Source organism: Phalacrocorax aristotelis, chromosome 21 (assembly GCF_949628215.1).
Source record: "Phalacrocorax aristotelis chromosome 21, bGulAri2.1, whole genome shotgun sequence".
Lineage (NCBI taxonomy): Eukaryota > Metazoa > Chordata > Aves > Suliformes > Phalacrocoracidae > Phalacrocorax > Phalacrocorax aristotelis.
The window spans coordinates 4,627,533-4,746,229 of NC_134296.1; the positions used below are offsets into that span (position 1 = coordinate 4,627,533).

Consider the following 118,697-nt stretch of genomic DNA (forward strand, 5'->3'; position numbering starts at 1 on the left):
CCGGGGATGCCTTGGGCCCAGAAAGCCCAAGGCTTGGGGTGGAGCAGAGGAAGCCCCTTGACCCATCTCCCACTCCTCTTGCTGCCTCTGCGCTGCTCCTCGCTCTGGCCTCCGGGGAAGGGCTGCCTTGCTTGGGGGAGCATCTCGCTCCAGAGATGCTGAGCGCAGGGTTGGCTAGTGCTCGTCCCTTCTTCCTTTAGGATCAAGCCTGGTTTTTGGTTGGGTTTTTTTTTTTTTTAAACTTTACTATTAAAGGTTTTTTTTCCCTCCCAAAGAAAACTTTTTGTGGAAAATTCAATGGGACTTGAGATCTCTGTTTCCAGACAAGTCCAGTCTGACAAAAACCCAACAGAACCAAACCCAGCCCTCGCACCTTTTGCAAGGAACAGCCCAAAGGGGTACCCACGGCTCAGCCTCCTGGCACTGCCCATCGGAGGGTCTCAATCCTGTCCCGCCTGGGCGCAGGTGCCTGCCCTGTGCTCACCCCCTGCTCACACAGCCCCCACCTGCAGCCCCTCCAGCCCAGCTCCCCAGCCCCAGCCTCTTCCAGGGGCTCTGCTTTTCCCCAACTTTTACTGGCACTTTATGCAGAGGGAGATCAAAACCTCAGCAAGCGGTTTTGTCGGAGGTGCTGAGCGCACGGCCTGCGGAGAGCGGCGGCTGCTCGGCACCTCTGCCTGCCAGCCCGTTTGGTTTTAACCCTCCTGGGTTTACCAAGGCCAACTCAAAGAGGGACCCGGAGCAGCGGCCCAGGGCAGGGGGTGCTGGCAGCAGGCTGAGAGCACAAGCGGGAGATGCTCTCGCTTGCCGAGGGCATCAACCCCAGCGCAACGCGCTGCGTTAAGGTTGGACGCGATGATCTTAAAGGTTTTTTCCAACCTAAATGATTCCATGAGCTCTCTGGAGCGGCAAAGCCCAGCATCAGCTGCCGGGGAGAGCCGCGTTTCGCACGGGGTGGTTCGTACCTCCCGAGGCTGGAGCCCAAAGCAGCAGCAGCGCCACCGGCAGCGCGGCCCGGTGCCCTCCGCTCCCTGCGAGCGCGGCCCGGGCCCGGGCGCCGGCGGCGGGGGCGGCCGGGGATGCGCAGCCCCGGCCGGGCGAGGCTGGCCCGGCTCCCCCGCCGGAGCCCCGGCTTCTCCGGCAACGGTCTGGCTCTCTCTTGTGGCTGCTCAGCCCCGGTGCAGCCTCGCTGCTCCCGCCTCCCCCGGGGGTCCCGAACACGCGGGACGCCCCCGCCCGGCCCGCGGCCGCTACCGGCACCGCATCCTCCCCGAAAGAAAAGCAGCAAAAAGTTGCGTGGGGGGAAAAATAAAAGTGCCACGGTTTGCGTGAGACCAGCGGCGTCACCGAGAGAGCATGTCACGGGGGGGGGGGGGGGGGGGGAAGGAGAGGTGAGGGCCCCCCCGGGGTGCAGCACCCCAAAAGCCCGCCAGTGCGATGGCAAAGGGGCTGCGCCAGGAGCAGTGGTGACCCCGCCACCCAGTCCCCAGCTGTCCGTCCCTGCAGGCAGAGCCCAGCCACAGCTCATCACACCCACCACAGCCCCAGCCAGCACTCCCTCCCTTTTATATCCCACTCAGAGCCTTGACACCGATTTTTTTTCCGTGGGTGGCTCACAGACTGTAATTAAGAGCCCTTCTCTCCCGCCTGCCCCAGCTCCCATCTCCAGCAGCTGCTGTTTAAGCGAAGGAAACCCCCTTTCGTCCTCTCTCTCCTTTATAATTTTTTTTCCCCTCCTTTCTGAACATAAAGGGATGACAGTGCTGCAAGCCAGGGTCTTTTGCATTTCTGAGTTGGTTCTGTTAATTGGAAGGAGGGTTAAGAATCTGCAAGGTCGTTTCAATCTACATCTGACCTTCAGAGTAATCCTCTATGCCAACACCAGAGCATGTCATTAAAATGAGGCCCTCTACCATATCCCGGCATCCCTTTATTCTCTCCTTGTGCACATTAATTGCTCATAAGTTGATTTGATCTCCCTATTCTGCAAGAAGTAAATTGCCCTCTTATTTCGCCATTTTCATCCTGTTTTCTTAATTAGGCCCTTAAAAATCTCTAGGGCCTCAGCCGGGCCGCAGGCCTCATCCTGGGAATAAATTTTGATCTCAGCCTGATAAAGAGTGAGCAAACCCGGAGATTGAACAATGTCATTCTCCCCCCTCCCTCCCCTCCGTGCTATTCTCTTGACATGAAAAGGCTATCAGTTTTTCTCTGTGTTAATATAGGAAATAATTCACACTTCAGGCGTTGTTCTCTATTTAGTGTTCACACTCCCCAGATAAATCAAATCAGGGATTTTTTTTTTTTTGAAGTGTCTGAAACTACTTACTCTTCCCCTCCACCCCCCACCCACCCCCCCCAGCTTCCCCACTCTCTTTTCTTTTTTTCCTCTCCTTCTTCTTTTAATAAAGTTTCCAAGATTAGCCCCTGTGATTTTCCATCCTGGGAAGTCTATTTTAAGGTGGATTTTCTTTTTTTTCCTCCTTCTGTGTGTGTTTGTGTGTGTTTAATGCCATCATGGAGGGGAGCGGGGGGCGGCGGGAACCCGGCACGTAGCTCCACACAGAGGAGCACAGACAGGGTCTGCAAACGTGGCATGCAATGAGTTTTGCCAGCCACAGGCTCAGCCCCCTGCCCAGCCCGGCAGGGCCACAGGAGACTTTGCAAGCATATTTTTTCCCTTCCTTGCACTGGGCAGGAGGGTCCCCAGCCTGCAGCAGGTTTACAAACAGGAGGTGCGAATATCCTGCCAAAAAGGCTGCCGGCACCAGGTGCCCAGACCCCCAGAGGAGTTCTGCAGCACCCAGGGGTGATGCAAAGCCAGCCCCAGCAGCAAGGAGGAGGCAGCAAAGACCCCACAGGCCACCCAACAGGTAGGAAACACACCCAAGCTCCTGGGACAGCTCCACCATCGCTCTTGCCCAGCACAGATCATCACAACCACTGCAAACCTGCCCCACTCCTGGCACTGGGCTCAGCCCCAGGGTCACAGTTCCTTCCAGCTTTACTCTCTAGGGCCCTGGACTATTATTAATTAAGGGGCCAAGCCTGGTTCCAATTAAGCAATCAGCAGATGGGTCAGAACCTCAAAAGTCCCAGCTGTGCTCAGCACCAGGAGCTGTGAACCTCCCCTGAAGCACCCAGCTGTGGGGCTGGCACCCAGAGGGACAGGCAGGGGGGACCCTGAAAACCCCAAACCACCCTGGGACTGGCTGAACAACAGCAACATCAGTGCTCCCCCCTTCTAACCGAGCCAGGCTTTCCTGCAAAAAGAACCCCAGCCCCCAAGCAGGCCCCCAAATCCAGGGCTCCCCTGTGAGAAAAAACAGCCCACGCTGCAATGCTTCAGGATGTTGTAAATAAATATATTTTAATGATTCTTCTTCCATTCCAGTTCATTCTTTTATACATTTATTTATAAAACAGTAGTAAAATTTTTTAATCATAGCACAGTGCATTAAAAAAAAGAAAAATAAAACAAACAAAAACCCCAAAGATTAAAAAAAAACCACAACAGTTTACTCACAACCAGGGGAGACGCCACGTCTCGCACTGAGCAGCGCATGGTCCTGTGCCCACCGGTGCCGGGAGCGGGGCGCAGAGCGGGCGCACACCCTGCCATCCCCGTACGTGCCGTGTACCACCGGCGAGGGCCCAGCAGAACCGCTTTATAGCCACAATAATCCCAAGTGACCAGGGATTTTGTATGCCTGCCCTGAAGCACTCACACAGACCCTCTGGCGTCCGGCAGACCCACAGATCACCCACTCCTATAGGTACTCAGCACAGCGGATGGGGTGCCACCGCCCTGCCAGCGGCAATTATTCTCTTTACAGGCACTAACGGCAGCACATGAAGGATGCCAAGGCCTCCCGTGAACACGTGGGGTGAAACAGTCCCAAACCCACCGGCACACAGCCCAGTGGCCCTCACCCAGCGCCCCGACGTCCCCTCCGTTCCCCTTCCTGCACCCCTGCGGGCAGCAGCCAGACCCTGCTCCCTCCCAGCGCACCAGGACACCTCCGACATGTCCTCCCTCTTCCTTTCCCCTTCTCCTCCCCACCTTCTGCACTTCCCCACACCCTCGCATCCAACAGGCACCTCTCCAGGGGGGCACCGGGGCTGTCCCCCACCTCGCAATCCCAAATCCCGCCACAACGCAGCAAGGTCATCCCTCCTTGGCTGGGCTTTGCCCTCGCAGTCCCAACCCCATGACATCCCCCATCCTTGGTCCAGGATGGGGTGCACCCAGTGAACCCCGTCCCTGCATGGGCTCCCATCCCTCCAGCCACAGCTCCCACAGCCCCAGGGGGTGATGCTGTGCTATAGTGCGGGATCACAAAGCGGTCTCCTCTCCCCAGCCTCCCTGTGCTCCCCTTCAGGCTTTACAACAAACGCGTACAGTATTTTCCCCATGAACAGCATCCCCCTCCCCTGCCGAGCTCCCTCCCCGCCACCAGCCAGACTGAGAAGGCAGCAGATGACGCAGAGCCCAAAGCAGCTCCTCATCACCGAGTCGTCCTGGCTGGGGAATGAGCTGGCAATGCTGGGAAGACAAATACATGCCACAAGCCAAAGGCAGAGAGCAGCAGCTCAGGTTTGGCAATCGGTACAAACTGTCCCCTGGTCCCCGGCCAGAGCCCCGACGTCCATGCCCAGGTGTGGGGCAGGACATCCACTTTCAACAAGTATCCCCTTAAAAAAGTGTAAAACCCCTTAATCCTTCCACCTGAAGAGCCACAGCCTGGCGTTACAGGGCAGAGGCACCTCTGTGGGGATCTTGAGGGAGGCTGAAGGTCTCCTGGCACCATGCAGCCCTTGTCCAGGGGCCAGAGATGTTCTGGGGTGGTGGGTGCTGCCAAACCCCAAAGATTAGTCTCCCTGCAAGGTGGGAGTCACAGAAGGGGGTTGACCAAGCATCAAACACTGTCCTGGCCCTGTTGGAAGCCCTCAATGTTGACCTGAATTCGTAGCATCAGACTCAGCAATCTCGGACAACAGCCTCCGTGCCCCATGAATTAACTTGCATCGATTAAGCACCTCTTCTCCCTCCAGCTCTGCAACCTGGAGAGGCAGCGGGTGCTCCGAGGAAGGAGGAACCATGAAGGACGTGGCACCGTGAAGCACCCATGGGGCTCGGAGGCCACCGCTGGGGAAGACACGCTGGGGACGTGGGCTCCCGGAGTGGGGTGGCAAGGAGGCAGCAAGCCAGACAAAAAGCTCTGAGCATCGTCCCTCTCCTCTCCCAGGGACTCAAAGGCTCCTGCCAGCTCCAGCTCTGGGCCAGCACCCTGGGGAAGGGGGACGGTCCGGGAGGTTTTCGCTGAAAGGCAAAGCAGCTGAGATCACACTCCCAGGCTGGGGAATCTGCAGTCGGGCCAACGCCACGGCAAGCCAAGGAGGTCTGCTCTGGCTCCTGGCAAAAAAAAGCTTGCGAAAGACACGGCGGTACCCGGCGAGCCTTGATCCGAGACCCCCGTTGCATAGACAAAAGGTACTCCTACGTAGATTCAAGTGCGTGGCAGGACGGGCTCCTCCTGCGGGAAGAGTGCCCTGTAACTTCACTAACCAAACTCGAAGGTCCAGTCCTCGCCCCCAGCGTCCGAGCAGCTCCTCGTCACAGCATGTCTGCATCCTCCATGCTGAAGCTGCTCCGGCGACTGCTGGCCTTGGAGGCCTCCGGGGACATGGCTGAGAACAAGGGGTCGGACGCCAGGGGCAGCATGGTGTCCTGCATCAGCATCAAGTCCAGCTCCTTCTTGGATACGGATGGGAAGGAAGCACTGTGGCCAAGCTCCAGGCTGTCCGGGAAGCCCCGGGAGCCGTCGTCAAAGCTCAGGCTGTGGGTAAAGTCCAGCTGCTGATAGGGAGACTGGGGTGGTGGAGGCAGCGCCAGCTGTGGCTGTGACTCGGGGTCTGGGGGTGGCAGCAGTGGCTCCAGCGTCCCCTCGTCCCCGCCAGCTTCTTGCTTGACCACCTGCTGAGCCAGCTCGGCCACGTTGACTCCCGAGGGCGAGGAGGTGGGCAGCCCGTGGACGCGTGCCTGCATCTCCAGCTCCTGGAACAGAGCACAGGAGGTCTGTGGTGGGGACGTCGCACACGGGGACACAGCACATGGGCATCCACGGACAGAGGGACCAAGAAGCTCACAGGGAAGGAGCCCATGAAGAGGTCAGGGGTGGAAAATGGTGACCCATGCAAAGCTCAACAACGCTCGCTGTGGTGACCTGAGCCTCAGAGGACTGGTTTGTCTGAAGACTTTATTCCTGTGACTTGACAGCCGTAAGAAGGAGGAGAGCCCCTGCCCATCTCCTCGGTGGGGCAGGAGTGAGCAGTTTGTGGGCTGAGGCAGAGCGGAGGGAGGGAAGAGCATAGGGAAGCTCACCTGGATGCGGAGCAGCAGCTGCTTATTTGTCATCTCCAGACGCCGTGAGTGATTCTCCAGGTCTCGTGACCTCTGCAAGTCCTTCTGCATCCTCTTGATGTAGTCCACAGACGCCTTCAGAATTGTGCCTTTGTTCCAGCGCACATCTCTGCCGGGCAGGATGAAAGAGAGATTGCCACCTGCATGCCAGCAACATGTCCCCTCACCCCTGCTCTGCCAAAAAGACCCCCTGCAAGTATCACCTGCCATGGGGCCGAGTGTCGACCAAGCCCACAAGACCCGCAGTTATCCCAGCCCCGCAGAAACCACTGATACGTACAGGTCGTTGGCCTTAGGGATCAACATCCCCAACTCTTTGATGCGGTCATTGATGTTAAACCTTCGTCGTCTCTCAACTGCAGGGTGAGAAGGGAGGGAAGGCGGTGAGGAGGCAGCAAGAGCAGGAGAGGCTCAATGTCCTGCAGACCCCACTGGCCACACTGCTGCTCCCAGTTCGCGGGGCTGGAAGCCACCGTCGTGCCCCGGCCAGACCTTCCAGAGTTGGGGGGCCCAGGATGAGAAACCCCTGGGGCCAAACCTTTGGCATCTTGCTCCTGTCCATCTCCCCAGCTGGTCTGACCTTCCCCCAGTGCTGACGAGGACAACAGGGTGTCTCCTGCACCACAGACATTGCGCAGAGCCGGGAAACAGAGAGCCATGGCAGGGGACTGTGGGGGTATTACCTGAGCATGAGATGGGACGGGAAGGGGGGGGGGACCCGGCTCAGAGAGAGGGGAACGAGGATGGAGAGTGAAGGGGAAAGGGCTGCGAGGTGGGAGAGAGAGAGAAAGCTGTGCCACCCGCAGGCAGCCAGTGCCAAACTCACTCAGGTTGTGATTGTCTTTCTTCTGGCGCTCTTTCGCCAGGGCTCGGCTCTCAGCATCTGCAATGGAGACCCACAACATCACCCAGTGGGGACGAGGCTGCATCTCGCCCCACAAGCATCCCAGGCTGGCATCGGAGCACCCCAGCATCCCCCAGAGCCTCCCTCCCCACCGTGGGGACAAGGCAGCCCCAGCCAGCTTTGATGCTCGCCATCACCACTGGCTCCCCGCCGGCTCTGGGACACCAGGGACGTACCTGTCAGCTCTCTCTTCTGGGTGAGGTTGGCAGGGCAGGAGCTGCTGGTGACACCCACGAGAGAGGCTGTCACCTGGGGGTCCCCGCTATAGACATTCATGTGACTGCTGGACATCGGCAGCTGAAAACCAGAGGGACAGGTGGGTTAGCTCCATCCGGGGCCACGGGACCAGGCTTCAAGCCCAGCTGCTTGGCCTCTGGGATGCGAGTGCGTAGCCCAGGCAGGTGTAATTGTCTTCCTGGGCCCTTAAAACAGCTATAATCAGAGTAGCAAAGAAAACAGGACTTCAAAGGGCACAGCTGATCCCCTCCCACGGCCAGCATCTAAAATAGGGCAGATGAATCACATCCGAGAAGGGCCTGGCAGGATGAATCCCACTGGGAGGCACAAGCTGGCATATGGATCCAACCCAGGAGACGGTGCTGCTCTGAGCGAGCTTCTGGCTGGGAAACCTCTCCCGGCACCGATGTCCCCCCCCACTCCAGCAGAAGCTTGGTCCCTCCCCATGCCTCTCTCCCACCTCTCCAGCTTTTTATAAGAGCTCCCTTATAAGGGGTCATTAAAGAGGAGAAGAAGCTGAAGAACTGGCTCTCACAGCTGCAAAAGGGAGATCTCGCTGCCTTACTTCACCCAGCCCCAGGGCCCCGGGGACACCCGTCTCAGGGACGAGGCTGGGTTGGGCTGGGGCCTGGGCATCACTGCAGAGATGTGGCAGGACAGGTCCCTCTGTGCCACCTCCATCCCGACAAGCACATGGGTGCAGGACCCCCAGGACACCCTCCCTCCCACAGCCTGGGGTCTCATCTCTTCCTAACGTGCATCGGAGACTCACTGTGTTGGGCATGTGGACTTCAGGGTTCATATAGCCCAAAACATCATCCAGGCGCATGATGTCATCAATGACCTCATCGAACTGAAAGGGAAAGGCGTAAGGTGCCAATGAGCTTCTCTGCCCTTGCCAGCACCTTTGCCTCCCCCAGCAGCTTGGCAGCACCTCCTCACCTCCCGCTCAGGGTTGGAGCCTATGTTGAGCATGGCCATGGGGCTGTTGGGCGCGCTGTTGCCCGCCGAGGAGGACATGACATGGCTGGGTCGGACACCGGGGGACGCGGCGGGGGGCGGCTTGGGAGAGTGGCTGACAGGGCTGACATGGGCAGCAAACTTGTTCCCGTAGGTTTCGGAGAGATAAGCCTGAACCTTCTTATCCCGCGACTTCTGCAGGTGGTATGTGGTGGGATTCTCCAGGTAGGACTGGACCTATAAGGACACAAACCATCAAGGATCTCCCACACCCCTTCGTCCCCAGGGCGGGGGGGACACCCCCAGCACTGTACCTTGAGGACCTCTCCGGGCACAGGCAGTGGGGACTGGTAGTGGACGGGGGTGTTGATGGCTGGGGTGGAGGCCACCGGCATCCGCTGCTGCTGCATGTAGTTCATCATCATCTGCTGCTGCATGCGCTCCCTCTCGGCCTCCTGCTGCGCTTGCTGCTTCATCAGCTCCATCCGCAGGCCGATGCGGGACGCCATGGTGCAGCCGGGGGGTGGGACGCGGGCGCCTGCCAGGCACAGAGGTGACCCTGAGAGGAGGACACGGCACATCAAAACCAGCCTATTTTGCAGCGGGGAAACTGAGGCACGGGGAGGGAGCAGACAGCTTGGAACACCCGTACCAGCCGGTGACTAAGCCAGGACGATCATCCTAACGTCAGCCCTCCTGCCACAGCTCCCCTCCATGCCACCGTTCTCCCCGGGGACAGCCGGGGCACCGTGGGGGGGACAAGGGGGACAGGGAGCAGCCGGGACCCTGCGCCTGGCGCATGTGGACTCACGTACCGCCGGGTTCAGCTCCAGCGTGGGATGAACAACACGGCTTTGAGCCACCAACTTCTGAAACACCAGAGCAAGAAGGGCCAGGAAAAGCCTCAGGTTGGGCACAGAGTGAAAGGGAAAGAGAAAGCAAGGGAAGAGCAGGAAGAAAAGGCCAGCGGGTGCCAGGAGCTGGAGGCAGGATTTAACCCTCGGCCCGGCTGCCCCGAAACCTCAGCTCCAGCGCGGGATGAACAACACGGCTTCTGTGCGGGGCCGGCACGCGAGCGCGGAGGTGGGGGGGAGGCGTGCGAGGCCCCCACACCGCACAGACCAGCCCTTGTTCCCCCGTACAAAGGGGACGGCGGCCCGTGGAGTGGGGGGAGAGGATGCTGGGGCGAAGGGAGCTGCCCTACCCAGGCTCTGCGGGGCACGACGACAGCTTTCCACGGGGCTGGTTTCCCATGCAGGGCTGGGATGGGGATGCGGGAGATGCTGTGCAGGATGGGGGTCTGGACCACAGCATCCATGGGGCAGGAGGTAAAGCAAAGCACAGGACCCAAAGCAAACACTGCCAGTGGAAGAGGCAGGAGCCAAACACCTGGGGTTTGCTCTGCAACAGCATAACCAGACAAATCTGGAGGGTTTTGCTGTTTAAATACAATGTGTAATTGCAGACAAAGGGGCCACGGCGGATACAACACACCGGGGCTTCGGCAAGGCATCTGATACACAGTGCCACGCGATACCCTAAGGGGGAAATTAAATCAAGCCAGCATGGACAGAAATACGATTACATGGATCAAGAGCCAGCTATTGAACGGCAAGAGGAAGGTAATTAATTAGACATGGTGGCCCATCTAAAGGGGGATGGGAGAAGAGGAGCCTGGGACAGTTATCAATCGGAGCTTCGTTGAGACGGCTGTCGCAAACGGCCTTAGAGGAGGGCACAGGGGGATGTTCGAGACGAGCAACAGCAGAGCCCTGGAAAAGGACCCAGAAATACCAGGGACAGGCCTCAGCAGATAAAAGAAAGCTGAAGGGGGATAAATCACAGCTGATGCACGGGGGGGTGTAATAACCCCAAATATTGAGCTCAGAGTGAAAAGCCTCCAAGAGCCATGAGGAGATGGGATGAGCCCAGCTCACGCCACGCAGGCAGGGCACTGCCAGGGCAGGGAGGGGGAGAGGTGCTGGGGCCCCATGAGAGACATCTTCAGGGGGCTTCCAGCACCAGAGGAGAGCAGGAGAGGGATTTCAAGCCATGCACGGGAAACTTTGCGGTGAGCCCCCATGTTTGCAACCAAGCAGATGCCTGTGGCCCTACAAAGCACCGTGAGCAGCAGCAGGGCTGAGCACACCCCGTGGGTGGCTGCACGGGGACCCTGGCTCCATGGCACAGGGTGGTGGGACGGGACAGGGAGGAGGAGGAGGAAGCCAGAGAAGCCGGCACCTCCAGCACTGGAGAAACGTGGTGTCAAGGGTGAGGATGGAGCTGCCTCGCTGCAGAGCCAGGGGGATCCAGGCTCATCTCAGGAAGGGTAGCTGGGACACGGCAGCAGGAGGGTGTCATGTGAAGCTGAGGCATAGCCACCCATGGCATGGCACCCGCTCACCTCCACTGGTCCCAGTCCCACCACCCTGCCTGGCTGCAGGATCCCCCCGGCTGCCCCTTTATAGGAAAATAGAGCAGGGGTAGCCAAAGTGCTGCCCTCTCCCCGCAGAATCTCCCAAGAAGGGGAGCTGCTGAGGGTGAGGATGGGGAAGGGTGGCCAGAGCCAGGCCCGATAAGGAGAGGGGGGAAATTAGGTCAGGTTTAAAATAACCTGCTTGGTTCTGCTTGGCTTCCCCCCCGCCCCCCGAAACACTGAGCAGCTTCTGCTTTCGCTCTGAGTCAGCCCCAGCGGGAGGGTGGCGGGCGGGCGGGAGGCAGCTAGCAGTGGGAAAGGATGGGGACCCAGTCAGCACCGTGGTGCAGTCACCCCACTCCGGGGGATGCATCCCACCCCAGCAAAGCATCCCACCATCCCTTGGTCTGGGGGACAGAAATAAAGCATGCAGGGTGGCGGCTCCATCTGGGATGCCTGTTACGCCTGGGAAGGCAAAAGATGTCAGCATCCTGGAAAAAGCAGACCCAGCAGCTCTCCCACTGAGCCGGAGCCATCCCCATGCCAGGGGCAGCCCCAGCTTGGTCCCTGCCTGGAGGGGACCCTGGCAAGGGTCCATCCCAGTGCACGGGCAGCAACTTGCCTGGCTCCGAGCAGGCAGCACGGCCAGCCAGGGCATGCCCAGGCGTTGGGTTTCCCGGCGGGCACTGCCAGGGCACCTGCTGCAGACACGTCCCCATCGGTCACAGAGAGGGAAGAGCACAGGAGGGGAGGGAGGAAGGTGGTGGGAGGCCCAGGGTGGACGATGGAGCAACCGGAAGGGGATGGAGAGGGAGAAGAGGGGCTGAAGGGCGGGCAGGAAGGTAGGAGGGAGCAGAGGGTGGATGGCCTGGCAACTCTCCACACCCCGACTCCACCTTTCCTGTCAGAACAGCAGGGACTGGTGGCGGAGGGGACACAGGGTGGCTCTTCTGTGCCTGGAGCAGCCGGTCCCCAGGTGGGCCCTTGTCCCCCTGCCCATTGGGTGCGCTGCCCATTGCCGACCATCGGCAGGAGAAGCCGCGGAGCCAGGCTGATCCTGACCCTGGCTGCAACCCCCAGCTCCTCGGGGGAGCCCAGCCCAGGGTCAAGCCAGGAACACAGGGAAAAGGGACCATTTCCCAAAGGAAACTCTCCAAAAACACTGCGACCCTGGCCCAGCTCCTTGGAGTGGGGAAACAGCTAATCCCACTTCATTGCAGGATCACAGAGAGCAGCTCTTCAAGAGAAAACCTCCTTGTGTGCTGGCGAGCGGTGGGCTCCATCAGCACCTGGGGGCCGTCCAGGCACGAGCCATGCTCCACCACCGCCCACCAGACCCACCGCTGGGACAACGCACGCAGCCGGAGCCAGGGAATTAATCTCCCTTCAGAATATCTCTGCTGCTATTTAGCGACACGGTTATTTCTGGACCTTTCTTGCTTTTCTTCTGGGGGTGTTATTTCACCAAGAGCACAACGCGCTCCCCCCGTGCTGGGGCGGCACTTGGGGGTGGCTCCAGCCAGAGGATCCCCAGTGGCACCCAGAGCTGCCCTGACCCTCGCTCGTCCCCCGCAGGACTTTGCGCAGCCCTGAGCTGTCCCCTGTCCCCGTGGGAGGCAAGTCCCTGCAACCCAGGCTGTGACAGCCTGCAGCGCGGGGTCAGCGGCTCAGCAACCACCGGTACTTTGTGGAGGGACATCGGGTGCTGCTCCGCAACACGTGGGGCCGGGCTGCTGCTGGACCCGCTGCAGGGAGCCAGTGTGGGGCACCCGGTGATACCCCGAAGGGAGAAAACACACGGAGTCGCACCACCATCCCCGCTCCCACACGGCACCCCACCGCCTCCTCCCCGAGCGCATCGCTGCACCCAGGTGTGGGTTAGAAATAAAAGCTGCCGTGAGGCAGTATCCAGATTTAGCCCCTGCAAAATACAGGGGGATCACATTACCCTCCCTGGGCAGCCCACGGGGAAGCAGCACCCACGCTGCCTGTCCTGCCTGCAATGTACGGGCGCGCACACACTCTGCAACACATCTCTCGCCCACCCCTTCGAAAGCTGGAGGGAGAAGAGGGGAGCGATGCCCGGCTCAGCCCCAGAGATGGAGCTGAGAACCCACAAACTCGTTGCCTCAAGGAGCCGCCTGCCCAGCCCCGCTCCCTCGCCTGCGTTTATTTCCTGGTCAATCGTGGCCGTTTATGAGCGGAAAAATCAATCGGCAGCTTGAGCTGGGTGCGGGGACCCTGGGGAAGGAGGGCAGCCCGGGCGGGGGCCATGCCGCCCACCCACCTGCCGCTCTGGGCCGCTTCATTGATAACCAAGAGAGCGGCGAAAAGGAAAGGGAGAAGAAAGAAGTGAAAACGGCTCCACTTCTTGCTACTGTCACCAAGCATCCGCCGTGCCTTCCTTCCTCGTTTTTCATTTTCAAATGCCATGGCGGGGGGTGGGGGAGCGAGGGAGGGCGGTGAGCGAGGGACCCTGGCGCACCCCAGGGCAAGGCACCCACTGCCATTTCGGGGCAGGCAGGGGCAGGCTGGGTCCAGGCAGCCGGGAGCCCAGTGGTGTTCGCTCCACACTGAGATTTGCTCCCACGGCACCACGCTGCCACCCTGCCAGGCACCCACAAAGCCACCCCATGGGTGCCCGCAGCCTGGGGACGGGCTCCGCTGCCACCCTGCTGCGTGGGGAAGGGGGACGACAGGGCAGGGGTTACCTGGGCGTGGGATGGCAGGGCCAGGGGGTTCTCCGGGCACCGGGGCCAGCAGATCGCAGCTCCTCCGCGCTCCTCGCCGGGGCCAGCCTGGCTCCTGCACCAGCCCCGCGTTTCCTCATTTTCAGGACCCTGCTTTTAATGCAGCAGCAGCCACGCGGGGTGCGGGGGGGGGAAGTTGCAAAAAACCTCCAAACCTGCTTGTTTTTCTCACTGCAACACAGGAGCTAGCAATCGAGCTGAGAAAAAGCGTGGCAAAAATAGATGCAGCCACTGCCGCCAGGCTCTCTGGGGTGCCGGAGCCCAGGCTGGGTCTGCCCCATTGCGTCCCCTCGGGAGCTGCCGGCAGAGCGGCTGCAGTGCTGCCTGCGGTGACATCCCTGCCTGAAAATACACAGAGGGACAAAAGCTGTCACTTGTCCCTCCAGGAGACATGGCACGCAGGGATCCCCCACCCTCCCTGTGCCTGGGGCAGATACAGAACAAACACCAGCATTACGCAGCCGGATCTGGCCCCGCATGCTGCCGGGCAGCACGTGGGGTCCCTCTGGCACCCACAGGGGGTCCCCACCAGGTCACTGATGCCAGTGTCGGCTGGCACTATCCAGGATGGCGATGGCAAAGCCAGGGGACGACAAAGGACGCCTGTGTGATGCCCCGCGCAGCTGGCACGATGCCGGAGACCCCCCCGCTACACCCCTGTTGTGCAAAGCTGCTTTTGCACCGTGTCCCCCTTGCACCCGTGCTGGCACCGCAGCACCTCCCCATGAACCCTGAGCAGATCAAGCTGCCCCGCTCCCCTGCCACAGAAGCCCCCCCGGCCAGGCCGACGAGCCGCTGTGGTGCCACCCCGCTAGCAACGCTGCTGGCACCCATCCGCTCCCACGCAGCTGGGACCGGCCCTGCAGCCTCTCCCTCAGGGCACTCGCCCTGACTTGGCAAAGCCACCGCAGGGGTGATTTATGCCATGCCAGCGTACCCACGGTGTCAGGGATCAGGTAACTCCGGCACCCAGCGGGAAGAAGGCCGGGGTCCTTCATCTTCATCAGCACGCAGAGGTGCGCAGTGCCCCAGTTGGCAGCCCCAGAAAGGGGCGGCGGGACAGGGTCCAACCCAGGGTATTAGGAAGGGATTCCTCACCACGAGGGTGGCCAAACCCTGTCAACAGAGCAACCTCCATCCTTGGGAGACCCTGATCTAACACCAATGTTGTCCACACTTGGGGCTGGACCAGAGGCTCCAGAGGTCCCATCCAGCCTGCACCCCTCTGGGATGAGGACGGGGTGGTGGGAAAGGGGGGGGATGGCCCCGTTTCCAACCGCAGACAGCAACACTGCCCAGCAGGGAGGAGGTGGGTCAGGCAGGAGATGGGCCAGGCAGGTGGATGGCCAGAGCCCCGTCCAGAGGCACCTTCCCCACGCAGCGAGCACGCAGCCCTGAAAGGGAGAAGGAGAAGGCGGAGGGACTTGGCAAATAAAAGCCAGGGTCAGTTGACAACACCAGCTAGAAACTGAGTCACCAGGACTGTTTTTAGCCCTGGTATCTCAGAAACGTGGACCGCAGCATCGTTAACAGGCACTTGGGTCAGAGGCCAAACGTTTTCCCTTCCATGCATTAAATACCACTCCTGGAATTGGCCCAGGTAGCCAGCACAGTAAAAACATTAACACAAGTCTTGTATGACAACAGGATCCCAGCTAAAGTGGTCCCCAAATTGCCCAGGTAAGCTTGCCTCGCCAGGGAGGTGTCAGGGACTTGGTGGAGGGACAAACATCAGTCCCTGGGTACCGAGAGCCATGGCTGAGTGTCCCTTGTCACGGTATCGCCCCCAGGGCAGAATAAATGGGGTCCATAAAAAAGCCCCCTAGCTCTGATGGTGCCAAGGTATATCCATGAGAGCCCACTCGTGCATGGCAGCCATTACAGGGTTAATAATATACAGCCTTGCTCTGACACCCTTCCTTCACCCCAAAAAGCCCCTCCTTCACCCCAAAAAGCCCCTCTGCCCAGCCCAGCACAGCTGGGGGATGGCATGCATACCATCACCCCAGCCAGGCACAGCAAGTGGGGTCTGGCACCCAGGGGCCAGATCTGGATACAGCCCTCAGAACAGGGCTGGGGGAGGTGGGAGGGCCCCTGGGACCCCACCACGGTGGGGCCAGACCCTGGCTCCGCGGTCAGTCCAAACCGGAGCGAAAGCCCTTCCCGCAGGGCCGGTTGGCATGGTGCAGGAGCCCTGATTGAAACATCACTGACTGACTGCCTGGGGAATTCACAGCCCGCCAGCGCAAACAGCCCGAGCCGACAAGTTCCTGCCCTCCCCTCCCGCCCCCTGCCCGACAGCGGCAATTAAAAATAAAAGTGTTAACAGGCAGAAGGACGTTCCTCGGGCGAGGACGAGCCAACGGCAGCAGAGGGGCCGGGGATGCGCTGCGGCCGCAGCCCAGCACCACCCCGGGCTGAGTGATTAATCAGCCCCGTATCGTGTCTGCCTTTCAGCAGCGAGGCGAGGAGAGGAGCGGGGTGACCTTGGAGGGGCCTCGGCCGCGCCGGCGGGGAAGGACGCACGGCTGCACCGTGTCCCGCTCACCTCGGCAAGAGTTGCGCGCTCCCAAGCATGCGGGACAGAGCCGGGAACGGGGCCCCACGCGCAACCCACGGCCAAAGAGCAAACCCCGTCCTGCTCCAGCACGGGCTGACTCCGAACACTGCATAACATGAGCACTAAGTGGAACCGGCAGGACAGCACCATCCCTGGCCCCCACCTTGGTTCCAGAAGGGCGGGTGCAACACACCACAGTGTTGGGATTTGGAGGCACCACGTGCCCCAAAATCCTAGAAACTGCTCTGGAAACTGGGGGTGCTCAGCAAAACCAGCCCTTGAGGTCCATGCGCCCCATGCTCATGGTGCCACTTGCCGCAAGCAGAAGGCGCAAGGTGACAGCGGCCGCTCTGTGCCCCCCTCCAGTGCCAGAGGCCCTCCGAGCACCGCCCCCATCCCTCCTCCCTCCCTCCTGCCACGGCCCCATGCTGCTGGAAGGAGGTAATATTTATAAATACGCTGTGTCCAGCCCCCAGCACCCAGCCAGGAGGCTTCTCAGAAGGCAGATTTCATGTAACCATACCGCGGCCGGCAGCCCCAGTGCCACGGCCGCCCCATCCATGGGAGCCGCAGCTGTTCCCCAGCCCCAAGAATAAACAAGTTGGGGACAGCCTGTGACCTGTCCTCCCAAACAGCCCCAGGACTCTCCCCGCCACCCTCCCGGCCCCGGCAGCACCTCTCATGCCCAGTGCAGCACCCGGCCATCGCCGCTTACCCGCAGAGGAGAGGTTTCTCCTCTCTCCTCCTTTCCCCCAGGCTCAGCCCGGCGCTTTCCTGCTCCGTGAAGGTCAAACGCAGCTCTCGGGAGCCCCTGCTGCCAATCCAGCCCCTGCCCTGGCACCATGCCGGTGCCACTGGGTCAGGCCCTCGCTACGGGTGCTGCTGCCTCCCTGGCATGAGTTACGCTGGTTTGACCACGAAGGAGCCCAGAAGTTTTTCCCACCAGGCTGGGCTTTCTCCGGGCGAGATCTTCGCCTGCCTTGAGCCCGGAGCGGTCCCTGAGAAGCGGCTGCAGCGGTGGGGCCAAGTGTGACACCCACCCTGCCGCAGATAAGGTGGGACCTGCAGCCAGCGCCGAGCCTGCTGACACCCAACCTCCCCTCTTCCCATGGGGTTTGCAAGCTGGGAGCAAGGAAACGCTCCGTGGGTGCCAGGCAGCTGCAGACCCACTCCAGCAGCCCAACCCAACTCCAGTCCCCGCCTTGCTTCCTCCCAAAATTTCCCAGTGCCACGTGATTCCCCCAAAATTTTGGGGAAACAACCTGGGCGAAAGCCAGAGCTGTTGCCCTCACTTGTCCCCGAGGCTTTAAAATCTCCCCTGCCTGTCCCTGAGCTCGTTGCCAGCCATTGCCACCGAGATGTCCCAGCCCAGACCCTGCGCCGGGGAGCACCCGCAGCCCCTCTGCTTGCTCCCAGTGCCATGCAGGGGGGTCTGAAGGTGCCCAGATTGGGTGCCCCCTCGGCCCTGCTTATTTTGGCCCTCAGGCGTTACTGCAGTAGCTGCAAAAACTGCACTGGAGGTTTGGCCACGTGCTGAAAGGAGAATTTACAACCAAAGCAGAGCCCCTGAGTTAACGCTGTGCCGGACGGAAGGGAAGGGGCTAAGCTGGGGCAGGGTGATGGGAGACCTTGGGGTTCGCAACTGTTCATACAAGTAAATCACTTTCATTAATAGTGTGCATCTATGGGAAGGAAAAAGAGGAATGTAACCAGCAGGGAAGGATGTTGCCTAGGTGTTTCAGGTTTATCCAGAAAGAAAGTTGCACCAATTTAAATAAAGGAGGAGATTTAAGCAGATGGGAGGGTGTAGGGAGTTTGTTCAGAGTTGAATCCACTTGTAGGAAGGGTGACAAAACCCCAGTAGCAATTCTTAGAAGACTCTTTAAAAATAAGATGCCACAGCCTCCTTGCAAAGACTGTAGGATGGGCCACGTCACTGGGAGACCTTGAACCCTCCCCAAGTGACCCCATCCAGGCGAACCCAGCCACTGCCTGTTGCAAAGCCCCTGGGCCGCACCGCGGTGCTCGTCCCGCTGCTCCCGCTCCCAGCCCCGTAGCGCCTACCGCCCGAAACACCTCCCGAACCACCCACCATGCCTCCGGAGACGGAGCATCCCCCACGCCCCAGGGGGCTGCGGAGCTCTGCCTCCATCCTACGGCACAACACAAGCTCCCGGCAGCCAGGAGCCAGCCCCATGCCACCCTCCCGGGCCAGATCCCCCCGCCACCATGGCACACCGAGCTGCTTCTGGCCAGGTCCTTCCAGGCAGGCACCGTGCAGCCCCACACGCCTCTGCTCCTCAGGGCTCGGCCCTCATGGGCTCTTCCTCTGCCCACAGGGAAACACTGTGGTTTCTTTACTCCTTTTTTTTTTTTTTCGTGATTTAATACTTATAGCTTTGCTCCGCTGCCTGTTTGTTCCACAGAAAGTGAGAGGGAAGACATTTGGAGACAGGATGGCTTCTTCAAAGGCTGCTGTCAGCATCAGCTGGACAGGACCAGGGCTGGCATCGGGGCTGGGATGGCGCCTGTCGTTCCTGGTCTTCTCAGCAATGCACCGCCTCCGCCTCCAGCCAACGCATGGGTCTCCCTTGAAGGCCCAGAGCAGGAACCAGAGCTCACCCTGGAGCGTGGGGCTTGGCCTCCTGCATCCATGAGCCATCCATGTCGTGGGACCCTACGCGCATGCAAACCCACCAGGAAAACTGACTCTGACCGAAACCCAAGCGCCAGCTGCCAGCCCTGCGGCGGGGCACGACCTTGCAGTGAATCAGGGGGAAACATCAGGGCTCTTTTGGACTATACCAGTGGCGGGGGAAAAAATAGATGAGCACGTATTTCCTGTGTGCGTGTTCAAGAAGAGATCACCCTTTGCGTCCCTCCAAGCATTACATCGCCAGCACCTTCCCCTGCTTCAGCCGTGAGGGTGACACTGACCGCGGCTCACCCCGGGAATCACCAGCTGCGGGGGGGGATGTGCCCCAGCTGCCTCTGCACTGAGGCTGAACCATGGCTTGGCAAAACCCAAGCTGCTGCCTCCCCTGGGCTCATGGAGGTGATGCCACCGCAGAAAGACCACCCCGGGATGCCACAGGGCTGGAGCCAGCACGGCACAGCACAGAGGCAGGCACATGTCGTACCTCCGGGCAGCCTCTGCTCTTTTAAAGGGCTGTAAAACACCCAGCGCCGGCTCCTGGGGCTGCAAAGTATATCTCCCACAGCAAAGAGAGTGTCAGGTAAGCCATCACAAAACCGCTGCCACGAGTGAACGCCGGTGAGGGCTGCAGCCAAGGCATGCCACGATGCTGCCCCAGGGACATGCCAGTGACGCGGTGACACTGCCAGGCTGCAGCACCCATGCCAGGGACACCCCTGTGCTGAGCTGACCCTGGCAAGTTGCTTCCCCCTCCCCGGCCCAGTTCCTCTTTGACCAGCACGTGGGATAACCCCACGCAGAGCGGTTACGAAATGGCTCCCTTTCAGTGGGCGCAGCTTGAGGTCCCCCCCCAAAAAAAAAAAGCAAACCACAAACTCCAGTGGTCCCCAGGGACAGAGCCCAGAGGTGATGGGGACATGCCGTGCCCAGTGCCGCGAGAGCTCCGTCCCTCCCCATCATCCATCCGCATGCCCAGGGAAAGGAGGGAGAAACAGCCATCCAGGGCTGAGATCCCGCCATGCCATCGGAACATCAGGAACCCAGCACCCCCTCCCCGTCACCCCGCAGCACGGGGAGAGCCACAGGGAACCAGGAGGGCGTTTCTACCCTCAGTACACGTGCTTTTTGGGGGGATGCCCCCGGCGTGGCCTCCCCAGCCCCACTTCCCTGCAGTGGCTGTTTCTTTCCCTGCAGGGCTGTGCTGCTCGGGCTCCACGGCCACCCCACCCTCAGCCCTGGAAATGTCCCCCCCGCTCCGATGATTCATCATTTTGTCGCTGCGCACACAGGGCTCTTCCCTTTCCCCACAGAACCACCGAAAACGGGCAAACGGGGAAACTTGTCACGGCAAAGGCGGTGGCGGGGCGGAGGGAGGGGGACCAGAAACACACGTGCTGTAAACTCAGCGCTGTGGAGCGTGGAAAAAAAAATAAAGACCTGGCTGGAATCACAACCTCCATCCCAAACACCCGGATGCTGGAGTCGCCCTGTTGCTGCCAGCCCCACCCCGGAGCAGTTTCCTACTGATAAGGGCGAGAGGCAAAGCCAGCATCCCTCGGGAGGCAAAGCCAGCATCCCTCGGAAAACACGCCGGCTCCCCTCCACGCACCGTGGGGTCAGCACGTGCCGCTCGCCGCGGCCATCGGCACCCACTCTATAGCCTAAACCTGGTGGTTTCTCACCTCCAGCAGCCCAGTTCCCAAACACCCGCTGGCCCTGGCGCAGTTTTCCCCGCCAGATTCCCCCGGCAGCAGGTAAGCGCAGGCTCAGCCGCCACCAGCACCCGCAGCAGGGAGAAACCAGCCCCGCTCCCTCCTCCGGCCAGAGGAGCAGCCGTGCATGAAGCCAAGCAAACATGGCAGGGGAAACTAAAGGGGAAAGGAGGGGGGAAAGAAAAAAAAAATCCCCCAAACTCCACACCTTTGCTGTCTCCTCGACTCTCTGCTGTTATATATAAAAAAAAATAAATCACAAGCTCCCACCATGCCCCAAGGGCCGGGAACACGCAGAAGCGCTGTGATTCCTGGAAACAGGCCCTGCTTGTCCCCAGACTTGCACGGGCTTATTTATCTTAGAAGAGCACAACAATAACTACCCTATTTTCTCTCTTTTTCTTTTTCTTGTTTTTAAGGAAATTTCCCCATCGTCTGACTCACTGAAGCTTTAGAGGACATGGGCATGAGGGCTGGCGTAATCCTTCCTGCTTTGCAATTAATTAATGAATATAATTAATCGGCGACTGTAGGTTAAGTGCAGCCCCCTCCTATGCCCCTGCCAAACTCCTGCGGCCCCAGAGGAGCAAGTTGCAGGCTTGGGGGGGAGGGTGTCCTCTTGGTGATCCCCTAAAAGCTGCATGGCGTGGGGTACCCCAACTCTTCCCCTGCCTTTTGCAGACCCCAAAAGCAGCAGGGCTGGGGGGCTGCCAGCTCGCCGGGGGGACCCACTCTGCAGCCCCCCCAGGCCGGGAGGGATTTCCACCCTGTCCCAGGGGGGTGCACGGAAACCCCCGAGCAAACCCAGGGCTCCGGGTGTCAGCACCGAGGGCTGCAGCATCCGTGCCTCAGTTTCCCCACGCGTGGGGTAAAGGGTGCGGGGGAGGGGGAGCACTACGCTGGTAAAGGCGACCCGAGCAAGTCACCTCCGGCGGCCGGAGGGTTCGCAGCCCCTGGGACCCTCGGCTTTGCGGAGGGGGCACCCGGCCAAGCTGCCGGAGACCCCCAATCCCCCCCAAACCTCCCCAAACCGGGAGCAGCCGCAGCCCCGGCCCGGCTGGAGCCTCCTGCAAGCGGGGGCCGGCCGCTCCCGGGGGTCGTTATTATTTACAGTAAAGGGGGGGGGGAACCACCAAACCGAAAGAAAAAAAAAAGGAAACAACAAAAAGAGAGGCAACAACCGCCCCGCTGCACTCACCCGGCGGCTGCGGGGAGAGGGCAACGCCACGGGAAACGAAGGGGTTCGGCTCGGTTCGGCTCGGCTCGGCCCGGCCCCGCGGCTCCCGCGCCGAGGGAGGGCAGCACTCCCGGCCCGGCGCGGCTTGGCTCGGCGCGGCTTGGCTCGGCGCGGCTCAGGTACGGCCCGCTCCGCTCCGCTCTGCTCCGCAGCACGCCGGGAGCTGTAGTCCGGAGCGGGGCAGGGCTCCCCGCGCCTGCCGGGACTTGTAGTCCCCCGCCTCGGCCACGGCAGAAGTTTGGGTTAGGTGATTTCCTCCCCAAAAACGGGATTTCCCACGCCCGGAGCGGGGCGAGAGGGGGGGGAATGAAGGCAGGGCTGTGCCCGGGTCGTGCAGTCCCTTGCACGGGGGTGGTGCGGCTCCTTGCATGGGGGTCGTGCAGTCCCTTGCACGGGAGTGGTGCGGCTCCTTGCACGGGGGTCGTGCAGTCCCTTGCACGGGAGTGGTGCGGCTCCTTGCACGGGGGTCGTGCAGTCCCTTGCACGGGGGTCGTGCAGTCCCTTGCACGGGGGTGGTGCGGCTCCTTGCACGGGGGTCGTGCAGTCCCTTGCACGGGGGTGGTGCGGCTCCTTGCACGGGGGTCGTGCAGTCCCTTGCACGGGGGTGGTGCGGCTCCTTGCACGGGGGTCGTGCAGTCCCTTGCACGGGGGTGGTGCGGCTCCTTGCACGGGGGTCGTGCAGTCGCTTGCACGGGGGTGGTGCGGCTCCTTGCACGGGGGTCGTGCAGTCCCTTGCACGGGGGTGGTGCGGCTCCTTGCACGGGGGTCGTGCAGTCCCTTGCACGGGGGTCGTGCGGCTCCTTGCACGGGGGTGGTGCGGCTCCTTGCACGGGGGTCGTGCGGCTCCTTGCACTAGTGCTGGAGGCTTCTTGCAGCCATGGAGGGTTAGCAGTGTGTCCTGGAGGTGTGCAGGGTGGTGGGGAGTAGTAGCAGCAGGTTCCTGCTCAAGGTATGGGGGTGTTTGGACCCCTCCAAACGGGACCCTTGGGGTCCTGCAGCTGCCGGGGAAGCTGTGTGGGGAGTGCAGCGCTTTTCATGTGAGATGAACTCTCTGGGGACTGGGGCATCAGCTGGAGGGAGCGGTGAGGGCCCTGCTCAGCCGGAGGCAGCGAGCCCCACTGCACCCTGAGTCCCCAGGGCATAGTGTGACCCTGTCACTGGGCTGCCCACGGCAGCAGGATGGCATTTCCCTCTCCGTGGCTGGGAGCTCCCTACTCCGCAAGACCCGCTGTGGCAGATTTGGCTGGAAACAGCAGATTTAATGGGTGGTCACATGCCCCAGCAGGGTGACTGTCATCTGACCGGGAGATGGGTGACAGACAACAGGCGATGGGGCCCTTCAGTGCCGCATCTCCTGTGCATCACCCTGCCCTGCACCTCAAGGACCAGCCTCTTGGGTCCAGTCTGGGCACCCAGCACTGGCCCGATCTGACACTGAATCCAGCAACTCCTCTTGGGGGGGATCCAGACACCCCAAGTTTTGGTCACATCTGCATCCCAGGCTCACCACCCCCTTCCTTCTCATCACCCATCCTTCAAGGCTGCAGCAATGAGGAGATTTACCCCTCGAGAACAAAATCAGGGTGTTTTCCTCATCCTGAGTGTCCTTGCATGACGCTTTTTTAATCCCTAATTTATCTGCAAATATGTGTGGGCAATTCCCCCAAACCTAATGAACTGGGAGCCATTCACATGCAGCTCCTCATCTCTGCACATCCTGCTCCAAACTGGTTTCTGAAGCCTCCAGCGACTGCATCAGCTCAGCCCTGGGGTCCCCAAGCCGTGGCTGAGCACATGGTGCAGCCTGAATTTCTCCCGGTCATCCCGGTTTCCCAGCCAGCCGAATCCCAGCCAGGGATCCGGGTCCCAATCAAAAAGGTGACCCCAGATTTGTCATTGCAGCAAATTCAAAGGCTCCATGCACATCTGAAGCTCTCAGCTCAGGCAGTGCCTGGAAACCTCGAGCACGAACTCAGACTTCATCATTTTATTAAGAGCTGTGCCAGATGTGGCTCAGCCGCAGCCAGATGAGACACGAGGCAATTAGATTTGCACCACTTTATCACTCCAGAAGATTTGGAGGCTACTCATCGCCATATATGGGTCCAAGAGAGGATAAGGTGTTGCAGGGACAAATTATCCATGGGCAATTCTCAGCATCCCTAGGCTGAGAGGGCAAAGCCGACTCTGTTGTTGGCAACGTCGAAGATGGAGTAATACTGCCGGAGGAAGATGTTGCCGAGGATCCAGAGCGGCTGGCCGCTGGAAGAGGACACGTATGTGCTCTCGACCCCAACAGTGCAGATGCCGTTGTTCTGTCAGGGGAAAAGGAGCAAATTTCAGTGCCTGTGAGGAGCGTGGGGAATTTGTGCTGCCCATGTCTTCATGGCTGCTTTGGCTGGGAGCAGGATTAGACCCTCCTTACGGTCACATACAGACATGCAAAAGCACCGTGAAACTGGGTGCTGGGAAATATGGCACTCAGGCTGCTGGAAGCCTCTGTGTTTGAAAAGAAACTCTGACTTTCTCCTGAGCAAAACTGCCCTATGATGGCAAACACATGTTGGGAATAATAAAATCACACCTACGTTTAGGACATAGACAGAGGGAGGCAGTGATAACTGGGCTCCGCTGATGGCGAAGTAGAGGGTGGGCATGTTCGGGACGTTGCTGCAGCTGACGACGTACTGCAAAAGAAGGAAAGAGGGGCAGAGGGGTCAGGAGCCCCGCGGCTGGGCACCGTCCTTCCTCCAGCTGTAACCCCAGCCGTGCTCCCTGAGGGTCAGCATAGCTCTGACTGTGGCAGGGCTGTGCTGACCCGGGTTTATCATGTTTGGAAGAATTCTTTTTGTTTTACACCACTGCAAGGGGAGATAAACCACTGCAGCGTTGTTTCAGGTGAGATGTTTTGCTTCAGAGATGCCGGAGCGCTCCATAGCTCAGCATTACCACCCAGATGTGTCCCCATCCCACGGCACCAGCCCCTCGTGTGTGCAGGGCATCCTTCCCACCTACCCCGTAGTCACTCTCCTCCACACCCAACTCCTGCAGGAAGGCTGACATGAATTGTCCTGGGACGGTCAGCAGGAACGTCCCGGTGTCCACAATGCCGTGACAGCCTTGGCTGCACCAGCCAGTGGCTGACAGCCCGATGGAGAACCTGGAGAGAGCCGCAGAAAAGGCATCAGAAAAGGCTCGCCCCTGCCAAGACCCACTCCAAGCCATGGTGCAGCACTTACTCCTCGATACCGATCTTCCAGTACAATTCCTGGACCACAGGAGCCCATAAAACCTCCCCTGAGTACAGCTGGTTGTCAACCCCTCCGAGGATGACTTCCCCGCCGTAACTATATGTTGGGTTGCTGGAAAGACACCAAATCAAACCCCAGATCAGGCCGACAGCTCAATAGAAAGCGGTGTAGCGTACAGGTGCCTGGGGAGAACATGTGGGTGGAGAGTGAATGAAGAAAAGGGTGGATCCAGGCTGTGCAAGAGAGATACCCGCTGTCAGAGGTCTCACCGTGAGTAATAGAAGCTGAATAAGGGTTCAGTGAGCTGGTTCTGCTGCAGCAAGTTCTGCACCAGTGTGTTGTAACCGCTGATGCCAATGCCCGGGTAAGCCATGCCCAAAATCCCATCAAAGTCCAGGTAGTAAAAGGGTCTGCTGGGCTCATCCACGCTCAGGCCGAACTCCTGGTCCCTGATGACGATGTTCTGGATCTAGAGGGAGAGGAATGATGCTGGGAGATGCTGGTGTTTTGGACATTCCCCCTGACAGCAGCATCCCACCAGGGAGTTCCTGGAGAGAGGCAGGGGTAGCCAGGAAGGTCACGAGGGTGAATCTGCTCTGAGATGTACTGAGCTCTTCCCCATCACAGATGGGGGATGGAGTCGGGAGCAGCCTGGCTCATAGTGTTTGTTCTATCACCCTTACTATTTCAAAAAGATACCCACAAAAATGGTTTGCCTCGGTTAAATTTGTTTAAAAATCACACTTTCACTCCGTGCAAGTCTCACAACAGAACATTTCTTCTGTCCCGTAATGACAAAGCTCAGCCATCAGTGTAAAAAGCCAAAGATATCCCTTAACCCAAAGCAGTGGTGAAAAGCCCAGAGGTCTCAGACTGAGTTTGTTTGCAGATCCCAATCCCCGAGTACATTTATGCTGACACACCATGGATTCTACATGGGAGATTCAGACACTAATATCCAAAATAAGAAGGTACTTTCAGCTCCCCCTCCATTTTTAACTTCATTGGACTGATCACAACCGCAGTCACGTCCTACCCTGGTTGCAGCAACGCACCAACACATCAGAAGTCACTTACTGTCACGGTGTCGTACCCTAAATCCACCAACAGGTCACCGAACCCGTAGCTCAGGGTGTAGGTCACACCGATGTTTGAGAAGGTGGACGACAGGCTGGAGTTGAACCTGGCATGATTTGCTGCATGGAGAGAAGGTCACAGCCCCCGGATCACATCCTGCCCGCGGTTCAGCATCCCTGTCCCCACATGGGCAGAAATCCCCAGCAAGGGGCTTCACAGGGCAGGGGCCATCCAAAACCAGCCCTGCCGGTGTCACCGAGCGGAGACCAACCACCAAACCCCACCAGGTCTCACTGATTTCCCCCGAGGGGTGCTCACCACAGGCTGGAGTCTGGCAGTAAGTGGAGGGCACCCACAGGTTGGAGGAACCGGTGTCAAAGAGCACCAAGAAGTTTTGCGGGGGGGTCCCAATGCTGATCTCCCCGAAGTAGAAGGACTGTGAACAAAAGTGTGATGGATTTCTGTTTCTGTCTGTTGTTTTTTTTTAATGAGATTTTTCAGCTCTCTGCCCTGTGCTAGCTGAGAAACCCAGACTGCTAAGGGGTTATAGGAAGGACTGCTAGTCCCTGAGTGCACCCAGGGCAGCTAGAGCACAGAAAGGGGCAATCCCTTGCTTACAGCTCATAACAAAGTCAGCAGCAAGGGCAGGAATAGTAGTTCTGCCCTATAATCACCAAACTCTGCTTTTTCCAAGGGAAATCAATTCAGGATAAGGTGTGCTTGCCCCCTGCCTTTGTCTCCCAACAGCACGCAGACCTTGGAGCCAGGCTATAAAGACCACAAAACTGCCCGTGCCCAGCACAGCGCCTTGACTCGTGAGCAGGCAGTGAGCCGAGCCACCCACTGCAAGGAGGGTGTCCCCAAAAACCAGAGCCGGGTGGCTCAGAGGAGGAAGGAAAAGCTTTAATACTTACATCCATGTAGTTTGTTAGTGGTTCATAAGCCACAGCGTTAATGAGCTGGTATTTCCTACCAGGGTCCCCTTTGAGGTTCTTCAGGAAGCCCTCCGGCACCCCCTTCTCTCTCATCAACTCCCGCATGGACCTGCCTTTCCTCAAGGGGATCCTGCACGGGATGGAGACGGCAGCGAGATGCTGAGGGGCTGGGCAGCCCCATCCACACGTGCACCCCCCCATGTGCCCAGGGCGAGCCCCGATCCGTGGCCAGACCCTGCACCGTCCTCGGGGCTCACCTCACCATCCCCTCCCCGAGCTGGAGGCAGAGCAAGGCCAGCACCAGCCACCGCACGGCCACGGGTCGTGTCGGCTCCATGGCAGCTCCTGCACCACCGCAGCCAGGGCAGGGTTTATATAGCCAGGTGCTGTGCCCAGCCCCTGCCTCCAAACACCCCTTTCCTCTATCACTGCACCCACCCAACGCCAACACTTGCGGTGTGTTTATCACCGCAGCCATTCTGATTTTGCCTCCTTATCGGGCTGTTCAGGCACTAACAGATTGGGCAGTACTTCTGATACCGAGACCAAATATGTGACATCTGATAAAAAGCAAAAATCTGTTGTTATCAAGCAGTCGAAGTGTTTTCTCTTGCCTTCAGCACCAGATTGATCTTTCCAGAAAACAAAGGCAAACACACTCTTTATTGCAAATGGAAACTTATGATACCGGTGTCCCTCTTTCCACCCATCCAGGCAGCCAAGGAAGTGCCACAGGTCTGCCGTATTTCTTCCATCCAAGTCTACACGCTGTGTACATCCAATTCCCTCAACATGGCGAGCACGAAGCAGCAGTGGTGGTTTTTCAGACCAGCTCCGTGCCTCCCAGGAACCAGCACGTTACCCCCAAAATGTCTCTCTTTCCAGGCATTTGTCCTTTGTCACTCTGCCCCTCTGCTAAGCCAGAATGTTAGCTGATCTAGATAGAACTCTTGGTATTTATCAGAATAATGCTTTAAGTCAATCAAAACCCAGTTGGAATAGAAATGTTGCTTGAGTAATTTAAATTAAGAGATTTTTTTTTTTAAATGAAACCTCTAAAAATAAGTTATCTGCTGTGAACGGTATTTCTTACAAATACATTTATAAATAACATACTCTTTCCTTTTGGCTAGGACAAATTTATGCTTATATAGCATTTTTTATTATACTAAAATCCTTACAGATTAAATGCCCAATCCTTCTATGGAATTCTGTCTTGCCAAACAGATGAACTACCTTTCACAGTCCATATAGCCACCTGTCTTCTGCACTACAAATCTGTTCAAAGGCACCGTTTGCTGCTGGTACTGTTGATAACAGCATTTTAGAAAAGGAGTGAGAGAAAATGGCTCTATGTACTGAATTTTATGAACTTTGTTCTTATATTTCCATAGAAAAAATGTGAGAGATTTGCCCTTCACTGCCCTCCAGCTCTGCTAACAGCCCACAAGGAAGCTCAGATGGGGGCTGCTCGATATAGCAGCCCTGAAAGGCATAACAGGCCTTTACCTGCCCGGTTACAACCACTCACCATCTCCAAAAGACACTTTTGATTTGCTGCAGTTTATATTTCGCATCAGAGTTACACCGAGGATGCTCAGGTCACACGTCTGGTGCGTTGGAGGTGATGTCTCCCATATGCTTTGAGTGATGCTGGTCATGCCCGGGCTGGGGAGATGCAGTGTATTTAGACGCTCATTCACAGGGGATTTTTAGTCCCGGGAGACCCTTTCCTCCCCTGGGAAGCTGCTACCAGACAGACAGCCCTGCCAGTCCCTGAGGACTCGTCCTGGCATCTGCTGCCCTGAGGATACTGCTCAGCCTTGTACTCTGAAGCCTGGGCACGCGCTGCCTGCAGAAACTCTGCCATGCACTGCCAGGGAGCAGTGATTGTCCCCACATCCCCGTCACCCTGGCAGCCTCATCTCCCATGGAAAACCTGAGGAGACAAACATGGGAGGTTTTCTGTGCAAAGGAGCCGCAGCTGGACCGAAGGCCCGAGGCTGCTCAGGCGCCTCTGCCTGGGGGACACGGCACCAGGCCAGCTCCACCGTAACCGTGCGGTTTCACACATAGTGCTTTGAGCACCCGGCACGTGCTGCGGTTCTGCTTCCATTTCGCTGGGACCAAACCCTTTGTCCAGATCTGAATTTGTCCTGGGGGGGTCACCAACATATGCACCCCAGGGACCAGGCAGAAGGGGGGGGGGGCAGCGCAGCTCTCCCCGGGGTTGGGCAGGAGCAGCTCCGCTGTCCTTTGCTGTAGGGCACTGGCAGACCCCCAGTCCCCGCTGACAGTGGGGATGGACCCTAGCAGAGCCTTGCTACACCCGTCTGAGCTGTCGGTGTTGGACCAGCTGGCTAAGAAAACCCCTGGCACCCCCTCCTCCGTCACATCCTGACGGATCTGCCTTTACTCCAGTGGATCCTGCAGGGAGCAAAGGGAAGAACAGCAGGGTCACCGTCAGCCATGGCCTGTCCCTTCCTGCCACCACTGCTGCCAGAGCAGGTTCAGCTCTCAGAAACCTCCCCATTTTATTCGGGGGAGAAATGCCTTCCCTGCTATCCGCACCTATGTAATCTCTGTCTCGCTGCGCTCAGCCTGTGTCAATATTTTGACATAAAGCACAGAGGAGTTTGTGTCCTTTCTCTGGTGAAATGACAGAGCTATTAATATATCTGATAATGAGCACCAATGATAAAGAGCTTCTAAGAAACGAGTTTGGATCCCAGGAAAGAGCGGTGTTACCCGAGCCTCTCCTGGCCAAGGTGCTCCCCGTCCCCTTCGGTCACAGACCACAATTCCTGATACTCCAGCTGTTGTTTTACCTGACTGAATAGCCCCACTTCAGGACTTAAGGGTCAGTCAGAGGTATGGCTAACCTAATCTAGCCTCATATTCCCACTCTGCCTTAATCACAGGACTTTGTTAAACCTTATCCAGCTGCAAGGAAGATTAGTGGCTTCCCACATGCACCTCTGCAAGGTTTCCTGATGCTCAGCAAGAGGGATGGAGGTGGGGACCAGCCAGCCCCACAGCTTTATCCTTGGCTGGATGGAGCTATCAGTTCAGCCCTGCAAGTACCAGCAGCAGCAAGAGACAGGTCAGCGTGTCCCGACAGTCACCCCAAGGTCACTACGAACTGCAGGCAAAGCAATGTCCACTGCCACCGGCTAACTCGGTATTTGCCTGAGTAGGTGCTGGTGAGCATCCTGCCGAAGCAACTTAGCACAGCCTGGCAGCAAGTGGCAGCTGGAGGAGGATGAAGCCGTACTGTCCCATTAGGGCCTCGCCCTGCCTTTCTAGGCATGCACCAGCACCTGAGGCACAGAGCAGAACTGCCTTTTTGGGGAATCCCTTGGGGAACTCCTGTCCCAAGGGCTGTGGTTGGTGTTTAAGACCACCCCCGGTGACTGTTTGCTGTCCCGATCGCCTGCACTGCAGCCTGGTGCGTGGTACTCCTCACCTGCAAAGCAAAGCTCTTGCAGGAATCAGGTTCAGGATCCTTGTTCTGGGCTTGTCCCTCACTGAGGACAGGGAGGACACAAGCGGGGTGCAGGCAGGGCCAAAGGCAGCAGCTGGGATCTGGCGGACGGCAGCTGCCCGCTTTCCAACACAAAGCCTGCAGCCCCCCGCCGAGTCGCTCAAGCCTTGCAGAGGGGACGAGGTTGGGCTGTGGGAAATCTTCATTCCCAAGGGCTCGGAAGCTGGGCTGCACTGCCTGCAGGAGCTACCCCGGGCACCAGCAAGGGGAAGGACTGGTCACTGCCATCCCTGCATCCATCGGGCTGTGAGCTGAGCTGCAGCTTGGAGCCTGCTGCCTTCATCAGAGCCACCCCAAAGCTCAATAATTCACTATAGGTGAAGGCTGGGACTCAGTCCCACAGCCGTTAGGAATCGACAGCATGTCAGACCCCTTTGCAAGAAACATAAATACATCAGCTTTAGATTTGAAGCAGCCCAGGGACAGCTTCCCCACCGCTTTCCCAGTGCTGACTCTGCGGAAATCTGCCTAGGAGTTTATCACGGCGCTTATCGGCTGAGTTACACAACCCATCAGTCTGTGCTCAGTCATCACTCAACAAACTCAGAAGGTCAGAGATGATTTGGGATGTTGGGGTTTATTTGTAACAGGAGACTGAGAGAACACGCTTGCACAGAAATCTCGGAGGGACAGGGAGCCAGGCAGGCATGAAAGGGAACATAAAATTCCACGGGAACCCCGTAGTGCTCCGGCAATGCTGGCTAAGGTGCGTTGGGCCAGGGGAGGGGCTGGATTTCACTGCTTTATGCCGACGGGGCGAAGCCAACACGGTTGTTGGCCATGTCAAAGACGGTGTAATACTCCTTGAGGAAGACATCACCCAAGATCCAGAGCGGTTGCCCGTTCTGGGAAGGCACGTAGGTGGCCTCAATCCCAAGAGTGCAGTAGCCATTTTTCTGTAAGGGGGGAATAACAGGGAGTCAGAGCCTCAGACAAGCTCCGGGACCCTGCCAGCTGGGCTGCAGGGAGGGAAAGCATCGCTACTGGTCAAGAAGCACCAGGTCCTTTCCTGGCCCTCAAGGACTCAGCAGGATGAAGCTGCTCAGCTAATACATACTTCAAAGACGTAGGCAGAGGGGTAGAGTGGGAACTCAGCTCCGCTGATGACAAAGGTGATGGCAGGCATGTTCTGGACCTCATTGCAGTCAACTGCATACTGCGGAGAGAGGGTGAAGAGGAGGTTATGGCTGGAACAGCACCGACTGTGAGAGGAGAGATACCCCACTATGCGGAGGTAACACACACTTTGTCCCCTGGCAGTGCCACATCACCTCCCTGATGTGCCTGCAGCACCACGTTCTCTAGATGCCATGTGAGTTTTGCAGGACCTGGTCAAGCCCGTGGCTTCTGGCTCACTTGCAACCCTCCCCGCTGCTCCGTGCGCGCCTCCAAAGCACGCCCTGCACTTACACCATAGCTGGTCAGCTGGGCACCCAGGGACTGAAGGAAGCTGTCCATGTACTGCTGGGGCACCGTCAGCAGGAACGTCCCTGTGTCCACGATGGCCTGACAGCCCTGGCTGCACCAGCCCGTCGCCGACTGCCCGATAGCAAACCTGGGAGGAGAATGGGGAGAAGGATGTCACTTCAAGCACCCGCTGGCAACTAAACCAGTCTTGGCTGGATCTATAAGTCTGGGGGGCTCTGAAATGCAGTGCCTAACCCCTGCCTCGAGCCCACGCCTGCTGCAGCTGCAGCTTCATCTGGAAGACAGCTGAAATGTCCTCAAAGGAGTTGCCAGGGTGGATCACGCCCATCAGGTGCAAACACAACTCACTCATTAATCGCGACCTGCCAGTAAAGCTCCTGGGTCACCGGTGCCCACACAATGTCTCCACGGAAGAGCCAAGTGTCAATTCCTCCGAGAATGAGTTCTCCCCCATAGGTTTCGGTGGGTTGACTGCAAAAACAGAGAGTTACAGCAGCAGAGACTGGTAAATTGGTGCAATATACATGGGCTAGCAAGGGACATATTCACAAGGAACCTGCATGGGGATGGGCAGAGGGACACCAGTGTGTAGATTTTTACCGAGAGAAGTAGAAGCTGAAGATGGGCTGGGTGAGCTGGTTCTGCTGCAGCATGCCCTCCAGTGCAGTGGGCGCCCCCTCCACGGCCAGCGAGGGGTAGCCCATCCCCAGGATCCCATCAAAACTGGCATAGTAGAAAGGCTGGGTTGGTTCATTGCTGCTGAGCCCAAACTCCTGTTTTGTGACCGTGATGTTCTGGATCTGAAGGGGAAGGGGACACCAGGTCAGCCTGCATGCTTAAGCAAACCTGAGCAGCCGTTGGATGGGATGAGCGATGCTCTGAAAGTCCAGAGAGCACACTACAAGGTCACAGCTGGTGAAAACATCTCCAGGCAGGTGGGAAAATTAGCAGGAATTGTGTTAAGAGTAAAAACCCAGCTGGGCAGTCCTGCCCATCCCAGGCCCTGGTTTGCCCAAGTCTTGTTTACATGAGTCATAAAATCTTCCCTTAAGCTGCCCCCCAGGCTCCTTCCATCAGAGCACCCAGCTGGTGCTGGGGCACAGCGCCCAGGAAGACAAGAAGGTGCAGGGTGCACTTACCCTCAGCGTGTCGTAGCCCAGCACCACGCTGAGCGCCCCGCTGCCGTAGGAAAAGGTGTAAGTCTGGCCATTGTTGATGAAGGTGGAGGACGCGCTGGGATTGAACGTTGCGTGATTGGCTGCATGAGAGAGAAGAGGGCAAAGCTGCTGGGCGCACGCTTGCCTGGCCCCGGAGGATTTCACCACCAGTCACTCTGCCAGGATAATGTCTTAGGAAAGGGGCTTCCCTGGGAGAGAGCAAGTTGTGAAGAGAGGAACGGGCTGTTCCCCTGCCTCACGGTTATCTCTAAGGCAGGGTTTGCATCCCAGATCTGCCTGTATCCCTCTCAAGGGAACAGCTGTTGTGATCACAACCACATCAGCTACCCAGCGTGAGCAAAGCCATCAGCAGTTAAATCCCCATCGCTCTCCCACTGGTGGCGAGTTACATCAGATGAGCTCTGCTGGGGACCAGAACATCAGCTCTGCAGCTTTGCTCTTCCCTCCACCCGGCCATGAAAGGTCAGCCACCACCACTGAGATTTCTGCACTCTGGGGACACCCACAACAGCCGTAGTTGTTTGGCCACCTTCATTAGCCAGGCACACAAGGGCAGAGAGCTCTGTATTTCCCAAGGAAGGCACCAGCTGGTGCCAGGGAGCCGCTATCCCAGAGCAGCATCCCAGAGCTGATCCCAGCGCAGGATCAGTTTTGGTCTGGCAATGCAACTTCCCCCGTGCGTTCGGCCTACGCTGTGCTGCTGGGGGAGCCCTGCGCAACACAGCTGCGGTACTCACAGCACGCCGGCGTCTGGCAGTAAGTGGAGGGCACCCACAGGTTGGAGGAACCGGTGTCGAAGAGCACCAAGAAGTTTTGCGGGGGGGTCCCGAGGCTGATCTCCCCGAAGTAGAAGGACTGCAGATGAGAGATGGGGTATCTCCAATTGGCCATGGAGTCAGGGACAGACCAGGCTTTTGCCTCCCAGCCCTGCTCTGGCAATCCAGCACTTTGTGGGGTGATGGGAAATGCCAGGCTCACGCTTGCAAATAAAGTAGGCAGGAACGAACTGAACCTGCTTTTTCTCCCAAAAGATATAATATTTAATATTTATTTTGTCATGCCTTTTGTTACATATAGAAAAGCATTGCTTTTCATTGCTGGGGGAAAGCTTTCCTAAAGTCTAAAACAGAAGCTTAAAAAAGAGTGGGAAAAGCAATATCTCACTCCTGGAGGCTCAGGGGTCAACAGATTGCTCCAGCAGCTGTGAAGGCAGAGGGAAAGGGGAGCGTGGTGTATGGGCAGGCAGCAAGAGGGGAACCTGGGGTACTCACATCCAGGTGGTTGCTTATCGGCTCATACACAACATAGTCATCACTGAAGTGGTATTTCTTAGCTGGATCATGTTTCATTTTCTTCAGGTAGTCCTCTAGCACTCCGGCCTCCTGCATATTCTCCCGTATAGACTTGCATTTCTTCAGTTTGATTCTGCACAGAGAAAAAAAAAACCCAGTCCAAAATACAGCAAGAAATCAGGAGTTTTGGGTATTTTCAAATGATCCGTTCTCTGAGCTCCTTTGAACCCCACCACAATGGGAGCCCTTCGCTCAGCTGCCTTGTACGTCCCCAGGGGCTGCTCTCCCAGCGAGGGATGCAGCCTGGACTCAGACCACGATGGTCCAGGAGGCTGGAGTCACACCTGGTTAGACTTGGGCAGCACCCCTAGGGACGCAGTGCAGCCCGTGCAGGTTACAGCTGCAGCCCGTCTCTGTTGTCTGCCCTCCTCCTGCTGCAGCAGCTGCTGCAGGACACCCACCTCACCAGCCCCTCTGAGAGCTGCAGAAACACCAGTGCCAGGACGAGCCACTTCATGGTGCCGGAGTTGTCCACTGGGCTGCACACACCTCGGAGACCAGAGCATGCAGGCTGAGCTGCCCGGACTCCCCAGTTTTATACTGGGAAGCAGTGACACCCCCCACCAATTATCTGCTGACCTCTATTTTCCATTACCACCATGTCCACCCCCAGCTTCAAGGGCTTCTTTGTATTTTGGGCCACGAGGATTTTGAGGAGTTTGTGTCCTTAGCGAGGTGCTCAGGTAAGAATAGAGCAACACACGTCTTTGATAGCAAGATCAAAGGGTTACCACTGGATAAGAGGCCAGCCCTTATCACAGCAAAGAGAGGAGTGACCCAAATGCCACCGTGGTGGGGCGTTATCTGTGTCCGACAAAACCTGTTCAAACCTTTTCCCAAAACAAAGGTGCTCAGGGCTCTTGGTGCAGAATGGAAACACGTCAGACTTTTGTCTGCTGTTCTTCCACCAGCCAGCCCAGCTGCCCGCCCATGGGGACCTTCTGGCCTGGAGGAGGGTTGGCTGCTGACATGGAAGCTTTTCCAGGGCACAAGCTGGCTGCTCTGCTCCCCCTGTCTCAGGGGCTCACTGAACCCATGAAGTTTCTTCTTCTGTGTTCTCATAGGTGGTTTCCAACACTGTTCTGCCTTCTGGTCCATCCTTCTCCAATTCTTCTGCTCTGTCCTTCTCCATGTCTTCATCAGCCTCCCAGTCCTTTGCCATCCTCTCCTCCACATACAGCTGGTTTCCATATGTCACAGAATCACAGAACGCCAGGTTGGAAGGGACCTCAGGGATCATCTAGTCCAACCTTTCTGGGAAGAGCACAGGCTAGACAAGGTGGCCCAGCACCCTGTCCAGGCGACTCTTGAAGGTGTCCAACGTGGCCGAGTCAACCCCTTCCCTGGGGAGATTATTCCAGTGGTGACTGTCCTCACTGTGAAACACTTCCCTCTCGTGTCCAGTCGGAATCTCCCCAAGAGCAACTTGTGTCCATCCCCCTTGTCCTCTCCATGGGACCCTGTGTAAAAAGGGAGTCTCCATCTTCTTTGTAGCTGCCCCTTAAGTCCTGGTACATGGGGATGAGATCCCCTCTGAGCCTCCTTTTCTCAAGGCTGAACAAACCCAGCTCTCCCAGCCTGTCCTCGTACGGCAGCTTCCCAGTCCTCTGATCGTCCTGGTGGCCCTTCTCTGGACCCCTTCCAGCCTGGCCACATCCTTCTTGTACAGCGGGGACCAGAACTGCACGCAGCGCTCCAGGTGTGGCCTGACCAGCGCTGAGTAGAGCGGGATGATGACTTCTTTATCTCTGCTGGCGATGCCCTTTTTGATGCAACCCAGCACCCTGTTGGCCGCCTTGGCCGCAGCAGCCACTGTTTGCTCACATTGAGCTTCCCCCCACCAGGGCCCCCAGGTCCCTTCCCACAGAGCTGCTCTCCAGCCAGGTGCATCCCGGTCTGTGCTGCACTCCCGGATTATATCATACACCTCCATCCTGGTTCTGCTCTCATACTGTTTTGGACAGAAATCACTTTTTTTTTTTCCTTTTTTTTTTTTTTTTTAGTTTTGTGGAACAACTGATTCCCTTTCCATCCTGTGTTAAAGGCCAGGCACCACACCTCCCTGCATGGAGGTGTTTAACCAACCCGTGGGTGTGTTGGCTGTTGGGGTTCGCCAAGACACACCTTCACCCACCGGGTCCTTGCACCAGCCCAGAGAGTCAGGAAATTTCTTGTTTGCTTTATTTCTTTCCTGTGAAAAAAAGAGAACCACAAAGACGGACCTCCCAAACTGCCAACAAACACCCAAACAGACCAAAATGTTTTCACTTATAACCTTAATGTTTTCTAGGAAACAGACCAAAATGTTTTTGGTTATAACTTAAACATTTTCTAGCAAATGGACCAAAATGTTTTCAGTTATAACCTAAATATCTTCTAGACGTCCTCTGGCACGGCTTGCATCCCTGCTCCGAGCAGCCTGGCTCTTCACAGCGGGGAAATCGTGCTCTCCGTCATCCACCGATAGCCCGGCGCCGCTATCGCTGCGCTCATCCCGCGTCAACGCTCCGCACAGATTTTATTCCATTGGGACCACCGGCTAGTGTGTGTCCTTTGCTGGATATTGAGACTATAATAAAGCAATTATCTTGTTTGCTAGCAGGATTGTCAGAAAGATCAACTTATTAAGATTGGATAAAAAGAAAATTCTGGCTGAAAGCAAAGAGCGGTTATCAAAATGTCAATATACCAAGTGTTATCTGCAGGTCCCCACAGGGACTCAGCCTTGCCAAAACACAAAGGAATAAGGTGCCCTCTACAGCACACACAAACACATTCTACTTTTGGCACTTCTTGACCCAAAGTTAGACAGCACTTGTTTGCCGAGGCATTTAGTCTACCAGGAATCAAGGATTTACAGTTTCCAACATCAGAGATCCCGTGTCCCTGCGCGGAGCAGGACTCGGCCAACGGCACACACCCACACTGCTCCAAGGCAGGACTCCTCCTCGGGGCCAAGCTCTGGGCATTTCTCCTCCTTTCCCTCCAGTTTCTGTTCTGTGTTGGTGCAATGGCCCAGCCCACACGCAAACAGCTCCAGCCCAGGGAGCCCCGTCTCTCCCAGATGAGTACGGATCCCCTTTGCATCCCACGGCCAACTCTGCCCCCTCTCCCGGGACAGTGCAGTGGGCAAACGAGATGATCCATGAGCAGAAGCTGTCCTGGCCATCCAGAGGGCTTAAGCTTCTTTGAACACGAATCAACAAATCCTATTAAATCCAACAGCCACTGCAGAGGTGGGCACCATCTCCCAAAAGCCGGTAGCTCTCAACAGAGCATTTTGCAGGATTAGAAATGGGCTCTGAAGAGGGGTCCAGCCTCCCCCATGACCCAAAGACCCCTCCCACCTGCAGACACCACTCCCAGGGCCATCAGGGGACAGAAAAGCCTTTTCAAAAACATTGCCATCATCCTGAACTTCCTAGTCTGCTCTAGGCTCTGCTCTACCCATGGCAAAAACGAAGAGAAGTGACTGGTCCCAACTCCAGGACAATTTACCACCCTGGTTCCTCCGCCTCTGCCCCAGACACAAGCTTTTGCTTTTTACCTCAACAATCGGCAGCACAGAACTTGATAAACGTGAGCATGGGACTGCCGAGAGCTCCCCCTGGTCATTAAAGCCTGTCGCTGTTGTAAGCACCGTGTCAGCTAAAACCCTTCCCGAAGGTGCTGAAGCCCATCCAAGTTAACGCTCTCCCCCTCAATAATTTAAACAGTCTTGCTCTATGTGATTAATTTAAAATAACTATATACACTTTGCCTAGAGCAGAATTGCCCTCCGCTTGGGTTCTCTGACCAAGAAAAGCTGTTGGTGGGAGCTGCAATGGCATGGGTATGTCTGAAGCAGCTGTGTTTATGAACTGCGCACAAGCACACGCATCCTTAACTCAGCACTGCACAGGCTGGTTTTAGTGCTTTATTTCCAAAACAGAGATTATAGCACACAGATGAACAGCTTCCATCCACATTAAAACAAATACTCCTCCTTTCCTACGCAACCATGAGAACAGTTCCTGAAATTAACAGCTATTCTCTAGGTCTAACATTTAAATTCCCAAACCATGGCAATGATCAGCTACTTCATGATGGTCTTCTCTTGCGGGCAGTTTCCAAAGACGCCTCCAGTCACCCTGCTCAGCCCCAGACCCCCGGCTGATGTGGGAGCTCTACATCACCTCCTTATACACCCCAAAACAGTCCCCACCTCCCTGCATCAGTGTCCACTCACGTACCTGAAATTTAGAAATGCAAAATCACAAGAGATTTTTCCCACGGTGCTGGGAACTATCCTGAAAACTCCAAGTCAAATACCCATGGCAAACGCCATGCTATTTTCAAGCTGCTTTCGACTTCTTTTTGGTAGGGCTATCAAAGTCTTCCTAGAAAGAGAAATGAAAAGTGTTTCCTTGTGTTTTCCTGGGATGGGACGGAAATAAAAATATGGGTTTATCATCAGTTGTATTACCTCCTTTGGTTCCCTTCCAGTTCTTACCTCCAACGCTTTAGAAAGTCAGGGAATGACCCTGAAGGAAAGAAACATGTAGGTTTGGGTTGTGGAGGCACGGCACATGAAGGCGTGCTCGCTTTGGAAGGCACAGATGGCCCTATTAGCTGTTCTTAAGTAATTTCTTGCTAGGAAAGAGTTTTCAGGCAGAATTCTATAAGCCAAGGCATTAAACTGTGCATGTTACTGCACGATTAGCTCTCATTTGCTGTAGAGTTTGGAAAAACAAGCAAATCAACTATTTGCACAGAGCAATGGCAGAGAGCCCATGGAAAGGCCCTGTGCCTAGAGCAGATCAGCACAGCCAGGAAGAGTGAAGCCACATCTTGTTCAACATTGGCAAAAGCACCTCATTCCCACCAGCCCCCAAATTCCACCACTCCAAACTATTAGCTTAAATTACCTATGGTGGAAACAGCCTGTCTTAAAGGGTAGGTACTCCAGAGACTACGAGTATTCTCACTATGTTCAGCCTATATTCATAACAAATCAATTTCCAAAGCAACTTCATGATTTCCTCTTGATGGAACTTCCTCAGTGGAAGTCTGGTCTACGCCCTCATGACCAACTGTCAGCGATGGCTCTGCCCCAAAGAGGGACTCCATGAATATGTCGGTGGCTTCAGAGCCTCATCCAACCATTTGTGTGAGTTCAGCTTCCAGCTCAAACAAGCAGCACGTGGAATTGTCCTGGAACAAAGACACCCCATGGGTCACCAGCCAACAGAGAGGGAAAGGGGTCTGTCTCTACATACATGTTTCTCTTCATTTATTTTTTAAGCCGATTGCAGTGAGACTAGCCAGGTGGAAGACAGCAACCATTGCTCCAGGTAGAACACATAAGGACATAGACATCATTCCTTCAGGGGAGGGAGACCTGGAAGAATAAAGGTTCCAAGAAATCCAGCTTGAATTGCGTGAGGACAACTGGTGATTGTTGGCCTGGCTTTCCATTGTAAACAAAAATTAAAGTTCACTTTGAAAGGTGACAGTTGTCTCTTTGCACCGCTCACAAAAGACAGGACCACCGGATAATCATCATATTCCATTTATTCTGTATACATTCGTAGTGCACATTAACGTAAGACATGAGCACTCCTCGGGTCACATAGCACTGCTGTTCTTCACCTGTAAGGTTACACCCGGATGAGATCTGAAGAGGGACTGAATGGATATCCATAGAAATAACCTGAAGAAGCAATTACACGGCAAGATCAACCCCTCTGGTCAGAGCAACTGAATCCCCGGTGGCCAGAGCCCCGAAGCACCTTTGTTTTTCTGCCACATCAGAAATGTTCAGTATCAAAGACACCAGTACAAGTAACAACAAGGAAAGTCGCATGGGAGAAGAGCTTGAGATAACACAGATGCATCTGGGCCTTTCAACTGTAAAAATCACATTCACGCATGGAAGAAAAACAAATTAGATCCCTTCTTTACAATTAGCCTTTTCCATACTCTGGCCTGTAATTGCCAACTTCAAAGCTCTCAGGATCTCCACTAACGTATTCACCTTTGGTCCTGTTCAGTAACAGGAATTAAACCTGTTCTGCTACCGGTAGGCGGCATTTCAAGACGAGCCAAGTTTGGGGGAAAGACAAACTTCCCAGCAAGGCTGACGGCAGCCCTCCCAGAAGCTGAATTTAGGCAATGCGTTCATTAACGAGCATTCGTTAACGATACTTCACAGTCAAGATACCACCCGAGAGGGCTGAGCAGCATCACATGGAGGGACAGAGGAAAGACTTCAGGAGAAAACAGCTGAGAGAACAGACAGCTGTAGCACCAAGCCCTGGTTTGGTTTTTCTCTCAGTGAACAGCATGGCTTAGGTAATAAAAACAACAATACTTCAGTAGCAATTAACATATTCAGGTTTCTTTGCAGAAATATTGATTCCTTTAATCCTCGCAATCCAGCCTCTCCTTTGCCATCCTCTCCCTGTAAGGCAGGTACATCTCACAGATACTCAAACCTCCCTCCCTAGAGGGAAAAGCAGGCACATAAAATGGATCAAAAGGAAAAACAAATGAAAAAACCCTCCCATGATAAAAGATAACTGAGTGCCGGGAGAAGTTATATTCCTACCAACAGGTTCCTAGGAAAGGGAAGGGTAAAAGATCTATTTATGCATTCACCAAGGAAGAAATATCAGGGAAAGAAATCAGATTGATTAACTCAAAACTCAAACAAGAACCACTTAAAAAGGTTAAGACAGTCAAATTCTCTCTGCATAGCACACGGCTGCTTACCAAGTCATCCCTTGAACTTCAATCTCACAAGCAGAGGAAGGAAACCAGCAAAGAGCAACACAGTCCCCAGCGGGGGCCGCACAGTCCTGCTCCGCAGCGAAGTACGTAATCCAACAGCCAGGCCTCCGCCGTTACCCAGGATAGCTTCGTTTTGCTGCCTCTTCTTCAGAACCAAAGAAAGTCTCAGCAAACAGAACCACTGACTGAACACAGCTCCTTTTTCCAAGTTACCAATTCACAGACCAAACATGGAGGGAAACCACCCGCCTTGCAGAAGCAAGCTGGGGAGAGTAAGAGGTCTCACAGCCTCAACTCAGCTGCAGGGACTTACCGCAGAGCAGGTTTCAGCTGTAAACGTGCTCATTCGTTTCCTCCTGGCCAGCTGCGTGGCATCAGTCGGATGCGCAGAGCCCTGGATGAATCCCTCTCAACTCAAAACCAGATTTATGGTTGCGGCCACAGAGGGCGAGGCATTCTGCTCCACGGAGGTGATCTTTGCTGTGGGGGATATTCCATGGTTGAAGGGATAGGAGGAGCCACTGGGAATCCCTAGTTTAGCTTCCCATCCAAGTAAGCATGCACACGTATATTCGTATGCATCCATCAGGGAAGTCCAGCAAAGCTGCATGTAAGGCTCAAAGAAAAATCTCTAAGATCCACCTTTACAAGGTGCCACAAAGATACAACATATTGCATAAAGATAATTTTCAACCAAAAGAGATGGGTAACAAGGAAAGGCTCCAGAGGGTTATCAGAAGGGATCCCTCCTGCCCACCACCCGAATCAAACAACCACAGGAATGAGAAAATGCCAACTCAGATGTCCTCCTCCCCTTTCAACCCAACACTGGTTTCTCCTCCAAAACCATTTCAAGCGTGGCCACTAGAGGAAGCCGCAACACTGGCGAGCACTGCTCCGGCTGTAACACGGGGAGGATCCCAAATCGTGACACTTCTGCTCCCGGTGCCCCAAGAACTACGGCCTGTGTTCAAACACGAGTCCGGTCCTTCCTTGCACTTTCACACCACTTGCAAAATTGAATATTAAGAAGTTCTCAAAAGGTCCTGGCTTCCTAATGCAGACATTGCTCTTGTGAAGTTTTCCAGGAAAGCAAAAAAGTGAGAAAATCACTGGGACGTGAACCCGATGTGCACCCGAAAGTCATAAATGACAGCGGGTTTCCTGGCTGCCTGCACGGCGTTTCCCATTTAATTGCTTAAACATTAAACAAAGCCACTGCAAACAACGAGCTGTGACCAGCTTTTCATTCCCGAAGCTTTCTGGGGAGCTCGCCATACCACCCGAGCGGAGCCTGCTGAGCCAGCAGTGCTGCTCCCCGACCCACGGCCACCAGGGAGGGCACAACGGGACACAAAGCAGAGGACGGTGCAGCAAGGCACCCGCCAGATCGCTGTGCACTAAAGCAGCAGATGCAGCCAGCATCAGCTCTATATTTTCTCATCTTTAAGGTCCAGGAAACTCTTCTTCTCGGAATAGATGCAGCATCCTCCACCACAAATGGCTTAAGGGATGCCGTCAGGGAGCAGCGATAACGTAGCCACGTGCGCACACAACGATTGCACGGCAGTCTCCTTGTCACTACTGCTTTCAGCGTCCTCGGGAGGTAGGGGAGCAGCAGATTCACTGAAGAGGAAACGGAGGCACAAGTCGGACAACCCAGTTTGTCTGGAGGACACGAAAGTCAGCAGTTCAAAAGGGCAAAGCCAGCTCTCCCAAAGCAAAGCTAATTTAAAGCCACCTAAGTGGGACTGCAGCCAGGCGTCGCTGGTAGCCCAGCCTTTCTGAGGAACCACCAGCCCCGGCGTGCTTTCCCCGACCCCTGGAGCTCACAGCACCTACAGACCCTCACACCAGCCTCATGCCACCCATCGGAGACATGCAGCCAGGCCGGAGGCCACAGGGAGCACCCAAGCCGCAGCCCCACCCTCGCCTGCTTTCTCCCAAGACACAAGCTGCCACCCAGCAGCATCTCCCCTTGCATTTAACCAAGGTGCACACCTCCTGTGCGGGTGGGAAAGGGCCCTCACCTCTCCCTCCATGTAAACATTGAACACTTCGCCCTTTTTCCCTTTCTGAGGGGAAGAGGGGAATAAGTATTTTGCATTTCTCAGGTCAGGCAGTGGAAAGGCAGGTTCATACGGAGGCTCCCAGAGCACTGCCCTGCACTGCCACGTGGGAGTTGCTAGTGCTGTCCCAGAGGGTGACACTTACAGCTTAGAAACTCTTATTTAAATAGTTTATTTGAAGCTTAACACAGTTAACTTTTATATATTTAAATATATATATAAACATATAGATATGTTTATATATATATAAAAAATTTCTTCTCTCATTTCCCTAAATGAAAGCTAGGTTTAGGGGGATACATGTCTTTTTTCTCTTCAAATAAAGTCATTTGGTATACATATAAAAATATATTACTTGGGTTTCCTTTCAGTTAGAGAACATACAAGGGTTGGGGTGGAGAAAAAAATTGAAGACAAGCACAAGGATTTCCAAATAAAATGGAAAAAAACCAGCGATTTTAAGCACGCAGTGCGCTTTGAATTTATAGTGCAACAGCAAGCCCAGAGACCCGTGTTCTGCCGACACAAGTGCGGCGTTACTCACACTTTTACCACTTTTTCTGAATCGCATGGCCCATGTCCTTGCTCCCCAAAGGGTCACATTTCAGTGTGACATTACAGCACCAAACCAAAAACGCTGAACTTAAAATGTGGAAATCAAGTTTCTGGACCTCAGGAGCAGGTTGCAGCTGGACGATAGGGCGCTCTCCTCTTTCACACCAGAAGCTCACCGACTTTGACATCAGAAAACATTAGGGACAAGCAGAACACAGCAAGGTTTGGCAACTTTTCTGCTGGCAGCGGGACCCCTCGAAGAGCACTGGAGCTCTGAACTCCTGTCCCAGGGAGGAAGATGAAGAATACAGACAGCAGAAAGGTGGGAGCAACCCAGAGCACTTCTGTCTCATTGAAACAGCTTATAATGGCAAAGAGTAATCCAGGGAGGGATTAAGCTGCAGCGTGACACCATGCGAAGAGGGGAGGTGGAACATCCTGCAATGGGAAAGGAGCAGAGACCCTACCCAGGGCCACACACAGAGGCCTGACAGCTCAGCTTAGGCACAGCCCCGGTGTCAAGAGAAAGATCCACATCAAAGGCCACAAATTTACCCGAGAGCCAAAATTTAGCCCTTCCAAGTCTGTAGTTGTAGGAAACAAACTGCACATTCACTCAAAACACCAATCAAATATTTCTCATGGATCCAGCCAGGCACGAGGCTTTGATACAACTCCAAGCTCAGCCGCCTGGCAGCTCTGCTCGCGCTCCCACATCTCCCGTACCATTTCCCACCCACCCTGTGGCAGTCAGTCCCAGTTAAACAATTTTTGATTCACAGCTGATCTTTTCCCCAGCTGCAGCTCAGCAAAGCCACCAACCTCTTCCGAGGTCTGTCCCCCAGGCAGAAGATTGAGCCACAGTGAGTACACGTTTCATATTGGTTTTGGCGATTACCATTGGGATGCAAAAGAACATTTAATAAATAAATAAGTAAACAAATAAATAAATCAACACCACTTCTGAACAGCCATCAGAAAGAACCCTTAAAAATCAAAACAGGGTACAGTACAATTGAAGTTTTCTATACCAAACCTCAAAACTCTCTCACAGTTGCGGTCTTCCCCTCCTCTTTTAAAGCAGGGTCTCTTCAGGAACCAGGTTTATGTGATCACAGTGTCTGCGCCCATGGCTGTCTGTCCTTCTCTATTAATTTCTAGAGGTGCCCAATTTAAATTAAATCTGAGAAAGGGACAGGAGTATAAAAAGCTTCTACAAGCTTCAGGAAAATAAGAGAAAGGAGCCAGTTGAGGGGGAAAAGACCACAGCATGAATTCCCAAGTCATCAGGGATCAGCAGAACCCCGAGGCAAAACCCGACTTCGGAGCGGCCTGGCTGCAGAGCTCGCCTGGAGTCGCAAGGCATGAAATCCACAGGAAATGGGCTTGATTTGCAGTGGAGCTCCTAAAGCAACTCACTTTTGGAAACACACCTCCACCATGCTACTGCCCTGCCTCTGCAGCCAGGCTGTTGGCACTGCTCACGGAGCTGCCAGGCAAGCAGGAGAGCTAACCCGATTCAAGGCTGCATCTACACAGTGCCGGTACTATTGCTGGCACCTTCTGCCCCTCTCGCCAGGGATTTAACCTTCAAACAGCGTCATCAAATACCCCACAAGGCTTTAAAAAACAAACTACACGGGAGAGACGGAGAGGGGAAGACGGACAGACAGACTAGCCTTAACATCAGCTGTAGGGGCCATCCCATAACACCAGGTAATGGGGCAAACAGAGAAGCAGAAGGCAATGGCGAATGGAAGTCACACTGAAGGGCAGGTACCGAAGCCACGACACAGTGCTTTGCACTTGGCGTTCCCCCTTACAGAGGCAGGTCAGTGCTGTTATGTCGAGTTTTCCGCGAAGTCCCATCATCTCTCGGCAGGGCCCTCTGCAAACTGGACATGGCCGCTGTCTTTTTTAGGTCAATGACCGCGTAGGAGTCCGTCCGGCGGGCTTCGTGGGTGGCAGGAGGTGGGACACGGGGGACCGGTGGGTTCTGATGACCCTTGCGCGGCACATCAGCCTCCAGCTCCACCTGGATGTAGTTGAGTTGCCGCGGCTGCTCTGGACAGGGCCGGGGGAAGTCGAAGCTGAAGACGCTGGGCACGCAGCCGCGACGAGGCTTTGGCAGGAAGCCGCTGCGCCGCTGGCTGCTGCCCCCAGGCAGGGCGGTGTTCTCCGAGTTCATGTAGTTCTGCAGGGGATCTTCTTCGCCGGCCTCAGAGTAGCTGTTGGGGGAAGGCGTCGGTACGTCCCCGGCGCACCCATCCTCCTCGCCCCGCCGGAGCGGCTGGCACTCCCACACCGGGGGCAGCGACGGCAAGTTCTCATAGTGCAGCAACGCCGTTCTGCGATGGGAGCAGCTGGGTAATCCCGCGTCCTCCCGGGTGAGTTTCAAGCGCCCGCCTCGACAGAGAGAGGAGGTGCTGGGGGGCAGCAAGCCGTTGACATTCTCGTAGACGCACTGGGGTGAAGGACACTCCTCCTCGCACTCATTGTTGTTGTTGTTGGGAGGGCAGAAGTGCGTCCTGCACTCCCGGTGGTGCCGACAGACGCGTCTGTAGTTGGATGTGGGACCTAACATGAACTTAACCTCCCCTGGCTGCAGAAAGACCTGGGGATTGCGGTCTTCGAGGGAGCAGCTGTGGTTCCTATGGGGGAAAGGAGGGTGGACTTCAGGCAAGGAGTGCATACAATGTCGGCCCCTCAGCTCCTGATCACCATTGGCCGTGTTGACGTAGGTGTGGGACTGCAAGGAGAGAAGCAGAGGGACAGTGAAAGGAGAAGAGAAGAGAAGAGACAAGAGCAAAGCAGCTGTCAGCAGCTGAGAAACCAACAGGAACGGAAAATTCTTTGGTGGCTGATAAAGCAGGAGGAAATAAAAGAATGCTGGAAGTTGAAAATTCTTTGGGAAGCCAAGCACAAAAGCCGTTTCTGGATTTGTGAGCTGAAGGACAGGCAAAAAGGAGTCCAACTGCAGAAGATACACATCACCTATTTCAAGCTCAGTGCATATGGTACAGAATATTTCACAAAGCCACTTGCAAAATACTTCCCTGAGTGGCTTACACTGGCGATACGGCAGTACTCACACCTACCTAGGCTTCTCCGATCATGGCTGAGGCAAGCTGGGTTTTGTAGGGAAAAATCTTAAATTCTGAAACTGAGAACAAAGAGCTGAACATCAAAAATAAAAATAAAAAGAGACTCAACTTGGGTGTGCATCTGCACATCAGTTTAAGGGTTGCGATAATACCTGACTTGGACTCACAAGCTAAGTGCTGCTGTTAAATAATTGCCGCGCAAATACTAGTGGATTAAGGAAGCCAACTCAGCTTTGATAGAGAGCCTGTTCTAGTGAAGCGTCAGAGAGCAGAAGTCTCCAAGAGCAAAAAGAAGCAAAAGAGGAAAGGGAAAAAAAAAGGATGAGAAGGTACAAGGATCCCCTGAGCTTTGCTGGAGTAACAGAAACCCAGAATTGCACAGGACTGCTAGAAAAACAAGCTGCTTGTTCACTGCTTGCAAAGAGCAGAGTTTAGGACATCCAGGTTTACCTGCTCATCAGGCCCAATAAGGGCATGAGTAGAGTCTTCGCCCACAGAGGAATGCCTCAGGCTGCTCACGGAGGGGTGGCGGGCTGCGGAGTATGATAGGGTGTCTCCAGGGAAGCTGTGGAATCCATTGGGAAATCCTGGGACAGTGTACCCCAGACCTGGGAGAGAATCGAGACAGATATGCATTAGAGCACTGGTTTGCTATAAAATAGAATTGACTTCATTTTCACAGTGAGCTGGCCTCTTAACTGCACCCTGTAAGTCAGAATCAGCCTGTCAGGGGAAGATCCCTACGATGAAGTACCCAGTATAAATACAAGATTTACACCCTCTTGCTTAAATTTATTTAAGTCACTCCTAATGGAGACAAGAATTGAGGAAATCCAAATTCTTCCAGATGTGGTTTCCTCTAGGAACCGCCTGATCAAAGTAGGTACTACTTAAAAAGGCAATTTGGCAGCGGTCCAGACGAAAACCAGCTGAAGGGTGACAACTCAGTTGACTATTTGAAGGGCTTTTTGTTGTCGTTTCCCTGGAAACAAAACACCACATCGCAGACAAGTGGGGCCTTAAAATAAACATGCTGCATGGGGCACACGTGGACATAAGATATAGGTCAGCAAGCGAGGCAGAGCATGGGAGAGATCCATGGACTGCAAAGGGCAGCTCCGCGTGAGCAATCTGTGTTCCCCCTTTTCTCCCCGGACACTGAAGGAGCCTTACTGTTGGGTGCCTGGGGTGTCCGGGAGAGCTCGCGCTCCGTGGGGTGACTGTTCCTGGTGATGACCACAGGCTCTTCCACTACATTGATACTGTTACACTGCATCAGGTCCTGAAGCAGATTAAAGATCTCCTCTGCTCTGGAACACTTGAAGGCAAAAATCCCTGCACAGTAACGAAGAGGAGGGTCAGAAAAGCACGAAAGCAATCCTTCTTTAACAAGAGAATATGTAACTCCTGGCTCTAAACGAACAGGCAATTTTGATTTCTTTCCCTTTGTTTAACACAATCAACCCCTGCAACCCACAGCTGCAGGAGAACAACCAACAACTCGGTGGATTATTGCATCAACAGGAATACAATGCCGTGACTGCCACCTGACCGAACGGTGCGCTATTACAGGGAAAATAGCGAGCACCCCAGTTATCTCAAGATAATCAATCCCGCACAAGCAGAGGTGTGAAAGGGACAGGCTAACCAGCCTCGTTTCATCTCTTATCTTCTATTTTAACTCACTTGGCAATCAGTCCAGTCCTCATTACCAGGGGAAAGTCTATCCAGTGACTACTGGAAGCTGAACTGGACCCTGTGGAGTATGCATGTGAGGGAGGGACAAGAACGTCATATTTCAAAAATGCACGGAATTGAACAGTGTCTCCCCAAACGAGCAGCCCAAACCAGAGCCGGTGCGTGCAGAGCTAACCAATCCCAAGCTGGCACGCACATGCACGCACAAAAGCCATAGCAACGAGAATGGCATGGCAACAACGGCTGCTACCCCAAAGAATAAGGTTTTAAACATTCTGGCCAAAAAAAAAAATAGCTATGTCTGCCTTATATAAGGTGGGGAGCAGCACCAGGAGTCCTCCAAATAAAATTAACTAGGCAGAAAAAAAAAATCCTACAAGGAAAGGAAAAAACTCATCAAAACACAATGCCGTCCCTCTCATTTCTGTCTGCTTTAAGACTGATGGGTAAACGCGTCTGCTAAAAATTGTGTAATACATGAAGAGCAAATGGCTCTGGTTTATCCCCAGTACCTGGACCTAAATAAAAAACAAAACCCACACGGGGCAGAATTCTAATCACCTCATCCTGCAAAAAGCAAACCAGAAACCGAAGAGAAGCACTTCCCATCGCTGGCAACTGATAAGCACGCGACTCCAGGGGAGGAAAACCCCACTTACATAAATATTTAAAACGAGCATACGGCGCTCCAGATTTGCGCAGTGCTTTACACAGACACCGAAGAGTCACGCGGAGCCCTTTTGGATAAGAAGTTTACAAACACATTAAAAAAAATGAGGAAACAAACTTTTTTTTTCCTGGGGATGCAGATGCCAAGAAAACGTTCAGCTCTTTAAAAGCAAGAGCGACAGACTGGTAAAGGAACTACCAGGCACCATTGTAAAATTGGAGTCTATTCCCAGCGCTGCTGACGACTTGGCGTGTACTCCTGGGTGACTCATTTCCCTTCGCTGTGCACAGCATCTCCATGCATAAAATCAGTAAAACGTAAAACTCCTTTCCCTCTACATTACAAAGTGCTGCCAGACACAAAATGCAAAGCATTAGGTAGAATTAGCACTAACCAAGGCAGAGCAAATGCACTGAGAAACAGGAGAAGACTGAGGGGGGATTTCATAAATACCTATAAATATCTGAAGGGCGGGTGTCAGGGGGATGGGGCCGGGCTCTTTTCAGTGGTGCCCAACGCCAGGCCAAGGGGCCACGGGCACAAGCTGGAACACGGGAAGCTCCACCTGAACATGAGGACAAGCCCCTTCCCTGTGCGGGTGCCAGAGCAGGGGCACAGGCTGCCCAGAGAGGCTGTGGGGTCCCTTCCCTGGAGACATTCACCCCCCGCCTGGACGCGGCCCTGTGCCCCTGCTCTGGGGGTGCCTGCTCCAGCAGGGGGTGGGACGGGGTGAGCTCCAGAGGGCCCTTCCAACCCCCGCCAGTCTGGGATTCTGTAAATGTGCTCAAACAACTGTCACTACCGACATGCACTTGGCAGCTCTGCCGAATAAGCAAATCCTAAGAGGGACCTGCAGAAAGGTGCAGGTGATGCCCTTAAGCTTTCTCCCCGGAGTTAAAACATGCTAACAAAGCTTCAGTCTTGCAAAAAGCACTTTTAAGCTGCTAAGGAAAGTCATCCAGCAACCTCTCCTACCACAGTGTGCATCATTCGGTACCGAAGCTCAGAGCTGACAGGTAACTAACATTCTTTCTGACGTTAAATATGCCCCGTCCCATGCTCAAGCCTGCTTCACCAATTACCTCATGAGCATTGAAGCACTAGCAAAATGAGACCATCAGATTTATGCCCAGGTCCTGAGCCATGATGTCATTCTCATTAGTGCTTTAATCAGGAGTATGTGCACACACACCCCAGTGTTCTGGGGAAAGAGAGGCTGCAAAAGATGCAGGAATTTGGGAAGACACAAGCATCGGCTCACTCTGGCTGCCTGGGAAGAGAAACCTCAGCGTTCCTTCCTGCAGGAACCACCACACTCACCCTGCCCCGTCTGGCAGCGACGACCGCTCTCAAAGGAGAAGAGGTTGGAGTCGTAGCCATAGCGGCGCAAGCAGAGGTAGGGCCACCTGACAGCATCTCGCTTGTGAGTGTGCAAGATGAGCTCCGTCTGTGTCAGCTCCATAATCCCAGATCCCAGCTCGTTACCTTCATCGTCCACGTTCGTTACCTGCAGAGGCCACAGAGCTCGCATCAGGAAACTTGGTACATTGGTATCAAAAAAAAGCCCACCCATGAAGATACTGTATTTCCATGGATTTCCCCCTTCATTTACTGAGCTGCCTTTCTCTCAGCTGACAGCATGAATTCATTGCTGGCAGAAGGCGCCAAGCCGGCAGCCCTGGAGACTGTGCGCTTGGCAGTTCAGCTGATGCATCTCAGCACAGACACTGGAACACAGCCCTCAGCAATAAAAGGTTTCTCTCCAGCTACCCATTTCCTTGCTCAGGCTGAATCTCAGTGCAGAGGCAATTTCTACCGCAAATACAAACACATTTGCAGCAGAGGTTGCTTAAGGAAAGGAAAAAACAACCCAGCAAACCAAAACAGTAACATATTTGCAAATCTTATCAAGCAAAAGACTTCTCTGCAAGAGCAGAGGTTTTCTTTCCTTTCATGCCTGGAGTCCAACCCATGCTGGACTTTGCTAGTAGTCGGTGCCATCACAGACTCTCTGATGGGGATGAAGGTGCAATGCTTACCTTAAATTTGGTGGGATGGTTGTCTGGGATGCTGTCTCTGCACAGACAACTGCAGCAGCTCCCCATGACGCCAGCATAAGAGGTAATCCCTGGGGAGACGGCACAGGAAAGAGGACAATCAGGTTTTTGAACAACCTCCCCCCACCCTCTCCAAACACGCAGCATTTACAGCCTGTATCCTCCTCGATCCCCCTGCACGTGGCCCAGTGGGTTTGGATCTCAAACTCTCCAATGTCTTCCTTGATTAATGGACACCATACAATATAAGGCTAATTAAAAATAACAGCTTTCTTACCATTAGGCAATTGTTGGATTTTTTTTTGGAGGAGTGAGCAGAAATTCCCACTACTGTCCCTCTATCTCCTTCGGGACTTCATGGTAACCAGGTGTCAGAGTCACCTAAAACACAAGGGAAACTGTCCCATCTTCCACCTGGCAAGGAGAATAAAATTAAACAAATTAAAAAAAAAAAAGAGAAGATTCCAAAGCAGGGGGTGGGGGGCAGGGGGCTGTGAATGAAGTTCGCTTCAAATATCACAAGAAAGGCAGATGCACTTTTTTTTATTAGCCACCCGCATTTAAATGAATATAAAAAATAATTCTGCACAGACCACTCCTGTAATTTCTGAAAAAAAAAATATACAGTCTACAGCTAAAAAACCCTAAAAATAAGAGATCTTTTACTTCTTGGCTTTGGGAACACACACAGGACTGGGGTTTATCAGAGCTAATATAGTGCAAATAAAACCCCACAGTAATCCTGAATGGCTGACAACGGGGAGGGCACAAGGAATCATACGCATCTGCTGCTTCGGAATGTGAAGATACCTTCACTCGATGGAAGGTCCTTAGGGGTCAGAGAACCAGCAGCCTTTAAAAGCAAGTGAGCACAACAGCTCTTGTACTTTGGACTATGAAAAGTAACAAATGCCAGAAAACATAAAAACTCTGCTATCTGACAACATTCAGCAAGCGCATCAAGCAAGCAGGAGCTGCACACACTAGAGTGGCAAATGCTGCGATCTTTGATGCAAACTTAAAGGACTCCACATCCACTCTAGGGCAGGGGATTCAGCAGCAGATAACACGAGAAGATGCCATGTTTTATTTGGCGAGAACAGCCAACAATCTCTCCATCTGAGGCATGAGAGAATAAAGCCATATGGATAACCAGCCTGGCACTAGAGCAGTAAATAAAATGAAAAGGCTACTGGAAACCTTGCACTCTGCCATGCCAGAATCTGCCTCACTAGTCGCTCCAAATTAAACAATGAATCACGGAGTTGCATCTCTGTGCAAAACCACGTTGCACAGCTGCCCTCAGGCTCCCCCCGCAGCGCAGAGCAGTGCGGAGGGAGGGGGGAAGAGCCAGCAGTGAGCTGACAAAGGGGTCCCATTTCATTTTTTACATCAAAACAGAACGTAAATTACCTTCCACTGCAACCCTGTGCTTTGGCCCCTGATGAATTCCCTACCACGTTCTAACCCTGCAAAGTCCCCCAGAAGAGGAATGCTTCCTTTTGAGCATGCTGGAGGAGCTCGGGCACAAATCAAGCGGGCTGCCACCTGCCCTTTTGCACATACCCATCGCCCCTGACAGTCATAACACCACACGCTCCCTGTTCAGCGCCACATCTTGCTCAAGCCGTCCTATTTGTTTTTCTAGACTCAGTATGGATTTACTCCCCGCTGACCTTACAGGCTTTGATCAATAATTTAGCAACAGATCCCTCTCCATTTCATCTAATCCACTCGCTAGGGGCCTTGTCCCATTCTGTCTCTGCTCTCCCACTCCCATCTCACCAATTCCCTCAGTTAAAAAAAAAAAAGAAAAATCTTGTAGAAAACACATTACCTTTGCCCCCTCTTTCTTCGTTATTCCTCTCTCCCTCTGGAGCTCCCTCCACCCACGCCTCTCTAACCTGCGAGGGGGTGAAGTTGGAGTGCTGTCACCTATCCTGAACAGTTATATGGTCAGAACTGAACAAACGATGGAACAAAAAACCATTGCGAGATCCCTAAATGCTCCCTTGGGGCTTCCTGCTACTCCTCGCTGTTGAATATTTTAGTGGCATCCCTTTCACAGCGACACTGAGAGTCTCAAGGCTCCCGTCTCTTGCTTGGCGCTTCCAACCCGCACCTTTCCAGCAGCTGTTTGCCAGTTCATAGCCTTAACTAGTTGAACCAAACAATTAACAGTGCGATACGCTTCCCTGCGAGCAAGAGCACGTGCCTCCTAAGACCAGCAGCCCCATCCTCCCCTCCAGTCTCCCCACCTCCCAGGACCCAAACCTAAATCCTCCTCAAAGCCTTCACAGCCCTCCTTGGGTCGGTGTCCAGACCACAGCTCATCTCCCCCAATTTCGCAGCCGGCTTCTTCGCTTTCCTCCCAAACCCTCCGCTCCTACAGAGGCTCCGTCTGTACCCCCCAGCCTGGAGAAGACCCTCCATGCCTCCATGCTCCTCCAAGCGATTCTCCTAAACCCGGCACTGCAGAAAAGGGTCCACCTAATCCCAGAGGATCAGGGCACCCCGGCACCCACCACCACAGCCCTGTGCAGGAGCGTGGAAATGCACATGGCCCCACAGAACCCCACTCATGACAGGCAGCAATGGACCCACTGCCCCACACCAGCACGGGGCACGGGGGGAGAGGGGCTGCAGGGGGGCACCTCCAGGGAAAGAGGGGCCACTGGGAAGGGGAAGGGGCTGGAGGAAGGGGCTGGGGGCAGGAGGGGAAGGGGCTGGGGGCAAGGGGGGAAGGGGCTGGGGGGCAGGCGGGAGGAGGCAGGAGGGGAAGGGGCCTGCACAGCCCGTGGGGACGGGAAACATGAGGAAGGGGCGAGTCCCGGGGGTGGGGGGTGTGTAACGGGGAAGTGGGTGCGAGGGGGCGGCTGGGGGTTGCCGAGGGGTGCGAGGGGACCCCGAGGAACACGACGGAGAGGGGGGGCGGGGGGGCGGGAGGGAGGCGGGGGCAAGGCGGGCCGCGGGGGCAGGGCCCCGGGGCCGCGGGAAGGCCCCGGGCGCGGGTCGGTACCTGAGGCGCTGGTCCGGGAGCTGAGGCCCGGGACCCCGCTGCCGGCCGGCCCCCGGCCCGGCCCGTCCCTGCCCGGCCCGCCGGGTCCGGGCTCGGGCTCGGGGACCGGGTGCGGGTCGGGCCCCGCCAGCGCCGCGTCCCGCCAGCCCGGGCCGGGCCCGCCGGGAACAGCGAGTCCGCCGGCCGCCGCCTAGAGCGGCTCGGGCTGGGAGGACCCGGACGGGATGGCGCGCGGCCGCGAGGGGGCGCGCTGGGTCCGCGGCGCCACTGCCTCGGGGGCGGGGCCAGGGAGGGGGCGTGGTCGTGTGAGGGGCGGGGCCAGAACAGGGGTTGGGGGGCAAGGGATGGCTTGGGGGCAGCGAGGGGGCTGGGAACGGGGGTCCTGGGGCGGTAAGGGGCTGAGGGGGGCAAAGGAGCAGGAGTTTTGGGGGGGGGTTTAGTGGAGGGGGATTGGGGGGTCTGGGGCGGGAGGGGACGTTGGATGGTCAGTGAAGGGGGTATTTGGGGAGGGGGGATGCTTTAGAGGGGGTCAGTGAAAGGGGTGGGGGGGGTCTGGGGCAGGAGGGGGTGCTGGGGGGTCAGTGGAGGGGGGATGCTCGGGGGGGTCAGTGGAGGGGGATTGAGGGGGTCTGGGGCAGGAGGGGATGTTGGGGGAGATTTGGGGAGGGGGGATGCTCTAGGGAGTCAGTGAAAGGGGATTGGGGGAACTGGGGTAGGAGAGGATGCTGGGGGGTCAGTGGAGGGGGATTGGGAGGGGTCCGGGGCAGGGGGTGCTGAGGGGTCTCAGAGGAGGGGAATTGAGAGGTCTGGGGCAGGAGGAGATGTTGGGGGGGTCAGTGGTGGGATTTGGGGAGGGGGGATGCTCTAGGGAGGTCAGTGAGAGGGGATTAGGGGGGTCTGGGGCAGGAGGGGGTACTGGGGCTTGTGCTCTGCACCCCAGCCACCCTCATTCACAGCACCCCTGCACACCGCCAGTCCCAGCTCCGCCAGCATCAGAGCACTAAACCAGCACAGTCAAAGGCAGCTCAGTGCTGGGGTCCCACAGGCAGCTGCACACCCGGACCACCTTGACAGGTGCCTGACCACTCGCGGTCCAGCTGCGTGGGGTCCCAACTCAGCCCCGGCACTCCTGATGCGATGTGCTCAATAATAACGCCTGCAGCCGGTGTTTGGCCTCGGACGAGGCACGGCTCTTTGGCCGGGAGCATGAGGGGTCTCCGGGAGGGTTCAGGGCATGGCGAGGGGGCTGCCCTGCAGGCGGGACAACAGGGAGATTACGGGGAGAGTTAGGCTGGGCTGCAGATCTTACCATTGTCATTTTTACACTCACAATTTTTACAATCCCTCTGCAATTACAATCCCACTGGCGCTGTTATAACGCGGAGCTTTCGGACATCAGCCACGGCTTCGGAGGGACGGTGGGGGCTGCCGGCTCCTCGGCCGCGAGATGTGAGCGCTCCCGGTCTGCTCCAGCGCCGAGTCACCGAGCCGTGCCTCTGCAGCCCTGCCTCCGTGCGGGGACGCCGCCGGCCACAGGCCGGTCACGCCGCCCTGCTTTGGCGGCAGCGGAGCCCGTCGGGCCGGTGTCCTGCCCGTCACACGTGCCGTGTCGCAGGTGTACGCTTGCCCGGTGCCCGTGGGGGACCTCGTGGCCTTTCCAGGGCGGTGGTTTTGGTGGAGCAGGGGCCGGTCCCACCTCAGAAAGCCCTGAGTGACCCATCTGTCGAGCCTGAGTCCCTGTGCCCGGCTGGTCTCCTAACGAGGACTTTGCCCATTAATTTTTCCACCGTGCAGAGGGACGGTGGAGCGTGGGGAGCGCAGGCAGCAGCCGTGCCGGGCTGGAAGCTGGCGGGGGGGGGGGGGGGGGCCACCACCACCTGGTGGTACAAAGTCCATAGCAGCAAATGGGTCAAGATAAAGCTGTGGAGACCAACCTCCCACCAAAGCCAAACAGCGGATTAACTTCCCCAGCGGCACAGAGCCGAGACCTTAAAGGGTCCCTGGGGAATTGCAGCACTGGTTCGCCAGCCCAGATGGGACCCCTCTGCAAGGAAGCGGAGAGCGGCAGCCTGCAGAGCTGCTCACCTGTCCCTTCTCCTTTTCCTCCTGCTTCTTTCCCTGCCCAGGTGATTTTGCAGGGATATAAACCACCAGCGAGCAGTGCAATCACCTGTGCACCACCACCATCCTTCACGGCCTCTCCCAGTACTGCCACTTGCTTGCCATGGAGCCCGGCCACCTCCTCCAACAAATTACCATCACTTTTACAGATTTAAACTGCAGGACCCAAGGACCTACATAATGGACAAGCCGCCTGCACCCCTCAGGGCTCCCAAAGGAGCCCCAAAACAAGACACAGCTCCTGGGCAGCAAAGTGCTCAGACCACGCGGGTGGCAGGTCTGGTCCGGTCCCTGCAGACATGGGGTTTTTGGGGGAAAACACATGCTGTGCCTGTGCCCATCCCCAAAGTCACATCAGCAAGCAAGAAAATCTTGTGGAATGTGAGAAATAGGCAGAAACACAACGAAGAGGCTCTGCCTTGCATTGGAGACTCTGATAAATTCTGCCCTGACTCTTGCTCGAGTGCAATTGCTGCAGCCAAAGCCGGTCTAAATGGCTTTTAGGAGACTCGTCAGGTATTCAGGGCTTGCGAAAACTAGGACATCCTGACTTGCCTCTGGCTAACTCCTTTGTGAGGACCCAGCCAAAGTTTCTCCACCTCGAAATTGGGGTGTAATGACACTTCCCCTCTTTCATGAAGCTTCAACTCTTTCTGATCTAGGTAGGAAAATAAATCACCACGCGGACCATAAAAGTCATCAAAACGACAACCTGGGGTGAACTGAGCCACAGATGGAGGGAAGGGCGCGGACGCTCGGAAAATGAGAGGTAGGGAGAAAAACAGATGTCATCTAGAGCTCTTTCCCCTGTAGGGTTAATGTAAACCCCCCCCGCCCCCCCCTCCACCAGCCTTTGCTCTTCCCCTCCCTGCCTGCGCTGGGATCCCTTGCCATTGGCTGTCTCTGTAGATTTAGGCTAAAAAGCCTGTAATTAGGACCCTGGCTGACACAGATCCAGTTTCCTGGGCAGGCAGATTAAAAAAAAAAAAAAAAAAAAAGGAGAGAGAGGGGAAAAAAAGAATTGTTTCCCTGCCTGAGCTTGGATGTTTTCCTTTCGCTTTGCAAAGTTTTCCCTGCTCAAGCTCCATTCCCTTGCCTCCTCCGGAGCAAGGTGGGACGGCGGAGCCCGGAGCGGCGGCCCCCGGGTACGGGGAAAGGGCAGGTAGGTGAGGCTGGAAAGGTTTCCTTGGGTCGGTTCTCCCAGCTACGTGCCGAGCTGGAGCTGGGGGAGAAGGCGCTGGGGAGGCACCGGAGAGTCCCCGTCCGGGAATTGTTGCAAGGGAAAGGGGAGGTGAACGAGGGGAGAGGGAGGGATTTTTGGCTGTTCTTCTCTGGGAGAAATAAATAGGGGGAGCAGAATGGTATCGCTGCCCCCACGGTTTTATTTTTGGGAAAATGCGCCCTGAGAGCAGGAGACGGCGTCTGCTCCGTCGTGCCAGACTCTGCCGTCCTGGGCTGCGCGGCCACCTCCGGAGCGGGCAGGTGCACGGGCAGGGGGCTGGCAGGGCCGCCCGGCTCCCTCGGCCCACGAGGGTGTCCGGGAAGGGGTGTTGGCTCCACCATCCCTCCTCTGCCCAGGCTTTAGGCGGGAACAGTGTGTTTTGGGGTTGGCAATGGAGATTTCCACTGGAGGCGGCTGGGCCCCGTCACACACTGGCACATGAAATCCGGTGGGGTGGCGGGTCTCGGTTTGTAACCGTGCATGTACGAGTGGCTGAGTTACGGCAGGTTAATAGGTTACTGCTACCCACCGAGCCTGGGCAGCCAGCCATGCCTGGGCTCTCAGGGTGGGGAAAACACACTGAGAAAAGCCCTTTGCAGCACGGGCACATCCCCCTGCGAGCAAACAAGCCGCGGTGTTGGCCGCCATCCCCTGCGGTGACATGGAGGACATGGTGCCATATGGCAGAGTGGGATGCTGAGACACCCCCCCCCCCCCATCATCTGGGGGGCTGCGCTGACCCTGTCCCTCTACACCGCTGGCCCACAGGACAGCTGTGCCCGACCAGCAGCACCAAAGCTGTGCTCCACCTTGTGCCATCGCACGTCCAAAAGCCACCGTGGGCTCCTTCACAAGACAAGCTCCGGCTCGGGCAGCCGGCTTGGGCTGCATTGCAGGACTAGCTGCTCCGGCTCGCCTTGCCAGACCTCAGCTTATCTCACCCCAGAAGAGCTGCATCTTTATTGCTCTGCATCTTTATTTCCACGTACCTTCGTTGCAGCTGTGTTGACAGGAACTCAAGCAAAAACAGGTTATCTTGTGGGTGAGGTGGTGAATGCAGAGCTCTACCTCTGAAAGCTGCCAGTGCTTTTGGGTGCTTGAAAGGGGATCTGGCCTTTTTGGTAACGGTGAGCTGTTGCATTTCCTCGGGGTTGTGGAGCTGGGGAGTGTTTGGTGCTTCTGAAAAATAGGTTAGAGGGGTCTGAAAGTGCATCTTCTAAGATGGAGAAGTGACTTAAGAAAAGCAAAGGCTGTGGCAAAGATGCAGATCAGCCCCCCCCGTTCACGCTGGGAACTGGGAGCTTGTGCTGAATGTGAATGGGCCGGGGTGGCTGCGCTGCAAGTTAATGTGTGACCTTGGCAGGAGAGGGATAAGAACCCACACACGCTCCCCCAGCAAGATGGAGATGGGTCTGCTCTCAGGGAGCCAAATAAGATTAATATTCCCATTAATTTTAGCCTTTTGTACCCAGGGATCTGCAACTGCTTCGCAAAGGGTTGTAGCTACTGTGGGAAAGGTGCTTGGGGCAGGAAGGGGAGTCCCGTGGGGCCACTGAGCCAGGCAGTGCCAGCACCGGGACTGGAGCCTGGACGGCCACTTGCAGCCTGGCAAACGCCAAAAGGCTGTGAGCAGGCGGGGGGCACAGCGGGGACATCGCCCAGCCTTCGGAGAGCACAAGGGAGCTGAGCAACCCCAGTCTGGAGGAGCTCGCATGGGCAGGACGAGACACTTGTAAAGCCAAGGCAAATGACAGCCAGTGGCACTCAGCCTGCCTGCCCCCTCACACATCCCTTCTGGGGGGACGTCCCTCCAGTGCTCAGGCCTGTGCTGACAGGGGGGAGCAGCTCCCCAAAGTGCCTCCCCTGCCATCTCCCCCGATGCCTGGTCCAGGCTGTTCTGTCCCTGTTTTTGAGGGCAGGGGCAGGCAGGCAGCATCCCTGCCTCCCTTTTGCAGGCCAGCAGGGAAAAGCAGTAGCAGGACTGCCTGGAGGTGGTGAGGGAGGTCAGGAAGGAAGAGGGGACAGAGATGGGGAACAGAGGAGACCAACCTGTTGGGGCTGCCTGGCTCCTTAGCATGGGCGGCGCATACCACTGTCACCGTCTGGAGCTAATTACAGGGACTTGTCTACAGCCCAGACGGCTGCCAGCCGGCATAATCACATAAAACTGGGCTGGGTTGGGTTCTCCAGCACAGCCCCATGGACTCGCAGCAGCCAGCAGCCCTGCCCTCTCCACTCTCCCCCAGCATCACCCCACTGGGCTCCCTGATGTCAGCCCTGGGACAAGGTGCCCTGTGCACCCTGCTACAGGGCTGGGGCCATGCAGGCACCACCAGCTTTGCTGAGTCCATGGAGCATCAGAGGGGTCTAATTACAGCTAAGCCCCAAGAGATTAGACAAATGCAGTTTGGAGGCTTAATAAACCAAGCACAGCCTAGGACTACCATCCACCTCCCACTGGGAGGGAAAAGCAGAGACATGTGTTACCCAAACAAGGCAGCAGCAAAGCTGGTACTGGTCTCCAAGCCCGTGGAGGTCCCCATCTGGCATCTCCAGGGTCAAATGCAAACCTCCTGCACAGCTGTAGAGCCAAAGTTGGTTACCAGCCCAACGCCAGTGGAGGAACAGTGGTCCTTCACCAAGTCAGCAAGGCCAGGTCTCTCTTTGGGCTGCAGATACACAGTTAGGTCAGATGATTTCGTCCCTATGTAGGTCCTAGAGCTGAGCACAGCTTTAAAAACATCATGCAAACAGCCCTACAGTCTTTCTAGACTAACCCCAGGGCTGGCAGACCCCAAACCCCAGGAAGCAGCCCTTTTGTTTTCTCCTGCTGATTAGCCAATCTGCAGCATTGTTAATCATTGACCCAGGTGCATGGCAGGGAAATCTGAGCTGCCTGGGCTGATCCCACCTGCTCCCAGCTCCAGAGCTGGCCACGTTTGGGTGCAACATCCCTGTACCCCAAGATGCTGCATAGGAAGGAGTAGCTGTGATGGAGGGAGCAGGGACTGAGCTGGGGGTGTCGAAGCTGTTGAGTAGGAGCAGTGGGGATGTGGCTGCTGGTGCTGGTCAGGACGGCCCTGACAGCGTGGGCAGGGGGCATAAACCAGACATTCAGAAGTACCATCCCAGTGTGGAGGAACGAACTGGTCCTCGTGGCGGTGGTGGTGATGCCAGAGGACCTAGGTGTGTGGCCTAGGGGTTACCACCCCTCAAATCTCAGCCTGAGCCTGTGCCAAGCCACTTGCTCTATAAAACACTTTCCAGAGCACTGATCAGTCCATGGTGGGAGCTGCACGAGGTAGATCCAGGGGTATGCTGGACTCTTTTAGTTGCAGCACCAGGACTTGCGCCCAAAGCAGTGGCTCTGCTCCATCCCACCTACATCCCGCCCTCGATCCCCACACCAGGGCAGGAAGCGTGGGCAGAGGGCGTCGGGCTCTGGGCCGGTGTCCAGGGAGCCCCAGGAGCCACCACATCGCCATCTCGCCTTTGTTTTGGAAAACCAAGCCAGGAAGGAAGTGAGCAGTGAAAAGTGCCGCATGGGGAGGAGGGGACAGGACCAGACGGGTTTCCACTGCGTAACCATTAGCCAGGCGAGGTGCTGGTGGCTGGGCGAGCCAGCCGCCAGGGCAGGAACAGCCGCTTAGGGCAGAACAATAGCAGCCCAAGGGGAATAAATTATTTTCCACTGAATTGGGCTAGACCTCGGTCTCCTCCCACTGCCCTGCTCAGGGACAGGCCACTAGACCAGGGATTAGCTGTGCCGGCAAAGGACTGGTGGCAGCCAGGGAAAAATCTCCCACTGTGGGTGATCAAATGGCTGGTGCCATTTCCCAAAACCTGTTTCAGTGTGAGCACGGACACACGGGGTCTTCCCTGCACGGCTTCAACCATCCCATCAGTGCCTCCTGCTCAGCAGACAAAGCCCAGCCCATGCCCTCAGTGTGGATTTGCTTATAACCCCCCGCAGAGAAAGCAGCAGTCCCCAAAAGCCCTTGGACTTCTGCAGGGATTCAGCTAAGGGTCTCGAAGTTGTGGTGATGCTGAGCATCAACCCGGCCGGATCTGCCCCAGGGTCCCTCCCCGGGACGAGGGACTGCTCATCCTGCTGCCGCGTGGAGAAGGTCCACGCTGGGCAGGCGGGATGGTACGTGTCCCAAGGAAAGACAGCGGCTCTCTGCCTCGCCGAGGGTCTCACCAGCTCTGATCCTCTCTCCCCAGCTCATGTCCCTGCCGAGCCCCGCATGGCCACAGAGAGACGAGCCACCCCCCTGCGGCACCGCCACTGGCCTCCCACCAGCCTCATCCGACAGTGACTCCGGCTGTGCCCTGGAAGAGTACCCGGAGCCCCCCACAGATCCCACGCCCCCCGAGGTGGGCAGCACCCCAGCTCTCACAGGCCTCCCTTTGCTCCCCACTGTCCCCCACCCCTGCGGGTGCCATCCACGGGTGGTACCCACCACGCAGCACCCCCAGCCCTGGGATGAAACACACATTTTAGCAACCTCGAGCAACGTAGCTTAATCCCCCTAAAAACATGCTTGCGTTTCTCTCTCCCACATGACATTCCAAGGTCCCAGCATGCTTCGGCACCCGCTCACCGCAGCCTGCCTCTCCCGCCGACAGGATCCAGCTCCGCACCAGAGCCCTCCTGCAGCAGCTGCCTCCTCAGGACTGCGATGTAAGACATGTATCTGTTGGGTGCTGCCCACCCTGGGCTTCACCCGCCGTGCACCCCCTCACCTCCGCCTCCCCATGCAGGAGCGGTACTGCCCCGACCTCGCAGAGGAGGAGAGGAGGCAGCTACGAGCGTTCAGTGCCCGACGGAGACGGGAGGCCCTGGGGCAGGGGCTGGCATGTCCCGTGCCAGGTCCCTGCCATGGCTGTCCCTGCAAGAAGGTGAGGCATCCCCTCCCCTGGCACCAGGCAGCACCCATTCCCCAGTGGGGACACATCCCCGAAAGCTGGCCTGACCCCAAACCCCGCGTCCCTCTACCTTGCAGTGCGGCAGGAGGCTGAACAAAGGGGACCCAGGGATTTCAGCATCTCGGCTTGGGGACCAGTTCTGGCACCCGTCCTGCTTCTCCTGCCACTTCTGCCACCAGCCCCTGGTGGACCTCATCTACTTCCAGCAGGACGGGAGGATCTACTGCGGCCGGCACCATGCTGAGCTCTTCCGACCCCGCTGTGCCTCCTGTGACCAGGTGGGTGATGGGCAGGGGAGACCCTTTTACTTCCCTTCTGCTCTTGTTAAAAGCTCCTGCGCTTGGCCAGGGGCTGCAAATGCAGCAAGAGCTGCTGATGGGCAGGAGGAATGTTCCTTACTGAGCCCTGCAGAGAGTTCCATGCCCGTGCCAAGGCACGGGAGCTCGTCCTCTCTCCTCAACACAGCAAAGCATCCTCCAGGCTGTGGGTTTACTAGTTGGGTGCTTAGAGGATGGGTCATTTTCCCTCCTCCAGCTGATCTTCATGGAGGAGTGCATCGAGGCGGAGGGCCGGCGCTGGCACCTGGAGCACTTCTGCTGCCTGGAGTGTGACGTGCCCCTGCGCGGGCAGCGCTACGTGATGAAGAGCGGCCAGCCCTGCTGCTGCAGCTGCTTCGAGAGCCTCTTCGCTGAGCCATGCCAGGCCTGCGGGGACCCCATCGGTATGGCCCCCGTCACCCCCTTTCCAGGACAGGGCACAGCAGGGCTTCCCTGCCCGGGCAGGCGGGATGTAGGCTGGGAGGGCTGTGGAGCCAGAGCCCTGCGGCTCGGTGTGGAGGATGCGTTTTGGCACGCGGCGGTGGGAAGAGCCTCCCCCTCACCTGCGATTGCCCCTCAGGTGCCGACAGCGAAGAGGCCACCCACCAAGGGCTGTACTGGCATGCCCGAGCCGCCTGCTTCTGCTGCAGCCTCTGCCGAAAGCCGCTGAACGGGCAGCCCCTCACCTCCCGCCATGGCCAGCTCTTCTGCTCCGAGAACTGCAGCCTGGGACTGGATGCATCCTCCACCGCATCTGACTCCTCCGACTCGGCTTTTGCCTCAGCCCCGTCCCCCGACTCAACGCCCCTCTCCCGAGCCGGCCCTGCCGGCAGGACTGTGCCGGGTACGGGCAGCCCCTCGGTGGCCGGGGGGTGCAGGCAGTGGGTGGAAGGGGCAGGTAGAGATCCTACTGCTCCACTTGCTACGCAGCGGGAGGGGAGTGGGAGAAAACCAGGCTCTGCTCAGCCCCTGGGTACTCTATAGGGGTATGTTGCATGGGTGCAGGTCAACCCAGGGCCAGAGCAGCGGTGACGAGCCCCCGAGCCCCCAGCCCACCTCCCGCAGGAGGGCAAGTGCTGGCACCTGGGCTTTGGTACAACCCTCTATTGCACGCCAAGGCAGCCCTCTCTGCATGAGGGACTGTGGTAAGGCAGGCTCGGCTCTCCCCTTCCTCACCCTTCCTTGGTTTCCTTCTTCTAGAGGCATTTCTGGATCAAGCCTCCCTGCACCCAGCATTCAGGAGCCTGGAGAACCACGGAGCAGCTGCTAAGGAGCGGAGCAGGGATGCTGTGCAGACAGGGATGCGGGGACCACCGGCTGGACACCCCTCCAGCCTGCAGCCCAGTGCAGAGGGTCCCAATGGGCCTGGAGTCCTCAGCTACCCTGTTTCGGGGGGCCCTGACCCCCGAACGCCGACAGGCAATGGAAACCCATGCTTCCGAGCAGGCACATCCCCTGCCCGACAGAATGCGCAGCCGGAGGACATTGACCTGCAGGACATCACGGAGGAGGATGACTCCTGGTGTCCCACCTGCTCTTCATCTTCGGACTCAGACTCAGAGGAAGAAGGTTTCTTCTTCGGGAAGCCCATCCCCAAGCCTGGGATGAGTTCCCTGGACAGGGAGCCCCTGGGGAAGGCCAGGGGCAGGACGGCGAAGCCGTGGGCCAGCAGCAAGCACTGTAGCGTGTCCTAGCAGCGGGGACTGGGGGGTCCTTGACTGGCACTGCCATCCTGCCAGCCCCTGCCGTGGTCTCAACACGTTCCAAGTGTGTTTTGGATGCAGCCCAAGGCTGGTGGGGAGAAGCCACTGGGATCCTTTCCCCCAGCAGCTGCTGGCAAAGCACAGCCTGTAATTCCTGCTGGCCTCTCCCGTAATTAGGAACAGGTAAAGCAGGTAGGGAGCAGAGAGCCGGCAGCCCGCACCAGGGCTCCCATCTCCGACAAGGCGGCAGCCCTGGAGAGCAGCCGCGCTCAGGGGAGGGTGGCCGGGAGCTCAAGACAAGGGCAGCTGCCTGCATTGTCCCGCTGCGGGGCTGCTGCTGGGGCCCCATGGGGACAGGACGGGTGCTGGCCCTCAGGGTTGGATCCTTCCCTGGGACACCTCCTTGAAGGATGAGGGCCACTGCCAGATGCTCTCCATCCCTAGTGGCACCCTGTCCCCTGCCACCATGGGGGTGGCAGAGGACTGAGGGGCAGCTCTGCTGCTGCTGCAGACGATGCTCCAATAAAGTTTGGCTGAAATCTGAACAGAGGAGAGCCACCACACGCCTGCCCCGTTCCTCCCCACCCCAGGGTCACTGTGGCAGTGACAGTGCCATCAGAGGAGCGTGGTCCCCAGGGGCAGCCGCTGCCCTCTGCCACAGCCATGGGTTCCCCACGGTGGGTTTGCTGCGGGACCCCTTCCTCACTGGCCCCAGGAGGGTGGGACATGAATAACAACAGAACAAGAACTATAAAGAAAACAGCTGGTTTATTAGACTTAAAACCAAGAACCACCCCCAGGATTTTGGTGAACCAGGAATGGAGTGAGGAGCCGGGGTGGAGGGGAGCTCCCTGCAGCCGCTATCACTCCCACCACCCTCCAGTAAAACCAGCTCCCCCTTTTGCTGCACATACAGGTCTGGGCAGGGCTAGAACTAAGCAATCCCCTCCTCCTCCCTCTCCTAGAGAGAGGTGGGACTGCACCAACATGTCCATACCACCTCAGCACCATCACCCCGATGCACCCGCATGGCCACCAATCACCCCCCCAGTCCCAGCTGACAAAAGCGGGTGTCCAGCCACTCACCCCAGCCCCCCCACTCAGCGGCTGAGGGTGGCTGAGTCGTAGCTGTCGATGAAATCCTCCAGCTCCTGGAGGTGATGGATCCGGCCCTGGCGGAGGTTGGCCCTCAGCGCCAGCCCCAGCGCCGCCTCCATGGAGGGCTCCTTCTGCAGCAGCATCGTGGCCACCACTGCAATGGTCAGGCTGAACTGCTGGTACGACTGCAAGGGAGCAGCACAGGGTCAGCATGGGACACCCCAAAATGTCCTCACCAGCAGCGTGCAGCCCTCCAGGGATATTTTTTCCCCCAGGGCTGGTCCATAAATGCCCTGACAGCATCAGTGCCTCTGCAGAGCCCTTCTCAGCCACAAGCACCTTCCCTTGCAACCACCAGCACCAGGAGAGGTTTCTCTCCAGTGAGCCCAAAAATGCCAAATTCACGTCCCTCATCACCTGGCATCGCTCCTGCCCATGGTTCGAAGGGTCCTTGGGCGAGCTCCCCCACCCCATGGCCAGTCCCAGGCCCCATGCACCTCAGCCGGGGACCACCGGGACTCACCAGCTCAATCTCCTTCTTCCTGGCAAGGACAGCGGCGGAGCGGAGGTCCGTGCTGGCCAGCGAGGACATCGGGAGCTCAGAGCAGAACTGGTGCTCGCTGCCCGCAGCCTGGGCATTGGAAAAGGTGAGGAAGGGTCACATGTGCCAAAGGGGAGAGGGACTGGGCAAGGCTGGGGCCAAAGTGGGGCTGCTGGCACTGAACTGGTCATCGGGAGGAAATCCGCTGGGACCTTAGCTCTCTGGGGTGCTAATTTGCCACCCTTCCCTCAGGTGCAGGAGCTGCCCCTCACCTCCCCCTCCACCCCAGCCCTGGCAGCACCACTGCCAAGAGCCCCGCTAGCAGATTTCCCCATTAGGCAGCAATTAAACCACTCTGCAATGCTCTCGTTTGCTTCGTTAAAGCTCAAGTCCCAGGGTTGTTCACGCTCCAGCACGCTCTTAAGCCTCTAGTTATTTTTTTGGCCTTTCTCCCAGCTGTCTCCTGTTTATCAGCATCTTTGGTGCAGCCAGCACCGGGGCTGACATGGGCTCTGCCTCAAGACAAAGCAGCACTTTAACCCTAGTCCGTAATCCAGCAAATGGGGAGGCCAGAGAGAGCCCAGTGCAGCTGCTGGGCTGTGGCAGTATCCCTGACCTCAGGGCACCTTGCCCCACATGGACACCCAGGGACACCTTGGTGGAGTGGAGGCACCCTGACCCCGTACCAGCTCCATCTCACCGGACCCAGGAGAGTGTTGGGTCCTTGGTGAGGTCTCTGGTGCGGCGCAGGTATCGGAGCAAGCCTGGCTGGGCTGTGCATCGGGCTCTGCAGTAACTGCTAATGGGACCTGCGAGTTTTCGGATGGCTGGAGGCCACTGAGAAGCTGTGGGAGAGAAAGTGGCTGGGGAAGGAAGGCAGCACTCGCGCAAGAGTGGGGGGAGCCAGCGCTGCCAGCACACCCCTGCCCACTGCAGCGCCCTGATGGGCTTTTCCCCGGGGAGGGGGACACGACATGGAGCCGCCCACCATGCGCGGAGACCCACCGCATCACGGGTAGCTTCTGCCTCGACTTCTCCAGCTCCCCTTGGCACATGCTGCTGTTCCTGGGAACTCGGGCAGAGCTCAGCACCCACCTCTCCGGCGGAGCTGGCTGCCGCGTGGTCCATCTCAGCAGGCTCCAGAGGGGCTGTTGGACTCTGGGGATGTGACCCGCCGCCTGCACCAGCCTTAGGGACGCTTTCGCTGCTTGGCTCTACCTGTGCAAAGCACTACAGATGCGTTGCAGAGCCCATGGCCAGGGCTGAAAACGCTGCCCAGGCAAGAGGTTTGCAAAGGGGACTGCGAGCTCCCACCTCCCCCTGGGCTCTGCTTTTAAGAGGGAAGAGGAGGTGCATGAGCTCGTACCTCAAGGCAATCCCCCGTCCCGGCAGAGCTCTCTTCTGGCGGCGCTGGCTCCATTTCCAAAGCAGAGGGGCTCTGGCCGTTGCTGTCGGCAGGTTTTTGTCTGGCTCCTGGCTTGACCTGGGGATGTGCAAGGGCATGAGGCCAGGACACATCTGGCCCAGGGGGACATCTGGAGCTGGGGGACAGGATGGACAGGGTGCTAAACCCCAAAGGAAACCACTGGGCTTTGCAGCCCCAGGGAAGAGTCAGGAAAATGTCCATGCCTGGCAAAGAGACAGCGAGGCGAAGAGTGAAAGGGCTGGATGAGAGAGAGAAGGAAGACATTACACCGGCCGAAGAGAGCCCTGAGCTGGGCACCTCCAGGGGAGCGAGCATCCCTGCCTGCCGCCAGGAGAGGGGTGCTCTCCTACCGGCATCGCTTCTGCTGCCTCCTCTGGCTCTGCAGCGTGGGTATCAGTGTCCGGGCTCTTCTGAGGGGTCCTGTCTGGTCCGGGGGACTTTGGGATCCTCTCCTTCTCTGCCAGTGGGCCCTGGGGGAAACCATGCTGGTTAGAAGCACGACGGCACCAAGCGGGGCTCAGACCATGCAAATTTGTGTTACTGCTGGGTGCTGGAATGGGGGAGTAAAAAACCCACAACCTGAGCCGTCTGGCTCCTGCTCTGCACACCATCTTTGGAGGAATTAAGTGGCTGGGAAGGATCACAGTGCTGCAGCTTTTCTTTGACCTCAGGCTGACTTGTCCCAGAGAGGGAAGGAGTGGACCTGGAGGATGCCCGATTCCCTGCAGAGCAAGAAACACAACAGGAGTGACTCCTCACTCTGCCCGAGGAGATGCTGGCGAGCACAGCATGTGCCCCTCGCAGCCCTGGGCAGCTGGTACAGGGTCGGCACAAACCTGCGGAGGGCCGGAGGCACGGCTGGTGCTGGACCAAGGTTAACTCTCGGCGGCCACGGTGACGGTGTCGCCAGGGTTTCCCACCCAGGCCATGACAGCCACTGAATGGAGAGCCATCCTGGAAGCTGCCTCGCTCCCTGCAGGAGCAAAGGCAGCCCCAGGGTGGGGGGGATTTAGGCTGGAAGGGGTCTCTGGTGCAAACCCCGCCCCTACCCTGAGTAGGGCCAGCTTCAACAAGGCATCCCCCCTTGGCTGTGCACCAGAGCAGAGCCTGGCCCCTGCACCCCCCCACTGCTGCATGGGCCCCCCCATGCCCTTCACCCTCAGCACAGGCACCCACCCTGGCAGGCTGGTGCGGGGCCAGGGTGGGTGCTGCTCCTTGTCAGGGAATTCAGGCCAGACAAAGCGGCCTTGGCTGGGTGGTAGTGGCTCCTGTGGGGAAGGGAGTGGATTTAGACACAGAGCAGGACAGCGGATGCTGCAACTGCAGAGCAGAGAAGCTGGGCTGCTGCTGTTCCCAGCACGATGGGGGGAAACCTGTCCCCATGCACCATCCTTGTCACCAGGGCAGTGAATGGCCCCTGCCCCATTTCACCTGCTCCCTGCCCTTGGGCTCACAGCCACCACCACCCCCCTGGCCCACCACCCCCTCACTGGGTGCCAGGCCTCTCTGAAGCAGCCCACAGGTCCTCGGTTGTCTCCTCTGTTGTCTCCTCTGTCATCCCAAAGGGACTGTTGGGGTGCCCATCCCCTGTCATTCTCATTCCAAGGGAAGTCAGCAGGGACATGGAGGGGTCTGGAGTCCAAGAAACGGTGCTGCAATGGCAAATTGCTCCCAGTGAGGATGGTGGTATGCTGCAGGTAGCCACACAACTGCCACCCCCACCAGCCCACCTCCCCCTCACCAGCTGCCAGCCCCCTCCAAAGCAGTCCACAGGTTCTCGTCTGTCTTCTCCATTGTCCCGGGGGAGCAGCAGGGGAGAGTTGTAGGGAGCCCATCTCCTATCCTCCTCATTCCCATGGAAGTTGGCAGGGCCCTGGAAGGGTCTGTGGTCCCAGGGATGCAGCTGCCAACAGCAAATCACCACCGGTGAGGACAGCAGCTTGCGGGGGAGTTTCGGTTTTGCTGTGGTTCCCCCTCCCTTCTGCAGCCCTCAGCTCCTTCTTTCTTCTGCTTCCAGGGGAGGCCCCAGTCTTGGCCACCCTGGATTTGGAGGTGAACCCCGACAGTGCCGTCTGCCCTCGCTGCACGGCTGCTCGCCGCTGCCCTTACCAGCTGCCATCCGCCCCTGCCTTGCCCAAGCTCGTGCTCCCAGGGCGGCTCGTTCCAGATGTTCTGGGGGCTGAGAGCGTGGGGCAGCAGTTGTCCAGCCTGCCATGGACTACTGGGCTGCGGAGAGGGCACAGGAAGATGAAAGCGGGATAAGACCCTCACCTTTGCCCTCGCACCGACTGGATGCTGAGCCAGGACAGGGAGCCAGGAACCTCCTGCCCTCCTCTCCCAGCCAAGGTCCCAGACGATTCCCAGTTCTTCGCCATACCGTGGAGATGTTCTACTGGCTCCTCAGCATCCCAAGTGACGGTGCACAGAGCACCCATCTTTTACCCACAAAGCTCCTCCACTGCCAACCACAGTAGCAGCTCCAGCTGCATGGCAGCAGGAGGGCTGCAAAACACCTACCTCCCTGGGGAAACTCCTCCTGCAGCCCAGTGGCAAGAACATCTCTCCAAAAGCTTGTCCTGGCTCCAGTCCCAGTGAGGAGAAGGCCCTCAGGAGGTCAGCACCCAGCTGCAAAAGGGAAAGTGAGGGCGAGCACGTCCCACAGGACGTCACTGCCGGCTCAGGGATGGCTGCCAGCCAGATGCCACCTGCAGCGCTCCAGGCTCTGCTGAGCCCAGAGTGTTGAGTCACCTCCAGAGCCACATCGCATCACCGCCAGCGAGGACCCGCAGGTGATGGGTGAGCTGCGGGCCACATGGACCCGCTCCCCGTCCTAGGAAGGGACACAGGTCCTGGCAATACTCCCTTGGCACCGGGTACCCCCATACCCTGCCCGAAGCGGCTCCCTTGCCTGCCCGAGCCTCCCCTTGCCTTGCAGCCGCATTTCAATGTGCAAATCACGCGGGTCGCAGCACCCAGTGGCACCACCCTGCTACTGCCCCGCGGGATCCCTGCCGAGCCCCGGCGCCGGAGCAGGGACAAGGGGTGCCCCCGCCAGCCTGGCACTGCGGCAGGGTGCAAGCCCCGCTCCGGGCTGCGCCTTGCTGCTCCCACGGGCAGGGTTTGGGCTCTCTGTAGAGGCGAGAGGGCTCAAACCCTGCAGTGCGAAGGGGCATTTTCCAGGCTGCCTGGGGGACAGCCTTGGTGGCTTCCCCACCTTTGGGCCGCAGCAGCTGCGTGGGCTGGAAATCAGGGCTTCTCACAAGGGTTGCAGCCCCAGCGAGCGGGGGATGCTCTCACCCGAAACCGGCCGATCCCAGCCCAGCCGGGGCACTGGGCTTCCAGAGCCACCAGTTAACACTCACAGCCTCGACCCCGGCTGGCAGGAGTTAATGGCAGCACAGGCACCACCCTTTGTCTCACAGCTCAGCAGGGACCACGCTAGGGCAGTCGCGAGAGTAAAAGAAAGAAAATAACACTTTTGTCCCCAAAGTGAGGTTTTACCTGGCAGATCAGTCCCAGGAGGCCCTGGAAAGCAGCTCGCCCGCCCGGAGAGATGAAGCACGGAGGAGCGTCGCGTAGAGACCCCTGCACCCCAGCTCGGCGCCCCGCAGGCCCTCGACCCTGGGGCTGGCGGCTCTCCCCCACCCCCCGCATTTGCACAATGCAAACCAATAGCAAGCGATTGCTGATGGCAGCCAGGTGCTAATTCCCCCCCGGGGAGCTCCCCTGGCGCCCTCCTGAGCACTTGAATTCCCTCCCTTGAAAGCCAAGCTGCAATACAGGAGCTATTCCTCCTCTTTGCAGAGCGTCTCCGTACGCTGATTTTAGCTGCTGTGAATAACAAACTACCCGCTGACGGGAAAAGCACAGACAGACCAACAGCCCCCCGCCTCACTTCCTGAGGGGTGCACCAGAGCCCAGGCAGCGACTCTTCTCAAACCCCCTCTCTGATAATCAGGGACAGCCAAATTCCTCTGTCACCTGAGATCCCTCAGCAAACCTGGTTTAAAGCACAATTTGATGTAAGACCTGCAAACTCTGCATCACATCGGCCTCTGCGCGCAGCCGCTGCTGTGCTCCATCCCACCCCTGCTGCTCACCAGTGCAAGGGGGGACCCTGCACCCCCAGGGCACACGCAGCACCCGTGCAAGAGGGGACCCTGCACCCCCAGGGCACGCAGCACCCATGCAAGGGGGTACCCTGCACCCCAGGGCACGCAGCACCTGTGCAAGGGGGGACCCTGCACCCCCAGGGCACGCAGCACCCATGCAAGGGGGTACCCTGCACCCCAGGCCATGCAGCACCCGTGCAAGGGGGGACCCTGCACCCCCAGGGCACGCAGCACCTGTGCAAGGGGGGACCCTGCACCCCAGGCCATGCAGCACCCGTGCAAGGGGGGACCCTGCACCCCCAGGGCACGCAGCACCTGTGCAAGGGGGGACCCTGCACCCCAGGGCACGCAGCACCCATGCAAGGGGGACCCTGCACCCTAGGGCACGGAGCAGCTGTGCAAGCCCACACCCCCATTGCCTGCCCCCATCCAACTCCAGCATCACCCTCATTAGCCATATGGTCCCCACTATTGCTCCCAGCCTTGTGCTGGGAGATTTGGGAGAGCAGGACCCCCTGGGACCACGGCACAGCCTGCAGGGATGAGGCGGAGGGGGAGACAAGGGTCCAGAGCGCACGGTGGCCCTGGCAGGACAGGGACCAGCAGAAGGGATGCTGCCCTTACACTCACCTTTGCTGATGCTGGGAGGTCGAGGGGCGGCGTGCCCGGTGTCCTGCTCCCTGCCTGGGCAGTCTAGCAGGGGCATGGCTGGCTCCGGCACCAGCGCGGCTGGGAGGCTGTGGGACAGTGCCGCTGGCTTCGCCGAGAGCTGCTCCAGGCCTATGAGCTGCTGAAGCCGCCCATATCCATTCATCTTCTAACACCACAGCTGGGATTGAACCCTACTCGCAGCATCGCCAACCCCCAGCAGCCCTGATGACAGAGCCCGCTGCAGCTCAGAGGGTTTCCCAAGCCTGTTGCTGGTCTGACACACCGCCTCATGGGGCAGCCAGGCACTGGGCACCTCTGCCAGGCACCTACAGCATCTCCTCCTCCCTATTTCCCTGTATTCCCACAGGGAATGGCACTCCCAGGAATTTGTTAGCAGCGGCCAGATGCGTTAGTACAAGGTACAGACATCTCACCCCACCCCGCGATGAGACGCATCACCTTCCTGATGCTTAGTGAACATCTGCATCATGTCAGGGTCTGACAGCAGTGGGAGGTTTTGCTGGGGGCTGGGAATGCTTTGATAACAAGCTGGTCCGAACTGGTTTGTCCAGCAATGCAAACTCCTGCATCAAAATGAAGCACAAAGAGTTTGAGACCTTGCAGGAATGTGGGAGGAGATAAGGGAGAGGAGGCTTGGGGTGAGCTCGCTGATGCCAAACGTTAGCAAAGGAGGAGGTAAAAGGGAAAGACCAAAGTCTGAGGTGGAGTAAAATCCCTCAAAGATGGCAAATGAGCGGTGCTGTTTGTGGGGACGGGGCAGCCCGTGGCCCGTCAGAGCTGGCTGCTTCTCAGTACTGCTCCCACCGGGCAGATAACACACAGTTTTCCAGCTGGTCGGTAGATTATAGTCTCTAATAGCTATAAATCAATTAACTAACTGGGTGGATCAATTAGCTCTTTGGGATTTGGGAAAGGAATACAGCAGCAGGGACAAACGTGGCTGCAGCTGTCATACACCGTTCCCCTACCTCGCTGACCGGTTGGTTGGTCTTAATTTCCAGGGCTATTCCCTTATAGTTCCATATCCCTTTTTCTCCGAGAGAGGAGGCATCAGTAAACCATACTCCAACCAAATCGGAGTCTTCGGCAAGTAGAGGGGCTTCTTTTCCAAGAGTCGGCCTACTGGGCCGCGTGTGGTACGCTATTGTAGGGTCTACATGTTCCTGCAATTTAGACACTTTTATGGCTCCTTCCTTCAGGGGTATAACTTCGGCTAGTCCTAGGTAAGTGAGCCGCTTATGTGCTGTGGGTTTTTGTGCAATTCCTTCGGGAGGGCAGCACCACTTCTGACCATGTCTAGCACACGAAAGGGTCCCCTTATTCTTAAATCTTGGTTAGTGCGGAGTTGTTCCACTTGTTTAAGTGCCCTTACAAGCAACAATAAGCCTTTCTCTAAACCTGAGTATCTCGACTCAGTGTCGTCAAAAGATCAGGAACTAAACCCTAGAGGTCTGTTGGGACCCTCGGGACCCCACTGCCATAAATTACAGTGAGACCCGTGTTCACAAAATCCCCACTCTTCATATATGGGGTCGTGTGGGTGCACCGGTCCCAACTGTTGGAAGAGTCGCAGCTCAGCTACTGAAGTCTGCGAAGCCTGATCATGTGAGTGATCCCATTCCCACCTGACACCTTTTCGCAAAAGATTATAAGGGGGTCTAGCAATAATGGAAAACCCTGGAATATGTTTCCTCCAATATCCTAAGGTTCCCAAAACCGCAGACTCGGGTGTCCGGCCTTCCTCACTTTCTTGGAGGGAATCAGGCGGTGTGGAGACCGCTCCCTTTATCCACCATACTCCAAGAAATTTCACTCCCTGCCCAGGTCCTTGTCTCTTTGGAGGGGGAATTTCCAGTCCCAGGGAGGTAAGTTTGTCCACAGTCTTTTCCATGCCTTGTTCAACAGTTTGTTGATTGTCTCCTGCTCTTAAAATATCACCTCTGTATTGGTACATTACAGGGCTGTCGCGGTGACTTATTTCTGCCAATATTTTGGCCAATACATTGTGGACAACGGCTGGGGAGTGTTTATATTCCTGTGGTAACCTGCTGAAGGTGTATTTTATTCTTTTCCATGTAAACACAAATTGAGCTTTATCTTCATCCCTAAGGGGTACCATAAAAAACATAACCTTGACGTCTATTGCCGCCATCCATTGATGATTGTGGCTTTGAACCTGGGCCACTATTTCAGCGATATTGGGTCCTGCTGCTGTTAAAGGGGCAGTGTTGGCGTTAAGACGCCTATAATCAACAGTTAACCTCTAGCTTCCATTGGGTTTTTTCAGTGGCCAATGTCACAGCTCTCCAGATCTTTATTGACCTCATCTATGTCCTTAAGTGCAGCCACTGGTAGGGGATATTCCTTTACATTGGTTATTTTGGAAGACTGGGGTGGGGGGGCTCAGACCACCTGTAACTGGTAATATCTTGTACCGATTCATTCCAGGTAGGAACACGTGGTGGTCACCTATCAGGCAGATCCCCTCGCTCTTGGGGTCCAGTCCCCCAGCCCAGTAAGTGACACAGCAGTCAACGAGTGGTTCCCCTGAGCTGGTATGGAGTTCAGGAAGACTCCTGGGCCCCAGAACCCACTAGCTGCAGCATCGCTGAGCATGATCTGATCGCCCCATCACAGATATAACCTCCAAACATATTCCATTTCTGATTCTTGGGGCTGTCTAGAATATTTTTATTGTAATTTAGTGGGGGACCAGGGGACAGTTCTGGCCGCGGTGGCTACGGCTCCCGGCTGACCCTCCGCTCCAGCCTCTGCCACTACCTCCATTTTGACAATGGGTCGGAGGGCAGCCTCAGGGGATTCACCTTCCTCCTCGCCGGAGTCCCAGATAGCACCATCCCACATTTCAGGATCAGCACACGCCATCAATTTTTATATTTTTGCAGTATTATGTGTGAGTGGGACCTTTGATATTAACAAGTTTAGTTTTTCCTGCAGGCATCTTTCTTGGGCCTCTGCTTCGGCTAAGGTCGTTTTGTGTTCTTCCCTTTCCTTTCTTACTACTTCCAGTTCTCGCTGCAGGGCATTGTTTGTAGCTCCTAACCCTATTGCATATCTCTTCTGCTAGCACGCTTCCTGCTGGTAGTCCTTACATTTCTGTTTTTCCTAAGTTCTTCAGTTATAGGAGATAATTTTGTTTTCTCTATCTCAACGTTTAGATTTTTGTAAATTAGCTTACAAACTGATTCAAAACTGGGGCTGGGGTCTTGGTGTCGTTCCACTTGCGCACACATTAAACAGGCACCTAAGACTCAGCATATTACTCCTTTACCTTTTCCTTTCCTTTGTTCTTTGGGCAGCTGCTCTATCCTTTGCACGACTTTGTCCTCATTTTTCCAATTAGACTTTGCCCACTCTAATCCCTCTATGGAGGGCTTACAGTTAAACTTCTGCAAAAAGTTGCTCAAAGGCACGGCTTCCGGGAGGTATCCCTTTAGCCTACTTCACCGCCCAGAAGTCGGGCAGTCAGTCTGGCAAGGTGTGAACCCCTTTGCGTTCCAGCTAATCCTCAAATATTAGAGAGGCTGGCGGCAGCCAGGCTCACACCTTCACTACATCCAATTGCAAGTTTCAAATCGCTGGTGGTAAATTCACTGTTTACCGTGACGATCCTGCCGACTAGGCCGATCTTTCCTGTCGTACACCATTCCCACAGCATGACAGATTCTGTTTATTAATGCACTTCACTGACGAGACACCAGGCAGATAACATATACCACAATTTTATTAAATTTTTCACTGTCCTTAAGCAAGTCGCTTTAACCTATATATTAAGCTCAATACATAGTAAGACAAAAATTGGTAGAGCAAGATACATCGGGGGAAGGGGGATACAACCAGCATCCAGCAGTCTGTGGCAAGGACAAAGGCGGTGGGGGTCTCAGGAGAGCTGAGAGGGAGCTCCAAGTTGTTCCCATTCTCCGATTTTACATGCTGGAGCTGGTGTGAAGCCCCTAGTCCCTACATATCTTTGTACCCAGAGTCCTAATCGCCACAGCACGCTCTGTTATGACTCTTGGAGCCAAGCTGGGGCCGTTTGGGTAGATAAACGAGGGGAAAGAGGAAGGAAGGCCTCATAGTCCAGCAAAAATGGTCATGCAACACAACTAGACCCTCAACCACGAGTTGTGCTTGTGATTAGTGCTTAGCTGCGAGTGGGCGACAGCTTCTTGATTCTGTTTAAATACTTCCCTCATGGTGTTTTGTTAGAAACTGTCTAGGCTCTTGACGTAAGTTTAGGCCTAATTTTCTGGCAGCTCATAAGCAGTGCAGGGAGTGGCAGCAGCATATTGTGAGCATCTGCACAGTTGGGGCTGGGGATTAAGCAAAGGGTGACTACCAAGTCTTCACCTAGTTCCACCCCTCACCTCAGTCTCATCGAGTCTCTTCAGCTGACCCTCGACGTTAGTCGGGTCCCAGGGTCGGGTCCCCGCAGCAGCCTGGATGGCCAGTGTCGCAGTACGTCCCCGTTGAGAGCTGAGCAGCTCCGTAAGCCCATGGCTCCTTGGCTGGTGCATGTCTTCTTAGCCAAGCCTGGCTGGGTGACCTGGGTGTCCCCACAGAGGAGGGTAACCAGCTCTCAGGGAGCAGGGAAACAGGAGTAATAAGAAATCTTTGCTAATTGCTAGATATTCTGTGTAAAGAAAAGCTACGCTGACTGCCAAAATCTTTATATAAAGCTCTAATTATACCTATAGTCCTGTGGCCAGTTCTCATTCCACAAAGGATCCTTAAAAGAACCTGCCCGTCCCCATAGCATCGGGTAACACGCAGCACACCCCAAAAGGTGCAAAACCCTTTGGGTTTGGGGCTCTGCAGTGAATGCCTCTGCTGGGGCCATGTTACTTTAGCAGGTCTCAGTCCCACAAGCTCCTTTTCCAGGCACAAGAGCTTGGGCACAGGAGAACGTGTGGGTTCGAGACCCCATCTCAGTGCACTGATCCGGTCCCAGCTGGCCCAGCAAATGCCCTGCCCTGCCAGTAACCGTCCATCACGGTAACCCCGGCTGCTCCATCCCGATTGTTTGGTGTGGAACTAAATGGGCACAGTAATACACAAACTGCTGTCAAAGAGTGTGCAAATTGAGGCAGGGATGGCCACAATTACAGTGAGATCAGCACGAGGCACTGAGAAAAGGTGATGGATGCCCAGGTAAGTGCCGGTGCAGGGTGCCCCGGCAGCAGCTACACGTGCAAGGCTTAACAGCACTAATGAAGTGAGTTTTGCTGTTGGGAAGTCCCCTCCTGATGGAAACGGGCACCTCCCAGGGAAAGTGGTGATGCCTGGGCTGGCGGATATTTGTTTTTTCCCCAAGAAGCTGCAAAGGCTGAGAGGGGGGTTGCTGGGAGCGGGGGAGCGGGCCAGGGAAGGGCCAGGGAAAGGCCAGGCCCTGCTGGGGGCTGACGGCAGCAGGCTCACGGTGGGGAAAGGGCAGTTCAAGATCTGCAAACCGGAGTGGAAGAGCTAGGAGGAGTTGAAGGGAAAGGGAGGATTTGGGAACGAGGGACAGAACGAAGGTTCAGGCACAGGCAGGGAGGGGCAGAGGAAACAGGAGAGTTTTCCAAACGCTGCAACACCGTCCTGCCCACAGGTACCGCCGGTGCTTACTGCGGAGCGCTGTCCTTTGGGGTGCAATGGCGTGGGTTACAACCCTCGCACCTCTGGGATTCAACACCTGCACCTGGAAAACTCACAGTCAGGCAGGAGGAGAGATACCTGCCCACGGCCCACGCAGCGCTTCAGGCATTCCCTCACTTCCCATGCACTTTCCCCGTACCTTACCTCCCCCTGGCAGCAGCAGCACCAACCCCCGACAGGGGCTGCCCCTCCGCGCCGCTGTGCAAACCCGGCTCCCAGGAACCCCGATCCCACCGTGTGCGGCTCAGCCCGGGGGTTCACCTGGCTGTACGCTGGGGGATGCAACGAGGCCGGCGCTGCCTTGGATTTCTCCCGGGCAGGCAGCACCCGCTAACAACCACCCGTGCGGAGCAGGGGTGTGCGAGGGGACCCCCGTGCCAGCGCGCAAGGCGCGGGCTGCCGGGGGGCTGCTGCCGGGGGGCTGCTGCCGGGGGGCTGCCGCCGCGGTGCCACCCCGCAGACCCCCCCCCCCTCACGCCCCCTTTTGGCTTCGTGCAGAGCCGCGCTGCACGTCGCTGCACTGGGAGGCGGGGGGGGGGGGGGGGGGCCGGCGCCGCGCTCCTTGCACCGGGTCACTGCACGCGCCGCCCCGCCGCCGCCGCGCCGGAAGTGACGGCATCGCGTTGCGCCGCGCACGGAGGGGCGAGGTGGCGGCATGGCGGCGGCGGCGGCGGCGGGAGGGTCGGGGGCCGCGCCGCAGGGGCTGGGCGGGTGGCTGCGGAGCGTTTATCGCTTCGCCACCGACCGGAACGACTTCCGAAGGTCGGTGAGCGGGTTGCGGGTGTGAGGGGCGGGCGGGGGCGGGGCCAACGTTACCGGTAACCGGCTTCTCCTTCAGGAACCTGCTGGTGAACCTGGGACTCTTCGCCGCCGGAGTCTGGGTCGCCCGGAACCTGACCGACATCGACCTGATGGCCCCGCAGCCCGTCCCGTAGCGGCGGTGAGTCCTCGGGGGGCCGCGGGGGTCTTCGGCCGACCGGGAGCTGCTGCTTGTGTCTGCAGAACTCGTCCCCAGCGATGGGTGACCCGGCGGCGGCGGGTGTGCGCCCCCCTGGCAGAGCCCCCCAGCGCCTGCCAGGGTCCCCCCCCCCGCCGCCGTGACGTTCATATCCCGAAGAAAATGGGATTTTCTGCTAATACCCATGACCCACGTGAGCCTGGCGAAAGAGCTTGGCGGCCAGAGGAGGGAGCTGAGAGACAGGGAAGCACTTGTTTTACAACTCTATCCATGAAAAAGAACTGAGGGACTGATAAAAGGCAACATCCTGCCTCGGAAGACACCAAAAGCTGGGCTATAAAGTATATAGTCAAAGAGGACAAGTGATTGGGATGTCAATAAGAACTAAAGCTAAGTGTCCTTTAGATGAACTATCCTCATTACAATACTAAAAATCACACCCACTGGCCAGAAACCCCGCTACTGAATAAGCCCCTCACTCTCTGAGCACACGTGGGAAATTTAAGGGAGGTATAAAGACCTTTACGGTGAAATGAGAAAGAAACTAAACTATTACTAGCTGGGCGTGGGGGTGGTGAATATTCATTGTTACTGACACATTTAACTATAAATACCTCGAGTGTCTCGGTGCGGGGCGCTAGCTGTGTGGAGTTACCACTGAGCACCCACCTTTGCACAAAAATGAAACCAATAAAATACCCCCGCTCAGTGTGGAGGTCAGCGTTTTGCACACCTGGGGAAATGAACCCACTTTTCGGGAAAACGTCACCGTGCGTACGAGAGGCACCGAGCCCTGAGCAGAGCCTAGCACCAGGAAGGCTAAAGCCTAAAGCAGTCCAGCTCATAGAGAGGTGGAGAGCTGTCTTAAATTGCCACACACCAGTAGACTAGGCTTGACCCAACCTTGTCTAACTCTGCTTAATTGCCGACACAGGAAAGAAGTAGAGCTGCAAGGGAGAGCTCGCCCCTGCACGCCAGGACCAGAAGAGATGTGTTTCGCCGTTACAAGCTCCGATCTGTTCACGGGAGTACGTTCTGTTCTCCTCTGGAGAGCCGCTGCTCACACTTCAAAGCCATCGTGCTCCAAGCTGTGACAAGGGGGCGGGGAAAGCTTTTAAGTGCAAGAGGGAGAATCTATTTTCAATTAATTCTGCAAGGCGCAGTGAGAATGGTTTTCTTAAGGATGCAAAGCCATTGTGTGCGGAATTTTCTTCTGTACCCCCGCCTAGCTGTTTATTAAAGTATGTAGAATAATGACATAACCCCCGGAATTTCATTTGTTTTAATAAGAAACTTCAGCTTACAAAAAACAAGGTGTAAAAAGAGTAAAGATTTACAAAAGAAATCATAAAAACATGATTTATATTTCACACCCAAAAGACAAAGGAACGAGCCCAGTCGTGGGCTGTAAGCAGGACCCATCAGCTACTCATTCAAAGGGAAAACAAAACCGTGACAAGCCCTAGGTAAACTCTAACCCCCAGCAGGTTTCCTGGGTGATGTCCGGATGAGATAAAGCTGGGATGACTGTAAAGGAACGATGACTGTGTGGGAAGCAGCAGCCATGTGGTGTTGCATAGCGTTTTAGTGCCCTGGACTGAGGCTACATCTTGCCAGTACCAACTTTAAAGCGCAGCTGTGGGTGGTGAAGCTGTTCGGGGGACAGTGAAAGCACCACGCGAGGCTGACATGGGAGCTGTGGCTGTGATTTACTCCCATACGTCACACGAAAGCTCCTCCGAGATGCCGTTTGTGGAGCAGAGTAACTTCCCAGCCCTGAGCGTTACGGCAGTAGGACTGCAACATGGCTTCAGATTCTTTGGACGGTTCCGCACGGGTTTTTAATTAGACATTCTTCTGAAGTAGCGCTACCTCCGCGTTTTGTGACTGCGAACTGCCCCCTCACCTGCCCCAGAGAGAAATTCATTCCACTACCGACACAGATTCTTAAAAATCCTGTTTTCAAAGCAGGTATTTTAACGTCCTGTAAAGAAATGAATTTCTTTTGAAGTACAGATAATCCAAGTTATGCAGAAACAGTTTCTGCAGGGAAAGGGGATTAATTAGAACATTAAGTCATTTAATAGTTAATCTTAGTTTTTGATTTAGAACACACTAATCCCCTCCCGAGGCCTGGGTTCAGGCAGGGGGCAGTTCGTGCAGTTAAGTACAGAAGGCTGCCGTAGGTGACTTACTGGGTGTTGTCTTAATGAACCCTGACTAAAATAAAAGCTGCCGAACCCGCCTGTGATTAGGAGCGGTGCCTCTAGTGCGCCTGCACCGAGCCGCCAGACAGCTGGACAGATTGCCAGTAATTAATGGATTCTCCTGTCGCTGGGGCCTGGGAGTGTCCTTGAAGCACAGGCGGTCTCATTCATGAGCACAGCATGGCATACATCAGCTTAAGTCATTAGTGACGTACGTACCAGAAACTTGAAGCAGAAACTGGAGGCTGTTCTGACTTAAAACCCCCACAGAAGTCACTGAAAAAAAATAAATTGGGAAACCCACCCAAGCTGCAGCCTGGCTCCTCACCCAGGAACAGCATCTCACTCCTGTTTTCACACGGGCTGCCGGGAGAGCTCATATTGAGGGAAAACTGCTCGTCTTCTCTCCAGCCTCTGCCAACAGCACCCTTCCAGCAACCTTAACTTAGAGTGGGATTAATTTTTTTTAAAGTGCTGAAGACTAGCTTTAATTCTGCCCTTACTCAAGTCAAGAGTGAAGCTTCCAGGGCATTAGCAGAAGCAGGGTCTGCACGGCAGCATCCTGCCCAAGCCCATCGCACCTTAAGGGAGCTCACGTGGGCAGCGCTCCTTGGAGAAGCCGTTTGACGTTTCTAAGCTGCGTTTAAGTTTGTTTTATGGAAAGGCAGACCTGTAAAAAAACATCCTACTGGAAACAAACATATCCATTTGTTCCTGTCCTGTAAACTGCTCATTAGATGTATAGAAGGCTGTGGCTTGAAGAGTTTGCGTCTGCTTAACCAAAGCTGAAGTTAAACAGGGGAAAACAGGACCTAGTTCTCTTTTGTGTGGGCTCCAGGTTGCCAGTGGTAAGTTACTGTAGTTGGCACATCTGATAAACTAGGCAGAAACTTGGTTTTCACATGGAAATATGTGGTTCTTCTTGTAGCAGTAGGAAATAGCCTTAAGGGCCAGGCCTACTTACGTCATTTAATTAACGTAAGGAGAGTGAAGATGACACTTGCTATGAAAACGCCGTTCCTAAATCAGAGGTGTGGAGTTAGGCAGCCAAACACTGCGCTGTGTGAAAGAGGAGGAGCCTGACAGGGGTTATCCTAATTTCTCAGCTACCGATTCCATCCAGCGGTGCTCCAGGAACTTGCGGTGACACTATTCACGTGCAAAGCTCTAGCCTGGCCCTGCTATCGTACATTCTTTAACCTTGCCTAGCCACCAACGCGGCACACATTCGTACTAACGCAGCTGTAGCAGTACAAATTATCCCCATGGTACAGATACGGTTAGCTAAGGAAATAAGGCTAGCCCAAGTACTTTACACTTAACCCTGCCCGCGTTGAAGGGATGTGGTTGTTCCTCTTTAGCAGGAGCAGCACCGAGAAGCCCCACATTCCCACACAGACACGCTCTCACAGAAAGCGGCTGTAAAGCAGGAATAGAAACAAGAGGAGGGCTTCACTCCAGATTCCACCAAGTCCTAGTTTGACAAGTCCATGGCGCAGCACTTCAGCATGGGAAAAAAACCAAACAAATTCACCACCTGCCACCTCTATTGGAAGTATGTTATCAAAACCAAAAATTACGAATCAAATTAGGTAAAATCATCAACTGTATCATCTCCTTTCTCGCCTCCTGTTATGCAAAGCATTTACAGTGATGTTGTGGGCTTTCAGCAGGTAGCTCCTTTCTAAAACTTGTGAATTTGGGACACTGTTCCTTAAGAACTGTAATATCTAATGGAAAAGCACCATTTGTTTCGCCAGTATGAGCCTACTGACCAGAGAAAGTCTGTGCCACAAAACAGCACGAGCTTGCTGCTAACGAGACTGCGTTTGGGCTTGGTGAACGTCTCTGCCTGCAAAACACGCAACCTTGCAAGACGCAAGGTCCCCTTATCAGATGCTTCCTGTCTTTCCTAAACTTAGAGCAGTCATTGCTGTGGTTGGATTGGCTTTCTTTTTACTGGTCGTTCCATTCATCCCAACTCCTTCCCTACCCCCAGCCTGCACAAAATCAGTAGTACGGCCGTTGAAGAAGAGCCCGAAGGGTGCAGCACTTTGCTGTAACCGCAATGCATTCTGTACCGTGCACAAGCTTCAGAACAACAAACAGTTAACGGTGGTTAAAGTCAGTCACGGGCCCATCAGGCTGGTCTTTTTTTTCCCTTCCTCCTCTACCCCCTGCCCTTTGGAGGTGTACATTGCAAAGCTCATTTTTAAGACTTAAGAACTCTTTTGAAAGTATTTTGGCCCAGTATCGTTTAAGCAAGCAGAGCCCATACACACACGCAAAATATAAATCAGTACAACAGAAGGAACAGCCTTAAGGCATACCCCTAAAATCAACTCGGACAAGTAATCACTAGTTGGTACAGGTAACTAACTTCTGATCAATTAAGTGGGGGCTTACAAATTTAGAATTGCTAGAATGCTTCGCATTTCCATCTGCAGTAAACGGGTATCAATATTAATGTAATAGATGGCAAAAAACCCACTGAATTGCAGTTTAATATTCCCACAGGCAATCAATTCTCAACCTAAGTCCATCCAATCGAATCTCAAACCTGCTGAAGGGATTAGAGGCACACAAAAAGGCAGTGTTCAGAGCTGGAGCTTGGATTTTACTCTTTACTTGCAAGAAGGGACACTCGGCCACCTTATGCAACTCTATTGCATATTAAATTTATGCAGGCATTGCCACTGAATGCTTTTGCTCACGTGTGGAAGTATTCGCTAGGCCACTAAGAAGAAACCTGGGCAAACGCTGCCCTGACAATGGGAACCGTATTTTGTTCTTTTCTAAACCAGCAATTGTCATTAGGTTTGTACCAGAAAGTGTTTCCCAAACCTACAGCTACCCCACCAAAAACCCCACTGGAGGTTTTAATCCTTGCTCTATGCTACATGCTCTGACAGATGTCAACTTACTGACCTGACTGGAAGGGCCTGGATGACATAAGAAAATCTAAGAAGCCAAATCTAATCTGTCTTTGAACAAGCTGTTATTTGAGTTATTACAAATACAGAGATTTCAAACATGTAATGCTGAAATACTAGCTTCTGAGCTTGCTGGTAAACTTAATTCACATACAGCTATGAAATGCAAAAATGTCAGTGAGAGAATACACAAATCTGCTTCTTCAGTCAGGAGGGGGGGAATTCATGACTTATTTCCCAACGTTTCTGTCCCATGCAAAATGTTATTGGATACAAGGCACCAGATCTAAGGAATCTTACAAAATTAGTTCACAAAACTGTATTGGCAGGTAAAACAAATCTCCTTGTCTCTTGCCTACGTAGTTCTCATTCTGCAACACCATTTTCTTCCGCTGGAGCTCATCCCGGGGTAATCTGGCAACAGCCAGAAGTTTCATTAGTTTCTCTCAATGGGATGCAATCAAGCATATTCAGGCCTGGGGATGTTACAATCAATAAAAGAGTTTCTATATTACCACCACGACAATTTTTATGCTAGAAGCCTTGCCTTCTAAAAGCAAAAACCCCTCCCGATAGCGAGTCCATAGGACGCACTGAATGCTTTTACCATTTCCAATTCTATTCTTACACTCAAAAACCATTTGGAAGTCCCTAAGTAAGTGGGGGTGGTACTGTCACTCAGAAAAGTTTGACGTCAAGCATTTAATACGCATTATTCCATTTGCTGCCTCACATTAACAACTTCAAAGCCAGACCAGAGAACTGTTCTGGTCAGAATTAATGGGGGAAAAAAATTGGCTTTTCAGTGCTTTGCAGAGAAACTGTTTTTGCAGCATGCATAGTTTAACTTGGGAACGCGGACAGTAAAGTGATAGCATAAAGGCAAATTTATGTAATTGACTTGCTGGTGGAATAAAGTTAGCTAAAATAAAGTGTTTTCCAACAACTGCAGCAGATGCTGTATCATACCTGGCCATGAATACATTAAGATTCTTCATTTTAAAAATGAAAAATTAAGGAACGCTGATTTATTTAGAAGTTGCACGCATAAGGATGTGCTGGGAACAGTTCTGTCCCAAAGGCTGCACACTCACGCGGCTGACGCTCTGCCAGCATGCAGTGGCTTCCGATGCCTTCAGATAAGAACCTGCAAGGTGCAGAGAACCTCACGCTTGCTCTGAGCATCCCTCAAGGCAACTGACTCCTTGCTACAAGACAGGAATCCCAGCACACAGAGAAACCAATTCTGCTGCCAGGTGTACCAAAATAATGGCTTTTATGTTGCAGCCACTGAGCTTGCAACTCACGACTATGACCGCTGAACTCCGCGCACGGGTTCAGTCACATCACCTGCCTGTGTATTTGCAAAAGCAGAGCCCAAACCTGTAATTTTTCTCAATACGCATCAGCGCGTTAGCAGGGTTTGAAGCCACACCATTAAAGGAGGGGCAAAATTTGCTTTACAGATACCCTTTGTCAGGCATGCACTTAAGCGGGCTTCACTGTCACTGCAAGTAGTATTTTGATCTTACTGATGCAGAGAGGTAACTTCCAATCAGAATTTCTGGCAAACAGGACACTATAAAACAGTGTCCACCATGGAGGGAGCACTGGGCTATGCTCATATAAAGAAGCCTGCAGTAGACAAATATAAACCAAACAGCATAAAAAATGCTATACGCTATCGCTTCCAAATAAAAGCTAAATATTACAGAAACCTCACAGTGTTGGAAAAAGCAAGTTTTTTTACTTTGAAGTATAATTCATTCTTTCCCTATCAGGGCAATCGTTTTTCTGACTGCAGCATCTCCACATCTCAGCACAACTAGGCTAACGTCACATGGAGAGGCCACTGATGTCAAAAGATGTCACCAGTAAAAGCTACAAAATCTGCTCGGGCAACCAGATGCCGCAATGGCTACAGGTAGGCTCCCAGCTCCCCACTCCCCTCTGCAACCCACTCGATTTGCGTGACAACCGTATCACCACCTGAATTCAAATATTAATGCAAAACACTCAGTCAAAAGATGAGTGTTCAGAGCGAAGAGTCTCGGCTCACTGCAGAAACAACTAATGCTGCATTACGGTTTGCCTTTCTATTGAATTTTTATATAAACAGGGCCAGCATGGCTAGGGGACTCAGAAAGTGAATGCACCATAGTAAACCATGACTGTCACTTAGGAGAGTATAATCCTCTTAAAGGCTGGACAGGCCTAGAAGGACAGATGCATGAGAAAAATATGTTCTCCTTTCCACCTCTTAGATTAAAAAGGCAATGTTAAGCACTATTTTTCCTTTAATTTTCCTTTTGAGACACAGAGTCTTCACAGAGCATAAGTTTTACTCTAAAAAGAATCTGCCATTTATCCGATAATCTCAAAAGCTTGATTTTGATTCTTTCAGGAATGCCAGTTTCTACCTGTGCTGAAGTTAACTCTGCTTCCCCTGCTGTCAGCAGAAAGAAATCCTTCCAGACCCTGCTACATTTAGGAACCAAACCTAAAACTTTTTAATCAGTTCCCATAGGACTGTTCTGAACCGTCTTACGTCCAAAAAAATAACAGCATATGATCTCAAAGTTACACCCAATTGTCAAAAAGACAGGTTTTGTAGGCTCAGAAACCAGCATGTTGCTCAGACATACAAGAAATGGGAACCTTTAAGGGCAGAGGAGACCTCGGTCCAACAAAATAGAAGTTTCTTGTTTGCTGTGCTCAACTCTGCGTGGCTGAAGCGATTAACGGCAGCCGAAGTGAGAGAGACCAATTTGCCCATAGGACAGGAGATTAAAAGTCACAGTAGCGGCAGTGAAAAAAGAGAGGACTAGTATTTGGGAAGCTTACCTCCTCACCCCCCGCAACAACAACGTAGGGTTGTCAGCGTGCGCCTGCGGGGCAAATGCTGACAATAAGAGGAGAAGAGGGAGGAAGAGGAACACGCTTTCAGAACTTCTCTGCCTGAAAATGGAACCAGTTTTTTTGAAGGACCTAATAGTTTAGATTACTTCACCTTTAACCACTTAAAAAAAAAACCCCAAACCCTCAAGATTGAAAGACATCGTATGTCTTTGCAGTTACATATTCAGATTTGATTAAAACATGAAACGTGAACAGCCAAACCCCAAATTATAAAAACACCTGAGGTGCAACTGTAGGCGGAGAAGTGACCATAAATAGTCAACTAAGGCCCTGTGTTTCTCATAGAATTCTAAAATCAAGATGATTACAGATACAGACATTTTTATAGCCTTTCAGACTCAATATGGAATTTGAGATTTAACTACATTCTGTCCCTTCATGTCCCAGCAGAAATAAAGACTTCACAGGTGAATTCTGCGCACTACACCTGTGCAACCTCACCGCCTGCGGTTAGTCTGGGCCTCGTGTGACAGCCACAATTAATGAGTATTTCCATTACAGAAGCAATAACAGAAGCTAGCTCTGTCTCCCACCCTTGTGGTACTACCACCACCCCGCTCCCCTGAGGAAAACAAGCCACACTTGTAAAAGTGCTAGTTTGCCAGTGTAAGATGCCTCCACGCTTCTGCTGTCACAGCTGTGCAAGCCAGGGCTTAGACTTCTTTATAATCCTGATGACAAAGTTATGCCAGCAGAAGCCTGTAGCACAGGCTTTGTTTTTGCTGCCACTGTAAACAGATATGACACACAGGTGCATTCCTGTATTATTACAGGGTTTTGTGTTTTTACAACAGTTCTGTTTTGTGTTTAAAAATCACATTCCTAGTGGATTTAGCTGCCAATTCAGTTCAGCCCAGAGAATAAGCCATCAAGTGTGCACACAGCCCCAGTAATGCTGAGAAAAACAGCTGTTGACAAAGCTTGCCAGCCACAGGTTTGCCCTCAACCGATGGCAAAGAAATTGATATCACAGAGATAGCTGAGGCCTGGGGGAATATTTTCTCTGGTAGAAGAATGTTAAACAGTTCTCCAGCAAGAACGGCTCTCAGGGCAGGCAACTCCACCTATCCAACAACCGGCCAAATAAATGCCTGGGTGACTGTGTGATTCAAACCCTGGAAATGTGAATGGTGATTAAAGGGGAGGGTACTATACCTGTTCCTTCTGGAGTTTTATCAGCATTACTAGGTACTGAAGGTTTTTGAAGCCAGTTGAATGCTTCTATTTCCTGGTTGTGCTCATTTGTTACACGCCTTACAGAATTCCTTTTTGATATGAGATGAATGATATACAGCATCAAGCTTTCTCATTTTGTTTTGTGAGCATAATTTAACAACAAGATGCTTTAAAAATGAGATTCTGACTACAATCTTATGCGTCAGAATTGCACAGCTCCATATGCTTTTCCAGACCCTGGGCGGCAAACGTCATGATCTGATTCTCTTCCTGCAGCGAGCCTTTTTTTTTCCTACAAAGAGGAAAGATGTGACGCCAACGGTTTTAATAAAAAACAAAAACAAAAAACCCGAACAAAAACCCAAACTGAGACTGCTGATTGAGTTACAGAGCTCCCCATCACGGGAATGTCAGTCTTCGGTCCTTATCGCTATTTTTGGATGGCACCTGAGCTTGGAGTTGTTTTTCTGAGATTCTTGCTTTGTCCTGCACTGTTCTTTGAGTGTAAAAAAGAATGTAGGCCTGGGTTTTGCACACCTCCTCCACGCTACATACATTCAGTTTGGAGTCATTGCAGTGGACCCAAAAACCTAGGAATCAAAGTGAGAAAGAGGGAATCAGTACAGGAAACATAATTCCTTCTGAATGCATTTTGGAACTGGTCATAGGAAACATCCACAGAGAAAAAGGGCAGCGTAGGAGAAAAGGCATTCCTATCATTTTCTCTACAGATGCTTTGAAAAGCAGTTTCTAATCTGGAAAACATTTTGATCGTCTCTGTGTTGTTAAAAGAGCTTAAAAATACCAAATGATAATTTAACCAATTGCATATTATAGCCCAAAAACTCTATTGGGAAAAGAAAAATCCCCTGGAGACAGCCAATTTGTACCTCTTTCTCCACAAGTCAGAAGCCAGAGTCAATACTAATTCAGCTGCAGAAAGAGACTGATGGAAATTCACAAAAACCCTGCGGATGTTATTCATGAATAGTTCCTGTCCGGTTTCAAAACACTTTCTGTTTATCTCATCATCCCAAGGACACTGAGAAAAGACACCCAGCTGGAGCAGCTCCATGGAGTTACATCGCATGAGAAAATGAAGCATTCATGCTGTTAACAGCAAGCAATAAAAGGCATCCCGAAGGGCCGCAAAGCAAAGAGCAGCAATCTGTGGCTTTATGCAAAAATTAAAAAAAAAAACTTAAAAAAAAAGGAAAAAAAAAGGAAAAAGAAGAAAAAAAAAAGAAAAAACCCACCTCATGCTACTAGCAATACATTCTGGGAAACAAACTACCAAATGTCAGGAAACTTGATTCCAAACAGCTTTGACCATAAAGCTTTACAGCGCACTATGTCCATGGAATAACACATGAGTTTTTTGAATCTGTTTCCCCGCAATAAGGCACACGCACCTCCCTCTGTGTTGTAGCAATATGCTGTGTAGTGTCCTGAGCCAAACCCTTTCCCGTGATGCATCACCACAGCGGAGAGGTCATAGACAAAGGTCTCTTTGTCAAGAGAGGAGAGAGAGTCCCTGCAGCAGTAAGGTTCCATGTTTAATACCTGGTCAAAGAGGACATGGACCCCAATCTTCTCACGGTGATTACGTTCAGACCACCTGCAAACACAAGGGCATGAATCAAAGACTCGGGATCCTGCTTCCGCAGTGGTACAGGGCTGCGGGGAGATGCACACAAAAGCAGCCACTGCTACACAACTCTGAGGAGCTTTCTGTGCTAGGGTCAAGTAGGCGTCGTATCATTTTTAACTTCTGTTGTCACTTTAGCATCTACTACAGTCATCTTTTGCACACAGCTCGTTCTGACATTGATGCCCATTTGTTCTAGTAAGGATATTGTAGAGATTTGCAACTGCCAGACAGCTGCTCCGACAGTCAAACGGCATTTAAAAAACTCAGTTATATAAATATAAAACCCACACACCTCAATGGCCTGTGCTAACCATGTTAGAAACTTTCCATAATGTTTTGAACTTCGCTGTATTTTATTCTACAGGTAAATACATAATATTGGCATTTAACTATCACGGGCTTCCATCTTCAACAAATCTTTCACTCAGCTGAGCAGTTCATCCATCCCTCAGCCACCCTTTCAAGTTGCCTGCAAACTCAAACACCGCTGAGTACAATTCAAGGAAATCACTATTCATATTTACAAAACATTACATTGTGTGTTTAGTAGAAAACATGCTACCAACAGGCTACCGACTGTGTCCTAAGCAGCACTCAGAGGGTCTCACACACCTGGTTCGGGTAAAATGTTGATACACATGTATTTCCCAGAATGCGAGAGAAGTTATGGGCCCACACTTACCACTTCTTTCCAAAAAGAGAGAGGCAAGTCGCTTGCCTGACCCCGTGCAGTGTGGCCCACTCACCTGAATCGTTTAAGGTGCAGTCGGAGGACCTGAGGTAGTCTGTAGATCATTAACTGCTTTTTAGCTTCACTCAGAACAAGAGGTTTTGGAGAAGACTTTCGCCGTTTGCCTTCCAAAAAAAAAAAAAAAAATGAAAAAACCAAGGCAAAGACTGTTAGGATGTAATCAATTTTCAGAAGGGGAAAAGAGCACATTCTGAACTCTTTTTCTTCCAGAAGCAGTAGTCCAGCTCACATATGCTCAGGATGGACACGCAGGTAAGCATTTCTTATGAACTCCTTCACAGAGCAGGAACTTCTCTAGGATCAAAACTCACACGTTTAAAAATACTTAAACTTCTCCACTTTTATGATGCTCGCAATCGCACAACCAGTTACCACCTTCAAGCCGCTCACGCTGACATTTTGCTCTGAGAAATACACCAGAAATACTGGGAGCGCGCTAGTGCCGAAGACGCCGAGGGCTGTAGCAGTTTCAACAGGTGAACTACCGGCACACAAATAACGCTATTTGACATGGTATTCTGTCTGCTACTTTGATCCTCTTATACCACGAGAATAAGGCTTGTAGTAGCAAGCTGACTAGCTCAAGAATATTAATACAAGTCTGAGGAAAATGCTTCCAGCAAGGTTCCACCTCTCGCAGGGTTTCTGCCTGCCCAAGAACGGAAAACAACCTCTGAAGCAAAACTGGAGAAGCAGGAAAAAGGTTCCTCTTCCCGGTGATTACTCTTTCCAGGACACTGAATGTACGACTATATGAGGAAGAAGACAGGTGGCTTTCAGAGCTTCCAATAAGAAATGTACCTGTTAATTAGATTTCTGCACCTCACTGCACCAGTTCAGAACAGATGGGTTGCTCCTCCTCCGTCGCATCTGACAAGCAGCATCCCCAATAGTTTTTTGGCACCTAGACGCAGGCTGGTTGCCTTTCCCTGACTTTTTTTCAGCTGGTTAATGTTTCCTTAGCCACTTAATTCTGAAGTAACTGTTAAAATTCAGGCTTTTCCAAAGAATCAAAGAAAACAGAGTTAAGATGAAGCTGCACCCATCCATACTGACACTTTGTGAACGTTATTTGTGAATCAGAATCTGTTCAAATTCTGTTTGGCTTAGTTTCAAGAAAATCTAGTCAACGATTATTTCCTAACGCTTTGTGAAGATGTTTGGTAACAGATTTGCAAGTTGATAGAGAACAGATTTCTAAAAATACGTGCTACTTCAGCTGCTTAGTTGCAATGTAAGTCAAATTATTGGCATTTCCCTCCCAAGGGGATGAGCGTTTGCCATAAATACCTGCATGAAAAAAATTTCAAATCCAGCTTATCAGAGTAGCTGAGCTGCATGATTATACACAAGGCTAAAATTATTTTCAGGCGCATAATGACCTTACACTCAGAACTACTACAGGGAAGCAGAAGTCATCTTCTTGCTGAGCACAGCAAAACACATGCGTTCATATAACAGGTAATACATTAACCTGAGACTCCCAGAATAATGTCGGTTCATTGCTTCTTGACAAAATGCCTATGGAGAGACGGAAACTCTAACCTGGCAGCAGACCTTGAGAACTCTGCATTTGTGATTTCTGGTTAAAGGATTCAGTCAAGAACAAGCAGCATATAGATGACTTGTTACAAAAGCTTCCCTGCCAGGCAGAGATGAGAAAACCATGGGGAGGGGATAAGGTTCCTTTTTTTGTCTCTAAATCCAACCCCCTTCCCCCAAAAAAATTCTTGAAGTTGCCTTCCCCTTCCCCTCCAACACAAGCAGCAAGAGCAGTTCTGAACAGGGTCGTACTAAGCCCTTAGTAAATTGTGCTGCTGAGTGGCAGAGAGGAGAGAAGAACGACATGTTGGTTCCAAAGTGGTGCCCAAAGGAGCAGAAGTTATCAACAGGGGGAAACAGAACAGCACAAGCAGCGAGGAAGAACGCAGTTTTTATATACATAGAGGCCACGATACAGCTTTTCAGACACACAGAGCACACATCAGAAAAACTACACTCGGAAAACGGATGGAGCTTCTAATGGCAAAAACATCAGCAGGATCCAACTTACTGTTGCACTGGTCGCACGCATATATCCTCCCTTCCAGAGCTTCGGTCTCGGTGAACTTGGCCAACATTTCTGTCAGCATGCACTCTGTCTGATTAACAGGGATGATCCCTTTCTCGATAGAGTGATAGCGCTCGGGGAATTCCAGGGAAAGATCCCAAAAGGGCTCAACGGTGTTGGATTTGTAGTTGCATGTTATGCAGGTGACCTGGGAATGAAATGCGTATACACAAAAAAGTTATGTACGTGTACACCCGCAGACTGGCATTTACATTCACATCTAAAAAGCAAGTTTATGCCCAAAAGTTTCATGGACGTAAAGACGATCTGTGAGTCAACAGGAACACTATTCATTTCCAGTCTGAAGCCTGTCAGTCTTGAGCAGATAATTTAAAATACTTTCTCAAATCTCAAAAAAATTGAGACAATGTTCACCTTCATGGGGTTCCCTTCCTCAGATAAACACCATTACAGGTAGAACACCAATTCACAGTTGGGTAACAAGCACCTTGGATCTGCTTCCTACTACAAAAAGTACACGTTAGCATTTATCATGCAGTCTTCCTTCCATATTTTCTCTACTTGCCTTGCGTATTTCAAAGTGTATAATTCCGTTAACGTTTCACCTGCTAACTAAACAAAAATTATTCAGGAAAGGACAAATTTCAGATGCACTTGTTTCCTTATGTCATCCCAGAGTATTATAAATAAGAACAGCAGCAAAGTTTTCAATTAAAACTCAGAGGCAGCAAGTGAGAACATGAGGAAGTAACAAAACCAGGTCTGGTAACGGATGCAGGTCTGCTCAGGCTGTGCATTCTTGTGAGAACCATCCACCAGAAACCGACTTCCAACCTTGCAGCTTCATGCACTGGAGGCACCAGTAACTTCAAGAGATGGATTCGTAGCTAGCAGATAGGGAAGGGAGTCTTCTGTGCGTAGAGGGGTTTGAAATGAAATACAGCACAGGTACACAAGCGTTACATACGTAGAATAAATAGCTCAGCAAGGTGTTTATAGTGTATCATAGTAGCAGATAAATTACACTGATCTGTGAGCATCTTCACGCTGCTAACAGAGACCTGCCACTGAATCTAGAGCACGCACCATCTTCCAGAGTCAAGAGGCAACTGAACAAAGAGCTTTTAGTTAAAGTCCACAAGAAGTTCATGCACTGCAGAGCTGACTCAAATGAACCATGACTTCAAGCATCCTTTCCCTGAAAAACTGAAAGCTTTAACTTGAAAAATACACCTTTGAATCTTTAACGGCACGTAAGTTCTTACAAGTGGTAAGCTTAGTAAGACTGGCACTGAGAAGGACGATATAAATAGTTATGAGAACGCACTCATATAATACGCTTCATGGTCTGATCTTGCAAACCCTTCAGTGTCAAGTTATGCACACGTTTCAATTCTCCTGGAAAGCAAAGGTAGTTGAGGACATTACAAAAGCACTGGGCTCTCAGGGTCTGCCTTGTGGGGAATAATATGTTTCAGACAAGGGAATGGCACAGGAATAAGAGACTGAGCATGATGACAGGCACTGTCAGCTCCTACAGAAACGTGTGTTAAACGTGCTCAGTATCTCAAGATGACTTTCATATGCCTGCAAAAAAAAAAATTGTCACAGAGAGCTTATTCTTTATAGCACACGATGACTGTCCTCTCTGTCCTTCATCATCTTCTTTCTAGCCACAGAAAGAAAACCAGGACGGGACAAAACAAATTACAACAACACTTTAAAAACACGGTAAAAACTTAAAACTAAGGGCTCAGAACTTCTGTACTTGTACAGATTTTATTCTGAAGCGGCAAAAGTCAACGGAACTTACAACACATGTGACAAGCATCAAAAATGCCTGACAACCTGCACAGCAACCCAACAGATTTCTCTCTCGGGAGGCACTCCTAACCAATTCCTCGTACTTAGCCGGTGGTTCCTCAAGAAACAGAGCCTTTGCTCCTTGGTGTGAATGGCTCCACTTGATTTCTGTGCAAAAGTAGGTGCATACCTGACTAAGCAACTGCCCATGAAAAATGGTGTTCACCACCTTCAGGACCTGCTTGGTGAGCTTCCTCTGTGAGAAAGGAATAAGGATCCTGCGCTTCGTTCCTTCCGACTCCAGCTCCTGCTGTACTTTATCCAGCAACTCGCAGAGAAATTCCTGAGCGTCCTGCTGATCATAACCTCGAAATGCCGGGATCAGACTCCACACAGAGTGCAGCATGGCAAAGGGTGACACGAGCGCCCACTTGCCAGACCACATCACTCTGAAGAGGGTGTGCAATTCGTGACAGAGGGAGATGTGCTTTGAACTTGGTTCCTTGGGTTGTATTAGTTCTAAACTCCTGCTTATTGAGGAGCCACCATTTAAGCCAGCTGGCAAGCTCTGTGTGCCATATGATCCCACTTTGTCAGTCTTCCCTGACTCATTAGCAGCAGACCCATTTGCCAATTTGCCAGGCATTCTAGACTTCCCATTCACAGTTTTAGCTAAGAGTTCTTCTGTTTCACAGAGATCAAGTGTCAAAAAACATTCTCTAAATTTCTGGAGGTGACTTAGCACTTGCAGAATAGAATTCATGTAACATGTGTTTCCCAGGTTCCTTAGACCCGTTACCCCGGGAGTCATCAGAGGCTTACGCCGGATGGAATAAAACTGTTTGAATCTGCTGCTCTGCATCTGCCTTGAGGTAGGGGAAGCGGTCGCCACCTCCCTGAATTTCCTTGGAATCAAGTTCTCTCTGTGCACGTGAGACAACAGCCTTGCACTCTTCCTCGGAGGAGTGTTTGCCAGCTCCTCCAGGAGTTGTCTCTTCACCTCCTGCCGCCGCTGCCTAGCTGCCTCCTTCTTTTTCTCCAACTCCTCCAGTTCTTTCTTTTCTTTTAATTTTAGCTGGCCTCTAGAGCTCTTTTCAAACCAGGTCCGCAACGCCTTTGCAAGCAAGGACTGACGCCTGTGCCAGAGAGCTGTAAGCATCAGAGATTGTCCCTGAGGGCTCCTTTGATGACTGCACATGTCCTCTCCCAAAGCCATTGATCGCAATGTCCTGCCACTTCTCGTTGACGGATCATGTTTTTGACTTTTAATTGCTGACAGAGAACTTCTCAGCAATTTCAAATCACCCTCCGGGTTATCATTCAAGACATAATCTTCACAAAGGTAACAAAAGACATACAGATCATTAACTTCCATTGCCAATGGATGCCTGGTTTCTTCAAAGTGTTTAAGTGCATGCTCCTCGATGTACCTCCCACAGGCTACGTGGGAGCACTTCAGACAAGCCCAGATAGATTCAGTTGTCTGGCAGTCCACGCAGTGCCACTTCTGGGGGTTCAGGATAGAGTGGTCCTGGGCGAGTCGTAGCCGCCCAACATGTTTGCATCTATCCATGTCTTACAGAAGTCTTCGCTGCTTTGACCTTGGAAGGCAAAAAAAAAAAAAAACCAGAAAGAAAAAGGATCTTAGAGCCACTATACATATTTAAAATTATCTCTTTCGTAGCAGCTGTAAAGACCCATAAAAATACAGATGTCGCGTCTTGTCAATCCCAGCTACAGCCTCCCCTCAACCGACTACATTATTTCTGCGCACAGTTCTTTTAAAAGCAGTTTTTAGTACTAGTGAAAGATATTGGATTGACAAGGTCTACAGAATAAAACTGTCTGTCTACTAAGGATGGCCCAGACAGCTGCCAGCACGCCTTACCCAACCTGAATGGCTCGCTTCCAAGGAGAAAAAGATTAATTCAGTCCACACACACATTTGATCTTTAGCTGCCCTCTTGAAATTGATACATACAAAATGAATTTGGAATTGGAATGCATGTCATCAGGAACTAGACTGAGGTTACCAACTTCTTGCAGAAGCCACAAAAATATCAGGTAATTGTCATAACCAGGGCATTTGCAAGTCCGCAGGCTTTACATTCTACCCTTGAATCCTCTGATTTCCCACAGGCTCCCAAACATATTAATGTTTTAAAAAAAAAATCAGCAGGGGAAAAAAATGACGTGTAACATCATGTTATAGTAAACCTAAAGGAACATCTGCATGTGTATATGTTTGCATGAGCACACATAAACAGAAAAAGCAACTGATTTACTAAATTACTATATTTAACTGAAGAGAAATCAAAGCAGGGATACTAGAAGGCACGAAAAGCTTTCACTCCATGTCCCACGCCCATATGTTTTACAAAAGAAACTCAGCCATACAAAAAGCACAACTAAAACACCACGTGCCAGCGCTGTGGTTTCTTTTGTACAGTCCCTCCAACGCTCTGATCCAACGGAAGGAGATGGGGGCATAGAAACAGCGCCCAGACCCACTCGCACGCCCTACTCACGGAGTCATGTTTAAATATCCTTTCCTCCGCGACGCAGCAACCAGGGCCCGGAACATCCCCATTTCAGCCGAAGGAGTCTTGGCGGTTCTTCGAGAATTTAATTACTGCTTAAGTCTTCATTGTGAGGCAGCACAGCTTCAAAGCCCTAGAGAGAGAATATTCTTGTGATGCACATAAACAAACTAAGAACGCTGGCAGGGTTGCTTCTGAACACGATTAATCCCCTCAGTGCAAGAGCCACTGCAGAGAACACATTTATTACAGAGAACAGAATTATCTGGAAGTCAAAGCATGAACGCACCTAGGAACCTGAATACTTAGATGTTAAGAAACGTCACATGGAAGAGGCACTCTGGAATTCCATTTTTCTGCTTTCATTTTCTGATAATCTACAAATCTGCTGATCACATGTAGCCTCTTCATCCTAAGTCTTTTGTAGTCAATGACCCAACATATGGCAGAGAAAAAATGTGAGCAAAAAAACCTGAGCGAAAACACGCACCTCCTGTGATCACTTCAGTTTTGGCTTCTTCGATAACTTGGTGAAAGAAGGGAAGAGGAGATGGGGAAAAAGAAAAAAAACCAAACCTATCCTGATTTAAATTTCTTTCTAGGTGATTTTTCAAATAAAAACAAAGTAATGAATAGTTGTCAAGTGCAAAAGGCAAGAAAATAAGAATTACAGAGGAAAGAAAAGTAGGCAAAACCTGAATTTTGCCAAAGGCAGAAAAGTCTGTAAACACGTATTTATTGTAATAATCCAAGAAAGACTAAATTACCTCACACATCTATGACTACAGCACTTCAATACGATGCAAAGCAGTGATAGGAGGGACAGCAATAATATGCACAAAGTAGTTACAGATGCCACAGAAAGTGTCAGGTCTGGCATATAGAATATTCAGTTAAAAAAATCATTTTACGAGGGACAAAGTTTAACATAACGAAGGCCACGGCATGCTTCCCCAAAGCCTTCCGATAGCTGTCGAACAGTTGCCTTGGTTGGTATGTAGAAAACTTATCTGACCAGGCTAAGAAAACGTATTTTTGGTGGTCCCCAAATGAGGCAAATTTACTTTCATTGCTATCTTTTTCCAGTGACACCACCGCTAAAGATGGAATCTGTTAAAGAAAAATCAAAGCTCTTCTATTCTTCAACTCTTCTTGACTTTAGATTAAAGCACAAGTGGCCACTTCAGAGTTCATCTCCACAGAGTGATTCTGCAGTGTCTAAATAACCGTTTTAGTTGTTTATTTAAAACAGTTCAAAAATCTGCTACACCTCTCCTTTGGGCTGCATTCATTCACTCATAAATCCTAGGACCTGGAAGGATGCTTTTGGAAATCCCACCTAAACAAAGGACTGATTTGGTCTCATCTTTCCAAGTTGGAAACATCCCTTCCCACTTTCCTCCCTGACCTTCCCCCCCACCCCCCTTTCTTCTTTATTTTTCCGCTCAGGTCTTGATAGAAAATTGTGGAATAATCCTGTCTAGCCTTGGTGAGACCAAGTGGCATAGATTCCAGCTTGAAAGAGTATAGACACTATGGTAACATTGACAGACTTCATTTACATAAAAGAATACTAATTATGTTGTATCATCAACATCTGTGATTCTGCTCACTGCCATATGCGACAGTGTTGGGAATTTAACCCTTGAGTCTCACCGGCATATCCGAGATTTGTACCGTCTAACAAAAAACGGGCCTTATAAATATGATTTTCTAGAGACCCATTAAACAGCCGCCAAGCGCCGTCCCTTACCAGCTCTGCAAGGTCTCAGGACACAGTATTTTCAAAGAACACTGAATTTATCCTCAATTTCCAAGGAAAAAGAAACAATGCTGATACGTTGCTTGTTTCAGCTGGGTAACAGGCTACAAGGAAATCAATCACACACCAGATACAGTGCATTAAAGAATCATGTTTAACAATGAAGTAGGCTGTCAGTATATAAATTACAAGCCTTTTGTCAACTGCTTTTGCTTTTCCTGTGTGGGCCAGCAAGATTTCCTGTTTGAAAAGGGAAAGCGATTTTAACAACACTGGTCAGTTAACAAAGCAGCTTTGTTACACCTTAATTTAGTAATTCTCAGCACAAAAGCATCTTTGATATTCATGCGATATTCCCCACCTGTTTCTCTTTAGGTATCTATGGATACTCCCCTCGCAAATCTAAGCCCTAATACCACGTACGTTCGGCTGCTCTGCAAGTTAGAAATAAGTGGTGTTTATTTAACCCGAGCCACTTAAATGGCATCTCTTTTCAACTTCCTCAAACAAGACCTGATTTTCATCGGTGTGGTTTTCATGTCGAAGCTGAGAAGGCAGAGCAGACTGCCGGAGCATCTGCATTGCTCACGCCAGCGCGCAGTAGGCTCGCTTTCCACGCACCTGGCTGCTGCGCGAGCGGAGCGTGCACCGCACTTACGGACTTCTTCCTCACATTAAAGATGCCTCTTACTGACTCACATTTTTGATCTCTTCCGTAAAAAAAAAAAAAAAAAAAAAAAAGGAATTAAAACTGGCGCTCCCGCATGGTGCAACACGTACTACGGGCAGCTGGCGGGGCCATGGCTTCAGCCCTGCCACCCTACACGCAGGCAGCTACTGAACAAGTCATCGAAAGACATGCACACGACTAACAACAAAATTTGTTCCTCTCTTTTACATAGGTAAACAAATACCTTGCCACAGCCTACCAGCAAGAACAAAAAGAACACACCGACGGGAGAAATTACAAAGCGATGATTAAAGGAAAACTCGAAGATGAGTCAGAACTTGCAAACAGTTGCACAAGGGGAAAAACAAACCTTGCAAAGATTACAGAGCTGGAGCTATTTAAAATATTGCAACAACTAAATACAAATTTATGTGGTGGATGTGACAGCCTAAGAGAAGCCATGAGCAACAGGAGAGCTTAATGGTGGAGAATTAACACTTTACCTTTTAAGGTCTTGGAAATGAACAGAACGCTTCTCTTTGCAATTACAGTGTATCAGGTTTATTTCTTGGTTTTACAAATTTTTTCCGATCGAGGTAGAATTAATTTTCAGAAATATCTATAAACTTGTCCTTTCTCACCTACTTAGATCTTTTCTTTTCTAGGTAAGGGGTGAGGAAAGGAAAAGAGGGGAGGAGGAACAGCTTAATTGCTCTGCATGGAGAGGAGGTACCAGAAGAAGCGTGGAGCTGCACTGCAATACAACTAAAGAGGAGTCAAAACTGAAATAAAATAGTAAAATAAAAGGAGAAGAAGGACCGTAGTTTACCCAGTTCTTCTTGGGCTACCAGCGATGTTCTAGAGACAATTTGAAAAATTCTCACCTTGCAAAGCACCTACAGTATTTAAACACTTGGGTCAAACCCTACTTTCTTTTCTTGCATGGCTCATAATCCTGGAAAAAGTTATGGCAAGATCCTGTAACAGCTTCAAGAACCTAACGCAGCCGAAACAATTTGGCTCTTGACCCTAAAAAAGTGTTAAAATAAAACACATGACTTTATTATGTTTCTTTGTACCATTGTTACACATTTGGAAACTGATTAAAGACATCTGCACAGATCTGTTGACACTAGCTACTTTCTTTTTCTAAATAAAGGTGCACAAAGCAAAACGAAAAGTTTAGGGATGAGGAAAGGTGCTGGATGTTTAGCCTTGGAAAGTAGGCGCACCTTTCATTTGTCCAAGAGTTGACTCCAGAACAAATCAGGGTCTTCAGTGCTGGCATCAACTCCTTTAGCTGCCGTCTGGAAATCACCTTTGAGGACAGGTGGGAAGCTCAGACTGAACGATCCTTTCACTCATCCATCCCTCTCCTGGGAGCGGCAAAAGTGAAACACAGCAGCATTTCACCAGTCCATCAGCAATTGGTACCGCATCAAATAAGGTACACTTGCTTGTTTCCCTCCCCCCTCCTTTCCATTTTGTTTTAAAACACCATAGGAAAAAAATATCCTTCGATATTCTTGGTTTCCATCAAAACTACATATCCTCCACAAATATACTGCATTTGATCAAACAGGTTTAAAAATCCTGGATGCAAAAAACCAAGCACTATCCTCTCTCTCCCCCAATAAACCATTTTTTTACAGGTAACTCTAGAGCAGAATTTCTGCAAATACTCAAAAATGCAAAAAGGAGATATCAGAGAGAATAGATATCTAAAAATTGCATACAACCACTCAAAAACTTTATTCCTCCGAATATTTTAACCTCCCCATTTCTAAGGAACCAATTATTCAACCAGATGTCTAATGAAAACATGTAATCTGAGCTGCGCGGAAGATGGTGAAAAAAAATTTCCTGCTCAAGACATTCATACTCCTCTGTTAGCAAGAGCCGGCCGTGTACGTACTCACAGCAAAATCCTGTATTTGCTTCTCAAAGCCACCACTTTTGCAAACAGAAAAACTCGTGTAATTGATATTGCATTACAGAAAAGGAATTGCTGCACGAAGGAACGGATGTCACCACCCCATCACCTGAGCCGGTATCCTCTGTCCTTACAAAGTCACTGCACGGTCCAGAACTACTCACTCAGTACCCAGAGCAAGGAAAACACCCAGGAAAATGTGCAAGAAGCTCTTTTTGATTCTTTTCCTCCAAAGAGCCATCAGATTGCCCAGGCAGGAATGTGTTTCTGCCTTTACTCCTCTAGTTTGAACCCTGCTGGTTTTAGACTTTCAAATTGCATCTCCAAAGAGAAACAATAGCCCTAGAGATTTTTGCAATTATTCTGAAAGCATATTTTCTTGAAAATTGTCAGCTTTATATCCTACAGTTGCTGGATTCTCTCTACCCGGGATGACGTATTATCAAGTCAGTTACAGGCAAATTAACACAGCTGACAAAGGAAGGGAAAAAAAAAGGAAAACACATGAGGAAGAGTTACAGATGATTCAGGACTCAGCATTTCTTCGAAAACACAAGCAAAGCAATGAATTAAATAGCTACTGTAGATACATGAATAAACCACAATTGAAAAGACAGACAAATAGACAGTAGACAAGAGCTGTGACAGCAGAAGTGGCCACTGATCCCACCTCCCTCCTGGCCAGCCCACTCCTCGGACTTCAACCTCCTCACCCAGCTGGAGCCCTGAAACACAGAAATCCTCCACCTGAACCCAAAGCTTACCAATTCTGAAACACCCCACCTGCGCGTGCCTGGGAGGTGGCCGGTGTCCTGCAGGAGCCGTGACAAGCTCAAAGGACTTCAGCTGGTTTGTGTCATAGAGGCGCTGGAGGACCCCCCACACCCCGCCACGCTGTTCGGCTCTGAAGCTATAATCACAAGGGAGCTTGACGAAAATGTGACTTTCCTGCCAAGTTCCACAGCGAGTTCTGTTTTATTAACTCCTTTAAGTTAATTATAACTATGTCAATGTTAAACTGTTTCTGGGAGCTCACACTGTGCTGTAAAAATTTGCTCTAGGCTCAAACCTGGAATCTCGGGAATCCGTTTTCAAAGAAAAATTCAGTCATTGAAAAAAAAAAAATAAAACCAAAAAAAGAAAAAACCCAAACCCCAAAGCTTTCAAAAGCATAAGGATTGAGAAAGTCCTATTTCCTGCACTGGCATTCTCGGTGGGAATAAGTACAACTTCTGCAGGACTTCATTCTCTGAATCATCTTGGGAAGCTGAAGTTGGCGGATATTGGTCCGTATCTGATTTCAGAGTACAACAAGGAGCACAGATGACATATTGAGTACAATTAGCTTCAAACATTTCATACTCCACAGCAAGAACAAAGCTTCAGGGGGCTCCGATTTGTCCCTAACACCAACCCACCTGCAAAAACTGGTCATCCTGCCTATGAAGTTCATATAGACTTTGAGGGAAAACTGAGAGAAGATAAGCATTTGCTTCACATTTTGCACCAGCTGACAGACTTGAATGTCCCAGACTTTCCAAATCAGAGATGTTAAGAACCCACTACCACAATGCACCAGACATAAAACCTGCCAGGCAGCTATGGGTAGCATAAATATATAAATATATATAAAACCATTTACAGGTACTGTCTGTCAACAATCCAACTACCAACTTGATCACGCAAACTGCTAAAGCTGAATTCAACGCTCAGGGAACAGAGCCCTGGGGAAGAAGCAAGGATGAATAAACTTATCTTTTTCCTAAAACTCTAGAATTTTGAGTACTTTTAGAAAAAAGTTTTAATGTCTCTGAGACTGTTTAAAATATGACCGACATACTTAAATCTAAGTCCTCTCATAAACTGAAACGTGCTGTTATCCCGTCCATACTGATCACGACTTAAAAGAAAGTAGTGTTCCCCAGTCCCTATTCCAGGCTAGACAATGCCTGGAACAGATAAAATAACTCATCCTGCCTTTTTTAGTGTTACACTTATCATGCTTGGTGGACTGGTTTAGCTATTCTACCCAAAACGACCTTTCTGCAGACATACGCTCTCCTTACCAGAGAGGACTGCTGGCAAACTCTAAGAAATCAAAGTTAGAAAAACCACTGAAATCCTTTTATTTGGTTACAATAAAGTTATGACTAAACCAAAATACTTCACACTGCCTGTGTCCTCAAAGAGCAATAATTCATACTTTATAAAGGCCAACAAATAGTCACAAACGTGCATGTGTCTTCTATCCACATTCCTTCCCGATGAAGATCCTCTTAAACTAGAGACAGAGCAGCATTCACTAGGAACGGATCCGGCAGTTTATGGTTTGAAAATAATCGTGGAAAAGCAAAGAGAAGGTGGATTTCTCCAGTTCACAAAGTATTTTAATACAGCCCTCCTTAGAAACTAGCTATTCCGTTATTTACACTGCCATTCAAATTCCCCAGCCATACAAGTTTAAACTTGAAAGCTTTTAAAATTTAAACTCTTTCATAGATGAAATATGAATATTTTTATTAAACTAAACTCACTCTGTTTCTCGTGCAGGGCAAGAAATTAATGAAAACAAGTGACTAAAACCTCAGGTAATGCTCCCAGCTACCTGTGTTTTCTATTTTCACCTTTTGAACTTAGCTTTAAGAATAGCTTTTCAACATGTAATACAACCAATACTATTTATTCTTTAAGGTCACCATAAAGCAAACAACAAAAAAAGATACATGCCCTACAGTTCCCTGAAAATGTGGGAAGTAACTATGAAATGATCCTGGATGTTAGAAAGCGTTATTAAAATGCTATACACTACTTAGCTCGTGGCTTTCTGAAAGTTAATGTTTCTCCATTTATTGCAACACAAAATCCACCCCACCCCCCCTTTTTTTTTTTTCCATAGGCTTCTGAGATTTTATTTTTGGTTTGGCTTTTTGAAGTGTTAATAAGCTGGGAAACACGATATGGATACGCTGTATAAAAGAGGCACTCACTTCACATTAAAACAATTCACAGTATTTCCTCTAGTCCTAGTGAACCAGTCCAAAAGGGAGAGAGTCAATGCAGTAATTCCACTGGTACTTACAGCCGTAGAAGCCCGAAGCAATTATAGCAAATACATACAATTTGACTTATCAGAATCAAACATGAAAAAATGTTTTGCATTAGGACAGCCTGAAAGTAGACGTTAACTGCCCAATAAAAAGTAATAATTTCACTTTATGAGTCAAGCAACCAGCTTTACAGAATCCATTAATTCCCAACGAATTCTATTTCCATAATTGTGACAACATCAGATGGTGACACGCCACAGCATTTTAGTTTTCTCTACGTTTGCCCCAGAACATCGCTCCTGAAAGACCTCTCTCCCAGAGCAGACAGTAACAGAGCTTTAACGGGTGCAAAATTAGTGGCACCAACTCCAAGTCAAGAGCGCTACATCAATTTTCACTATTTGGAAATTCAGTTTTTTGCGCCCCACCATCTCCAGACTGTCAGGATTCATACTAAAACTGAGGGGTTTTTTGCTTCCTTTCACACTTACCACTGCCCAATGCGGCAAGTATTCAAGTTTAGCGAGACTGCTCAAATGGACAGAGTACGTGCTTACGCATTCACGGGTCAGGACCTGTGCACAGGTGAACAAGGCAGTTTAAGCATAATCAACAAGGTACAAGTTAAACGAAACAAACCATCTTATGTCTCAAGGTGGCCTAACAAAGCAGGAAGGGAGGAGATAAACAGCCGCTCTTATGTCCCTGCTTTCCCTGTCTTATTATTCCTTTGAATCACGGCCTACTACAACGCAGCCAAAAAGCTACATTTTTCAGAATGCAGAAAGCGTTATTTCTTTGGACCGTGCTCTTTAGGCATTACTTTGCACATGCAGTGTATATCGCATTTATCACCAATTGCCACGTAAACAGTACACCCAGAGTTGAGGTTCACAGCAATAGTTCAGACATTATATATTAAAAATATTAAAACCCACACACTCAACGTTTGATAGGGAAAATTTGACTCAATTTCCACCCACCTTCACAATAACATCAACAAAATTCAAGACAACTTTCTACTACTGCCAAAGAGCTTCATTAGCAAGGTCAGAACCGGTTACGTTTTGACCTATAGCACCTTGCTCCGTTCCCCCATCGTTTGCAAAAACCGATCACTTTTGTAGCAAAAGACATGCAATTTCAATAAAACAAACCAAAGCCCTTCATTGCACAGGTACGGGGTGAAGTTTTCTAGCTCCGGCACATCAGAGAATCCTCTCGGTGCTGCTCACGCACACAAAACTGACGGCTGCAGCGGAGATCAATTTAACAGCCCTGGTATTCAGCAGCAGACTAACAGCCTCTTCGAGAATCTCTTTGTGATAGACACAAAGACGGATTATACCAGAGAGTGAATACTTGGTAAGTTATGGGTAGTCCTCTGCTGTTCTTCCTCCCCCATTTTAATTCATATTCATCTTGGCAAAATCTTAGACAGACTATTAACTAATCTAAAACAACATCACAGCTGATACAACACATAAAGCAATCAGTCAAATGAACATGTCAGTGCCATCTACTGAAGCAATAAAGAACAAGACAACCCCAGCAGGCTGTGGCTTATTATCTTCACAGCCATAATGAATAGGCAAATAGTATTAAATATAAGTACAGTATTCCACAGTCACATTTTGCTGTGCTTTATGAAGGAAAGGTGCCTTCGACATGTTTGAGGAGCAGAGATTACAAGAAGATGAAAATAACGAAGGGTTTTAACATACCTCTCCATCATTCTCTTTTCCCTCACTTGCCAATCAACTACTATTAGGTCTTTTAAAACCCCAAGCGAGCAAAACAGAACAGCACAGAAAATTTTCTATGGGCTTTAATAAATGCTGTTAAAACTGGTAAATGGAGTGAATCATAGCGACCAATTTATCCAAATGCAGCAAGGACCTCCATTCTTTCATTTGTCTAACCAACAAAAGCCAGACAGCAGCCCAAGATGCTCAACAGTGTTTATCTGTACAGCACCCACAAGCATGCCCTCATCCCCGTATGGGAGGGCGCTGCTGCGTCCTCAGCTCTAGAAGCAGCAAATCATCTGACCCAGCTTTCACTTGGACCGCTGGGCTCGACCAAGGTCTTCTCTGTTTTCTTGTCAACAAAGAATTAGAGAGAATTACAGGTACTCTTGCACTGCTCAAGTGATGTGCCTGTTTTGCGCATGGGGACAAAAAATATCTGTACAGCACACCCTTCTCTTCCTAGGTGTGCAAAAGCAGACCTAGAGTGGCATTAATGAAACTAAACGTATTTTCAGTCTCAACCTTCCCTGCATCCAGACTACCAGCTGACACACGAGGTTCTGAGCCTCTATTTTCTGGTACACGAGGAACAACTTCACTTGCTCAAATGCACCTTTCCCCCCCTCCGGTGGAATTATTCCTAATTTGCATATTATGAATCCTGTTCTGGCTGAAATCCTTTTCTATAAATTACAGTCAGTATCTGAGTAGTGCCTTTGTCCTCCCCACAACACGCTGATGTAACAGAACGAGGTAGGAAACGGGAACCCGATTTGCAAAATATCAGGTTGTTAATCTTCTTTAAGAATTGCAAATCAACTGAGGCCCGATTCTGTAGCATCTGTTATTTTAATAAATTATCCTACTAAGAGGTTAGAGTTTATCACATCAATTTGTCTTGAGATGGAATGACGACAAGGAAAGGAAAGAGGGAGAGGAGAATGTGGTTTTGGTGCCACAATCCGGTGCCTCAAAAGCTGTTCCTAAACCCTTCCAATTTTGTAATAAACTTGATATTATCTTCCTTGTTCACCAACTCACTGATTTCCACGGCATCCAAAACAGCAGCTCGGGCAGCCACGCTACCGAACCATCCCAAAAAGTTCAGAAAAAGAGCAGTGCAAATTCCAAAGCAGAATTTTTCAGCCTACCTTTGAAAAACACTCGCTATTTTCACTCTATCATGAATATTACATTTTCTCAAAATAAACTAACTCTTGTGAGAAGGATCTTCATCCTTGCTCTCATTCAGGTGAATTAACTATTCTTAGTTAAATAGATTTGCTTCTAGTCTTAGTCTGATGACAGATTAACTCATGACTGGTAGGATTATAGACTTACCTCTGGAACTAAATCACTTTTGAATCTGAGTTATAGCTATTAGTTCTTTAAAGCTTTGCTGAACAGCTTTTAGTACCTCTTTTGTATTTTTGAAAGAATGATTAAACATCATTAAATCCAAGCTAAGGACTCTTTCTCACAACTCCAGTGAATAAAGAGTTAGCTGATTTAACTTAAAAAAAAAAAAAGAACAGCGGATTTTTACACTGATTTTTTTCAGAATAATTAATACTATTCTAAGTTCAGAATATTTGTCCTTAAAATTAAAACGTTTTTCATGTTTGTGTGGGTTTTAAGCACATAAAAGCCCTTTTGTTCCGCTTAGAAAGAAACAGCTACCCAGATCAACCTGCTCCTCTGTACCCAGCATGGTGCTCCTGTTCCCGTTACGCTTCTCCAGCTGCAGAAGACATGACCAATTCTACAGAGACGGGCAGCGAAGCTCTCCCGTACAGCAACCAGCTAATGACTCCTCTCTACTGAGAACATCAAGCAGACATTTAAGAGCGGCTTGTTTTTACATGACACATGAAGTATTCCAAATATGACACCAAAACCGTCCATGCCATCAGCAAACGGTTTCGCTATATGCCAGCAAAGTAACGCAGAAGAAGCCAATAAGCAGATATCGAAAGAGTCGCCCTTTCAACGCCCTCCGCCTCCTCCCGACATTCCCTCTGGCAGCATTAGCAAGGAAAGTGAGGAGAAGCTTTCCCCATGCTTTTGTCTCTTGGCAGAGGATGGAGATATTTAGCCATCACTCTCTCCATTTAATTAGAAGTCAGCCAGCTTGGTCCAACGAGCTGTCTTAATTCATTGCTTTTGCCTTCTACGCTTCCATGAGGAGATGCATGAGTAGGGCAGTGAGGAGGGAAAAAGTTTCCCTTAAAAAGTGAAAACAAAACCATCCCGTAACTCCTCACAAAGATCGCTGGATGGCAGAGCTGGAGCCATCACTCCTCTGAGAGCGCAATGCTGAGATTAAATGGTTTAGTCACACCCTCACAGCTACAGGCAGAGGATCTCCTTGGGCTCCGAGCCCAAGCAGCCACCCATCCACACCCCCATCAGACGACAGGGTTTTAGGTAACCCACAATCCAAGTTTCAGTTAACTCACCATGAAGCATCCCTCTGGCTCATACTAAGCCGGCAGCAATCTCCAAATAAGATCACTTTTCACTGTTCCTTAATGACTGGAAAACCCCTAAGCATCCAAAAGCAGATTGTGTTGTCCAGTTCTAGCAACACATCTATAGATACATGCACACACAGAGATATATACACATACAGTCTGTTTAAATCAATCCTTAGAGCTCTCCCTCCACTCAGAAAACCCACCAACTATTGTCAAGTATAAAAACCCCACAGTGAATATAAACGCAACCCCCAATTAGTCAAAAAAGACATCAGCTCCTCATTTGACTGAATTACAGAAATCTGTGGGGTGGGAGGGGAGGCATTCATGCCAAACTGTATTTGCTAAAGTTTAGTGTATGACAAAATTATTTGTTCTGATAGGCTACAGTTCAATATTTATGCAGATAGTGTTCAAGCCAGAAGTCAGCCACAAACCTCTATCATTTTCTTAATACACAAGGCACTTGTTATTCAGCTGGAATGCATTTAATATGCAACATAATATGAAATCCTAAACTATCTAAAATTGGTGGGTAAAGTTGGCTTTGGCACCAGGCAAGACATGAACCGGGTCCCATCGCACTGAAAGAAAGAAAGGATTTAATATAAAATACAGTTTTTGCTGTTTGAATAGAAGGAAAGCACATTTGTCACAAACTTATTGAAACAGAGAGAGGCTTAGAGACACTGATCCCTTCCAGGAAGGCGGGGAACAAAGCCGTAGCGGTACAGAAACACAAGCCAGCACTGACTGCCCCTCTTAGGATACTCTTTTAGTATTTCAAGCTAAAAGCTACTTATCGCTTCATCTGCATACCCACCTAGCCAGGCTGCAAAGATCCTCCTTCCGTACCATTTTTATTTAAAGTTCAAAACCTTGAATTGTCTTCAGGGGCTTTTCATAGCATGAGAGAGAGGGACAGAATGTAATTATAGGACAGTATTTCTTAATCAAATCTAAGCCGCCCACTGAAAGTGAATGGGAAAATATGGTTGCAAGGCAATGCTTCTCAATCAAGTGGACGGATTTGCCTTTCAGAGTGAATAAGGGAAGGAGCTGTGGTCACCATTTCTTAATCAGCTCAGCTGATGTCCTATAGAAGGTCTCAATGGAGGAACACAGCTGTGGCCCATAACTCTTGACTTGATCTTCCATGGTTTGACTGAAAAGACTGAAAAGAACATAAATGCACTAAAGCTCTTCTCCATTAAATTAGTTCTTTCAAAACCGCCACTGGCTTCACCCAGAGGGAGGAAAAAAAAAAGTTTCTTTTTCAGCATGCTTGATTAGAGGTTGAGTGTAAGAGTTTTCCTGATGCGTACTACACGCTGAGGCATACTGTAATAGACCAAACTATTATTTTCTTTTAAAGACCAAGATGCGGCATGTTATCCCCACCTTCTGCAGGGATTCCTGTGTCTGAGTATGTGGTTTTCGCTTTGGCTAAAGTGCCCTTTTGCATTTCAGTTAACAAAGTTACAAAACACTGAAAAAGCATCTCCTTAGTCAGGATTTTTTTTTAAAAGAGTACATTTGTCACGACTGACACGTTACACAAGACACATTTCAAATGCACTCATACTAACTTTGAGCTGTCAGATCCGCGTATTCCCGTTTTCTGTCTTCATTTGAAAATGCGGCTGAATTACACAGCCGAGACAGGGAGACAAGAAAGCGAGCGTGCGCACTGTGGGGAGGAACAAGGGGAAAAAGCTGATGTTTTCCAGAGAGCTGCCTGTATTTTTCTTCTACTTTCTCAGTAAAGTTCTTAAGAGGACAGACTTCTCAGTGAATTACGTTATAATTACCTAATTAAAGAAACTTCTCTGGTGAGCCTCCTTTAAAAAAATCTCAAGGTATGCCCCAACAAGTTTGCCATTTTCTGAGAGATTTCATACTGATCTTTATAATGTATTGGAGGTGTAACAGTTACCGTGCACCCGCTGCCATCAAATAAGCAAAAAAGCTAATTAACAACACTCAGCACAAAGCAGACAGGTTTATTTGTTTCTTCCTATCTTGTGAACACTAAAGATACGAACTGGCTTCCCAACACGGTAGCAAAAAGGGGTTTTTTTCCTCCCTTCGAAACCAGCAGAATGCAGAGTAACAGAGTGCGCATTTTAATTTGCATTTTCCACAACATGCTGTGATATGAATTACTGCAAATACACAAATAACTAGCTTTAGACCACTCAGAAATTATTTCCCTAGGACACTGGCAAAGGACAGAACCTCCACCTCCATTTTTACCTTCTCTCCCCTCACTCCACTTTAATCTTTTTTGTTTCAGTGGCGTGTTATAGCTGTTCCGTAGCTCTGCTGCCAGTTACGTGATGAAGCCTGCATGCTGGGGCTGTAATTCAATGGCTTGCAAGCCACATACGACTTAACAGCCTCGCATGAGCCATCTTTGATCTAAAGTCTAATAAAAACAAAAGTGAAGAGCGTTAGCGTCAGTATACGCGGAGATATGAACAAACAACCAAGGCATTCTGATCCATAAATTGGATTTTTAGATGGTAGTGGTTTCTGTTAAACAATTTGTTGAATTTGCTTAGTGCACAGCAAAGCAATGATTCGTTAAGGGCTTCATGCTAACGAGGAGGATCTTCCATTCAGTGCTGTTGAAGGCAGGGGGGGCTTTTTTCTATACAACATACCCACATCAACTCAACAGCCTGTTCATTGCGGTTAAGCATTTAGGAAAGGTGAAGTGTTTATACACTGAGCAATTAACAATAGGCTGCTGAGACAAGAACATCTCCAAAGGCTTCATTCCCCAAAGGGAAGAAAAAAAAACAACCAACAAAACCAACCCTTGATGAAATATTCAAGACGAAAACCACAAAGATTATTAAACAAAGTGAGAAACTTTCAGTGTCTCTCAGCCGCTGGTGAGGACTCCTGCGCAGATTGGGGGGATCTTTCGGAGCACCTCCCACCACACAGCTTGGAGTGAGCTGTCGCTAGAGCTGACCCATCTTCCCTCTCCCCCGTTCCATCTGAATCGCTGCCCCCAGTTACAGGCAAAGTTTTCAAGCACCTTATCTTAGTATCTCTCTATTAATTTCTAACGAGCGATTTTAAAACAAACCCCTTAGTTTTGTTTTGACTCAGAGCTGAGGTCAACTTCAGAAACCCTTTCACACTTCCCCAAAGCAAAAAACACATGTGAAAGAATTCACACATACCTTATAAGACAAGAAGCTGAATTTCATAGTGTTTCCATTTGTTGGCTATTCTAAATCTACCCACTAACATCTTCTAAGGGCTGAGAAAGCACTAAATTTCACTTTATGAGTCCCAGCAGAAGTCCCAAGAAATTTCAGTATAAAAATAGCTAACGAAAGAAAAAAGAAAAGGCCAATAAAAATAGGATCTTAAAAGACACATTCAGTCATTTATACCACCTTTACCACTAGAGAAAGTGCTTCTTGTCACTTGTTCTTATGTGCTGAGATGGAACAATAACTACTTTTAAAAAAACCCAATTAACAAGTAAGTGCATTTTGGCACTGAGAAAAACCAACCTGCAATGTCTGATGTGGACGGGGAGCTGCAAACAAGGAAACACCAAGTGAAGGATTACGGTTAGTCACAAGAAATCCACTGCAGCAAGGAACTGCATGTAAGGCTTTCCCACCCAGAGCAGAGAGGCGATACACCGAGCTAAACATGCCCTTTCTTTTCCATCAGCAGTATTCCCATGATTAACAGTACAACACATAAAAGGCAGATCCTTTGCTGTTCCCTTCGAGTTTACCAATCCAACTACTAACCAGACCAAGCGCTGTTTCATTTTGCAAGCTGCAGCACGAGGCTTATTCAAAATTTCTCCATTCTTGCAGGCCTCCAGTGTGTCTTGTCAACCACAGGGCTTCGCAGCACATGCAATCTGAATCTCCGCAGGAATTGCGGCAACAGATCCTTTACTAACAATCTTTGAACACACAACAGCTAAATAAATCCCCAATTTTGCCTTACTAGCTGTAGCACTCTATAAACCGTTGCATATGTGACTATTGTTAAGCCCTGCTCCTGAATAAGCAAAATTCTTTGTAACAAACAGAACTTGCACAAGACCAAGAACTATTCCAGACCTGAAAAGCTGCCAACTTCAAAACTCCCTTTTCACTTGAAGTCAGCTCATATTAATAGGAAGAACGATTAGGGGAAAAATAAACAAGCCTTTACCGTTTGCAGCCTTGCGTTTGAAAGCATGCCTAGCTCAGAGACATCAAATGCTGCTCACGTTTGGCACATAATTTTCAAACATTTGCACCTAGAATATTTTCAAAGCAATTAAAAACAACACCAAATGCTCTTGTTGCCCCCTTTTTTTTTTTTTTTAACATCATTCCAACATATCTGACAATGGTTAAACAACAGCAACCCCCAAGGGTAGCTGCCAAAGGGAGAGGAGCAGAAATTCAGTGCAAACCCCAGCACCACATTTACCACTGGCTGTACACAGGGCGCAACACCAGACGCTTCCGTTAGACTGACACTCGTCTAATCCCAGCGCAAATTAATCCACAGCGTTCACACACAGAGAGTTTTGATATTCGCAATTCCACCGATTTACCTGCTCTCACCCTTGCCGCTCCAGCAGCTCCTCATCCTCACATCCCAGCCGCGCGTTTCCTTCTCTCCAGCAACAGCTCAGATCCCTTCTCCACCAACAGCCCCCTTCCTCCCCCTCCCCGACACCTTATTTTTGCTCCCAGTCCCACCTCCCTATCATCCTTTTTAATCTGGTCCCTATTTTTTGCCTTGCCTTTGCCCCAGAACGCTTGATGCTACTTCAGGAGGAGCTCCCGCCAAAGTCAATTAGAGTTTTGCCTGGGCTGAGGAATCTTTCACATCCTTCACCGCGCACTCCTCAGGTTCCAGCGAGCACCTTCTCTAAAGCAGCAGCGTATAAAAGGAGCAAATTTTTGCAACGTTTCATACGAGACGAGCTCAGCGACGTCAAGAGCTCACAGCGCCTTTTCCCTGATTAAAAGTACAAGTGGAGCTCTGAGAAGTAAAGACGCTTTTTTTTTCCCTCCCCCTCCTTACATATTTCAAAACAACCGGCTGCTTTCATCGCGTCTGTCAATATTCCCCCGCTGACTGTACCTGGAGATCAGGAGCTGTTTTGACACACAGATCAAGCTTCTTTTTCCTACGTACAATCGCACGTAACACGATTAGTGGGCGCGTTTCCTAAAATGAGCAGCTTTTTTTAAAAAAAAAAAACACCCTGCCTCCTGTTCGTAGGGGCTCACGCGCGTTGTCTCCTTCGGTTATTTGAGCGTTCGCGGAGGGGACACAAATCGCTGCCACCCCCACACTTCGAATATTGTTTAAAACGGGATTTTAAGGCACGCTTCGCTCCCCGAGGTGGACGCTCGCCACCAAGACCCAAACCCAAGATGCCCCCCGGCCCCCCCCACCTTATTAACTTCTGCTGTTTTCCTTTGCGGCAAGGGGGAGGAAAAAACCACACAAAATCCACGGATTTATTTTTTCCCCCTCAAAAATATGAGTCAGCAACGATTTCCCCCGTTTCCGTGCCCTCTCCCCACTCCTCTCCCCCAAGCACAGCACAGGGGGGTTACTCAAGGCGTGCTCCGCCCCCCCCCCCCCCCCCGCTGACAGCAAGGCCACGACCCCCGGCACCCCCCCACCCCCCGGGACGCGGCCCCCGGCGCTGTGTGTCCCCCCCACCCGGGGCGGCGGGGGGCGCAGAGCCCCCGGGGGGGCCCGTCACAGGTGGAGGGGGGGTTTGGAGGAGGGGGGCGTCGGGGGTCGCTCCCGCGGCCCCGGTGCCTCAACAAAGGGAAAGTTACGGAGCCGCCGGGGTCGGTGCGGGGCTCCCGCCCGAAGACAAAGGCAGCGGCGGCCGTGAGGGGGGGCGTAAGGGGGTGTGAGAGGGGGGGTTGGAGGGGTGCCCGCCTTAGTCCCCCGCGCCCCCCAAACCGCACCGAGCTGCGGGGGGTAAGCCCCTTTCGGGGTGTGGGGGTGCACCGAGGACCCCTCAGCACCCTCCTCACAGCGGGATGCCCCCCCCTCCCCGGCTCTCAAGGGGGGGTCGCGGCTTCCCCCCCCCGTCCCCTTTATTTACCGCCATCATCAGCACGCGCGAGCTGTCACCCAGCGCGAGACACCCCGACTGCGGCCGGCCACGCCCCCTCCCCGCCCATTGGCCTCCCGCCGAGCCCCGCCCCGCCTCGCCGTTGGCTGGACAGCACGCCACACAGCGCTCTCGCCTTCCCTCCTCCTCCGCAAGTCCCGCTCCCCATTCAGCGCAGCTACTTACGCCAATTCCGTAGAGCGGAGCCTGGCCTTAACGGCGCGGCTAGCGCACCGACAGACGCCGTTTGCTCAGTCTACGCCCCGGCAGAGAGTGTTGTGGCGGACCTTACGAACTCTGCGTAGCCGCTAGAGAGAGCTCTTCAATGGCTTACGGTCGAGGAGCGGGAGGGCGGCGCCTGCTTGCGCCCGGCCCCGGACGGTGACGTACCGGGCTTTGTGAATCCCAGACTGAAGTTTGGTTGAGTCACAGGAGGGTAAATAAGGATGTTTCGGAGACAAAGAGACTCTTAAAGGGGCAGAGCGGGAGGTGGAGAGTTCCCGTGGGGCCCCTGAGGTGGCTGTGTGGGGTGGGAGATACCCACAGGGCCCCTGAGGTGACGGGGTGGTGGGGGGACACCCCACAGGGCTCCTGAGGTGATGAGGCCCCTGAGGTGGTGGGGGAGCAACCCACAGGACCCCTAAAGTGATGGGGGAACACCCCATAAGACCTCTGAGCTCCTGAGATGACAGGGGGTACCCCACAGGACCCCTAAAGTGACGGCAGACACCCCACAGAGACCCTGAGGTGACAGTGGGCACCCCGCAGGACCCCTGAGGTCCTGAAGTGGTGGGGACACACCCCACAGGACCCCTAAAGTGATGGGGGAACACCCCACAGAGCACCTGAGGTCCTGAGGTGATGGGGGGGAAGCCCACAGGGCACCTAAAGTGATGGGGTCCCCCTGAGGTGACAGAGGTAGCACCCCACAGGGCCAGGCAGCAGTGATGGCACACAGACAAGGGCCTATGCGCAGTACTGGCCTTTGCCAGAGGTCACTCGAAGGCCTCTAGATCACACGCTTGTTGCCACAGTGCAGGAGCCACGAGGGGAAGGAGACACGTTTTATCAGAGACAAAGGACCATCAGCACTGAGGCTGGGGGAGAAGCGTGTCCCCAGCAAGGGACAGCCACGTTCAGGAGTCACCTGCACCCACTGGGACAACTCACTACTTCGCAGCCTTCTGGAGGTGCCGCCAGGGACCTGCCAGGGAGCAGCAAGTCTCTGGGCAGCACCGAGCTGGGGCAAAGCTGCAAGCAAGGAGTCACGGACCATGCAGAACAGATGACATGAAGCACAGGTCAGTGGTGTCAGAGACATGATTCCTTTGCACGGGAACAAAGTGTCCCCCCTGCCCAATCCTGTCCCAGTAAGTTTTAAGGCAAAGTACTTCAATTTACTGCGACAGGTGGGAGCCTGCTTCCTTCTGCTGTGTCAGAAGGACACCCCACAGCCTTGTGGGCCCTTTGTCAGCTCCTTCACCTGCCGGCCTTCCCACAAATTCCACTCTGTGAGCTTTGCTGTCCTTTCTCTACACCTTCCCTTTCTGACCAGTGCCTGGTCTGTTTTGAACCCATACCTGCACAGAAATCTACAGTGGCACAACTCTTCAACAGCTCCCCACTCGAATGAGCCCTCAGACTGTAATGTCTGCTAAGAATTAAAACTGAAGATTAACGAGGCCCTTATGTCTTCACTCTCTTTGTAAAGCTTAGCAGGGTGCAGCTGCTATGTAAGTACTTCCTCATAAAAAATGCTACAGCACAAAACAGAACAAAAGCCCGGAGTATCCCCAGGGTGGCAGTGAGACTTGGACTCTCTCTCTGCCACTGAGGCGTTGGTGACCCTGGCAACATCACCCAGCATCTACTTAGAGCTAGGAGGGGGACATGGGTCTCACCCTTGCATCGTTACAGCTTTCCCCAAGACCCCCAGTTCCCTCTAGGTCAAGCTCACAGAAAGCAACAACATTGCCAGTGATTTCTGAGAAATGCAGAAGCAGAAAAAAGGATCCACAGTGGTACAGGACTACAGCTTGGCAGCCCTCCCCTCTAGGTCTTGCATTTTCTGAGAAAACACTGCGGAGCAACAGGGAAGCGACCTTCCAGACCATGCCTTGACAGGCAAAATTAGGGTGGTTTTCAATTACACTGGCTCAATCCATTAACGTAACACAACTGAATGCCCCCTGAAGACTTGTTAAGATGCAGACTAGCATGTTTGAAGCCACATTAACCTGCCATATTGATGCTGGGGAGGGACAGAATGAGGAGGATTACTGCAGCCAAGAAGACTAAAAACGAGTCATTGTACCCATCAAGAAAGTAAAAAGCCTCCGCGTAAAAGCCGCCCCTCACGTGGGGCAGCTGACCCCCCCGTTCACAGAACGCAGTTACAGCGACAGACGTTTTTGCTAAGACATAAAGGGCTAAATCCTACCCATCCTTACACGCGTGGAAACCTACTGACGTCAATGGCTGTAATGGTGTAATTGAAGGCAGAACGTAGCTCAAGGGGTCCCATTTTATTACTCTAGGAACAGTACAATGTATTAATAAGAGCGCAGAAGTCCCCAGAGATTCCAGCACACATTTTATGTTTTTAAGGCATGTGACCAGAGTTTTGACATCTCTGGTTACAGAATGCTTCTTTCGTGAATTAATAAGGCAATAACAACATTTGGCATGACTAATCTGATCATTAAAAGGTATTTTTTTTAACCTTAAGACTTAAAATGGGAAACTAGGCAGAAACAACTATCCCTACAAAGACTACAGTTGTTTTCATAAGTTTTCCCAGCCACAATTAACTATGTGGAACGACAGCAGGTCAGATTCTTACTGAATTTTCATCACTGAAAATTAATAGTCCCACTGAAGTCAGTGCACATGTCATGAACTTGAGCTAAGAGTTGCAAAAATTCAGTATATTCAGCAGGCTGGAATTTCTAACACACTTACGGTACATTATGCCATTTATTATGGCTCATTAATCAGATCTTTCTGGACCCAGTGCTGATTAAATTTATTAAATGTCCACACTAAAAGCTCCAGGCACTCTAACAGTTAATTAGGCTTACAGGTATAAATGATAATCACAAAGAAGTCATATCTAAATAATTCTCCACCAGCCACCAAATCAAGTAACAAAACAGCTTCTTTCCCCCCTGCCACCACTGCTTCAGAAGGAAAAAATCGATTTCTGTTTTACTTGCTCTTCAGACTCTTCAAGACCCATATATTGGCAAGGAACTGACAATATTTTCTGGGCCCAAGATGCATGCTGCATCTTCACAAGGAACCCCCTATCCTTCTCGCAAATCTCCCTTCCTAAAACCATCCTTAGACCATCTCTACACCTGCCATCTGTGTCCGGGACCCGGGCTGCAGAGATGGAACCCTGCTACACACAGTCTTCCCAGAACCACAAAGGAAGCTCAGCGCAAAGGCTGGTGACTGAATGAGGGTGTTTCTGCTCAGAGTAAGCCCGAGCAAGTAGAAGAAAAAAATGACAGCTACAAGCCAAACAGATACTGAAGGTGTAAAACCAAGGGGACAGAT

The 118,697-nt window shown here is 52.6% G+C and overlaps 8 protein-coding genes and 1 long non-coding RNA gene across 30 annotated transcripts; 2 read left to right on the top strand and 7 right to left on the bottom strand.

Moving 5' to 3' along the window:
• Positions 1-3,344: 3,344 nt before the first annotated feature.
• Positions 3,345-22,029, bottom strand: TFEB (transcription factor EB). 5 transcript variants are annotated; one of them, XM_075115371.1, is made up of 9 exons: positions 21,818-22,029; positions 8,840-9,063; positions 8,508-8,762; positions 8,338-8,418; positions 7,505-7,625; positions 7,251-7,307; positions 6,705-6,780; positions 6,386-6,533; positions 3,345-6,058 (listed from the first exon to the last, which is right to left on the bottom strand). In XM_075115371.1, exons 2-9 carry the CDS (start codon positions 9,032-9,034, stop codon positions 5,618-5,620), a joined length of 1,374 nt encoding a protein of 457 aa, XP_074971472.1. In that variant the 5' UTR covers positions 9,035-9,063; positions 21,818-22,029; the 3' UTR covers positions 3,345-5,617. The 5 variants fall into 5 exon arrangements, with proteins under 5 accessions (XP_074971472.1, XP_074971469.1, XP_074971470.1 ...); XM_075115368.1 differs by having other exon boundaries at positions 8,840-9,084; positions 21,818-22,028; XM_075115369.1 differs by lacking the exon at positions 21,818-22,029 and adding an exon at positions 13,653-13,861 and having other exon boundaries at positions 8,840-9,084.
• A 1,930-nt stretch (positions 22,030-23,959) lies between these two features.
• LOC142067390 (pepsin B-like) lies at positions 23,960-27,320 on the bottom strand. The gene is made up of 8 exons (XM_075115968.1): positions 27,099-27,320; positions 26,503-26,620; positions 26,185-26,303; positions 25,377-25,576; positions 25,096-25,218; positions 24,872-25,016; positions 24,445-24,543; positions 23,960-24,171 (listed from the first exon to the last, which is right to left on the bottom strand). The coding sequence occupies exons 1-8, from the start codon at positions 27,318-27,320 to the stop codon at positions 24,019-24,021; spliced, it is 1,179 nt and encodes a 392-aa protein (XP_074972069.1). The 3' UTR covers positions 23,960-24,018.
• A 4,016-nt stretch (positions 27,321-31,336) lies between these two features.
• LOC142067093 (pepsin B-like) lies at positions 31,337-35,220 on the bottom strand. Its single transcript, XM_075115373.1, has 9 exons — positions 35,023-35,220; positions 34,541-34,694; positions 34,007-34,124; positions 33,231-33,349; positions 32,692-32,891; positions 32,440-32,562; positions 32,074-32,218; positions 31,721-31,819; positions 31,337-31,559 (listed from the first exon to the last, which is right to left on the bottom strand). The coding sequence occupies exons 1-9, from the start codon at positions 35,076-35,078 to the stop codon at positions 31,407-31,409; spliced, it is 1,167 nt and encodes a 388-aa protein (XP_074971474.1). The 5' UTR covers positions 35,079-35,220; the 3' UTR covers positions 31,337-31,406.
• A 9,696-nt stretch (positions 35,221-44,916) lies between these two features.
• Positions 44,917-56,425, bottom strand: FRS3 (fibroblast growth factor receptor substrate 3). 6 transcript variants are annotated; one of them, XM_075115748.1, is made up of 7 exons: positions 55,895-56,425; positions 51,823-51,959; positions 51,528-51,616; positions 50,809-50,995; positions 48,294-48,455; positions 47,571-47,728; positions 44,917-46,765 (listed from the first exon to the last, which is right to left on the bottom strand). In XM_075115748.1, exons 3-7 carry the CDS (start codon positions 51,591-51,593, stop codon positions 45,836-45,838), a joined length of 1,503 nt encoding a protein of 500 aa, XP_074971849.1. In that variant the 5' UTR covers positions 51,594-51,616; positions 51,823-51,959; positions 55,895-56,425; the 3' UTR covers positions 44,917-45,835. The 6 variants fall into 6 exon arrangements, with proteins under 6 accessions (XP_074971849.1, XP_074971850.1, XP_074971852.1 ...); XM_075115749.1 differs by having other exon boundaries at positions 55,874-56,425; XM_075115751.1 differs by lacking the exon at positions 55,895-56,425 and adding an exon at positions 54,565-54,939 and having other exon boundaries at positions 51,823-51,926.
• Positions 56,426-56,451: 26 nt separating this feature from the next.
• PRICKLE4 (prickle planar cell polarity protein 4) lies at positions 56,452-65,414 on the top strand. Of its 3 annotated transcripts, none has more exons than XM_075115744.1 (9): positions 56,452-57,201; positions 57,348-57,454; positions 62,132-62,284; positions 62,484-62,591; positions 62,672-62,809; positions 62,914-63,114; positions 63,371-63,557; positions 63,734-63,997; positions 64,354-65,414. In XM_075115744.1, the coding sequence occupies exons 3-9, from the start codon at positions 62,135-62,137 to the stop codon at positions 64,845-64,847; spliced, it is 1,542 nt and encodes a 513-aa protein (XP_074971845.1). In that variant the 5' UTR covers positions 56,452-57,201; positions 57,348-57,454; positions 62,132-62,134; the 3' UTR covers positions 64,848-65,414. The 3 variants fall into 3 exon arrangements, with proteins under 3 accessions (XP_074971845.1, XP_074971844.1, XP_074971843.1); XM_075115743.1 differs by lacking the exons at positions 56,452-57,201; positions 57,348-57,454 and adding exons at positions 57,592-57,847; positions 58,908-59,034; XM_075115742.1 differs by lacking the exons at positions 56,452-57,201; positions 57,348-57,454 and adding an exon at positions 57,592-57,847.
• A 197-nt stretch (positions 65,415-65,611) lies between these two features.
• Positions 65,612-73,123, bottom strand: LOC142067255 (uncharacterized). 9 transcript variants are annotated; one of them, XM_075115737.1, is made up of 15 exons: positions 72,664-73,122; positions 71,817-71,921; positions 70,439-70,546; positions 70,031-70,147; positions 69,663-69,824; positions 69,412-69,573; positions 69,098-69,189; positions 68,758-68,894; positions 68,501-68,643; positions 68,272-68,391; positions 67,862-67,978; positions 67,501-67,725; positions 67,182-67,340; positions 66,478-66,585; positions 65,612-66,139 (listed from the first exon to the last, which is right to left on the bottom strand). In XM_075115737.1, exons 3-15 carry the CDS (start codon positions 70,478-70,480, stop codon positions 65,957-65,959), a joined length of 1,767 nt encoding a protein of 588 aa, XP_074971838.1. In that variant the 5' UTR covers positions 70,481-70,546; positions 71,817-71,921; positions 72,664-73,122; the 3' UTR covers positions 65,612-65,956. The 9 variants fall into 9 exon arrangements, 8 of the variants coding, with proteins under 8 accessions (XP_074971838.1, XP_074971837.1, XP_074971840.1 ...); XM_075115736.1 differs by lacking the exons at positions 71,817-71,921; positions 72,664-73,122 and adding exons at positions 70,670-70,751; positions 71,423-71,532; XR_012663943.1 differs by lacking the exon at positions 71,817-71,921 and having other exon boundaries at positions 67,196-67,340.
• Positions 73,124-76,432: 3,309 nt separating this feature from the next.
• On the bottom strand, positions 76,433-79,044 carry LOC142067260 (uncharacterized). Its single transcript, XR_012663944.1, has 2 exons — positions 78,625-79,044; positions 76,433-78,406 (listed from the first exon to the last, which is right to left on the bottom strand). It is a non-coding gene; the product is annotated as an uncharacterized LOC142067260 (long non-coding RNA).
• On the top strand, positions 78,973-80,583 carry TOMM6 (translocase of outer mitochondrial membrane 6). The gene is made up of 3 exons (XM_075115752.1): positions 78,973-79,125; positions 79,202-79,303; positions 80,256-80,583. Exons 1-2 carry the CDS (start codon positions 79,019-79,021, stop codon positions 79,296-79,298), a joined length of 204 nt encoding a protein of 67 aa, XP_074971853.1. The 5' UTR covers positions 78,973-79,018; the 3' UTR covers positions 79,299-79,303; positions 80,256-80,583.
• Positions 80,584-80,588: 5 nt separating this feature from the next.
• Positions 80,589-115,184, bottom strand: USP49 (ubiquitin specific peptidase 49). Of its 3 annotated transcripts, XM_075115733.1 has the most exons (8): positions 115,128-115,184; positions 97,361-97,505; positions 95,023-96,433; positions 93,012-93,216; positions 90,954-91,062; positions 89,969-90,174; positions 89,004-89,146; positions 80,589-88,848 (listed from the first exon to the last, which is right to left on the bottom strand). In XM_075115733.1, the coding sequence occupies exons 3-8, from the start codon at positions 96,403-96,405 to the stop codon at positions 88,759-88,761; spliced, it is 2,136 nt and encodes a 711-aa protein (XP_074971834.1). In that variant the 5' UTR covers positions 96,406-96,433; positions 97,361-97,505; positions 115,128-115,184; the 3' UTR covers positions 80,589-88,758. The 3 variants fall into 3 exon arrangements, with proteins under 3 accessions (XP_074971834.1, XP_074971833.1, XP_074971832.1); XM_075115732.1 differs by having other exon boundaries at positions 80,589-89,146; positions 90,120-90,174; XM_075115731.1 differs by having other exon boundaries at positions 80,589-89,146.
• Positions 115,185-118,697: the final 3,513 nt, after the last annotated feature.

Bases quoted from the DNA above. Each gene is read 5' to 3' on its own strand.
- USP49 (XM_075115733.1), bottom strand. From the start codon at position 96,405: ATGGATAGATGCAAACATGTTGGGCGGCTACGACTCGCCCAGGACCAC. The intron at 93,217-95,022 runs GTATGCACCTAC...TTTCATTCCCAG, and splicing joins ATGGGCAGTTGCTTAGTCAG to GTCACCTGCATAACATGCAA. The intron at 90,175-90,953 runs GTGAGTGGGCCA...TTGTGTTTGCAG, and splicing joins CTGCACCTTAAACGATTCAG to GTGGTCTGAACGTAATCACC.
- TFEB (XM_075115371.1), bottom strand. From the start codon at position 9,034: ATGGCGTCCCGCATCGGCCTGCGGATGGAGCTGATGAAGCAGCAAGCG. The intron at 8,419-8,507 runs GTGAGGAGGTGC...TTTCCCTTTCAG, and splicing joins GCTCCAACCCTGAGCGGGAG to TTCGATGAGGTCATTGATGA. The intron at 7,626-8,337 runs GTGAGTCTCCGA...TCTGGTTTTCAG, and splicing joins AAGTCCACATGCCCAACACA to CTGCCGATGTCCAGCAGTCA.
- FRS3 (XM_075115748.1), bottom strand. From the start codon at position 51,593: ATGGGGAGCTGCTGCAGTTGTCTGTGCAGAGACAGCATCCCAGACAAC. The intron at 47,729-48,293 runs GTAAGGCTCCTT...ATTCTCTCCCAG, and splicing joins GACACCCCAGGCACCCAACA to GTCTGGGGTACACTGTCCCA. The intron at 46,766-47,570 runs GTAAACCTGGAT...CTCTCCTTGCAG, and splicing joins TTATTGGGCCTGATGAGCAG to TCCCACACCTACGTCAACAC.
- PRICKLE4 (XM_075115744.1), top strand. From the start codon at position 62,135: ATGTCCCTGCCGAGCCCCGCATGGCCACAGAGAGACGAGCCACCCCCC. The intron at 63,558-63,733 runs GTATGGCCCCCG...ATTGCCCCTCAG, and splicing joins GGCCTGCGGGGACCCCATCG to GTGCCGACAGCGAAGAGGCC. The intron at 63,998-64,353 runs GTACGGGCAGCC...TCCTTCTTCTAG, and splicing joins TGCCGGCAGGACTGTGCCGG to AGGCATTTCTGGATCAAGCC.
- TOMM6 (XM_075115752.1), top strand. From the start codon at position 79,019: ATGGCGGCGGCGGCGGCGGCGGGAGGGTCGGGGGCCGCGCCGCAGGGG. The intron at 79,126-79,201 runs GTCGGTGAGCGG...CTTCTCCTTCAG, and splicing joins GACCGGAACGACTTCCGAAG to GAACCTGCTGGTGAACCTGG.
- LOC142067093 (XM_075115373.1), bottom strand. From the start codon at position 35,078: ATGAAGTGGCTCGTCCTGGCACTGGTGTTTCTGCAGCTCTCAGAGGGG. The intron at 32,892-33,230 runs GTAAGTGCACCC...CTTCCCCTTCAG, and splicing joins TGGGCTACGACACGCTGAGG to ATCCAGAACATCACGGTCAC. The intron at 31,820-32,073 runs GTAAGTGCAGGG...CTCTCTCCGCAG, and splicing joins CCCAGCTGACCAGCTATGGT to TATGCAGTTGACTGCAATGA.
- LOC142067255 (XM_075115734.1), bottom strand. From the start codon at position 70,480: ATGTTCTTGCCACTGGGCTGCAGGAGGAGTTTCCCCAGGGAG. The intron at 70,148-70,438 runs GTAGGTGTTTTG...CCCTCTCCGCAG, and splicing joins GGAGGAGTTTCCCCAGGGAG to CCCAGTAGTCCATGGCAGGC. The intron at 67,726-67,861 runs GTACGAGCTCAT...ACGCATCTGTAG, and splicing joins GGACGGGGGATTGCCTTGAG to TGCTTTGCACAGGTAGAGCC.
- LOC142067390 (XM_075115968.1), bottom strand. From the start codon at position 27,320: ATGGGGGGGTGCACGTGTGGATGGGGCTGCCCAGCCCCTCAGCATCTC. The intron at 26,621-27,098 runs GTAAGTATTAAA...TTTTGTTCACAG, and splicing joins CACTAACAAACTACATGGAT to TCCTTCTACTTCGGGGAGAT. The intron at 25,219-25,376 runs GTGAGACCTCTG...GTGTCTTTCCAG, and splicing joins TTCAGCTTCTATTACTCACG to CAACCCAACATATAGTTACG.